The sequence below is a fragment of the Mustelus asterias genome, chromosome 12 (assembly GCF_964213995.1).
Source record: "Mustelus asterias chromosome 12, sMusAst1.hap1.1, whole genome shotgun sequence".
Classification (NCBI taxonomy): Eukaryota; Metazoa; Chordata; class Chondrichthyes; order Carcharhiniformes; family Triakidae; genus Mustelus; species Mustelus asterias.
Window position 1 is genome coordinate 11,171,759 of NC_135812.1, and position 121,896 is coordinate 11,293,654.

At 45.5% G+C, this 121,896-nt stretch overlaps 1 protein-coding gene across 25 annotated transcripts; it reads right to left on the reverse strand.

Moving 5' to 3' along the window:
- Positions 1–46,603: 46,603 nt before the first annotated feature.
- Positions 46,604–103,001, reverse strand: lyrm9 (LYR motif containing 9). Of its 25 annotated transcripts, none has more exons than XR_013499082.1 (6): positions 102,878–103,001; positions 101,445–102,136; positions 87,864–87,956; positions 85,462–85,627; positions 84,274–84,330; positions 46,604–46,999 (listed from the first exon to the last, which is right to left on the reverse strand). XR_013499082.1 is itself a non-coding variant. In XM_078224754.1 (4 exons), exons 2-4 carry the CDS (start codon positions 101,568–101,570, stop codon positions 85,601–85,603), a joined length of 246 nt encoding a protein of 81 aa, XP_078080880.1. In that variant the 5' UTR covers positions 101,571–101,630; positions 102,878–102,918; the 3' UTR covers positions 82,260–85,600. The 25 variants fall into 25 exon arrangements, 11 of the variants coding, with proteins under 11 accessions (XP_078080880.1, XP_078080873.1, XP_078080879.1 ...); XR_013499090.1 differs by having other exon boundaries at positions 46,607–46,999; positions 101,445–101,633; positions 102,878–102,934; XR_013499089.1 differs by having other exon boundaries at positions 46,607–46,999; positions 101,445–101,633; positions 102,689–102,890.
- Between the last annotated feature and the right edge of the window lie 18,895 nt (positions 103,002–121,896).

Here is a 121,896-nt window from a genome sequence, read left to right on the forward strand (position 1 = left end):
ACATCCACGGGTTAGGTTGATTGGCCATGATAAATTGTCCCTTAGTGTTGCAGGATGTGTAGATTGGGGGGGGGGATTAGCATGGTGAATGCATGGCATTGCGGGGATAGGGTCTGGGTGGAATGGTCTGGCAGAGAGTCAATACAGACTCGATGGGCCGAATGGCCTCCTTCTGTACTGTAGGGATTCCATGATTCTATGATAAGATCAGAATGGGGGTGCATGTTGACGAATGCAAAGTGCTCAGTACCATGCGGGGACAGGTCAGAGGTTGGAAATTCTGTTTGCAATGAGTAACTTACCTCCTGACTTCCATAGGTCTGATCACTAAGTCAGGAGTGTGGTGGAATACTCTCCAACAATTCTGAAGAGCTCTCTCCAAAACAAAACAGTCCCCTTGATCAGCCTATCCACCACCATAAGCATTCACTCCCTCCACCACCGGTGCACAGTGTGAAAGGTTGGCGAAACAGACTTCTGGCCACAATTAGATCAGTCATGGTCTCACTGAATGGCGGTGAATGTAATTGCAGAAGTTGGTATGTTCTGTGACATACAATAAGCCAGGATATAACCACAGATTTCTGTACCATTTTCCTCTTCCCCTTCTGGAGACTTAAGGTTCAGAGGGACCAAATGGCCTACCCCTGCTCCTAATTCATATGTTCATCCAAGATACACCGTTAAATTCTCAGTAGCACTTTGAAATCCATGACTTCTTTCATCTAGATGAACAAGGACAGGCGGCACAGTGGCACAATAGTTAGCGCTGCTGCCTCACAGCACCAGGGACCCGGATTCAATTCCCGGCTTGGGTCACTGTCTGTGCGGAGTTTGTACGTTCTCCTCGTGTTTACGTGGGCTTCCTCCGGGTGCTCCGGTTTCCTCCCACAGTCCGAAAGACGTGCTGGTTAGGCTGCATTGGCCGTGCTAAATTCTCCCTCAGTGTTACCCGAACAGACGCCGGAGTGTGACGACTGGGGGATTTTCACAGTAGCTTCATTGCAGTGTTAATGTAAGCCTACTTGTGGTACTAATAAAATAAAAGAACTAGGTACATGGAAACACCACCATCTGCAAATATTACGCCAAGCCTCACACCAGCTTTGATTTGGATTATATCACCATTTCCTCACTGGATCAAAGTGTGGGAGACCCTTCCTCACAGCACTGTGGATGTACCTCTACCACACGGACTGCAGCGATTCAAGAAGGCAGCTCACCACCTTCTCAAGGACAATTAGGGATGGACAATAACTTCTGGCCAGCCAGCACACTCCCGAGAATGGAGTGATATCTTCTGATGATTTGGACTGTTTGACCTTTTTAGTTGATTGTTGCAGATCAAAATATTGAACACTTATCTCTATAATTCCAATTTAAGTGCATTTGCATTTAATGTAAGATAAATTTGATTAGAAGTGTGAGAAGTCTCACAACACCAGGTTAAAGTCCAACAGGTTTAAAACTTTATTTATTAGTGTCACAAGTAGGCTTACATTGACACTGCAATGAAATTACTGCAAAAATCCTCCAGTGGCCACACTCCGGCTCCTGTTCGGGTTACACTGAGGGAGAATTTAACACAGCCAACGCACCCTAACCAGCACGTCTTTCGGACTGTGGGAGGAAACTGGAGCGCCAGGAGAAAACCCACACAGACACGGGGAGAACGTGCAGACTACGCAGAGACAGTGATCCAAGTCGGGAGTCACTGGTGCTGTGAGGCAGCAGTGCTAACCACTGTGTTACCGTGCTGCCCCAATCACCTCATAGAAACCCTACAGTACAGAAAGAGGCCATTCGGCCCATCGAGTCTGCACCGACCACAATCCCACCCAGGCCCTACCCCCACATCCCTACCCACTAATCCCTCTAACCTACGCATCTCAGGACACTAAGGGCAATTTTTAGCATGGCCAATCAACCTAACCCGCACATCTTTGGACTGTGGGAGGAAACCGGAGCACCCGGAGGAAACCCACGCAGACACGAGGAGAATGTGCAAACTCCACACAGACAGTGACCCGAGCCGGGAATCGAACCCAGGTCCCTGGAGCTGTGAAGCAGCAGTGCTAACCACTGTGCTACCGTGCCGCCCGATGAAGGAGCAGCGCTCTGAAAGCTCGTGATTCCAAATAAGCCTGTTGGACTTTAACCTGGTGTCGTGAGACTTCTTACTGTGCCCACCCCAGTCCAACGCATCTCCACATCTTGCTTAGAACTGCTTGCTTTAATAGAGTGTAAGGTTATCGCTAACTATTTGAACTGGGTGGCATGCTTGTGTTTAAACACCAAAACATATTTCATGTATTTCAGAAATTTCTCACATATTCCTATAATTGCCGCACCCTGCAGCAATATGAGGCTGGGCAGTTTATTTTTATAAAGTTTAATTCCTCAAATTTTTTTAAATTTCTGCTCTGGAATACACTGACTCATGTTTCATGCTAGGGTTCAGTTCCACATTTGCTAGCTACCCGCCAATACCTCATTCAACAACAACAACCTACATTTATATAGCATAAAAGGCTTATATTATAAGGCTCATTCGCAGGAGTTCAGACGAATGAGGGGGGATCTCATAGAGACTTATAAAATTCTAACAGGACTAGACAGGGTAGATGCAGGGAGGATGTTCCCGATGGTGGGAGAGTCCAGAACCAGGGGGTCACAGTCTGAGGATTCAGGATGGACGATTTAGGACGGAGATGAGGAGACATTTCTTCACCCAAAGAGTGGTGAGCCTGTGGAATTCATTACCACAGGAAGTAGTTGATGCCAAAACATTGAATGTATTCAAGAGGCGGCTGGATAGAGCACTTGGGGTGAATGGGATCAAAGGTTATGGGGAGAAAGCATGATTAGGCAATTGAGTTGGATGATCGTGATGAATGGCGGAGCAGTCTCGAAGGGCCAAATGGCCTCCTCCTTCTCCTATCTTCTATGTTTCTATAGCATAAAGCACTTTGTAGAGCTATTATATTAAATAAACGGCTCTGAATCAAATTAAGTGATATTAGGGCAGATGGTCAAAAGCTTGAACGAAGAGAGTGGTCTCAGGGAACATCTTAAAGAAGGAAAGACAGGTAGAGAGGTTTAGGGTGAGATTTCCAAAGATTAGAGCTCAGGCAGCTGAAGGCAAGACCACCAAAACTGGAGCAATTAAAGTTAGGGATGCTTCATATAGAACTTTCTGCTTAACGGGGAGCGAGTCATGGCTATCATTTTCCCATTTTGATAAACATTCATTAACCTGAAATAAAAGCAAAATACTGCGGATGCTGGAATCTGAAACAAAAACGGAAAATGCTGGAAAATCTCAGCAGGTCTGGCAGCCTCTGTGGAGAGAGAACAGAGCCGACGTTTTGCGTCTGGATGACCCTTCATCAACAGACGCGAAACTTTGGCTCTATTCCCTCTCCACAGATGCTGTCAGACCTGCCGAGATTGTCCAGCATTCTCTGTTTTTGCATTAACCTGAAATGTTGGCCTGAATTTCTGCAGAGTCGTAATGACCCCGGAGCCATCTAAAAATGTTGAGTGGGACTTGAATCCTGAATTCCGGCCCCCATTCCTGATGCCTCCAGATTTTTACTGGAGGTTTGAACAACAAGTCTGTACCCTGGATTGCCAACATGATTGGACCTGACCGCAGGGCTACACATCGCCTGCAGTTTTAGTGACGTCAGGCTGGTTTGCCCATGACTCATGGTTAATGGTTTCTCTGAGGAGTCACACACCATAGTCTGGATTCTGGATTGGAGAGCATTTTCAAAGTTAAGGTAAAAAGGTCTTATATATGTGCACCCATTCCCCCTGAAAGTCCTTTTCTCCTCCCCCCATGTCCCATCCCATCTAATTTAGTGCCAACACAAGCCCCCCACCCAACTCCCATTGCCCCTTATAGAAATCGGGCTTTACTGTAACCCAGGCCAATAAAAAGATTGTCTCAATGGGATTCTGTTTTTAATAATTGGAGAGGATTGCTAACTTTGCTTGATTGAAATCTTTAATTGATTTGATTTGATTTGATTTATTATTGTCACATGTATTAGTATACAGTGAAAAGTATTGTTTCTTGCGCGCTATACAGACAAAGCATACTGTTCATAGAGAAGGAAAGGCTTGGGTCACTGTCTGTGTGGAGTTTGCACATTCTCCTCGTATCTGTGTGGGTTTCCTCCGGGTGCTCCGGTTTCCTCCCACAGTCCAAAGATGTGCGGGTTAGGTTGATTGGCTATGCTAAAATTGCCCCTTAGTGTCCTGAGATGTGTAGGTTAGAGGGATTAGTGGGTAAATGTGTAGGGATATGGGGGTAGGGCCTGGGTGGGATTGTGGTCGGTGCAGACTTGATGGGCCGAATGGCCTGTTTCTGCACTGTAGGGTTTCTATGATTTCTATGATTTCTGTGAAAGGAGAGAGAGCAGAATGTAGTGTTACAGTCATAGCTAGGGTGTAGAGAAAGATCAACTTAATGTGAGGTAGGTCCATTCAAAAGTCCGATGGCAGCAGGGAAGAAGCTGTTCTTGAGTCGGTTGATACGTTACCTCAGACTTTTGTATCTTTTTCCTGACGGAAGAAGATGGAAGCTAGAATGTCGGACCAATGAAAGGTCGGGAATTTCCGGTCTCAGGCGGTGCGGGTGCAGAATATCCCACCCTCTGTTTCTCCGCAGTAGTTGCCTGAGCTGCTGAATATTTTCAATATTCTCTGTTTTCATTGGATAATGTGATGGCTTGTTCTTGTATAGTTTGGAGCTCATTAGCTAAGATTTCTTCAATGCTATGATTCTGAGTCTGAGACTCAAATGTCAGAATTATTTCTGAAAAAAGCACGTTTCCACGATTATTTGTTTGAGGTTTTGGGTTGTTCAACTTCAATGCCATCTTTCATAATCTCCTTCCACTCCATTTGGTAGCCAAGTTTCTCACAGTTGAATTAGTGAGAGACATATTTCTTCACCATTTTATAGCATATTTGGTGACTTAACTCAAGCCAATGTGACATCGGTGTCCATTTTATAATACTATCCTGCTCTGAATTCATTTTAACAGCAATTCAGTTGTTCAGTGCCAACTCAATAGATCACCAACAATCTGTCCTGGTCCCTCCATGCTGACGCTATAGTTAAGAAAGCCCACCAATGCCTCTACTTTCTTAGGGGACTAAGGAAATTTGGCAAGTCCACTACGACTCTCACCAATTTTTACAGATGCACCATAGAAAGCATTCTTTCTGGCTGTATCGCAGCTTGGTATGGTTCCTGCTCTGCTCAAGACCACAAGAAACTACAAAAGGTCATGAATGTAGCCCAATCCATCGCGCAAACCAGCCTCCCTCCATTGACACCGTCTGCACTTCCCACTGCCTTGGAAAAACAGCCAGCATAATCAAGGACCCCACGCACCCCGGACATTCTCTATTCCACTTTCTTCCATTGGGAAAAAGATACAAAAGTCTGAGGACACATATCAACCGACTCAAGAACAGCTTCTTCCCTGCTGCCTTCAGACTTTTGAGTGGACCTACCTCGCATTAAGTTGATTTTTCTCTACACCCTAGCTATGACTGTAACACTACATTCTGCACCCTCTCCTTTCCTTCTCCCCTATGTACTCTATGAGCGGTGGGTTTTGTCTGTATAACGCACAAGGAAACAATACTTTTACTGTATCCCAATACATGTGACAATAATAAATCAAATCAACTCATTAGCAGAGGCTTTGTAATGACAGCGATAGAGGAGTGTTCCTCCGAGGAACAGCGATGCCAGGCGATTACCATTTCATAGACCTTTCCAGTCCTTGTTCGGATGACCAGCTGTTGGGTATCCTCGCGAGTGGACTCTGATTGGTCACTCCATGTCTGTGAAGGGTATGACCCAGTAAGAGTTTTAACAACACCAGGTTAAAGTCCAACAGGTTTATTTGGTGGCAAATACCATTAGCTTTCGGAGCGCTGCTCCTTCGTCAGATGGAGTGGAAACCTGCTCTCAAACAGGGCACAGAGACACAAAATCAAGTTACAGAATACTGATCAGAATGCAGAACGCCGGCATCTCCACATCAAGAGTATGACCTCCAGAGATTTGGGTGAGGGAATTAAATTAAAATCCAGCACAGCATCATAAACAGTGGGTTTGAGGTTCTTGTGTAATTAAAAATAAAACTAATCTCATATCTACCCTGACCTGCGTTTAGGTGTGTGTTATTTAGTTTGATATGAAGTGATGCAATTAGCACCCACATGTGTACCAAGTGATCGGGTAAAGGGCGATAGTGACATTTGTCTAACTAACTGATGTGCAAGAATTATCTGTAGTTGCGAATATCACCAGAAGTGGCACCTGAACAATCCTTCGAAACAATGGTATCAGCATTTCATAATATTTAATAAGCAAACTGCAATCAACACTGCTTCTAAGTGATGTGATTTGACAGGTATAAATTTCTATGTAAAACTTAGAAATGGGCACAGAAAATACATCTGTTTTGGGTTTGATATAAAAGTCTGCGATTATTTAAGTGGAGGTCAGGATTATATTTAGCAGAGGAAATAGCTGGGATATGAGAGCAGATAGTTGGTAAGGGATGAGTTTTAAATGTTTCCTGCTGTCATGACTTTGTTTATTGGACCTGCTATTGGGCTCTGCAAATCTGGTGATTATTTGCATATTGTATCTATCAGTTATGGCATTTGACTGACAGGGAAAGTAGATTCAGGTGCTGAATGCTATGTCTAACATTGTTCACATACAGGGCAAAAGTGCTTGATTATTCACCCTATTGTTGGCTTTGGTAGAATGTGGGAGTTACCGAGATCTTTTTGTGGCCTCTCATTATTGTCCCTGTTGTGTCCTGATAATCGGGGGCAACTACTTGATGAATTCTGTGCCCAGCTAAAGGCTGGCAGTAAACACACTGGTAAGTATAGAAATAGAAAGGTAGGGTGGACGAATGCATGGGTGGAAAGATGGCATGGGAAGGGGGGCTGGGCAAGGGGGAGCATTCGTTCTGTTTCTGGGGGGGAGGGTAGTGCTACCTCTACAGACTAGACAGACTGCACTACAACAGGGCCAGGACTAATGATTCTATTACGGCAGGAGATTCCCTACATAGTTTCCAAGCCAGAGTTCACACCACGGTCCCAATAGTAGGATTCTGAACTCACATTCCCCGGATTACAAAAAGGCTACCCTGACTTATGCGTCAGTTTAACATTAGACGGGTGGGTAAAAAAAAAGTACAACCAATCTGATCACACTGCCTCTGGTGAGTGTCTGGAACGAGCTGCCAGAGGCAGTAGTAGAGGCGGGTACAGTTTTGTCTTTTGAAAAGCATTTAGACAGTTACATGGGTAAGATGGGTATAGAGGGATCTGGAACAAATGCGGGCAATTGGAACTAACTTAGCGGTTTGAAAAAAAAAGGGACAGCATGGACAAGTTGGGCTGAAGGGCCTGTTTCCATGCTGTAGACCCCTATGACTCTATCTGGCCCATCAAGCCTGTACTAATAACAATCCAACCCAGGCCCTCTCCCCACATATTTACCCTAGCCAATCCTCCTGACACTAAGGGGCAATTTATCATGGCCAATCAACCTAACCTTTGGAGTGTGGGAGGAAACTGGAGCACCCGGAGGAAACTCACGCAGACACGGGGAGACTGTGCAAACTCCACACAGACAGTGACCCAAGGTCGGAATTAAACGCAGGTCCCTGGCGCTGTGAGGCAGCAGTGCTAACCACCGTCCCACCATGCCATCCATTACTATGGGACTGGATCTTATGGACCAAAGTCATTGCATTCATCACTACTCTGTGATGAGCTGTTTTCGACAATATGTTACTGTACAATATGTAGTTCTGTGTTATATTCAAGAAATCCAGTTACTGATAGGTGGAACTGGAGGAAATCTGTGCACACTTTTCTATTTAGTGACAGAGTTACTCATTGCAAGCACGCACCTCCTAACCCAACAACCAAAGTTTCAGTCTGTGTCTACTTGTGGAAATTCAAATGAAAGACCAGCTGATGCCCACCACCTGCATACAGTTAATATGCAGACTGCGTGGCATCTGTCTTGGTTATCCTGGCTAGAATGGGCAATTAAGTGGAGATTAGCACAATATTGAATCAGACCAGTCAGATGGCACTGGGCTAGCCCGACACCATCAGGACAAAAACATCATTACAAGTGCCCCCTCAAGAGTAGGGCGCAACTGGGTTGATGGGCATCACTACCAATTAATTGATTTGCTTTGATTTGATTTGATTTATTATTGTCACATGTATTAGTATACAGTGAAAAGTATTGTTTCTTGCACACTACACTGACAAAGCATACCGTTCATAGAGAAGGAAAGGAGAGAGTGCAGAATGTAGTGTTACAGTCATAGCTAGGGTGTAGAGAAAGATCAGTTTAATGCGAGGTAGGTCCATTCAAAAGTCTGACAGCAGCAGGGAAGAAGCTGTTCTTGAGTCGGTTGGCACGTGACCTCAGACTTTTGTATCTTTTTCCCGATGGAAGAAGGTGGAAGAGAGAATGTCTGGGGTGCGTGGGGTCCTTGATTATGCTGGCTGCTTTGCTGAGGCAGCGGGAAGTGTAGACAGAGTCAATGGATGAAATTCAAGTGTGCGAGAAATAAAACTAATCTAAATTCTAATCAGTTTCTTTAATTATCTGTTGTGCTGACAATATCCAGCAGTCGCAGAAGGCAGGAGAATGGGATTGAGAAACGTATCAGCCATGATCGAATGGTGGAGCCGGCACGATGGGCTGAATGGCCTAATTCTCTTCCTATAGGAGGGCACGGTGGCACAGTGGTTAGCACTGCTGTCTCACAGTGCCAGGGACCCACGTTCAATTCTGGCCTTGGGTCACTGTCTGTGTGGAGTTTGCACGTTCTCACCGTGTCTGCGTGGGTTTCCTCCGGGTGCTCCGGTTTCCTCCCACACTCCAAAGATGTGCGGGTTAGGTTGATTGGCCATGCTAAATCGACCCTCACTGTCAGGGGATTAGCTAAGGTAAATATGTGGGGTTACGGGAATAGGGCCTGGGTGGGTTTATGGTCAGTGCAGCCTTGATGGATCGAATGGCCTCCTTCTGCTCTGTAGAGATTCTATGATCCTATGAATGGCAGAGCAGACTCGATGGGCCGAATAGCCTCGTTCTCCTCCTATCTCTTATGGCCTAAAGGCCGCTATTATGCTAACTCCTCAGTTTTCTCTTGTCTAGTGTCCCAGGCAGTTCCTCAAAGCTAGGGATGCAAACCTCTTTTGCTTTCTACAAGGCCGCAGATTGAACAAGTGGCTTGGTTTCCTTGAAGTGGTGGGAGGATGTTGTTGGCTACTGGTCTGTGCAAAGGCTCTTCAATCCGGGTGCCCAATGATAAAGATAGGTTCTGACTTCCCCCATGACTGTAGCTGCATTCATGAGGATCCATTATCAGGCAACACCCAATTGAATCTTAAAACATTTATAAATCTGTAAGAGGTTAGCTGGGATAAAGGATAATTTGCATGCAGAGACAGAGAACATGGTACTTTGCATCTGTCTTCACACAAGATCTTTTTATTTGTTCATGGGATATGGGCGTCACTGGCTGGCCAGCATTTATTGCCCATCCCTTGTTGCCCGAGGGTAGTTGAGACTCAGCCACATTACTGTGGTTCTGGAGTCATATGTAGATCAGACTAGATAAGAACGGCAGATTTCCTTCCATAAAGGACATTAGTGAACCGGATGGGTTCACTAATGGGTCATCAGTAGATTCTTAATTCCAGATATTTTTCATTGAATTCAAATTCCACCATCTGCCATGATGGGATTCGAACCCAGGTCTTCAGAACATTAGCTGAGTTTCTGGATCTGAATAGTCTAGCGATAATACCACTAGGCCACCACCTCCCCTTTGCAAAGTGTAAATGAGCAGAAAGACCTTGGTGTTCAGACAGCCAAATCATTAAAGATGGAAAAACAAGTTGATGAGGTAGTTAAAATGCACATTCCTTAATTTGGTTTTTAAATAAAGGCACAGAATATAAAAGCAAAGAGATCATTCTACAGCTTTAAATCAATCAATGGTCAGATCTCAGCTGCGTACAGTGGACAATTCGAGGCACAATGGCTGGAATTCTCTGGACTTTCACACTCTGCCACCACTGACAGTGAGGAGAGAGAATTTGGCACTCAGTCAAATCTCCATTTCCTGCAGCGGGACTGGAGAATCCCAGCCGCAGAGGCGAGGTCAGAGAATCCGGCCCAATATTTCAGGAAAGAAGTTAAGCCCTTCAAAGGAGCACAGAGATGGCCATCGCCTAGTGGCAGCCTTAATCAATTATAGAGAGCTTTGGTGAGACCACACCTGGAGCGCTGTGTGCAGTTTTGGTCTCCCCGTCCAAGGAGGGATATACTTGTGCCTTGCAGGGGCTGTAACGGAGGTTCACTAGATTTCTTTGTAGAATGAGAGGGCTGTCCTATCAGGAGACATTGCTTTATTTTTAATTAACCTCAGATTAGGCCTGAATTACTTCAGGTGTGGATTTATTTATTTTGATATGAAGCGACAGGATCAGTTCCCTGTGTTTATCTAATGATCTGATAAACAGCGATAGTAGGATTTGTCTTGCTAACTGATATGTTAGCCTATCACAAAAAATGTCACCCTGAAAATCTTTCAACGCAGTGATATCTGTAGTTCATCTTTATTAAGCAAATTATATCCAAAGCTATCTCTAGAGTGGTGGAATTTGGAATAGACTTTGAAAAATGCACTTCATCTAAGTTTGACATAGAGTGGTTAATTTGTATAACCAGAGGCCACAATTATCACTTAAAGCAAATTATCAAAGATATATGACAGATACTTGGCACGGAATGAGTTATAGATATTTCATGGTGTGGCTTTAGTTGGTAAATATGTTATTGACCCCCTTCAACTCATGTCATTCCATATACTACTTATGGCAATTATTTGCAGGGTGTGGAGACATGTTTTTGACAACGTTTCTTCAGAACAGAATGTTCCAGCCGTTCATGCCTCTCCGTCATGGCAAGGGAGGATGGAGAATTTGCACTCATCCAAATCTCTGTTTACTGCAGCGGGACTGGAGAATCCTGCAGGCGTGGACGGCTGGAAAATTCCATCCCACCGTGCCACCCATCCAACAAGAGATGCTGTGGTAGAGTAAGTGGGATGTAGTCAAGAGAGTGGGTGCGGTATGAGAAAGGTAGTGAGATGTGCTGAGAGGCGCAATTTAGAATTTCAATCCTATTACCAGTGGCCAGTGGGGCGGTACGGTGGCACAGTGGTTACAAACTCCACACAGACAGTCACCCACGGCCGGAACTGAACCCGGGTCCCTGGCATTGTGAGGCAGCGGTGCTAACTACTGTGCCATCATTACTATGGGATTGGATCCTATGGACCAGTTTACTCAACTTGCATTCAGCATTATTCTGTGATGACCTGTTTTTCACAATACATTATTGTACAACATGTGGTTCTGTGTTATATTCTTGAAATCCAGTTACGCAACATTCAAAATTTCTGTCTGTGTCCATTTGTGGAAATCCAAATGAAAGACCTGCTAATGCCCACCACCTGCATGCAGTTAATATGCAGATTGCATGGCATCTGTCTTGGTTATCCTGGCTAGAATGGGCAATTAAACGAAGATTAGCATGATATTGAATCAAACCGGTCAGATGGCACTGGGCTAGCCCGATGCCATCAAGACAAAAACACCATTACAAGTGCCCCCTCAGGAGTAGGGCGCCACTGGGCCGATGGGCATCACTACCAATTAAGTGGTACAATAAAATTCAAGTGTGCGAGGAATAAAATCAATCTAAATTCTAATCAGTTTTATTCACCATCTGTTATGCTGACAATATCCAACAGTTGCAGAAGGCAGGAGAATGGGACTGAGAAGCGTATCAGCCATGATCAAATGGCGGAGCCGGCACAATGGGCCGAATGGCCTAATTCTCCTCCTATAGGAGGGTACAGTGGCACAGTGGATAGCACTGCTGCCTCACAGCGCCAGGGACCTGGTGTCAGGTCACTCTTGTGTGGGGTTTGCATGTTCTCCCCGTGTCTCCATGGGTTTCCTCCGGGTGCTCCGGTTTTCTCCCACACTCCAAAGATGTGCGGGTTAGGTTGATTGGACATGCTAAACGATTGACCCTTAGTGTCAGGGGGACTAGCAGGGTAAATATTTGGGGTTTCAGGAAATATGCCTGGGTGGGATGTGGTCTTCAGAACATTAGCTGAGTTTCTGGATCTGAATAGTCTAGCGGTAATACCACTCATAGAATAGAAATCATAGAATAGAAACCCTACAGTGCAGAAGGAGGCCATTCGGCCCATCGAGTCTGCACCGACCACAATCCCACCCAGGACCTACCCCCACATACTTACCCGCTAATCCCTCGAACTACGCATCTCAGGGACAATTTTTAACCTGGCCAATCAACCGAACCTGCACATCTTTGGACTGTGGGAGGAAACTGGAGCACTCGGCCATCACTTTCCCTTTGCAGAGTGTAAATGAGCAGAAAGACCTTGGTGTTCAGACAGACAAATCATTAAAGGTGGAAAAACAAGTTGATGAGGTAGTTAAAATGCACATTCCTTAATTTGGTTTATAAATAAAGGCACAGAATATAAAAGCAGAGATCATGCTACAGCTTTAAATGAATCAATGGTCAGATCTCAGCTGCGTACAGTGGACAATTCGAGGCATAATGGCCGGAATTCTCTGGACTTTCACACCCTGCCACCACTGATGTAAGTTTGACATAGAGTGGTTAATTTGTATAACCAGAGGCTGCAATTATCATTTAAAGCAAATTATCAAAGATATATGACAGATCCTTGGCAGGCAATGAGTTATAGATATTTCATGGTGTGGCTTTAGTTGGTAAATATGTTATTGAGCCCCTTCACCTCTTGTCATTCCATATACTACTTATGGCAATTATTTGCAGGGTGTGGAGACATGTTTTTGACAACGTTTCTTCAGAACAGAATGTTCCAGCCGTTCATGCCTCTTCGTCATGGCAAGGGAGGATGGAGAATTTGCACTCATCCAAATCTCTGTTCCCTGCAGCAGGACCGGAGAATCCCGCAGGCTGGAAAATTCCACCCCACCATGCCACCCATCCAGCAAGAGATGCTGTGGAAGAGTAAATGGGATGTAGTCGGGGGAGTGGGTGAGGTATGAGAAAGGTAGTGAGATGTGTTAAGAGACACAATTTAGAATTTCAACCCTATTATCAGTGGCCGGGGGGTGGGGGTGGGGGGGGGGGGGGGGCATGGTGGCACAGTGGTTAGCACTGATGCCTCACAGCGCCAGGGTCCCGGAATCGAGTTCTGGCTTGGGTCACTGTATGTGCGGAGTCTGCACGTTCTCCCCGTGTCTGCGTGGGTTTCCTCCGAGTGCGCTAGTTTCCTCCCACAGTCGGAAAGATGTGCTGGTTAGGTGCATTGACCGTGCTAAATTCTCCCTCAGTGTACCCGAACAGGCACCGGAGTGTGGCAACTATGGGATTTTCACAGTAACTTCTTTGCAGTGCTCATGTAAGCCTACTTGTGACACTAATAAATAAACTTAAACTTAGACTTTGGATGCAGTGTGTTGACCATCCCTCTGGCGTTTGTTGAAATCTTGTTGGCTTGCAACACAACTTGGCACTCTAAGGATGAAGAAAGTGAAACTTCTGATATCAGTGATTCTGAAACAGGTCTGACGAAACTCACGAAACATTGAAATCACATTGAAATCTGCTGAGAACACTGGTAACGCACTCGCATTTCCAGTAATTGAGTATATAATATTACCAAGAGGAAGAGGCCTGGAATGGTCATTTACGGAAGAGCTTTGAAGGGAGTATTCCCTCATAACATAGAGAGCAAAGAGAACACACAACAAGGTTTTGTAACAATAATTATACTGTTTGCTGTACTGAATAAACACAAATGATCTACACAAATGCTGTTCCATTTTGGCAGGGGCAATAAAAAAGAGATTTGCTATCTAAATGCTGAGAGGTTGCAGAGCTCTGCAAAGCAGAGGGACCCGGGTATGCAGGTTATGCTTCAGTTATACAGAGCATTGGTGAGACCACGTCAGGAGTACTGTGTACAGTGTTGGTCTCCTTATTGTAGGAAAGACGCAAATGCATTGGAAGCAGTTCATAGAAGATTTACTAAACAACAGCTGGAATGGAGGGTTGTCTTATGAGGGAAGAGTCTTAAATGGGTGACCCATTATTTTTAAATAGTGACCCTTACCCTAAGATTCTCCCACAAGATGAAACATCCTCTCCACATCCACCCTCTCGACATTCCTCGGGATCTTATATCTTTCAATAAAGTCATCCCTTACTCTCCACTGCAGTAAGTACGGTTGCTACAGATTCTGATGCGGTTTCTCCATCCCTGTCAGCCTCTGAGGCACGGGTGGCACGGTGGCATAGTGGTTGGCACTGCTGTCTCACAGTGCCAGGGACCCAGGTTCGATTCCTGGCTTGGGTCACTGTCTGTGCTGAGTCTGCACGTTCTCCCCGTGTCTGCATGGGTTTCCTCTGGGTGCTCCAGTTTCCTCGCACAGTCTGAAAGATGTGTTGGTTAGGGTGCATTGGCCGTGCTAAATTCTCCCTCAGTGTACCCGAACAGGCGCCGGAGTGTGGTGACTAGGGGATTTTCACAGTAACTTCATTGCAGTGTTAATGTAAGCCTACTTGTGACACTAATAAAACTTAAACTTAAAGAAACCTAGCCTGCCACAGAGATGTGGCACGGGCGGCACGGTGGCACAGTGGTTAGCACTGCTGTCTCACAGTGGGTTAGCACTGCTGCCTCACAGCGCCAGGGACCTGGGTTCAATTCCTGGCCTGGGTCACTGTGCGGAGTCTGCACGTTCTCCCTGTGTCTGCGTGGGTTTCCTCCGGGTGCTCCGGTATCCTCCCACAGCCCAAAAGGCGTGCTGGTTAGGTGCATTGGCCGTGCTAAATTCTCCCTCAGTGTACCCGAACAGGCACCGGAGTGTGGCAACTATGGGATTTTCACAGTAACTTCTTTGCAGTGCTCATGTAAGCCTACTTGTGACACTAATAAATAAACTTAAACTTAGACTTTGGATGCAGTGTGTTGACCATCCCTCTGGCGTTTGTTGAAATCTTGTTGGCTTGCAACACAACTTGGCACTCTAAGGATGAAGAAAGTGAAACTTCTGATATCAGTGATTCTGAAACAGGTCTGACGAAACTCACGAAACATTGAAATCACATTGAAATCTGCTGAGAACACTGGTAACGCACTCGCATTTCCAGTAATTGAGTATATAATATTACCAAGAGGAAGAGGCCTGGAATGGTCATTTACGGAAGAGCTTTGAAGGGAGTATTCCCTCATAACATAGAGAGCAAAGAGAACACACAACAAGGTTTTGTAACAATAATTATACTGTTTGCTGTACTGAATAAACACAAATGATCTACACAAATGCTGTTCCATTTTGGCAGGGGCAATAAAAAAGAGATTTGCTATCTAAATGCTGAGAGGTTGCAGAGCTCTGCAAAGCAGAGGGACCCGGGTATGCAGGTTATGCTTCAGTTATACAGAGCATTGGTGAGACCACGTCAGGGGTACTGTGTACAGTGTTGGTCTCCTTATTGTAGGAAAGACGCAAATGCATTGGAAGCAGTTCATAGAAGATTTACTAAACAACAGCTGGAATGGAGGGTTGTCTTATGAGGGAAGAGTCTTAAATGGGTGACCCATTATTTTTAAATAGTGACCCTTACCCTAAGATTCTCCCACAAGATGAAACATCCTCTCCACATCCACCCTCTCGACATTCCTCGGGATCTTATATCTTTCAATAAAGTCATCCCTTACTCTCCACTGCAGTAAGTACGGTTGCTACAGATTCTGATGCGGTTTCTCCATCCCTGTCAGCCTCTGAGGCACGGGTGGCACGGTGGCATAGTGGTTGGCACTGCTGTCTCACAGTGCCAGGGACCCAGGTTCGATTCCTGGCTTGGGTCACTGTCTGTGCTGAGTCTGCACGTTCTCCCCGTGTCTGCATGGGTTTCCTCTGGGTGCTCCAGTTTCCTCGCACAGTCTGAAAGATGTGCTGGTTAGGGTGCATTGGCCGTGCTAAATTCTCCCTCAGTGTACCCGAACAGGCGCCGGAGTGTGGTGACTAGGGGATTTTCACAGTAACTTCATTGCAGTGTTAATGTAAGCCTACTTGTGACACTAATAAAACTTAAACTTAAAGAAACCTAGCCTGCCACAGAGATGTGGCACGGGCGGCACGGTGGCACAGTGGTTAGCACTGCTGTCTCACAGTGGTTAGCACTGCTGCCTCACAGCGCCAGGGACCTGGGTTCAATTCCTGGCCTGGGTCACTGTGCGGAGTCTGCACGTTCTCCCTGTGTCTGCGTGGGTTTCCTCCGGGTGCTCCCGTATCCTCCCACAGCCCAAAAGGCGTGCTGGTTAGGTGCATTGGCCGTGCTAAATTCTCCCTCAGTGTACCCGAACAGGCACCAGAGTGTGGCGACTAGGGGATTTTCACAGTAACCTCATTGCAGTGTTAATGTAAGCCTACTTATGACAATAATAAACATAAACAAAGCCTGTCCACAGAGATGAGGAGAAATGTTTTTTCTCAAAGGATTGTGAGCCTCTGGAACTCTCTTCCTCAAAAGACAGTGGGAGTAGAGTCTTTGAATATATTTAAGACAAGCTCTTCAGTGAGAAGCAGGCACACCCCATCTCACTCATGTCTGTAAGCAAATAATTGTTTTCTTAAAAATATTATTAACGTTCCTCAGGCGCAAGATTTTCATAATATGAGTACAATATAGCATTATATTTCAGATCGGGGTGTGCGGTTACTAATCCAATTGAATTGGGTTCCTTCAACAAAAAAAACATTAGATTAGAAGGCACTGGGATAGGATCTCATCCCCAAGGCAGCAGGTTGGAGATGGGTAAGGAGATGTGATTGCTGACAGGAGGGAGTGTACAAGGAAGTGATCAGAGATGGGCTTTTCAACAATTAGAAATTGCAATACATGCTTTTAGTATGAAATTACAAATGGGAACACCTTTTGGGAAAAGCTTGGGCAGAATCTACCGGCCGTGCTCACCCCAAAACCAAAAAATCTTGCTCGAGGTCAATGGACTTTTGCATGATCCATATCCCACCCGCTACCATTCCCGTGGCGGGCGAGGCGGGAAAATTCCCCCCACTTTTTTTCATTCTTTCATGAATTCTGTAGTGTCTGGATCTTTAAATATTGAATAAATGTTGCAGTAATTTTAATTCTATTATCTGTTTGGTAACATATACAGTTGACTGATGTAGTTGAAGATGTATTTGAAATCTACGAAAATGACAGTGGGCGACACGGTGGCAGGGTGGTTAGCATCACTGCCTCACAGCGTCAAGGGAGAAAATGCTGGATAATCTCAGCAGGTCTGGCAGCATCTGTAGGCAGAGAAAAGAGCTGACGTTTCAAGTCCAGTTGACCCTTTCTCAAGAACTTTGACAAAGGGTCATCTGGACTCGAAACGTCAGCTCTTTTCTCTCCTTACAGATGCTGCCAGACCTGCTGAAATTTTCCAGCGTTTTCTCTTTTGGTTTCAGATTCCAGCATCCACAGTAATTTGCTTTTATCACAGCACCAAGGACCTGGGTTCGATTCTGGCCTCGGGTCACTGTCTGTGTGGAGTTTGCACTTTCTCCCCGTGTCTGCGTGGGTTTCCTCCTGGTGCTCTAGTTTCCTCCCACAGTCCAAAGATGTGCGGGTTAGTTGGATTGGCCGTGGTAGGTTGTCATTGTGTATGTGTGTGTTTGTGTCTGTGTGTGTGTGTGTGTCTCCTATGATGGACTGACGTTCCATCCTAGGTGGACCCTGCGTACTGCCCAGTGTCTGTCGGGCTAGGCTCCGACTCCCGTGACCCTGAATTGGAGTAAGCGGTGAAGTAAAGAATGAATTACTACATTTGGAATCATTCTGAATTCTGGATCAGATCTCTGTGTTCCTGACTATGGTAAGAGTTTTAACAACACCAGGTTAAAGTCCAACAGGTTTATTTGGTAGCAAATACCATTAGCTTTCGGAGTGCTGCTCCTTCGTCAGATGGAGTGGAAATGTGCTCTCAAACAGTGCACAGAGACACAAAATCAAGTTACAGAATACTGGTTAGAATGCGAATCCCTACAGCCAGCCAGATCTTAAAGATACAGACAATGTGAGTGGAGGGAGCATTAAGCACAGGTTAAGGAGATGTGTATTGTCTCCAGATAGGACAGCCAGCAAGTCCAGGAGGCAAGCTTTGGGGGTTACTGATAATGTGACATAAATCCAACATCCCGGTTTAGGCCGTCCTCATGTGTGCGGAACTCGGAGGAAACTTCCTGACTATAAGCACTACTTAATGAAACAAAATATAGCACTTTATATTTGATCAGATACCCTACCCTCATCATAAGATCTCAAGTCTTTTCTGGGCCTTTTTTTATCATTGTATCTGTTACATTTGGAAGTATCACTACACCGAAATCACTTGCAATTCTTGACCCTGACACAGGGAATCAGAAGAGTACTTTTATTGAATGGTGATTTTTATAAGTGTTTATTTCCTAAACTTTCATTTAATCTAATTAATGCGCACTGTCTGTACCTGTAAAGACTTGATTACCTGAAAAGACTCACATTCCAACCATTGTCTTGCAATTGTGTCTTTGTCTATATATGCCGTGTTTGTGAAACCTACCTCTCCACTCACCTGATGAAGGAGCAGCGCTCCAAAAGCTCGTGATTCCAAATAAACCTGTTGGACTTTAACCTGGTGCTGTGAGACTTCTGAAAGTAGAAGCGCATGTTAGTAGGGTGGTGAAAAAGGCAAATGGGATACTTGCCTTTATCAGTTAGGACATAGATTACAAAAGCAAGGAAGTCATGTTGGAGTTGAATAGAACTTTGGTGAGGCCACAGCTGGAGCACTGTGTGCAGTTCTGGTCGCCACATTATCGGAAGGGATGTGATTGCACTGGAGGGGGTGCAGAGGAAATTCACCAGGATGCTGCCTGGGATGGAACATTTCAGTTATGAAGAGAGGTTGCTTGGTTTGTTTCTGATGGAGCAGAGAAGACTGAGGGGTGACCTGATCGAGGTGTACAAGATTATGAGGGGCATGGACAGGGCGGATAAAGAGCAGCTGTTCCCCTTATTTGAAGGGTCAGTCACGAGAGGTCGTAGGTTCAAGGTGAGGGGCAGGAGGTTTAGGGGGGATGTGAGGAAAAGTCTTTTTACCTAGAGGGTGGTGACGGTCTGGAATGTGCTGCCTGGGAGGGCGGTGGAGGCGGGTTGCCTCACATCCTTTAAAAAGTACCTGGATGAGCACTTGGCACATCATAACATTCAGGGCTATGGGCCAAGTATTGGCAATTGGGATTAGGTGGGACTTTCTAAAGGGCCTGTTCTGCGCTGTATGATTCTAAGCATTGCCAGCCCTGTTCCATCATCTTTTGCGGGATCTGATACCACTCTTCTTCTAATTCACTCACTTGTTTTGCAGAAGGAAGTGTTTCCAATGGCTGACGGGTTGATAAGCGGAAGGCACAGATGTAAGGAGATCGGAGAAAGATGCAGAGGTGGCAGGAGCACAATTTTTTTGTGTAATGAGTGGTTAGGATATGGAATGCACTGCCTGATGGGGATGTGGAAACAGGATCGAAGGCAACCTTTAAAATGGTAATCGGATACATACTTGAAGGAGAGAAAAAGAGGCTAAGAATACTGCAGCGAGTAACTCACCTCCTGACTCCCCAGGGCCTGTCCACCATCTACAAGGCACAAGTCAGGAGTGTGATGGAATACTCCCCACTTGCCTGGATGGGTGCAGCTCCAACAACACTCAAGAAACTCAACACCATCCAGGACAAAGCAGCCCCGCTTGATTGGCACCACATCTACAAACATCCACTCCCTCCACCACCGATGCTCAGTAGCAGCAGTGTGTACTATCTACAAGATGCACTGCAGCAACTCACCAAAGATGCTTAGACAGCACCTTCCAAACCCATGACCACTTCCATCTAGAGGGACAAGGGCAGCAGATACATGGGAACACCACCACCTGCAAGTTCTCCTCCAAGCCACTCACCTTCCTGATTTGGAAAAATATCACCGTTCCTTCGCAGTCGCAGGGCCAAAATCCTGGAATTCCCTCCCTAATGGCATTATGGGTTAACGCACAGAACATGGACTGCAGCGATTCAAGAAGGCAGCTCACCACCACCTTCTCAAGGGCAACGAGGGATGGGCAATAAATGCTGGCCAGTCAGCGATGCCCATGTCCCTCGAATGAATAAAAAAAAGAGAGAAAAAGAAAGGACATAAGGGAAAGAATGAAAGGGTAGAATTAATTGGGTTGCTGTTCAAAAGAGCTGGCAAAGACTCAATGGGCTGAACGGCCTCCTTCTGTTCTGCACTTTTCTAGGATTCTAAGAGGGACCCGTACGCAGCTTCCAAAAGACAGCAAAACCAGAGAGAGCAATTCTAACATCAGGGAGATAACTCTGTACATGGCACGGGCTGTGAGCTGCCAGTGGGGACAATCTGCTCCAATCTACAGAGGAAATGGGACTGGTGGGAAAGGGCAGTCAACAGCTGAGTCATCATGACATCCCTGTGAAGCAGCCTCTATATTCCACCCCTCCTAGTTATCTCAGCCAGGGTTCTGCTCATCCACTCCAAGGTTGCACCCACCTTCCCTGAAGATCCAGCACGGCAGTGAGGCAGCTGATGATGGTGAGGAAGAAAAGGAAACTCTTCCTCGTTGACTGTGATGGCGACAATGATGACGAGCATAATGATGAGGAGGGAGATGTTAAAGTGAGATGATGAACCCACCCACAATTTGCAGCATGGCAGTGGTTGCCTCACAGCGCTAGGGTCCCTGGTTCGATTCCCGGCTTGGGTCACTGTCTGTGTGGAATTTGCTCATTCTCCCCGTGTCTGCGTGGGTTTCCTCCGGGTGCTCCGGTTTCCTCCCACACTCCAAAGATGTGTGGGTTAGGTGGATTGCCCATGCTAAATTGCCCCTTAGTGTCCATAAATGTGCAGGTTAGGGAGATAGGCCATGCTAAATTGTTCCTTCGTGTCCAAAGATATGCAGATTAGGTAGATAGGCCATGTTAAATTGTCCCTAAGTGTCCCAAGATGTGTGGGTTAGGTAGATAGGCCATGCTAAATTATCCCTTAGTGTCCAAAGATGTGCAGGTTAGGTTGATTGGCCATGCTAAATTATCCCTTAGTGTCCAAAGATGTGCGGGTTAGATGCATAAGCGAAGGTAAATGTGTGGGGTTACGGGGATAGAGCGGGGGGAGAGGGCCTGAGTAAGATACTCTGACAGAGAGTCAAAAGAGGGTCAAAACGCCTCTTTCTGCACTGTAATGATTCTATGGGAGTACCTGGGACAAGATCAAGCACCATGTACCTCTACCCACTTGGCTGAATAACACATGGACCTAGAGGCTGCTTTATCTTGGGAATGGAGCACATGCCAGGAACCCAACTCGCTCCTCAAAACACCACACCAATGAGAGATAGGTGAGAACACCAGGGAATACAGTTCTACAGGACCAAACCAGCAAGACAGGGGAGTTACCTTTGCATCAATTGAAGCCCGCCACCTCCTATGACTCTGCTCTTCACAGGATCATAGAATCATTGAAGAAGGCCATTCAGCCCATCATGTCTGCACTGGTTCTCCAACCAAGCATCATGTCTTAGTGCCACTCCCCTGCCTCTTCCCCGTGCCCCTTCATATTGTTTCTGTTCAAATAATCATCTAACGCCCTCTTGAACGCCTTGATTGAACCTGCCTGCACCACACTTCCAGGCAGTGCATTCCAGACCCAAACCACTTGCTGGGTCAAAAAGATTTTTCTCACGTCACACTTCAATCTGTGCCCTCTCATTCTTGAGCCTTTTATGAGTGGGAACAGTTTCTCCCCATCTACCCTGTGCAGCCCCCCTCATGATTTTGAACACTTCGCAATTAGATGTCCCTGGGGAAGTACAGCATGAGGAAAGAGTAAGTTGGCTTGTGTTCACTTTGGAGGTTGTTGACTTTAAAGAAAATGTCCACTTACATCATCTTTTCCTATTCATGGACATTAGTCATAATCGCAAGGCTATTTCAATCTGACTTGTTCAATCGGATGATTTAGATGTATGTGGCAATGCAGAGCCCAAGTCTGAACTGATGAGCTATTCTAGAATTGGTTGGAGCATTCATCATGTACTTGAAGGGTAGGGGGAGAAGGATTTATTGGAGGAAGTGTTTCAGAGTTGTGGTAAAGATTGCACGGTTGCCTGAAATGTCCCAATACCACCAAAGTGGTGGTAATCATAGAATCCCTACAGTGCAGAATGAGGCCATTCAGCCCATCGAGTCTGCACCAACCACAATCCCACCCAGGCCCTATCCCTGTAACCCCACATATTTACCCTGCTTATCCCCCTGACACTAGGGTCAATTTAGCATGGCCAATCAACCTAACCCGCACATCTTTGGACTGTGGGAGGAAACCCATGCAGACACGGAGAGAATGTGCAAACTCAACACAGAAATGACCCGAGGCTGGAATTGAACCCGGGTCCCTGGCGCTGTGAGGCAGCAGTGACTTGTACCGTGCCACCCTAAACGTTCTTCATTTGGTAGTTGGCATTAATCACCAATGTTTCACCGCCACCTGGTCACCACACTACCAGAGGACGTGGAGGCTGAGGGGAGGGTAGAGAAAAGGTTTACCAGGATGTTGCTTGATCTGGAGGGCATTAGCTACGAGGAGAGGTTGGGGAAACTTGCATTTGTTTTCGCTTGATAGTCGGAAGCTGAGGGGCGACCTGATAGAGGTTTACAAAATTATGGGAGGCATGGAAAAGAGTGGAGAGTCGGAGTCTTTTTCCCAGGGTGGAAATGTCAATTACTAGGGGACATAGGTTCAAGTTAAAAGGGGGAAAGTTTAAAGGAGATGTGAGTGGCAGGTTTTTTACACAGAGGGTGCCTGGAATCCGCTGCCTGAAGAGTGGTAGAAGCAGATACAATGGCAACGTTTAAGAGGCATCTGGACAGACACGGAATAGAGGGATACAGATCGTGTAGAGGCAAAAGGTTTTTAGTTTAGAAAGGCATCATGGGTCAGCAGAGGCTTGGTGGGCCGAAGGGCCTGTTCCTGTGCTGTACTATTCTTCGTTCTTTGGTGAAGCACATTCCTCTGCATAGGACTCACTCAGGATCCGTTACGAGTGAGCGAGGGGTGGGGACTGGCGATGAGGGGAGTGCATGGACAATGGGGTGAATGAGATCTTGAATGACACATTCTCCTCATATGCTGTCTCATTTTCTTCCTCCATCTCCACCTCCTCCTTTTCCTCTATCTTGGGCAGATTTTGAGGGGATCTTGGGTGGCACGGTAGCACAGTAGTTAGCACTGCTGCTTCACAGCTACAGGGACCTGGGTTCGATTCCTGGCTCGGGTCACTGTCTGTGTGGAGTTTGCACATTCTCCTCGTGTCTGTGTGGGTTTTCTCCGGGTGCTCCGGTTTCCTCCCACAGTCCAAAGATGTGCGGGTTAGGTTGATTGGCCATGCTAAAATTGCCCCTTAGTGTCCTGAATGCGTAGGTTAGAGGGATTAGTGGGTAAATATGTAGGAATAGGGGGGTAGGGCCTGGGTGGGATTGTGGTCGGTGCAGACTCGATGGGCCGAATGGCCTCTTTCTGCACTGTAAGGTTTCTATGATCTTGATGGCAAATAAAAGAATGCCAGATAGTGGTCCCATACTTAGTGGCTGAATCTTACCAGCCCCCGAGGAACGGGCTGAGTGGCGGGGAACAAACATGGCATCTACTCACCTTATTGAAGTGTGTATTATATAACACATTGAAGTTAGAGAAGAAAGATTTTTTTACTTAGTGCAGAGGAGATTCACCAGGATGTTGCCTGGGATGGAGCATTTGAGCTATAAAGAGAGACTGGATAGGCTTGGATTATGTTCTTTAGTGCAGAGGAGGCTGAGGAGGGAAGGGGGGACTTGATCGAGGTGTATAAGATTATGAGGGGTACGGACAGGGTGAGTAGGGAGCAGCTGTTCCCCTTGGCTGAGGGGGGTCAATCATGAGGGGGCATAGTTTTAGTTTAGTTTATTTATGAGTGTCACAAGTAGGCTCACATTAACACTGCAATGAAGTTACTGTGAAAACCCCCCAAGTCGCCACACTCCGGCGCCTGTTCGGGTACACTGAGGGAGAATTTAGCATGGCCAATGCACCTAACAAGCACGTCTTTTGGACTTTTAACGTGGGGGGAGGAGATTCAGAGGGGATTTGAGAAAAACGTTTTCACTCAGAGGGAGGTGGGAATCTGGGATGCACCGACTGGGAAGGTAGTGGAGGCCGGGAACTTTACAACCTTTAAAAAATATTTGGATGAGCACTTGAAATATCATAATATTCAAGGATGTGGGACAAGTGCAGGAAAATGGGATTAGCGCGCCTTTAGTGACAGATATTGTTGGTGCAGGCTCGATGGGCTGAATGGCCTTTTCTGGACTCCATGACTCTATGATTATGACTCAATTTGTCTGTAATGTTTTCACTGGTGACTTTAAAAAATGGAAATAGTGATTAATAGTAGCAAAAAAAAAACTCTTAAAGGAGAAGCATGTAGAAAGATTCCTATGATGAATACAAGTCAGTGACAGGGTAACAAGGCGAACAAATGTCTACACAGTCTGAATGTGGAAATTCTGCTTACGAGTTCAGCTGACATTCTAGCTGCCTGGCCGCACGTCGTTCTGTTTTGAGACTACGTTGGCAGAGCCAGCATTTGTTGCTCATCGCTGGCTGCCATGCCCTACTTTCTGGCTGTCTGACTCAACTGGGTGACTTGGCAGACCAGCACACAGGGAGGGATTTAAGAGTCAGCCACACTGGTGAGGCACTGGGACTCACAGGCTGACCACATTGGGCAAGCACTGCAGGTTCCCATCGCTAAAAAAACATTTGTGGTCACTTTTTTTTTAGCTGATCTTTATTTCCAGGTTTCTTTTTAATGGAATCCACTCCAAAAATGTACAGGTTAGGTTGTTTGGCCAGGCTAAATTGCCCCTTAGTTTCAGGTGGTTGGTCGGGTAAATAAGTAGGATTATGCATTCTCCAGATGATGCCAGCTGTGGTGACAGGCAGACACATCAGGAGCCGACAGCACAAGATCAACATAAATGCAGATAATCTCTGCTAACTCTCACCCTCCTTTGCTTGCCACCCAAAGATGCCATTTGTATGGGTGGCACAGCAGTTAGCATTGCTGCCTCACAGCGCCAGGGACCTGGGTTCGATTCCCGGCACTGGTGACTGCGCAGAGTCCGCACGTTCTCCCCGTGTCTGCGTGGGTTTCCTCCGGGTGCTCCGGTTTCCTCCCACAGTCCGAAAGACGTGCTGGTTAGGGTGCATTGGCCGTGCTGAATTCTCCCTCAGTGTACCCGAACAGGAGTGCGGCGACTAGGGGATTTTCACAGTAACTTCATTGCAGTGTTAATGTAAGCCTACTTGTGACACTAATGAATAAACAAAAAATGTTGTTGCTTCAGAAACATTTAAGACCATGTGCATGCTCCTGAAGTGAACAGTATTACCTATCACCTTTGAAGGTGGCAGGAGATCGGGTCATGGTAGTAATGTCACTGGACTAGCAAAGCAGAGGCTCCGGCTAATGCTCCGTGAATGTGGTTTCCAATCCCACTGCAGCAACTGGTGGAATTTAAATTCCATGATTAAATTTGGATTTAAAGTTAGTAATGGTAGTAGCATAAAACTATCGTTGACTCTTGTAAAAACCCACCTGGCTCCCTGTGGGGGAGGAAATCTGCCACCCCTTCCTGGCCTGGCCTACATATGACTCCAGATCCACAGCAATGTGGTTGACACTTTGTTATCCTCTGAAGTGGCCCAGTAAGCCACTAGGTTCAAGGGCAATTAGGGATGGGCAACAAATGCTGACCTTGCCAGTGACACCCCGCATCCCATGAGAGAACATATTTTTAAAAAAGGTAAGTTGAGAAGCTTTATTATGCAGTATAAAATTATTCTAAACCTTTACAAAACACTTGTTGGGTGTCAGCTGGAGTACTGTGTGCGACATTGGATGTCACATTTTGCAAAGGATTTCAGCTCCTGACGAAGGTGCAGAAAAGATTTATTCGAATGGTGCAGGGATAAGGACCTTCAGAACTGTGGGAGAGTCTGGAGAATCCTAGACTTTGACTTCATGCAGAATCCCTCTATCTGACAAGTTAATGCCTCAGATACATAGCTGACTCCTGTAGAGTCATAAAGTCATAGAGGTTTACAGCATGGAGACAGGCCCTTCTGCCCAACTTGTCCATGCCACCCTTTTTTTAAACCACTAAGCTAATCCCAATTGCCCGCGTTTGGCCCATATCCCTCTATACGCATCTTACCCACGTAACTGTCTAAATGTTTTTTAAAAGACAAAATTGTACCTGCCTCTACTCCTGCCTCTGGCAGCTCGTTCCAGACCCTCTATGTGAAACAAATGCTCTTCTGGACCCTTTTGTATCTCTCCCCTCTCGCCTTAAACCTCTAGTTTTAGACTCCCCTACCTTAGGGAAAAGATGTTGACTGTCTAGCTGATCTCTGCCCCTCATTATTTTATGGACCTCTATAAGATCACCCCTAAGCCTCCTACGCTCCAGGGGAAAACGTCTCAGTCTATCCAGCCTCTCCTTATAACCCAAACCATCAAGTCCCGGTAGCATCCAAGTAAACCTTTCCTGCACTCTTTCTAGTTTAATAATATCCTTTCTATAATAGGGTGACCAGAACTGTACACAGTATTCCAAGTGTGGCCTTACCAACGCCTTGTACAACTTCAACAAGACATCAACAAGACATCCCAACTGTAGGGGGAATTATGTGAAAGTGAAACGAAAGGAAAATCTTGTCTGTCTCCAATAAGAGTGATTCATACACATGCTGACTTTATTTCTCATCAGAACTGAATGGGAACTAAAGGAGAACTCCGTAATCAAAGCATTACCGACAGTTCCTGTTAGACAGTCATGAACAAGGTTTTGCAGAAGGATGCAATTAATCATCAATGACATAGTTGGTATTGCAGTGGAAAGTCCAGCCTGATTAGGGTAAATGGGTGGTGCAGGTGATCAGTCCAATCTCCCTCATCTCTGGTTTTGGGAATGAATGCAAGCTAATCTTGGAATGCGTGTTGTCATTGTCAAGAAGACACGAAAGAATATATTTCCTGGCTACTTTATAATTTTTAAAAAATAAAATGGACAAGGGCTTAACACTGACTGAAGCAGTGACTGGCTGCGACTCACACAAGATATATTTCTACCCTTCAGAAAATTGCAGTAACCTTGGTTTTTCCAAAGATGCGCTAATGCCCCCTGTCACTGCAGAAATGAGATCCCAAGGAAATGGACAAAAGCCCTGAGCAGCAGTGCTAACCACTGGGCCACAATGCCGCCCTATTTGGTTATGGCATCATGGCCAAGATTATGCGGCCCCTCCACGATGTATCATTCTACCACCCTCCCCCCCCTCCCACCTCTGTCCCCCGCCCCTCCAGCGGATGCAGTGGGTCATTTAAATTGGCGTTTGCCATGACGGGATCGTAATGTCCCACTGGGCAGGAGGGGTTGTAAAATCCTCGCCCACCTGTATGGGGAGAGGAGGGAGAACCAGCACGATGGAAGGAAGTGGCATTGATACATTCTTGCCGGGTAATCCCCTTGCAATGCTCTGTGTAATCCCCTAGCCCAAAGTGCAAACGCTGGACAATCTCAACAGGTCTGGCAGCATCTGTAAGGAGAGTAAAGAGCTGACGTTTCGAGTCCTGACGGCCCTTTGTCAAAGCAGTAATTTGTTTTTATCCTGAGTAATCCCTTACTGGATTTGTACACACTACAATTACAGCATCGATTGCCAAGCATTGAACACAAGCATTCTACCAGTACCCGGCATCACACATTGAGGATCTAATACCCTGCCCCGAAGAATTACCTTTTGGTTGTGAAGGGTGTATTACAATTATCTTGCCCCTAGCAAAGCAGGTGTTTGTTCTTATTGTACCTGTTCCAGCAACCACTTTGCTAACCAGTATCTATTCAATTAAGAGATCAAGTTGACTGATCCCTTTTATTATAACAAGGAAGAAGATCATCTTCCTGATTGCTACCTGACCTACATCTTTCCAAAATATCATAAGTGCTCAGAATTTATAAGGTGGGTCTATTAAAAACTCCCTGAACAATAGGCACTTCAAGGCTCCGGAATAATGAGTGAGTGCTGAACTGTCGGAGGTATTGGGGGGGAGGGAGGGAGGTATTGGGTGGGTTCTGCTCCCGTGTTTGGGGTGCGGATCGGCAGAAGGAGTGGGAATTCATGCGGGTCTTCTACGCTGGTGGGAATTCCCGTTCCGATCAGCCCCCCATCATCTGCTAGTGATGTAACAGGATTCTCGATGTTGGGATCCCAATTTGAATAGATTTAAATACAAATATCAGGCCTTTACACCTGATAGTGTCCTACCCCCCTACCCCCCCCCCCCCCCACACACACACACACCCACACTGTTAGACTGTTCATTCACACACCGACGTGAATCACGACAAGTCTAACCCACCAGAGATGTGCCCATGAGTACATCCCCAAGGGAGAATAGGGTCATTCTTGGAAAATACATGGGTAGTGTCTGGGCAGTGCCGGGGGCAGTGACGGGGGCAGTGTTTATTGGGTGGGGTGTTGTGTGGGTGGGTATTCTGTGCGGGGAGAGGGGGTTGTTGCATGGTGGGGAGTTACATGGATTCCATGGATTTCGGTGGCACGGTAGCACAGTGGTTGGCACTGCTGCCTCACAGCGCCAGGGAGCCGGTTTGATTCCCGGCTTGGGTCACTGTCTGTGCGGAGTTGGCACATTATCCCTGTGTCTGCGTGGGTTTCCTCCGGGTGCTCCGGTTTCCTCCCACACTCCAAAGATGTGCGGGTTAGGTGGATTGGCCATGCTAAATTGTCCCTTCGTGTCGGGGGATTAGCAGGGTAAATGCATGGGGTTATGGGGTTGGGACCTGGATGGGGTTGTGGTCGGTGCAGACTCAATGGACCAAATGGCCCACTGTAGGATTCTATGATTCTAACTGGAATTCTTTGAGGATGAGACAGCAGTGCTAACCACCATGCCACCCTTGAACTTATCCAAAATTCTGCTGCCTGTATTCTAACTCACATCTAAGCTGAAATTCTCTGGCTGTTCATGCCAGTGGGACATCCTGGTCCCACCGATGGCCCACCCTTGTTGGGGGTTACCCGGTGGTGAGTTGTGCATTCAATGGGAACCACAATGGTGGGACCTGAAGCTACTACTGCCGATCAAAGGCGGGCTGCCTCCGCCAAACACACGGCGGGTTGCACCGAAACTCCCACTGCTAGTCTTACTCATGTCTATGCTCACTGATCCACAATCGCTTCCAATCTGGCAAAGCCATCATTTTAAAGTTCTTATCCTTGTTTCCAGATTGCTCTGTGGTTTTACTCCTCCCTACCTCTGTAATTTTCCCCAGCCCTCTGAGATAACAAGCTGCATCAAAAACATTTTTCTCACCTTCCGCTTCATCTGTAACATTTGTCAGTCCCGAGGAAGGATTGGTACCTGAAATGTCTGCTGTGTTATCTCCAAAGATACTGGGCCCTATTTTACCATTTTGATTCTAAGTGCTGGGCGGACTTGAAACTGGGAGTGCAACTTTTAGACCCGTTCTCAAATACCCCCATACGCACTCTGCCTGCAAAGTCTGAATTGCGCTGCACAAGCCTGTGGGTGGGGCTTAACGCATCCAAAATCCTGCCGCTCCAATCAGCACCTCCAACTGCACATGCGCAGACAAAAAAATGATAGAATGCGGCTTCCCTACCACATCCCTCCCGGGCCGGATAATGCCTCCCCCTGGCCCCCACAGACATTGCCCCACCCCCCCCAACATTACTGAACCCCTTATCCCCCCACACCCCCACCACCCAGACTGATCCGGGCCCCTTCCCCCCCCCCCCACCGGTCTCAGGCAGAGTGGCAGTGGACCCCCCTTTCACCCCCACTGATCTCAGGCAGAGTGGCAGTGGATCCCCCTTTCACCCCCACTGATCTCCGGCAGAGTGGCAGCGGACACCCCTTTCACGCCCACTGATCTCAGGCAGAGTGGCAGCGGACCCCCCTTTCACCCCCACTGATCTCACGCAGAGTGGCAGTGGATCCCCCTTTCACCCCCACTGATCTCCGGCAGAGTGGCAGCGGACCCCCCTTTCACCCCCACTGATCTCAGGCAGAGTGGCAGTGGATCCCCCTTTCACCCCCACTGATCTTAGGCAGAGTGGCAGTGGATCCCCCTTTCACCCCCACTGATCTCCGGCAGAGTGGCAGCGGACCCCCCTTTCAGCCCCACTGATCTCAGGCAGAGTGGCAGCGGACCCCCCTTTCAGCCCCACTGATCTCAGGCAGAGTGGCAGCGGACCCCCCTTTCACCCACACTGATCTCAGGCAGAGTGGCAGCAGACCCCCCTTTCACCCCCACTGATCTCACGCAGAGTGGCAGTGGATCCCCCTTTCACCCCCACTGATCTCCGGCAGAGTGGCAGCGGACCCCCCTTTCACCCCCACTGATCTCAGGCAGAGTGGCAGTGGATCCCCCTTTCACCCCCACTGATCTTAGGCAGAGTGGCAGTGGATCCCCCTTTCACCCCCACTGATCTCCGGCAGAGTGGCAGCGGACCCCCCTTTCAGCCCCACTGATCTCAGGCAGAGTGGCAGCGGACCCCCCTTTCAGCCCCACTGATCTCAGGCAGAGTGGCAGCGGACCCCCCTTTCACCCACACTGATCTCAGGCAGAGTGGCAGCAGACCCCCCTTTCACCCCCACTGATCTCAGGCAGAGTGTCGGCGGACCCCCCTTTCACCCCCACTGATCTCAGGCAGAGTGGCAGCGGGCCCCCCTTTCACCCCCACTGATCTCACGCAGAGTGGCAGTGGATCCCCCTTTCACCCCTACTGATCTCAGGCAGAGTGGCAGTGGATCCCCCTTTCACCCCCACTGATCTCCGGCAGAGTGGCAGCGGACCCCCCTTTCACGCCCACTGATCTCAGGCAGAGTGGCAGCGGACCCCCCTCTCACCCCCACTGATCTCACGCAGAGTGGCAGTGGATCCCCCTTTCACCCCCACTGATCTCAGGCAGAGTGGCAGCGGACCCCCCTTTCACCCCCACTGATCTCAGGCAGAGTGGCAGCGGACCCCCCTTTCACCCCCACTGATCTCAGGCAGAGTGGCAGCGGACGCTCGGCACTTACCTCCTAACTCACTGGAGTGCCCGAATTGAACTTCTATGGAGCATGTCTGTTTCGTACTGATTCCGGATGGGCAAACGCGGTGGTAACAGGGGAAGTGCCGGTAAATGCAAATGCATTCAAATGGCCGCCGTGCCCATTTCGGACGCGGTCCTGATCGTGGCCATTTTCGGCCCTTGATAAAGGGGGAACCAGCGTGGAGGCGGGCGCAGATCGTGCTACTCGCCTCATGCCTGACTTTACCAAGTTTTCGTGCCGGAGAATGGACACAACCTGATGGTAAAATCAGGTCCTTTGTCTTCAGTTTTTAGCTCACAGGCTATTTTGTTGCTCAGTGTATTCAGTTTGATTCAGTATAATTGGGTGCCAAATTCCATAATCTTTTAGAAACAGAAAGAACAAAAGACTTTTATTGACACAGCACCTTCCATGATCGATTTAAAGATGTTTTAAATTGTTTTACTGTCAATAAAGATCGTGGGAGTGATCTCACCGTGTCTGGTACAGATTGTTCTAATCCCGGGTAAGAGTGTGCAGGCCTAAAAATGGGTTTCAAGTTCGGCACCAAACTACTAGCAATCGTCCAGGTCCCTTCCCAATGGTGCAAACCATTTGGTGCCCAGGAAGGGTGAGAGGCCGATTAGCACATTTAAAGTAGTGTTTAAGGAATAACAGGGATGGATCTCAAACATCACACGCAGTACGTTACGTTGTTTCAAATACTTCTCTTTAAACTGCTGCCTCACAATGCCAGGGACCTGGGTTCGACGAGCGGATTTTCACAGTAACTTCACTGCAGTATTAATGTAAGCCTACTTGTGACAATAATGAATAAACTTAAACTTAGTTACAGATTAACAGATACTCATTGCAAAATCATTAACATGTTGAAGGTTAACGCATTTCTTTTGCATTTTTTATTATCACGTTACCAATGGTTTTGTGGAGAGGTTGTCGTGCTCATTACTCATGAACTGAAGCAAAATGATCATCTTTGTTTTGAACCTCCATTCAATCATCACCCTCTTTGCAAGCTCCTCTCATTGCCAACACAGGCCCCATCCTCTGAGGTGCAGGGCAGGCTCGAAGAGCCTGGAGGTTCCAGTTCAATGCAAAATACGGCAGATGCTGGGAACTGAAACAAAAACAGAAAATGCTGGAAAATCTCAGCAGGTCTGACAGCAACTGTGGAAAGGGGGGGGGGGGGGGGGGGTGGGAGTGGGGAGGGGTGCTGCGGGTTGGCGACCACAGTGTGCTTAAGTTGTACCATAACGATATGGATAGCTACAAGTTGTCTTTTGCTGCTTGCTGTTTTCACGTTTCCATGTCCATCGCTTCTGTTCCAATCGAATGATTTCCCGCACAAAATCACGCACGACACAAGCCAAATCCATTAGTACACAAAGTTCCACAATCCAGTCATTCCCTTTGTTTGGGAAATAGATACGGCGCTCTATCTATTGTAGCCAGTAGCAAATCAGTATAGATAACATACACAAGTCCTTACACTGATTTGATATTATAATCAAGTAGATGTGCACATGTTGTAATTGGTCAATTGTCTTCGCCCTTTAGGCATGATGTAAACCTAATTGTTCGGGTACACTGAAGACGTGCTGGTTAGGTGCATTGGCCATGCTAAATTCTTCCTCAGTGTACCTGAACAGGCGTCGGAGTGTGGCGACTAGGGGATCATCACAGTAACGTAAGCCTACTTGTGACCCTAATAAATAAATCCCCACTGAGGGAGAACTCAGCCTGGCCAATGCACCTAACCAGCACGTCTTTCAAACTGTGGGAGTAAACCGAAACACCCGGAGGAAACCCACGCAGACACGGGGAGAACGTGCCGCCCTGTAGAACATTCTGCGTTATTCTGCGCTGCTCTGACAGCCAGGGGCAGCACAGTGGCACAATGGTGGAGCAGTGCTGCCTCACAGCGCCAGCGACCCCGAGTTCACTTCCGGCCTCGGGTCTCTGTCTGTGTGGCGTTTGCGCGTTCTCCCCGTGTCTGCGTGCGTTTCATCCGAGTGTTCCGATTTCCTCCCATACTCCAAAGAGGTGGGGTTAGGTTGATTGGCCATGCTAAATTGACCCTAGTTTCAGGGAATTAGCAGCGTGGGGTTAGGGGGATAAGGCCTGGGTGGGATTGTGGTTGGTGCAGGCTCGATGGGCTGAATGGCCTCCTTCTGCACTGTAGGGATTCTATGATTCTATGAGGAACACAGCTGAGTAAGAACATTTTTGGACTCCTTCTACACTGTCTTCACCTTAATTTTTCCCCTGGAACCTCTCTGTGGCAATTTTCTGCCACTGCTTTTTATTCCTTTTACAGCAATAATGATTGTGAATGGGAACCTTTGGAGGAAGAAGAGGAGGACTGACAGAGGGCTGCCAGACAAATCCCTTGCGAGAGACCCTCGGTCACCTGTATACATATCTTGGTTTACCGGAGAAGTAATACATTCAGAGTGTGCCCCACAGCGATATTCCCTTCTAAATGCTCACACCCATTTTAAATTTCACTTGAATCTCAATAGTACACCCCCAACATTAAATGACATGTCCAGAGTGGCAGCGATAGCCGTTTATAATTGTGAATTGACAATGAAAGATTGCATACACATTGTGAGCATTTGTGTTTAGTCATTGGCAAGTAAGTTGTCTAGGAAATTACAAACTGGTCAAAAAATCCCAAATACTTTTGTCCCTTTGAGATTATTGAAAAACGCTTTACTTTTCCGGTGAAGATTTTCCTGACATCTGTTCCAGATTTATTTTTCATTATTTTCTTCCCTCAGTCACTCGTGTCTTGGTTCATTTTTTTAGGGTCTTAGGTATCCGAGTGCGTTTCTCCAGTTCGGTGATATGTTCCCCCCACGGCCTTTGCCTTTTGCCCACCATAACCTTGGGAAAATCCCTGCAGTAGGCAGTTATACACTTTTCCCGGAGGCTCTGCCAATTTCCGAGTGGGAAAATCCCAAGCAAGTTGCTTTGGTTTCCCGATGCTGTAAAGTTTATGACTCTCCAATCTTTACTTGATAAAATCATGAAACATTATTCTTTGCACAATACAAGATATGAAGATGAGATTCTCACTAGAGCAGGTGAGTCAGAATGAGAACTGGCCGGTGTTGCGAAGTTGCTGTTTATAAAATTCTCTGTTAAAAAGGTGGCTTTTTTTCTGTACTTAGAGTTTTAAAAAAAAGAGGGGCAGGTGCATATGCAGTACACAGACTGAAACAGTGTATTGAGAGGCCAGGCAGTAGTGTTGCCGCGACACTTTTGCCCAACCAGTTTAAACTAGCCTCTTAACTAACAGCAGCCTATTAGATTTAAATTTGATATTTTGGTAACTTGAGAACCAATCCTATTGTAGGGATGTTGGTGTGTCATCAGGGGTATAAGAGACAGCTCTTAGCTCCAGAGAGACACAGCAATTGCTCTCTGACACAGCAACTGCCTCTGCCACAGCTCATTTATGTCTTAAAAGAAAGCCTGATCTCAATAGTGAAGATAGCAAAGAAGAAAGAAGACAAATGATTCCAGAAGATAAAACCTGGTTGTATTTTGAGAGTGACTAAAAAAAATTCTATTTTTTTTGTAAATAAGTGGGAATTGTATTTATCTAAACAGCATTCCATTAGAATCGTGTTTTATTTAGTTTGTTAATAGTTTAGTTAACCTGTTCACTGTTAGTTAGATAAATAAAGTGTTATTTGTTGATTTTACAGAGTCTCCGACAGTTATTTTGATTTAATCACTAAAAGTTGCTGAAGAGCAGATTGTACTATTTCTCACCCACTTTTAACAGATTATAAAGCGAGGTACTCCGCTTTGAGTGGTTAAGAGTTACTTCTCAGAGTGGGTATCAACCTCCCCTTCATAACACTGGTTATCACTGCATGATCACAGTGAAAAATGTCACTGAGAAGCTCTCTCCTGGAGAACCGTCCAGGAGAGATCCTCTACAAAATGAGATGACCACATTGAGAACATCACATGCACAACGTCTGCCAGGGCTGACAAGTGGCAAGTAACATTCGTGCCACACAAATGCCAGGCAATGACCATCACCAATAAGAGATAATCTAATCACTGCTCCTTGACATTCAATGAGGTGGCCAGCACTGAATCCCCCACTGTCAACATCCTTGGGGTTACCATTGGCCAGAATCTCAACTGGTCTCGCCATATAAACACAATGGAGGTGATTCTCCCAGCCTGCTGCTCTAGCTGTCGGTAGGGGTGGAGGGGGTCCCACTGCCACTCTGCCCTAGCAGCGCAACAGGCAGGGTGACATCAGCAGAGGCCATTTTGCGGGCATTCCGCTGGGCACCACGGCCTTTAGAGTAATCAGCAACTCGCCGAGATTTGGCACGGAGCTGATTTCAATATTTAAATTAATGTTTACATTCGATTAGTGGGCCCGGGACTGAAGTCTCCAGGCCTGCTAGCCTGTTCCCCCCACCAGGAGTGGTTCACTCCAGTGTGGTTTACAACTGCTAATGTGGAACAATTGGCCAGCCCCAATGGAGGGAACAGAGGCCATTGAGGCCCCCCCCCAGGAGGTCAGGGGTCAGGGGGGTGCCCCCTGTGCAGTGCCAGCCTGGCAGTGTCAGTCTGGCCCCCTAGCACTGCCCAAGGGGCAAACTGGCAATGCCCAAGGGGCACCTTGGCACTGCCCACCAGGCATCAGGCAGTGCCAAGGGAGTGGAGCCAGAAGGGGCGAAGGCCATTGGGGCGTAGCATTTAGGGGATGATTGGTAGGGTTGGGAGGGACCCGCTGCCACTCTGCATTCTGGATCGGTGGCAGAGGGAGGGAGGAAGGTGATCGGGGTTGGCTATCTGGGTGGGGCGGGGGGGGTGGGAGTGGTGTCGGGGCTGCTGTGGGGTTTGGGGCTGCTAGGGGGTGAGTTGCAGGGGGGACATCGGGGCTAGCCCAGGGAGGTCCAGGTGGTCACCGATTGGATTGTGGGGGAGGTGGGGGGAGGGGGTGTGGTCAGAGCGACAACAATGGGGAGTCACGGGGCTGGCCAGCTATTGAGCTGGCCAGTGACCAGGAGGCCAGCAGTGCGGTGCTACTGCGCATGGCTTAGAATTTTTTTGGGAGAAGGTCAGAGCAGGTCAGAGGCCGGGAATATTGCGGCCAGTAACTCACCTCCTGGCTTCCCAAAGCCTGTCCACCATCTACAAGGACACAAGTCAGGAATGTGATGGAATACTCCCCATTTGCCTGGATGGCGGCAGCTCAAACAACACTCAAGAGGCTGAATTGTAGTTGTTTATTGCGACAAACTAAATCCCAGACTCACCACTTCAACCGGCTGCTGCACACTAATATGGGAGGTGATGGCCTAGTGGTGTTATCGCTAGATTATTAATCCAGAAACTCAGCCAATGTTTTTGGGGACCCGGGTTCGAATCCCACCATGGCAGATGGTGGAATTTGAATTCAATATAAAATATTTGGAATTAAGAATCGACGGATGACCGTGAAACAATTGTCGATTGTTGGAAAAACCCAGCTGGCTCACTAATGTCCTTCAGGGAAGGAAATCTGCCATCCTCACCTGGCCTGGCCTACACGTGACTCCAGAGCCACAGCAATGTGGTGGACTCTTGACTGCCTTCCAAAGGCAACTAGGGATGGGCAATAAATGCTGGCCCAGCCAGCGACGCCCATGTCCCATAAGTGACTGAAAAAAAATATGAAATATATATTTAAGCTTGATTTTTTTTTGTACAATGGACTTTTGTCCCAGGTGCTTAACAGAAACAAAGTGTACACACAATCACAATAAAACAATTCTGTTCCCTCACAAAGCCATTCATTGTGTTGTCTGTTATCTTGTAAAAGCATAGGAGGAAGGAATGATGAATAATTTGACAATCAATTCTAGCTTTTCTGGCAAAATGCCTTCCCAGTGTGAGGACAAGCACCACCCCCCGCTTATCCAAAAATGGACCTGATCAGGTTGATGCCTTCCGCTATCACCTGTATTTAACTGTTTCCCACAGACCCAGCCACAACAGGGTGATTCCATTATCAGGTACTCCCAGTGGTATAACAGGGCGGCACGGTGGCACAGTGGTTAGCACTGCTGCCTCACAGCTCCAGGGACCCGGGTTCGATTCCCAGCTTGGGTCACTGTCTGTGCAGAGTCTGCACTTTCTCCCTGTGTCCGCATGGGTTTCCTCCGGGTGCCCTGGTTTCCTCCCACAGTCCGAAAGAATGCCGGTTAAGTTTGAGTTTAGGTGCATTGGCCGTGCTAAATTCTCCCTCAGTGTACCTGAACAAGCTCCGAAGTGTGGCGATTAGGGGATTTTTGCAGTAACTTCATTGCGGTGGTAATGTAAGCCTACTTGTGACACTAATAAATAAACTTTTTAAACTTACGCTTTGCCAGATGGTGCAGGACAGATGACAGCAAATGGATTGACCAGTGTCCAACTGTGTCTGTGGAACACCGTTCAGACATGGATCGCTCCTGGGAATGTGGGACCAGTGAATGGAAAATAGAATTTTCTAGTCATTGCTTTGTGCGCTCCTAACAAGTTCTCTCCATCTCAAGGGCAGGGGCGGGGGGGGGGGGGGGGGGGGGGAGTCTCAAGGGCAGGGTGAGGGGTGGTGTGGGTGACTGGGGCGGGGGGAGTGCACTAACAAGAGTGATCGATAATCCTAACACAGCAACATAGTCAGTTCCTGCCAGTCAAAGGCAAACCACTGCAGGACCTTGCCAAGTATAAGCATGGACAAACACATGGAAATCCGTGATTGCCAGTGCCCTCTTGGATCATGGTACATCGAGCATAGAACAGAACAGCACAGTAACAGGCCCTTCGGCCCACAGTGTTGTGCTGAGCATGAGGCCAAATTAAATGAATCCCTTCTGCCTGCCCTTGGTCCATATCCCGCTATTCCTTGCATATCCATGCGCTTATCTAAAAGCCCCTTAAACGCCCCTATTGTATCTGATTCCACCACCACCCCTGGCAGCGCGTTCCAGACACCGACCACTCTCTGCATAAAAAACTGCCTTAAGAGAGAGTTCTCTGCCTTAGGGAAAACCCCCTCTTTATTTTCCGCATCTCATTTTCTTGCACATTTCGCTTCAAGCTCATTGGAGCCTCGCATTTTCAATTTCAGTGTGCTGTATGAGACTGGAAAAGATGCATCTTCCAAATAGCCCTGATATCATTTGGGATACAAACAGTGTGGAGGGCACAAAACTTGCATTCAAAGGAACCTTTTTAGCCAGCACATAGTAAGCCCAACAATAGGGGCGCAATTCTCGGCTTTGCCCGGGATTTTCTCCAATATTACCAAAGAATTATAGAATCCTACAGTTGCAGAAAGAGACCGTTCGGCCCATCGAGTCTGCACCGACCACCATCCCACCCAGGCCCTATTCTCGCAACCTCACATATTTACCCTGCTAATCCCTCTGGCACTAAGGGGCAATTTAACATGGCCAATCCACCTAACCCGCGCATCTTTGGACTGTGGGAGGAAACCCACGCAGACACGGGGAGAACGTGCAAACTCCACACAGACAGTGACCCAAGCCGGGAAGCGAACCCGGGTCCTTGGTGTTGTGAGGCAGCAGTGCCGACCACTGTGCCACCGTGCCGCCTCAGGCGGATGTCGGGCGGGAAATGCGACATTTCTCCGCCATATCATTGCAACATTTACAAGGATGTGGCCAGGGCTTGAAAATTGCAGCTATGAGGAGTGATTGGATAGGCTAGGGTTGTTTTCCTTGGAACAGAGAAGGCTGAGGGAGTGATCCCATTTACTTTAAGGAACACAATTCATTTCAATTTCAAACGAGAGAATTTCAGGGTAAGGGTATGAAAATCCAAGTCCATGTTTCCATGAGGGTCAAACAACGGAGGTCAAATTAAACCTCACTGAGGTGTACAAAAATTATGAAGGGCCTGGACAGAGTAGACAGGAAAAACTAGATTCCCCCTACCCAGACGACAATTACCGGGGACAGAGATTTAAGGTGGCTAGTAAAAGGATTAGAGGGGACATGAGGAAAAACATTTTCATCCAGAGAGTGGTGGGTGTCTTAGAAACCCTACAGCACAGAAAGAGGCCATTCAGCCCATCGAGTCTGCACCGACCACAATCCCACCCAAGCTCTACCCCCCATATCCCTACATATTTACCCACTAATCCCTCTAACCTACGCATCCCAGGACACTAAGGGCAATTTTAGCATGGCCAATCAACCTAACCTGCACATCTTTGGACTGTGGGAGGAAACCAGAGCACCCGGAGGAAACCCATGCAGACACAAGGAGAATGTGCAAAATCCACACAGACAGTGACCCAAGCCGGGAATCAAACCCAGGTCCCTGGAGCTGTGAAGCAGCAGTGCTAACCACTGTGCTACTGTGCCACCCCGGAATCTGGAACTCACTGTCTAAGTTGGTGATTGAGGCTGGAACGCTCAACTCATTTAATAGGTACCTGGATCTGCATCTGAAGCACTCTAACCTGCAATGCTGCAGACCAAGTGCGGACGAGTGAGATTAAAATGAACAGCTACTTTCTTTTTTGTTCTTATTTGGCCGGTGCAGGCACAATGGGCTGAATGGCCTCTTTCTGCACCATAATCTTTTGATGGTTATATAGATTCTTCACTTGTGTGTGCCCAAAGGAAACACAAGTCCTCTCCCCGAAGGTTCCAGCAGAGGCGGCAGAGAGACTTCACTGAGGAGCATTCTGGGAGAAGTCAGCACAGTCACCTCGACTGTATAGTGTGTAGCTGACGAACTGGCGTCAAGGTGCGGTTAATTCCATGGAAGTTGCGAGCTCCAGTGCAAACCTAAACCACAAGTTCTTTTCAGCCATTAACTTCCGCTGGATGGTTTCATGCCAGAAGCCACAAACCAGCTGGTCCTGTAAGGCATCCTGGATATGTCTCCAAATTCACAGTGCACTGCCAATCTCTTTAGAGTTGTCATGAATTGAGCAATGGATTCCTTTTAAGTTGGCCTTGTTTATGAAATCTGAAACACTCTGCAATCATCAATGGCTTGGGAGCAAAGTGAGCTTCTAACACATCGCACAATTCTTGGTAAGTCTTCTCAGCTGGCTTTTCAGGTAGCACCAAACTTTTTAAAACAGCAAAGGTCTTACTCCTCATGGTACTTCAGAAAACCAGTACAGCAAGGTCACCACCCATGTTAATGGCCATCAGTAAAGCACTGAAGCGCTCAGTATAAGGTATCCAGCTCTCTGCCTCATCGTCGAAGGGGCCTATGGCACCAAATCTTGCCGCCATTTTGTTTTGCTGCCTGTGGGAATTTTTCCCACCAAATGGGTCTAGGCCCGAAGCTTCGTCCCGCCATCGCTGGCAGTCGCCCATAGCCTGAATCCCCTCAGCACCTGCTTCCCGCAACAGCCGCTCCCAGGCAAGTTCTACCTTCCCCCTGAATGGGTTGTTCACACCAAGCAACGGCAATTGGAACACTCCTGCCCGTTTTTTGTGGGGTTGCCACATTTTGGCTATTTTCCAGCGTTCTATGAAGTCCGGGGCAATGCTCAATCCCCTCCCCCTTCGCCAGAATGGAACGCCAGCAGAATGCCAAGGCCATCAAGCACTCTCATCTCCAGTAATTGTGTATGCATCTATCGACGTATGATGGTGCTCTGTTCCACACTCAGATCTAAGACTGAACAATCGGGTCCCACACTCAGAGGAGCTAATCCCCAAGGGGTCACCTGACCCGCACTCTTAAAGGGGCAGTACACATCACAAAAGGCTTTGGAGGCCAAGTTCTGAATATATTTAAGAAGGAAATAGATTTCTAAACTCCAAACCCATCCAATGAAGTAGTTGAGGCTACCCCATTAAATGTTTTTAAGATGTGGAGTTGCCGGCGTTGGATTGGGGTAGGCACAGTAAGTAGTCTCACAGCACCAGGTTAAAGTCCAACAGGTTTATTTGGTAGCACGAGCTTTCAGAGCGCTGCCCCTTCACCTGATGAAGGAGCAGCGCTCCAAAAGCTCGTGCTACCAAATAAACCTGTTGGACTTTAACCTGGTGTTGTGAGACTACTTACTGAATGTTTTTAAGGCAAAGATAGATAGATTTTTGAACAGTAAAGGAATTAAGGGTTATGGTGAGCAGGCGGGTAAGTGGAGCTGAGTCCATGAAAAGATTAGCCATGATCTTATTGAATGGTGGAGCAGATTCGAGGGGCCAGATGGCCTACTCCTGCTCCTTGTTCTTATATAAGATGTATGGGGAGCGTGTGGGGAATGTAGTGTTGAAATAGAGGATCAGCCATGATCATATTGAACAACGGAGCAGGCTCAAGGAGTTGAATGACCTACTCCTGCTCCTATTTTCTACGTTTCGATGCTATATTGGTGCAAGAATGATTATTGGTCTCGAAACCAAAATACTGTGAAGGCCGGAGATCTTAAATCTGAGAGACATTCAATGGGGAAGGCAGAGAAAGACACAGTTAGATCTTTCCATTTGATGATCCATTGTCAAAACTGGATTACTAATCAACTGCATGAGGAAACTAAATTCAAAAATATTTAATTGCTGACAACGCTACCCCTACTTTGATGAGCAAAGCCCCAGGCACACAATAATGTTCTGTTCAGCTGTACAGTTTGCTGTCATTGCATAATATAGACATTTAAAAGAATTTATTACAGTCTACAGAACCCACCTGTTTTCATAGCTCAGAGCTTCGTCAAAAAGTCAATTAATCATTGACTATTAAAAGCAAAACAACATTCCTATTGTCTGGCTGAACAAAACAGATACATGTAAAATGGGTATTTCCAATAATTGCCCAACTATAAAGCAGAATACGCCACAAAGCCACTAAAGGAAATATTAGCTCGGAAGACCAAAAAACTTGGTCATGGAGGAACGTTTTAAGAAGTATCTGAAAGGAGGCATGCGGGGTGAAGGATGGCCAGGTGTAGGGAGGAAATTCCGGAGATCGGTGACACCAATGGGTGGAGCAATTATAATTGGGAATGCATAAGAGACCCAAATTAGATGAGCGAAGATATGCCTGGGTTTTGTGGGGTTGGAGGAGATTATAGAGATAGGGAGGGATTCGATGCTGCCCAATGTAGGCAGATGGGGAAACGGGACTTCAAATCTAGGCTGGGCTTCTCTGGATTACTATCTTTTAGATGTAAGCTTTTTCCCTTCTTTGCTAGGTGTGATCTTGCAATGCTGCTGACCCCAGGCTGACCTTGCTAGGCTCCCCTATGGATTAACAAGGTAGTGACCACTTCATCAGCCAGTTTAAGGCATGTGATAACAGTATCAATGTATTCCATTGTCCACACAATGGGTTGGTGCTGAGGTGATTGATATACAACTGGGGGAGATAGTTTATATCGCATCAACATCCCCGGTATGATTAGCGCAATGAAATATTCATTTGATATTCATACGGCCAACAAGTCCAGCCGCCATTGTCTTCTAAATCTCTTCCAGTGAGAGATGGTTAATTCGCATGTGGGAAATCTATTTGCATTTTCAAATAATTTCCAAGACAGATTGGGCTGCGATTTATGTGCCCCTGCCAGCATGTTTTCAGAGCAGGCAGGTGTCCACCTTTCCACCTACCCCCCAAGCTCACTGCTGTAGTACAGGAGGTGGGTGACTCCCAAAGTGGGCAGCCCATATGCCTCTATTTAGACGATAATCGAAGGACCCTGATAGCATGCTGTCTGTACTAAAAAACAGTTGGTGTAGGCAATCAGCTGGGAGCCCACTAACATGCCCTCAGCACTGCTGGGACTGATTTGATTTGATTTATTATTGTCACATGTATTGGGATACAGTGAAAAATATTATTTCTTGTGTGCTATACAGACAAAGCATACCGTTCATAGAGTACATAGGGGAGAAGGAAAGGAGAGGATGCAGAATATAGTGTTACAATCATAGCTAGGGTGTAGAGAAAGATCAACTTAATGCAAGATAGGTTCACTCAAGAGTCTGACGGCAGCAGGGAAGAAGCTGTTCTTGAGTCGGTTGGCACGTGACCTCAGACTTTTGTATCTTTTTCCCAATGGAAGAGGGTGGAAGAGACAATGTCTGGGGTGCGTGGGGTGCTTGGTTATGCTGGCTGCTTTTCAGAGGCAGTGGGAAGTGTAGACGGAGTCAATAGATGGGAGGCTGGTTTGAATGATGGACTGGGCTTCATTCACGACCCTTTGTAGTTTCTTGCGGTCTTGGGCAGAGCAGGAGCCATACCAAGCTGTGATACATCTGGAAAGGATGCCAGCCAATCGGATTGGCCAGTGGTTCTTGACGGCAGGGCCACCTCCCCAATGAGGGGAGAGGGAGTGACAGGAGGGAGTCCCACTCAGACCTCATTCAGTCTGCCCGCAGTGCAGGATGGTTGCAAGGCAGGTCAGTGTAGAGTGGGTGGTTTCATGCCAACCTTCCTTCTAAGGTGAACAAACCATTTGTCCCCACCGCCACCCGCTGTAATATTCAACCCCCAATCTCCGACTGCCCAGAAACAACAAAAGGAGTCACCTGACTTTCCGGAATCCATTTTGAAGGTACAGTGTCCATTTTTCACGTGGCTTTATTAAAAAAAGTCCAGTGTTCAACTCCTAATTAGCTTTATGGACATGACATGACCATCGCACATTTCAATATTTGCCTCTGAGATTTTAACCTAATACTCTAAAGGTAAACGTTCCATTTCTGAAGTCTTCTATCCATATGCGACACGGTAGCACAGTGGTTAGCACTGCTGCTTCACAGCTCCAGGGACCTGGGTTCGATTCCCGGCTTGGGTCACTGTCTGTGTGGAGTTTGCACATTCTCCTCGTGTCTGTGTGGGTTTCCTCCGGGTGCTCCGGTTTCCTCCCACAGTCCAAAGATGTGCGGGTTAGGTTGATTGGCCATGCTAAAATTGCCCCTTAGTGTCCTGAGATGTGTAGGTTAGAGGGATCAGTGGGTAAAAATATGAGGGTAGGGCCTGGGTGGGATTGTGGTCGGTGCAGACTCGATGGGCCGAATGGCCTCTTTCTGTACTGTAGGGTTTCTATGATTCTATGCAGGAACGGTATTAGTTAGTTAGCCCTTATATAATAGCACATGGCTTACCACCATCTAAACTAAACTGTGAACAACACAAAAATAGTTTGGCATTTCCTTTCCAAATATAATTTGCATAGCTCTTGGATAGGAAGATTAAGGCTGACTAATGTCAAATCGGAGACAGACGGCTGATTGGAATTGCCTTCTGACTTACAAAACTCTTCAGCATTTTAAATCCAGCACCACACGGGGAACTCTGACCACAGAATTTGGCTCCATTTCTTTGATGCTATGAATCTATTTTGCCTAACGCATGTGGACATTTCTGATAGCAACTCCCATTTGTGGGAAGGCAGTGCTGTAGTGGTATTATAGAATTTCTACAGAAGGAGGCCATTCAGCCGATTGAGCCAGCACCGACAACAATCCCACTGTGGCCCTGTCCCCGTAACCCCACGTGTTTACCCTATGAATCCCCCTGACACTAAGGGACAATTTTGCATGGCCACTCAACCTAAGCAGTATTGTCACTAGACTAGGAATGTAGAGACCCAATGTAAGGCTCTGGGGACCCAGGTTCGAATCCCACCATGGCAGATGGTGAAGGGGGCGGCACAGTGGCACAGTGGGTTAGCACTGCTACCTCACAGCACCAGGGACCCAGGTTCGATTCCTCTCTTGGGTCACTGTCTGTGTGGAGTTTGCACGTTCTCCCCGTGTCTGCGTGGGGTTCCTCCGGGTGCTCCGGTTTCTCCCCAAACTCCAAAGATGTGCTGGTTAGGTGCATTGGCCATGCTAAGTTCTCCCTCAGTGTACCCGAACAGGAGCCAGAGTGTGGCAACTAGGGGATTTTCACAGTAACTTCATTTCAGTATGAATGTAAGCCTCCTTCTGACTAATAATAAACTTTATGTTTTTACTTTAAAAAAAATCTGAATTCAGTACAAATCTGGAATTAAAATTCTACTGATGACCATGAAACCATTGATGATTGTTGTAAAAACCGATCTGATTCACTAATGTGCTTTAGGGAAGGAAATCTGCCGTCCTTACCCGGTCTGGCCCACATGTGACTCCAGAGACACAACAATGTGTTTGACTCTTAATTGCCCACAGCTGTCTCTCAGTGCCAGGGACCCGGCCTTGGGTGAGTGTCTGTACAGAGTCTGCATGCTCTCCCTGTGCCTGAATGGGTTTCCTCCGGGTGCTCTGGTTTCCTCCCACAGTCCAAAGATGTGCGGGCTAGGTGCATTGGCCGTGCTTAATTGCCCCTTAGTGTCCCAAGATGTGCAGGTTAGGTGGATTGACCATGCTAAATTGCCCCTTAGTGTCCCAAGATGTGTAGGTTGGGTGGGTTGACCATGCTAAATTGCGCCTTAGTGTCCAAAGATGTGTAGGCCAGGTAGTTTAGCCTTGGTAGATGTGCAGTGATAAGGTGGAGGGGAGGGCCTGGGTGGGATATTCTTTCGTAGAGTTGTTGCAGGCTTGATGGGCCGGATGACCTCTTTCTGCACTGTCGGGATTCTATGGTTCTATGGAAGGTAACAGGTGCAGGTTTATTGCACATGGTGATTGCCCTGTCCAGTTTTAAGGGTTATGACATTTCTGCCCTATGTTTCCATCGGTCTTTGTTCCATCAATTTCATGAATGGAAACCTGTTGTTCCCCATTTTAGGTTCCAACCCCTCTGAAGATTCCTTCTTCTTATGAATAATTTCCTTCTGAGTCATTAGCTTTGTATTTTTGTTACAAGCAAGATAGGTCATGTTTCCCTGCAACAAATGATCTAAAAATAATTCTTAATTACCTTTACCAGCATCAGAAGACTCTGACTACTTCCTTAACTTAAACGAGTATCCTAACAAAAGATGTTTGGTGATTTATTAATCTGCTTCAGCAAGTTGGTAGGTTTTGTAAAAGATTTCTAGGCACTTAAGATTCAGGTGGTGTTACAAAAACCTGTCATGTGAGAGAGCTCCAACCCAAAACACTGATTTCATACGGTGTATTTCCTTTTGGATATTATTGAGCAACGTGTGCAGAAACAGTGAGAACTCAGATCTCTCTTTTGTTATACAAACAAATACAAGTGTTTATTAAGTAGAAGAAATGTAATAAAACTATAAAGAACAATCATATGCCTCAGCAAATTACCAGTAATCACTTTGTCCATTAAAGACTGAAAACCCAAAAGTACCTATTTGCCCCGTAATCCTAAACCCGGCTGTGAGCCCGTTGCCCAAACAACAACCACAAACCTATTGGTCAAATCCAGCCAGTGATCACTGCACAGTTCAGCTTAAGTGACCAGGACTTGGGAATGGTTTTTTTGGTTCAGCGAAGAATACGATCTTTTGCACGAACTGGTATTTGTCTTCGGAATTCCATTTTTAGCTGAGCTCTTTCTTGGGAGATGGTTATCCCTCTCTCTCTGCTGCTGCTGCTTCTTCACCACCTCAACTGTGTCTAAAAACAAATAAAAACAAATCTGGAATTAAGAATCTACTGATGACCATGAAACCATTGTCAATTGTCAGAAAAACCCATCTGGTTCACTAATGTCCTTTAGGGAAGGAAATCTACCCGTCCTTACCCGGTCTGGTCTACATGTGACTCCAGAGCCACAGCAATGTAGTTGACTCTCAACTGCCCTCCAAGGGCAACTAGGGATGGGCAATAAATGCTGGCCAGCCAGCGACGCCCATGTCACACGAATAATAAAAAAAATAAACTGCTTTCTGGTTCCTTGACTCACAGAACTCTGACTACTAATTGTATCAATTGCAAAGAATGCCCTGTCCCTATTCTTTCCTGTGATAACTTCAGCCAGGCTAATGAGGTTGGCGTGCTAGAGTATGAGCTACCTGATGAGTCTTGGGGTGTATTATCGACCCCGATAATCACCTTTTGGTTTGATGTTTTAAGTTTCCTTTCGACTTTGTTTTTGGTTCGGGCTGTTCCCCCTTCCTTTTGGGGAGCTGCCCCTTTTAATTTGTCCCTAAGTTAATTTGAGTTAGTTTATTTGGTTGGTGTGAAAAGACATACCCGATGAGTCTTGCCCAGGACACCGCAGGGACTGGGGTGTATTATTGACCGCGATAACCACATTTTAATTTGATGTTTTAAGTTTCCTTTGTGCTTTGTCTTTTATTTTGGGCGGTTCCCCCTCCTTTTGGGGAACTGCCCTTTTTGAGTTGTCCCTGAGTTAATTTGATTTTGTTTATTTTGTTGGTACCCAAAAAGAACTACCTGATGAGTCCTAATTGATGGTTAAATCAGGGAGCCTCATGCTCCCCTATTTAAAGCAGGTGTGTCAGACTCCCAGCCTGCATTCAGCAGGGGGCAACTGGAGAGCTGGCTGTGTACAGATGTATGGTGTAAATAAAGTAACTTGGTGACGGGACATTCACCTCTGTGGAGTTATTACATTTCCTTTCTCTTAGGTGCAGCCCAGACATGGCTTACAGACTACAGGGCGGTTCAATTTTACTAGTGCCAAAAAGACCCATTTTAATAGCATCCTACCAGTTTGTGCCAATAGTTGCAAAAAAGTAATAGACTCTGATTTTTTTAATAACTTCTCTGGAATAAGAGGTTGACCCTGTTTTGACCTGCTGGCCGAAGTGGTTTACTGGGTTATAGCCGTTGTCACATGCTAACAACTACCTGTAGCCACAGGTGAGAGTTGGGTGAAGGTGAGAACCAGTGCAAGATAGCAGTGAGCCTACCTGTGAGAATTGCTACCTTTCACATACACCCTGAAATACCAGCTATGGAGGTGCAATAAAATCAAAATGTTTTACAAAGGTCAACTCTGACTAAGAAGGGGATAACTTTCATTTATTATTGTACCTTTTACAATCTCAGGATGTGCCAAAGCTCTTTATAGCCAAGGAAGTACTTTTGAAAGTATTGTTGTCATGCAGACAACTTGACAGCCTATACACTCCCACCAAAGTCCTACAAACAGCAATGTGGCAATGATCAAACTAGAGCAAGTTGCCCGACCCCTCTTTGGAATAGCGCCATGGAATCTTTTACCTCCACAAGAGAAAGCAGTTCAGGCCTTGGTGAGCTTATTGCAAAAGACAGTGTTCTCTGAAGGCACAGTGCGCTGAAGTGTCAGGCTAGATTTCATGGAACAATGACTCAGATGTTTCGGTTTCCGGGTAGTCATATCTCGGAGATATCCTGGAAGATGCACTGGAAGACCCCTGGGAAGTCTCAACATAGAATTCATAGAATTCATAGAAACCCTACAGTGCAGAAGGAGGCCATTCGGCCCATCGAGTCTGCACCGACCACAATCCCACCCAGGCCCTACCCCCACATATTTACCCGCTAATCCCTCTAACCTACACATCCCAGGACTCTAAGGGGCAATTTTTAACCTGGCCAATCAACCTAACCCGCACGTCTTTGGACTGTGGGAGGAAACCGGAGCACCCGGAGGAAACCCACGCAGACACGAGGAGAATGTGCAAACTCCACACAGACAATGACCCGAGCCGGGAATCGAACCCGGGACCCTGGAGCTGTGAAGCAGCAGTGCTAACCACTGCGCTACCGTGCCGCCACCAGGGCTCTGCAAGAATTGCCCGGGAAGTTTCAACTGCAGATGGGTAATTCCTTTGTTCTCCGGGGCCAAATTCGAAGGCTTTAACTCAGAGTTAAAGACTTTTTTGGAATGCTTTTATATTTAGTATATTTCTTAGAATCATAGAATCCTACAGTGCAGAAAGAGGACATTCGGCCTCAATCACACCCAGGCCCTATCCCCACAACTCCATGCATTTACCCTAGCCAGTCCCCCTGACACTAAGGGGCAATTTAGCATGGCCAATCCACCTAACCTGCACATCTTTGGAGTGTGGGAGGAAACCAGAGCACCCGGAGTAAACCCATGCAGACACGGGGAGAATGTGCAAACTCCACACAGACAGTGACCCAAGCCGGGAATTGAACCCGGGTCCCTAGCAGCAGTGCTAACCACTGTGCCACCGTGTCACCCTGGGTACAGAGTGCAGCCCGAGGTTCAATAAGATGACTTGTTAACCTGTACTGGGTCAGACAGCTATCGTCACACAAGGAAGTAGCAACAATTTGTTCAAAGATACTCCACATTTGGCTGAATGTTTTTTTTCCTTACCCGACAGTTTGAATTTATTTTAGTTCTGAAGTTCGGTGAGCATATTTTAAATTATATTTTATATAATATATAATTATATAATTATAATTAATTACAATTATATAATTATATTTTGCTTCCATTGCAATCATCAAAGAACTTTTTACTTCCTTTTGGCCGCAGCTTAGTTAGCAACACTCTCACCCCTCAGACAAGAATTCAAGTTCCATTTTACTTTGAGCACAAAAACCTAGCCTGATACGCTGGAAAACTCTCCTCAGCTCCAGTTATTTTCAGAGCTAAAACTTTCATTTGCCCTCTGTTGACTGTGGATGCCTCGGCCCTTGTTCTGGTTAATCTCCAATGCTTCCAAGCTAACCTGGTGATTACTTTCTTTTGTAATAAGACACTGTGAGGCCCACTATACATTCTCTCACCAGTATAATCAAGGACCCCACGCACCCCGGACATTCTCTCTTCCGCCTTCTTCCGTCGGGAAAGAGATACAAAAGTCTGAGGTCACGCACCAACCGACTCAAGAACAGCTTCTTCCCTGCTGCTGTCAGACTTTTGAATGGACTTATCTTGCATAACACAGATAAATATGTGAAGAGTAAAAGGATGAGACGTGACGGAATAGGGCCCATAAAGGGTGAAGGCGGGAAAGTCTGTACGGAACCAGTAGAAATGGCAGAGGTGCTCAATGAGTATTTTGCCTCGGTTTTCACAGAGGAGAAGGACCTGGGTGGATGTACTGCGGGCTTGCGGTGGACTGAAAGGATTGAGTATGTGGACTTTAAGAAAGAGGTGGTGCTGGAATCTTTGAATGGCATCACGATAGATAAGTCGCCGGGTCCGGATGGGATGTACCCCAGGTTACTGTGGGAGGCGAGGGAAGAGATTGCAGAGCCTCTGGCGATGATCTTTGCGTCGTCGATGGAGACGGGAGAGGTGCCAGAGGATTGGAGAATTGCGGATGTGGTTCCTATTTTCAAGAAGGGGAATAGGGATAGCCCAGGTAATTACCGACCTGTGAGTCTAACCTCAGTGGTTGGTAAACTGATGGAGAAGATCCTGAGGGACAGGATATATGAGCATTTAGAGAGGTTTAGTATGCTCAAGAACACTCAGCATGGCTTTGTCAAGGGCAGATCGTGCCTTACGAGCCTGGTGGAGTTCTTCGAAAATGTGACTAAACACATTGACGAAGGGAAGGCGGTAGATGTGGTTTATATGGATTTTAGCAAGCCGTTCGATAAGGTCCCCCATGCAAGGCTTCTAGAAAAAGTGAAAGGGCATGGGATCCAAAGGGATCCAGAACTGACTTGCCCAAAGAAGGCAGAGAGTGGGTATAGATGGGTCCTTTTCTAAATGGAGGTCGGTCACCAGTGGTGTGCCCCAGGGATCTGTTCTGGGACCCTTGCTGTTTGTCATTTTCATAAATGACCTGGATGAGGAAGCGGAGGGATGGGTTGGTAAGTTTGCCGACGACACGAAGGTTGGTGGGGTTGTGGATAGTCTGGAGGGATGTCAGAAGTTACAGAGGGACATAGATAGGATGCAAGACTGGGCGGACAAGTGGCAGATGGACTTCAACCCAGATAAATGCGTCGTGGTCCATTTTGGTAGGTCAAATGGGATGAAGGAGTACAATATAAAGGGAAAGACTCTTAGTACTGTGGAGAATCAGAAGGACCTTGGGGTCCGGGTCCATAGGACTCTAAAATCGGCCCCGCAGGTGGAGGAGGTGGTTAAGAAGGCGTATGGTGTGCTGGCCTTTATCAATCGAGGGATTGAGTTTAGGAGTCCGGGGATAATGATGCAGCTATATAAGACCCTCGTCAGACCCCACTTGGAGTACTGTGCTCAGTTCTGGTCGCCTCACTATAGGAAGGATGTGGAAAAGATTGAAAGGGTGCAGAGGAGATTTACAAGGATGTTGCCTGGATTGAGTGGCATGCCTTATGAGGGTAGGCTGAGGGAGCTCGGTCTTTTTTCCTTGGAGAGACGAAGGATGAGAGGAGACCTAATAGAGGTGTATAAGATGTTGAGAGGCATAGATCGGGTGGACTCTCAGAGGCTTTTTCCCAGGGTGGAAATGTCTGCTACAAGAGGACACAGGTTTAGGGTGCTGGGGGGTAGGTACAGGGGAGATGTTAGGGGTAAGTTTTTCACGCAGAGGGTGGTGGGCGAGTGGAATCGGCTGCCGTCAGTGGTGGTGGAGGCGAACTCAATAGAGTCTTTTAAGAGACTCCTGGATGAGTACATGGAGCTTAATAGGATGGAGGGTTATAGGTAAGTCTAGAAGGTAGGGATGTGTTCGGCACAACTTGTGGGCCGAAGGGCCTGTTTGTGCTGTAGTTTTTCCATGTTTCTATGTTTCTAAGTTGATCTTTCTCTGCACCCTAGCTATGACTGTAACACTACATTCTGAACTCTCTCCTTTCCTTCTCTATGAACGGTATGTTTTGTCTGTATAGCGGGCAAGAAACAATATTTTTCACTATATGTTAATACATGTGACAATAATAAATCAAATCAAATCAAAATCAAACCAGGTAATCTTCCAGCTTCTGTTATCTCACAAGGTTCAAACTGAGATTAAGCCTCAGCTGCTTTCCACATGGTGACTAAAGTTAATTGTTTTTACTTTGCATACAGTACAATCCTGGCTACCATTTTCTTGGGCTATCGTCTCGCAGTAAGCTGCAAACTATAAGCCAGTTCTAAGCTGCAGCTAACTTTGCCAGCAAACACCCAGATAAGTTGAAACCAAAGAGCTTTCCTAAACTCCACTCACCTCCATGACAACATAACCTGCCCTGGGCTGTCCTCAAACAGACCTTTGTGTTAATTATCCCTCATTCACAATTTATTTTTCAGTCATAGAGTCATACAGCGTAGAAAAGGCCCTTCAACCCATCAAGTCTGTACCAACAATAACTACCACTAAAGATGCCCTAATCCCATTTTCCTGCACTTGTCCCATATCCGTGAATGTTATGATATTTTCAAGTACACATCCAAATATTTTTTAATGGTTGCAAAGTTTCCGGCCTCCACTACCTTCTCAGGCAGTGCATATCAGATTCCCACAGAGTGAAAAAGCCTTTTCTCAAATCCCCTCTGAATCCTCTGCCCCTTACCCTCATAATTGACCCCCTAAACCAAGGGGAACAGCTGTTTCCCGCTCACCCTGTTCATATCCATCACAATTTTATACACCTCAATTATGTCCCCCCTTAGCCTTGTCTGCTCTACTCTGATCTGAACTAGATTCATTATTAGTTCTCTGAGATATGGCATCACAAGATTAGATATTGCATCAGTAATTGCAGCAAATTCTTAAATGTAAGATGTTTAGACTGCTAAGCTGACCTGATATTTTATAGCTTCTCTATATCTTTATTCACCTTTTGAGCTGTTATTTCTTTAGATGTGCAGGCAATCTCTAAGGCCCACCATTTTAATTACCTTATCCTTCTAGCTGTCGATTTCTCAAGGCAACACAACCCCAGCTTTTTTACTGTAATCGGCTCCAAGCTTGTTTTAATTGCATTTATCCCATTTTCTACAATTAAACTTATATACAAATTAAACAAAAAATTATATACTAAAACACATATAACCATACAGTCACAACACAATGTAGGCATTGTTGCAATGTAGCAAACATGACAGCCAATTTAGACAGACAAAGGTCGCACCAGTAGCAATAAGATATAGGCTAAATCTTCCAATCCTCAGTGGGAATTGTTGCAGGAATGATTGTGAATATGATGGACAGGCTAAAGGTCCGTTGACCTCGGGTAGGAATTTCTGGTCCCAGGGCAGACGGGACAGGAAAATCCTGCCTAATGACCAGAGCATCTGTTTTTATTGATCTTGATTGAGGAATAATCAGTAAACCAGGAGAACTCTCCTTCCCCTCTTCGAAACAGCGAATTGGGATATTTCACATCCTCCTGAGAGGGCGGACTGGGCGTTAGTTTAACATCTCATCCAAGGAACAGAACCTCCAACAATGCACTACTCCCTCAGTACTTCATTGTATTTTCAGGTGAGAACGCGTTCAAATCCCTGGAGTGGGACTTGAACCCTTAGTCTTTTGACGTAAATGCAAGCACACTACAATAGGACAGCAACTCGTAAGTATGGTATTGTGAACAAATTTAGTTGATTGGCCCTTGGTATAACTTTACTCCTTATAATAAAGTTGATTAAAGTTTATTTATTCGTCACAAGTAGGCTTACATTAACACTGCAATAAAGTAACTGTGAAACTTCCCTGGTCGCCACACTCCGGCACCTGTTTGGGTTCGCTGAGGGAGAATTTAGCATGGCCAATGCACCTAACCAGCACGTCTTTCATAGAAACATAAAAACATAGAAGATAGGAGCAGGAGGAGGCCATTCGGCCCTTCGAGCCTGCTCCGCCATTCATCACGATCATGGCTGATTGTCCAACTCAATAGCCTAATCCTGCTTTCTCCCCATAACCTCTGATCCCATTCACCCCAAGCGCTATATCCAGCCGCCTCTTGAATACATTCAATGTTTTGGCATCAACTACTTCCTGTGGTAATGAATTCCACAGGCTCACCACTCTTTGGGTGAAGAAATGTCGCCTCATCTCCGTCCTAAATGGTCTACCCCGAATCCTCAGACTGTGACCCCTGGTTCTGGACTCCCCCCGCCATCGGTAACGTCCTCCCTGCATCTATCCTGTCTAGTCCTGTTAGAATTTTATAAGTCTCTATGAGATCCCCCCTCATTCGTCTGAATTCCAGTGGAAAACAATCCTAACCAAATCAATCTCTCCTCATACATCAGTTTCGGACTGTGGGAGGAAACCGGAGCACCCGGAGGAAACTCACGCAGACATGGGGGGACCGTGCAGACTCCGCACAGACAGTGAACCAAGGCAGGAATCAAATCCGGGTCCCTGGTACTGTGAGGCAGCAGTGCTAACCACTGTGCCACCGTGCCGCACATATAATTTGGTGAGACCAGTGGTGTTTTATACTGTATCCAGTGTATACCACAATGCTTGTAATGATTCATTATTCATCTCAGCTATTTACACACAAAGGTCAAGTTTTGGTTGTAAATTCTCCCATGGTGACCAACATCTGGCAGACAGCTTGAATACAAAATTTGTCGCCCGAGTTGTAACAGGTGCAATTGTTTTGTGATCCTTGCACTCATCAAACTGAGGACAGAATAAAAGAAACATTGACATCCAGAGCTAACATTAATCACTCAGACCAGAGCCTTTATTACAAGATTAGAGCTTTGCCTTCAATATTTTCTGTGGGGTAGCAGTATTAGTGACCTGGTGGCACAGTGGTTAGCACTGCTGCCTCACAGCGCCAGGGACCCGGGTTCAATTCTGGCCTTGGGTGAATGTGTTGCGTTTCTCCCCGTGTCTCCAGGTGCTCCGGTTTCCTCCCACACTCCAAAAATGTGTAGGTTAGGTGGATTAGCCATACTAAATTGTCCCTTAGTGTCCAAAGATGTGTAGGTTAGGAGGATTAGCCATGGTAAGTGCATGGGGTTACGGGGATAGGGTGGCGGAGAGGGCCTGGGTGGGATGCTTTTTCAGCCTGTTTCTGTGCTGTATGACTATGACACTTGTAAGCAGTCTAGGCATCTTACATTTGGGGGCTTGTCCATACTAACACAATATCTAACGCTGTGATACTATATCTTAGGGGACTAACACAAAACTCCCAATTGATCTGAACTAGAGAATTGTGTTTTCAGCTCAATATTTAGATAATGTGTGCTGCTGAAATGAAAACCTAGAGGGTGCTGCCTCAGATACAGCACTTCTCTGTGTGCTGTGTGAAAATGGCACTTTGTCATTTGGTTCCAAAACGACAACTTATATTTATATAGTACTTTAATCAGACAGCCTAAAGCTTCTCACAAAAGTTGCCTCACAGCGCCAGGGTCCCGGGTTCAATTCCGGCCTTGGGTCACTGTCTATGTGGAGTTTGCACGTTTTCCCCCGTGTCTGCGTGGGTTTCCTCTGGGCGCTCCGGTTTCCTCCCACAGTCCAAAGATATGCGGGTTAGGCTGATTGGCCATGTTAAATTGACCCTTGTATCAGGAGATTAGCAGGGTAAATATGTGGGGTTACGGGAGTGGGGCCTGGGTGGGATTGTGGTCGGTGCAGACTCGATGGGCCGAATGGCCTCCTTCTGCACTGTGGGATTCTATGGATTCTAAGAACATTTTAAAACACAATATGACACTGTGCTACGTAAGGAGATATCAGGTGGAATTTTATGGCCTCGCTCATCCTGACATAGAGGGAGATGAAAGCAAAGATGAGAATTTTAAAATCAAGATGTTCCTTGATGTGGGTGAAGGACTGATAGGTGAACAGGACTTGGTGTGAGTTTTGACATGGGCAACACACCTCAAGTTTGCAGTGGATAGAATATGGGAGACCAGCCATGAGCATGTTGGAATAGTCAAGTCTAAAGGTAACAAAGGCATGAACGAGCATTTCAGCAGCAGATTAACTGAAGCAGAGATGAAGTCAGATGGCCTTGGTGCAGGTGTGTGTGGCTAGAAGATTATCTTGGAGTCAAATATGGCACCAATGTTGCAAACAATCTGGATTAGTCTGAGACAGTTGCCAGGGAGAAAGATGGAGTCATTCAAATTAGTCGAGTGATGAATGTCTACCGATGTCATGGCTTTAGAGTGGCATGGTGGCACAGTGGTTAGCACTGCTGCCTCACAGCGCCAGGGTCCCGGGTTCAATTCCGGCCTCAGATCACTGTGTCTGTGGAGTCTGCACGTTCTCCCCGTGTCTGCGTGGGTTTCCTCCGGGTGCTCTGGTTTCCTCCCAGAGTCCAAAGATGTGCGGGTTAGATTAATTGGCCATGCTAAATTGACCCTAATGTTAGGGGGAATAGCAGGGTAAATGCGTGGGGTTACGGGAATAGGCGGGATTGTGGTCAGTACAGACTCGATGGGCCGAATGGCCTCCTTCTGCACTGCAGGGACTGTATGATAAACCCATCACAAAAAGTTATGTTGTTATTCCAGCTCAGTGTTATTTCAACAATGTGGTTACGTCTTAATTTGTCATATATCTCCTCTGGCATTGAAAATTAACTTTAAGAAATGTGGGATGAGAATCTCCAGCCTCCTAGCCGTGTGTTTACCGCCGGCGGGAGGTGGCAGGATTCTCTGTTCCCGCCGCTGACAAAGGGAATTCCCATTGAGGTCACCCCACGCTGGCAGGAAACCCACGGACAGGGGTGCACTGCTATAGGGATCGGAGAATCCTGCTGGTGCGAACGGTCGGAGAATTCCGACTGTGGAATCCCATTCCTTCAAATTTCAATTATTGGGAGATAATTATTGAAGTATTGGTGGAGATTTAAAATACATATACTTACTCTAGAGGTCACAGTCTAAGAAGAAGGGGTAAGCCATTCAGGACTGAGATGAGGAAGAACTTCTTCATTCAGTTGTGAACCCGTGGAATTCTCTACCACAGAAGCCTGTTGGGGCCAGTTTGTTAGATATGTTCAGGAGGGAGCTGGACGTGGCCCTTGTGGCTAAAGGGATCAAGGGGTATGGAGAGAAAGCTGAAATGGGATATTGAGAGTGCATGATCAGCCATGATCATATTGAATGGTGCTGCAGGCTCAAAGGACTGAATGGCCTACCCTGCACATTTATATTTCCTGTTTCAGGCTCTTCCTCATTAATGGTTCATTAATGATAATGAAGAAGGAGATGCACAATTCCTTGCCATATTCAGACTGGTCACAGATGCCCTATAAAGGGTGCTACGCTGTTTTAATTTTCCACTGGCAACAACTTGCCATGCGAAACCTCGCAGGAAAGTGCAAGTCTAACAAAGGATTGGTGCTGTTCACTTGCCACCCAGAGAAATCTGGCCCAATATGCCTTGTGAGACACAACGCTTAAAAATAACTTACCCCACATCCTTTCTCTCTCGAAAAAATAGTCACCAAACATCACAGCTTGAAATAGAATGAATGAGCAATCAGTGCAGTCAGAAATGCAAGAGATGCAAAGTATTTTTAAAGTTTATTTATTAGTGTCATAAGTAGGCTCACATTAACACTACAATGAAGTTACTGTGAAAGTCCCCGAGTCACCACATTCTGGAGTCTGTTCGGTTACACTGAGGGAGAATTTAACATGGCCAATGCACCTAACCAGCACATCTTTCAGACTGTGGGAGGAAAACAGAGCACCCGGCGGAAACCCATGCAGACACGGGGAGAACAGGCAAGCTCCACACAGGCAGTGACCCAAGGCTGGAATTGAACCTGGGTTCCTGGCGCTGTGAGACAGCAGTGCTAACCACTGTGCCACCCTGCCGCTCTGGGTACAGAGTGTAGTCCTAGGTACAGTAAGATGACTTGCCAATCCCATGACCTGTACTGGGTCAGACAGCGTATCGTCACACAAGGAAGTAGCAACCACACTCTTAGAATCTGACTCAAATTATTCATGACTAAAAACAGGTGCAGAGTGATGATGCAACTTTTTATCCCATCCCCCAGCCCCTGTGTAAAGGATGTGTGGCTCCGAGTTGGCACTGACCATAGGGTCAGTCGTGCCCATGTTTCTCAAAGCAGTTTTTTTTCACTTTGCTCCCAGAAAGGCTGGTGCAGGAAGAGAAATTTGAAGATTTCAACTGGCTGTTTTTACAGGCGCAGGACAATGTAAGAATGTATTTCCTTCAGGGTCCATTGGTTTGGGTATTTTGTGAGATAACTATCTGATTTCACGGATTCACGTGCTTTCGAAGAAAAGATTGCGGCTGTTTCTGCAAAAGTTGACTGACAAGCCAGTCAAGATTAATGAATGTTCAATGTGTTTGCAAATTTGCTATGAGTGACTATTGTTCTTTGTTGGAATGGTTAAATATTTACAGCGCAAATTTACCCATTCCAAGGATTGTTAGTCTTTGTAAGATTAAATTTCAGAGAATTTCAAATAATTACTAATTTTCTATTGTCAGGGATTTAACTCTCTAATATTATGTAATATTATGATATCAATGTCTGAGAGATTTCTATTAAATTCAGAAGAAAATAATAACTACTGACTGATTGACCAACTTGCAGTAGTTTTCTGACTCTATGGCCAATGTCAACCTGTTTTCAGTTGAGAATAATTTGAATTAGATTCTACCCTTGCCCTGCTAGATGATAGTTGTGGATTTGGAAGGTGCTGTCTAAGGAGCCTTGGTGGGTTCCTGCAATGCGTCTTGTAGATGGTACACGGTGCTGCTAATTGTTGTCAGTGGTAGAGGGAGTGAATATTTGTGGTAGGGATACCAATCAAGCGGGCTGCTTTGTCTTGGGTGGTGTCAAGCTTCTTGAGTGGAACTACACTCATCCAGAGTATTCCATCACATTCCTGATTTTTGCCTTGTAGATTGTGGACAAAATCTACAAGTGGAGTCGGGAGGGGAGTTACTCGCCGCAGGATTCCCAGCCGCTCACCTGCTCTTGTTGCCACAGTATTTATATGGCGGGTCCAGTTGAATTTCTGGTCAATGGTAATCCCCTAGGATGTTGATAGTGGGGGATTCAGTGATGGTAATGACATTGAATGTCAAGGGACAATGGTTAAATTCTCCCTTGTTGGAGATGGTCATTGCCTAGCACTTATGTGATCTGAATGTCACTTGCCCTTGACAGCCCAAGCCTGCATATTGTCTAGGTGTTGTTGTATTTGGACATGGACTGCTTCAGAATCTGAGGAGTCGCGAATGGTGCTGAACATTGTGCAATCTTCAGTGAACATCCCCATTTCTGACCTTGTGGTGGAGGGAAGGTCATTGATGAAGCAGCTGAAGATGGCTGGGCCTAGGATACAACCCTGAAGAACTCTTGCAGTGATGTCCTAGAGCTGAGATGACTTATTTCCAAGGTAATTGCTAAGGAAGTGCCGCATGATGTTGGTGACTCCTTCCATCACTTTACTGATGATCAAGAGTAGTCTGATGGGGCAGTCATTGGTCAGGTTGGATTTGTCCTGCTTTTCACATTGCCAAGGTTGTAGCTATACTGGAACAGCTTGGCTAGGGCTAGGACATTGTCAGGGCCCATAGATTTTACAGTATCCAGTGTCTTCAGCCATTTCTTGATATCACACGGAGTGAATCGAATTTAGCTGGAGACTAACCCTGTGATGCTGGGAACCTCCGGAGGAAGCCGAGATGGATCATCCACTCAGCATTTCATTGCAAATGTTTCAGTCTTATCTTTTTGCACAAATGTGCTGGACTCCTCCAACTTGAGGGATGGGGATATTTGTGGAGCCTCCTCCTCCAGCGAGTTGTTTAATTGTCCACCACCATTCACAACTGGATGGGGAAGTGGAAAATATGAGGATTGCTTTACTCTGCTTAATGGCAGATTATAACACAAGAAGAGGAAGCAGGTCAAAGGAGAACAGGCTACCTGTACCCATCTTAATGCCACCCATTCCTATCTACCAATAAATACGTGAATACTTATTGTGTAAATTTTCTGTGGCTGACTAAATGCCTCCAAAGCTTTAAATGATTTTGTACTTAATTTGCAGTTAATTTTCCTGTCAATTATCAAGTTATCAGTTGGAAACAGCCTTTGGCCATAATTCACTTCCCCATATTATGTCACACACTCTGAAATAGAAGACTCAGCAGTCAAGCATTCTGAGTTTTGTAAGAGGCTTGTATTGTTACAGTGTGCGTTACAGTAAAAGGCTGTATCAGTGAGGGTGGAGTCTTTTACAGGAAACCATAAGATGCGTGCTAATGTCAGATTTATTACTGTGCAACAGATTTGCAAAAAGATACAGCTGTGTGCTCTTCTATTCTCTTTATCTTCTCCCTTATTTTACTCGACTACAGAAAATTAGACCTTTGGAAAGTTCAAACAGAGGTAAAGATGCGCGTCTTTCTCCCTCTCTCTGACCCTTTCCCTCCCCTCATTCTTTCTTGTCAAATATGCATCCACTTCCTTTGACTTACTCTCACCTCTTTACCCTCCCTGACTGACCCCATGGGAAATAATCTGCTGTAATGGCTTTAGATGTTTGTGGGCATATTGTCTCGACTGGTATATAATTGCTACTGCTCAACCCAGCCTTACCAACCAGCTCCCAATGAAGCTACTGTAAAAGGCTAGGTTACGATAGTGTCAGCATGGGGGGACCAGGACAGGTTGTTGGTGATCTGGACACCTAAAAACTTGAAGCTCTTGACCTTTTCTACTTTGTCCCCGTTGATGGTTGCATCACAGCTTGGTATGGCTCCTGCTCTGCCCAAGACCGCAAGGAACTACAAAAGGTCGTGAATGTAACCCAATCTATCACGCAAACCAGTCTCCCATCCGTTGACTCTGTCTACACTTCCTGCTGCCTCGGAAAAGCAGCCAGCATAATTAAGGACCTCACGCACCCCGGACATTCTCTCTACCACCTTCTTCCGTCGGGAAAAAGATACAAAAGTCTGAGGTCACGTACCAACCGACTCAAAAACAGCTTCTTCCCTGCTGCCGTCAAACTCTTGAATGGACCTACCTTGCATTAAGTTGATCTTTCTCTACACCCTAGCTATGACTGTAACACTACATTCTGCACTCTCATTTTCTTCTCTATGAACGGTATGCTTTGTCTGTATAGCGCGCAAGAAACAATACCTTTCACTGTATGTTAATACATGTGACAATAATAAATCAAATCAAATCAAATCAAAAACCTAGTACACTTACCCTACAATTAAGGATCAGCTGACTAAGAGCTTTCCCCTATTGCAGATCCTTCCTTATCAACTCTCCTACAGTGTACCAGCAAGTGCAACAATTAACTAGTTAAAAAGACTGGTACTTGGCCTCATATCATAGAAACAATTGAACTTAATCACAAGTTTACTTGTAATTACAATAATAATGTTTAGGTAGGTGGTCAGAAGTACCGAGGCATGGCTCCAAGTATGGATTTTATATTCACTAAACTCAAAGTACAATGATAAAAATTTGAACAAAAGAACACAAGAAAGCAAGGAATGAGGCTCTTGGCCAAGTGGTGGAGAGTATAGAGGATAGCTATAATCTCCAAAACGATATCAATGGGTTCATGGAGTGGGCAGTAAAGTGGCAGATGGATTTTAACATAGACAACTGTGAGGTCATGCATTTAGGGGGATCAAACAGTTATAGGGAATACACAATAAATGGGAATATACTAAGAGGGGTAGATGAAGTGAGAGATCTTGGTGTACATGTACACAAGTCCCTAAAGGCAGCAGTTCAAGTAGACAGAGTTGTAAAGAAGACATATGGAATTCTCTCCTTCAATGGCAGAGATACAGAATGCTAAAGTAAGGACTTAATGTTGGAATTGTATATAACACTGGTGAGGCCACAACTGGAATACTGTGTGCAGTTCTGGTCACATTACAGGAAGGAGGTAATTGCTCTGGAGAGAGGGCAGAGGAGGTTTACAAGAATGTTGCTAGAGCTAGAAAAATGTAGCTACGAGGAGAGATTGGATAGGTTGGGGTTATTTTCCTTGGAACAAAGAAGGTTGAGGAGTGACTTGATTGAGGTGTACAAAATTATGAGGGCAAGAGATAGAGTGGGCAGAATAAAATTGTTTCCCTTGGCGGAGAATTCTTGAACCAGAGGACATAGATACAAGGTAAGTGGCAGAAGGTGTAGAGGGGACATGAGGAAAACTTTTATTTACAAAGGGTAGTGGGTGCCTGGAATTTGTTTCCTGAGTTGGTGGTGAAAGCAGAAACCCTAAAAAGTACCTGGATCTCCACCTTAAGTACTGTAAGCTGCAGGGCTATGGGCTAGGTGCAGGAAGGTGGGATTAGAAAGGGCACCTGCATGTCCTCAGGCTGGCATGAGCAAGATGGGCTGAATGTCCTCCTTCTTTGCCGCAGCTTTTCTATGGTTCTATGTTTCCGCTAATTGTGTACAATGTGTTCTATCGCAGATTCTATAGACAACTATTCATCTTCTGAACAAAGGTTCGAAAAATTCTTTGTAGTGTTACCTCACGTAAATCCAATAAAACTGAAGAAAGCAGTCTCTGTCTGCATACTCTAATAATACCTGCGCCTTTTTGGATTCCCCTGTGCATCACAGTAGTCATGATGTGGAGGTGCCGGCGTTGGACTGGGGTAAACACAGTAAGAAGTCTCACAACACCAGGTTAAAGTCCAACAGGTTTATTTGGTAGCACAAGCCACTAGCTTTCGGAGCGCTGCTCCTTCATCAGGTGAGTGGGATTTCAGTTCACAAACAGGGCATATAAAGACACAAACTCAATTTACAAAATAATGATTGGAATGCGAGTCTTTACAGGTAATCAAGTCTTAAAGGTACAGACAATGTGAGTGGAGAGAGGGTTAAGCACAGGTTAAAGAGATGTGCATTGTCTCCAGCCAGGACAGTTAGTGAGATTTTGCAAGCCCAGGCAAATCGTGGGGGTTACAGATAGTGTGACATGAATCCAAGATCCTGGTTGAGGCCGTCCTCATGTGTGTGGAACTTGGCTATCAGTCTCTGCTCAGCGACTCTGCGTTGTTGTGTCGTGTGTCGTTCACGAATAAACCTGTTGGACTTTAACCTGGTGTTGTGAGACTTCTTACTGTGTTTATCACAGTAGTCCAGTCACTTTGGCTGTCACAAGTAGTGCTATCAACATGCTGGAGGTTGATTGTAAGCATGATTGCAACAAATAGCTGTGCTTTGCAACTATGACCCTCCACTGACCTCGAGCCTGTGGGGGTAATTCTACCATTGACAGAAAAGAATGCAAGTGTCATGATGGATACAGGTAGCCTGGTCTCCTTTGACTTGCTTCCTCTTCATGATTTTAAAAAATTCATTCATGTGACATGGGTGTTGCTGGCTGGCCAGCATTTATTGCCTATCCCTAGTTGCCCTTGAGCTGAGTGGCTTGCTAGGCCATTTCAGAGGGTAGTTAAGAGTCAACCACATTGCTGTGGTTTTGGAGTCAGGTGTAGGCCAGACCGAGTAAGCTTTCCTTCCCTAAAGGACATTAGTGAGCCAGATGGGTTTTTCCGACAATCAACAATGGTTTCATGGTCATCAGTAGACTTTTAATTCCAGATATTTTTAATTGAATTCAAATTCAACCATCTGTCGCGGCAGGATTCGAACCCGCGTTATGGTTGTATCACAGCTTGGTATGGCTCCTGCTCTGCCCAAGGCCGCAAGAAACTACAGAAAGTTGTGAATATAGCCCAATCCATCACGCAAACCAGCCTCCCATCCATCGACTCTGTCTACACTTCCCGCTGCCTCGGCAAAGCAGTCAGTGTAATTAAGGACCCCACGCACCCCGTACATTCTCTCTTCCACCTTCTTCCTCAGCTTTAGCTGAGTTTCTGGATTAATAGTCTAGCGATAATACCACTCGGCCATCGCCTCTTCTTGTATTAAAATCTGCAATAAAGCACTCAAAAGCAATCCTTATATTTTGCAAACATATTTGAAAAGAATGTCAAAAACTTCCTTCCTGACTGGTAGCAATCTTATTGGCTTTTAATTTTAATTTTAAATGGGCAAATTTAACATGGACAGTAGGGGTCCGTACTAATGTTTTCACATCTTCGCCACTTATAAATGAAGTAAAGAGGCTCACCAGATGAAGGAGCAGCGCTCCGAAAGCTCATGCTACCAAATAAACCTGTTGGACTTTAACCTGGTGTTGTGAGACTACTTACTGTGCCCACCCCGGTCCAATGCCGGCAACTCCACATCGTAAAGGGAGTGTTCACAAATTCAAATTCAGTCCAAGAGGAAACCATGCCATAGGAAACTGGTTGTGTGATTTCACACGATATGTATTCAAAGTCGGGAGACTCTTGATTTGTGCTTAGGACGTCATGGTTTAACCAGAGCCCAGCCATCCACTTCCCTCTTGGCTGTTAATGCAAAGAATGGACATAATACTTATCCTGAGACAAAAGGAATCTATCATGTATGAGAGTGTAGAAAGTAATGGCTGGTTAATGGCCACTGGGATAACTAGAGGTTGATATTGATACTTGATCTCTAAATTTATGGCCGTTTCTGGTACAAAATAAGATTGAATTTAATCAGTAGTTGGCACAATATTGTCATTTGCTTTCAGAAGATGATTTGATTTGATTTTGATATTTATTATTGTCACATGTATTAGTATACAGTGAAAAGTATTGTTTCTTGCGCACTATACAGACAAAGTATACTGTTCATAGAGAAGGAAAGGAGAGAGTGCAGAATGTAGTGTTACAGTCACAGCTAGGGTGTAGAGAAAGATCAACATAATGCAAGGTAGATCCATTCAAAAGTCTAATGGCAGCAGGAAAGAAGCTGTTCTTGAGTTGGTTGGTACGTGACCTCAGACTTTTGTATCATTTTCCTGACGGAAGAAGGTGGAAGAGAGAATATTCGGGGTGCGTGGGGTCCTTAATTATGCTGGCTGCTTTTCCGAGGCAGCAGGAAGTGTAGACAGAGTCAATGGATGGGAGGCTGGTTTGGGTGATGGATTGGGCTACATTCACAACCTTTTGTAGTTTCTTGTGCCTTGAGCAGAGCAGGAGCCATACCAAGCTGTGATACAACCAGAAAGAATGCTTTCTATGGTGCATCTGTAAAAGTTGGTGAGAGTCGTAGCTGACATGCCAAATTTCTTTAGCCTTTTGAAAAAGTAGAGGCATTGGTGGGCTTTCTTAACTATAGTGTTGACATGGGACAGGTTAGTGATCTGGACACCTAAAAACGTGAAGCTCTCGACCCTTTCTACTTCGCCCCCGTTGATGTAGACAGGGGCGTGTTTCAACTCTAGAACATGGAAAACAAACAGTGGCAGGAGAGCAGGGACACTTGGGCGATCAATGAATCAGTTCTAAATTTGTAGAACATGCAAGGAAATTTGAAATTATCTGCATCACTGAACAATGCATTAGTCACACAACGTGAGGCAAAGCATGTGAGTAAATGAAAAACATTCCAAGTGCCATAATTTCCCTGAATGAGTCAAAAACTTGAATCTCAATTTTTAGATTTAACTTGAGAATAAAAACATGACCTATTCCTACTGTAATGTCCTGAAAAACCACACAGAGCAACCCAGTAGGATTCATGGAGATTTTGATTGACATTACGCCATTTCAGAACCATTGCCATGTTCAGCATTGATAAAGGGGCCTTTAATGTACTAAGGTTGCTCAGAGCAAGCTGAATGCGATGCTGCAAAATGCATCTCGTGCAGAACTGTCAACCCAACTCCACTGCACTAATGAAAAATCACTCTGTGCATGGGTGTTCCTTTTTACAAGAAGCAAGCTATCGCGTTAGGCAACAATGGATTTCCAACTCTTTGACCTTTTATTACTCAATCTGAGTTTGCCAATGGCGCATATTTCAGCAAATATGTTCCTTATTTGCCAGAAAACAAAGTATTAGTCATAATATTTGGGTAGTGTATCTTCTGAGATCATGAGGTAATTATAGGAGAAAATTAGTAAGAAATCTTGTATTTAAGAAAATTGCGAGCGAATCTGTTTGATAGAGACATGTTTGTAACTACGGTTGGCTTCTGATGTTGATGAAGAAATGTGACTCTTTCTTTCTCACTGCTGCTAGCAGGTCCCCTATTTAGTTGCGTTTCCAGCAAGTTCTGCCACAATAACTTTTTTACTGAAGGATACAGGACAAGCACTAACAAACATCATCTGCCATTAGCTGCCTCACTCCAGCATATTTTGGTTCATTGACTACTTTAGTTGCAACTCTATTCCCCCCACACACACAATTTGTGGGGTTTGGCGGCATGGTGGCACAGTGCTTAGCACTGCTGCCTCGCAGTGGCAGGGACCCGGATTCGATTCCTAGGCTTGGGTCACTGTCTGTGTGGAGTTTGTACGTTCTCCCCGTGTCTGCGTGGGTTTCTTGCGGGCGCTCTGGTTTCCTCCCACGGACCAAAAGACGTGCTGGTTAGGTGCATTGGCCGTGCTAAATTCTCCCTCAGTGTACCTGAACAGGTGCCGGAGTGTGGTGAATCGGGGATTTTCACAGTAACTTCATTGCAGTGTTAATGTAAGCCTACTTGTGACACTAATAAATAAACTAAACTTTTTCTAAGGCACTTTTACCTTGGATTGCCATTGAATGCAGATTGTTGCAAACATTCACTCGACATAAGGGCGGCACAATGGTTGGTGGTGCTGCCTCACAAGGGTGAGGGCAGGTGGGCCTGGATAAGATGCTCTTTTGGAGAGTTGGTGCAGACTCGATGGGCCGGATGGCCTCCTCATGTACTATAGGGATTCTATTATTCTTCTGAGATGACTTGTCTTCCACATAATCAACAATGGTCTTTGCTGATGCCTCTGATTAACAGGCTCTGCTGCTTCCATGTGTAATTACCCACTTCCACCTGGACACAAATCCGACTTTGCACATGCTCATCTCAGTAGCAATCCTTGTGGCCTATGCATGCAAGATGGTGTGAAATTGCAGCATGCGGTATCTGTGTTCTAATGGATAAGTAACTCCAAACAAACCTGCAGGACAACAGCAGCAAATTTGAAATTAAATCGGGAGAGTGGAGGCTATTTTGTCTTTACTTTATCTGGATTTTTACCTGTAAAGTATCATAGAATCCCTGCAGTGTAGGAGGAGGCCATTTGGCCCATTGAGTTTGCACCAACCACAATCCCACCCAGGCCCTATTCCTGTAACCCCACAAATTTACCCTGCTAATCTCCCCTGACACTAGGGTCAATTTAGCATGGCCAATCAACCTAACCCACACATCTTTGGACTGTGGAAGGAAACCGGAGCACCCAGAGGAAACCCACGCAATGAACAGCAGATAGTCTATAGTAGTAGATCCTTTTAAAAATATTGTTAATTTTATATTTATTTATTATTTGTTAGTGTCAGAAGTAGGCTTACATTAACAATGCAATGAATTTACTGTGAAAATCCTCTAGTCGCCACACTCTGGCGCCTCTACGGGTACACTGAGGGAGAATTTAGCATGGCCAATGCACCTAACTGACTGTGGGAGGAAACTGGAGTAACTGGAGGAAACCCATGCAGACACGGAGAGAGAGTGCAGAGACCCAAGCTGGGAATTGAACCCGGGTCCCTGGTGCTGTCAGGCAGCAGTGCTAACCACTGTGCCGCCGTGCCACCCTATTTGTATCCTCCAAGTCAGCAAATTAAATAATTACACTATACTGACATGATTCACTGCTCTGCATTTTCATAAACTGGTGCTTTTTCAATATGTTATCACTGTCAGAAAGTGGAGACTGGGTGGTCTCTTGGATGTTGGGATGACGTGGGGACAAAAGGAGCCAGTTCCAGGAAACCACCTTGGGACACTTAGCAGCCCATCAGATACCTCCTAAAACAGTTTGGGCTCTTTGTCATTGAAACTGATCAAATCAGTTTCATCCCGTAAGCACTTTGCACCCCATTGTTTTGAAACTGATCGATGGGAGGAGTCAGCCAATTTGATTAAGAAAACCTTTTAAAAAAATATCAAACTCTGGCCAAGAGGACAGACACCTTTCAGAAGTTAACTCGGAAAGGAGTTCTGTGAAGTGCGGGGCAGGAGTGTTGTGAAGTCGGGAAGGAGTGAATTCAGGTGTCCAGCCAGACAACTACTCCGTGGCAGGGGAAAGAACGTTGCATCCGGTCTGACCACACTGGAACTTGCGTCCGGTCGGACGGCCCCCGATCTTGCATCTGGTCGGACGGTCCCAGACCTTGCGTCCGCTTGGACTGCCCCTGATCTTGCGTCCGGTCGGACCGTCCCGGACCAGTAGCAAGGCAAGACATCAACTATTTTCTCAGCAGCCGCAAGGACCTTTTGTTTTTAAAACGATCCGAGGAGTGGTGAGTATATTCTCTCAGCCTTCAGAAATTCCCCAATTAAGTAAAGGTTGAGGAGGGGGCTCTTCGTTTTGTGTAAATTGTGTAAATCGTGTAATGCTAAGAATTTACGTTGTGCCGTTAGAGTTTTCTTTCCATAGCATAGTATTGTAGTGTCTGTGTTTTATTGACTGAGCTTGGTTGGAGTTATTCTTGAATAAATTATTTTTAAATTAACTTTGACTAGTATCTCTCGCTCTCTCATTGTCCATCTTGGTGAATCACTAAAAAGCCAGAATATAATTCTGGGGTACAGAGCCGTAAAGGGTCCGAGCACTTCGAAACTGCTCACTCAAGGAGGTCCACCGGTCAGGAATGAACAGTGGTCCCTCTCTCTTGTGAAGCTGTCCCAGTGTTGCACTTCTGGGTTGTATTTTACTACCTACAAGAAAGAGAGACACACGGTCGTAGGTGGCAGCCAGGGTAACTCGTGTGGCATAAGGGTGAGCTCACTGGTCAGGAATGAACAGCAAGTCTTTCTCCCTCTCTCTCTTGTGAAGCTGTCCCAGCATGACACTTCCAGGTTGTGAGTTGAACACCTGCAGGAGAGAGACACCCACAGTTATCAGTGGCATCCGAGAGCAGTCTGTGTGGAGAGTAAAAGGACCTTTACACGTTTAATGAAAATGTTGCAGACAGCTGGACGAAATTCGCAAAAGAGCAGCGTATGTATTGTGGCGCCGACCTATCAAACAAATCAAAAAAGGTACAGCCATACACTCTGCTGAATTTAGTGAGTTCCTAGGCAGTCGAGAAGTCCAAGTCCTTTGTTTTTCAAAAGGAGGAAGAGAAGGAGGTTCCTCAGGTATTGCTGAACAGGTCTGAGCACGAATGCATGCCAAAAAGAACATGATACCAAATAGACGCACGTTCAATACTACCACCCAAATATTTGATGGGTTTGTTCAGTCTAAATGAGGTACATAAGATGAGACAGAGGATTGACAGGGTAGATATTAGAGAGGATGTTTCTTCTTATGGGGCAATCGAGAATGAAAAATCATAATTTTAGGAGAAGGGGTGGCAGATTTAAAACAGGGAGGAGCAGAAATGACTCCTCTCAAAGGATGGTGAATCTGTGGAATTAATTAGCCCAGAGTGCAGTGGATGCTGGGTCATTGAGTAAATTCATTGAGGGACAGATAGACAGATTTTTAATTAGTAAAGGGTTGAAGGGTTCTGAAGAAAGGGCAGAAAGGTGGAGTTGAGGCTAAAATGATTGAATGGCAGAGTAGATTCAAGGAGTTGAATTGCCTAATCCTGCTCCTAGTTCTTATGTCCATGAGCTGCGACTTTATAAATACTAGTGAAGAAATGGGCATTTGGCATGCCCACTGATGATGTTGGGCGGCACGGTGGCACACTGGTTAGCACTGCTGCCTCACAGCGCCAGGGACCCGGGTTCAATTCCGGCCTCGGATCACTGCCTGTGTGGAGTTTGCACATTCTCCCCGTGTCTGCGTGGGTTTCTGCCGGGTGCTCCAGTTTCCTCCCACACCTCAAAGATGCATGGGTTAGGTAGATTGGCCATGCTAAATTGCCTCTTAGTGTCAGGAGGACTAGCTGGGGTAAATGCATGTAGTTATGGGGATAGGGCCTGGGTTGGGTTGTGGTGGGTGCAGACTCAATGGGCTGAATGGCCTCCTTCTGCACTGTAAGGATTCTATGATTCTATGAATTGGTGAAAGATAGCATTGTGTGTAGGGTCCATAGTGATGTTGCCACATTGATGCTAAGTTCAAAGATCAAACATGATCTTATTGACTGACGGAGCAGGTTATTTCATAACTTGCTTGTTATCCATCTTCTAGTTACGCCCTGGCTCCACAAGCTATGACATTATTTATGAATACATTATCACCAGTCTTTGGAAAATCCAAATATATATAATCTATTGCATTACACTTGTCTATTCCCTCTGATTCTTCTTCAAAGTATTCAATAAGGTTGGTCAAGTATAACCTTCCTTTCTGAAATCTGTGCTGATAACCCCTATTATATTTTCAATTTCTAGATGTTTCTCAATTACTATTTCCTGCCACCAATGTTACGTTAATTAGTCTACAGTTGCCTAGACTTGTCTTATCTCCCTTTTCAAATATAGGGATCACATTAGCTGTCCACCAGCCCTCTGGCACTATACTTGATGTATTTTATACAAATGCAACAATATTTCTGCTCTCTTTATCCCAACTTGTTTTGTTATTGTTGTTAGGGCCCTGGACCAGAATCCCAAATTACATCAGGAAACCAGACTAGACCCCTACAATTTTTCTATTTGGCTTAACTGTGAGGAAAGGACGTGGAGAGGATGTTTCCACTAGGAAAAACTAGAACCAGAGGGCATGACCTCAGGCTAAAGGGACGATCCTTTAAAACAGAGATGAGGAGGAATTTCTTCAGCCAGAGAGTGGTGAATCTGTGGAACTCTCTGCCGCAGAAGGCTGTGGAGGTCAGGTCATTGAGTGTCTTTAAGACAGAGATAGCTAGGTTCTTGATTAATAAGGGGATCAGGGGTTCTGGGGAAAAGGCAGGAGAATGGGGACGAGAAAAATATCAGCCATGATTGAATGGCGGAGCAGACTCGATGGGCCGAGTGGCTTAATTCTGTTCCTATGCCTTATGGTCTTACTCCAGGAGTAATTCCACTGACAAATTAGAGATCTTTTATCAGTGAAAATTTTATTTAATAACACAGTTTAACTATAACTGTAACCAATGAAGCAGAATCATAGAATCCCAACAGTGTAGGACGAGGCTATTCAGACCATCGGGTCTGCACCGATACCAATCCCACCCAGGCCCTATCCCTGTAACCCCATGTATTTACCCTACTAATTCCCCTGACACTAAGGGGCAATTTAGCATGGCCAATACACCTAACCCGCACACCTTTGGACAGTGGGAGGAAACCAGAGCACCTGGAGGAAATCCACGCAGACACGAGGAGAACATGTAAACTCCACAGACAGCCAACCGAGGCCAGAATTGAACCCGGGTCCCTGGTGCTGTAAGGCAGCAGTGCTAACCACTGTGCCACCATGCTGCCCATGCAGGTTAATTGTTACCCATTGAACAATATTTAAAGATGAAAAGAAGCAACTCTAATTTCTAGCATCACTGTTTTAGTTCCAAATAAGCAACATTCTTCCTACAGACTCAAAAACCACTTTAAATACAGTTAGCAACAGTAACTATACTTGCTATAAGGGGTGTAGTTAGTCGTGAAGCTTTCAGAGAGATTTTGTGGAGCAAGCAGCTTACAGACCTGTGTCTTTAAACCCCAGCCAGAACTCGAGCTGTTTTCTCTCTGCTACTTACCTAGCTTTTCCCATTAACCACATTATCACATGACCCTGTCAATCTAAACCCACTTTCCATTCCTTTAATCAAAAAGCCCAGGGGACCTTTTCTTTTTGTAAACCAAAGTCCATTAGCTCTCTCCTAAGTAAACACTACATGGCTAAAATGAGTAATTATCCTGCTTTCCCAGCATCTGAGCTGCCAAACATACTGACTGTCCGTAGAAAAAAAAACAAACTTTAAAACAGTCTCCTTAAACATGAATAAAAATATCTATAGCAATTTATTGCCCATCCCTAGTTGCATTTGAGATGGTGGCTAACAATGAAGTGGCTTGCTTGGCCATTTCAGAGGGCATTTGAGAGTCAATGATATTGCTGTGGCTCTGGAGTCACATGCACGTCAGACCAGCTGCCGTGGCAGGTTTCAAACCCAGTCCCCAGAAAATTAGCTAAGTTTCTGGATTAATAGTCTGGCGATAATGGCACTAGAACATCACCCACGCCCCACCCCCGCCCCTCCCCCAATGAAAATGGAGTTCCTGTCACGGATCAGCGGAAAGTCTGGCTTCCACTAGGCTGCCATGAAGGTCCTGGGGGCGAAATTCAAAACTGTTTCACTGCCAGTGGGAATCTGATTTTTGGCTTAATTCTTGGCCTAATTTTGTGCTCCTGCACACTACCACTGCTGGGAATTCCATCCCATATTTCTCCCTTGTTAAAATGAGAAAACCTTCATCGAGTCTCTGCCTTGTTTCCATTCTTCTTAGCGATCTGTGTAGCTAAGACATGCAGCATAATCTGTGATAGGATTGTATTACTTTAGGCTTTTTGGTTTATGTTGCAGCGTGATCGGAATAATGCGGGGCAAATGTTAATTTTTAAATACCTTTTAACTGAGGTTTAACTACTTGTCCAGTAACTAGGACAACTGTTTAAGCTAAAACTTGTATTGGTGACTTCAAGATACTTTCAGACGCTTTACATAAAGCTTTTGACCTTTACTGGAATGCCTGATTGAGGACAGAGGAAGTAATGTTAGGGCTCATTTATCCAATTGCTTTGTTAAATGTGGCATTTCTCCAAAATAATGTGCAACATCACTAAAAAAACAAGTGGGAACAATTGTTATGCTCAACACATTAAACAGCTTGGGCTTACACTCGCTGGCGATTAGGAGAATGAGAGGGAATCTGATCGAGGTATAACTTTTTAAAAAGGGATGGATAAAGTAAATGTAGACCAAATGTTTCCTCTTGTGGGGCAATCTAGAACAAGAGGTCACAGGTGTAGGTTGAGAGGCGGTAGATTTAAAACTGAGATGAGGAGGAACGACTTCTCGCAGAGGGTGGTGAATTTGTGGAACTCGCTGCCCCAGAGCGCGGTGGAGTCTGGATCATTGAATGGTTTCAGGAAGGAGATAGATACATTTCTGATTTTAAAAATGGATAAGGGGATATGGGGAACAGGTGGGGAGGTGGATCTGAGACCAGGGAGAGATCAGCCATGATCTGATTGAACGGTAGAGCAGGCTCGAAGGGCTAAATTTGCCGACTTCTGCTCCTAATTCCTATGTTGCTATGTTCCTATTTTAACATATTCACCGATGTGCTAACTGGTGGGAGCAGCAGTCTGTCTGAGTTTGAACAAAATGTTGGTATTCATTTAATGGCCACTGACCTTATCATAGAATCCCTACAGTGCAGAAGAGGCCATTTGGCCCATCGAGTCTGCACCGACTTGACAGAGTGTCTTACCCAGGCCCTCTTCCCTGCCCTATCCCCGTAACCCCACACATCTACCATGGCTAATCAATCTAACCTACACATCTTGGGACACTAAGGCGCAATTTAGCATGGCCAATCCACCTAACCTGCACATCTTTAGTTTGTGGGAGGAAACCGGAGCACCCGGAGGAAACCCGCGCAGATACGAGTAGAACTTGCAGACTCCACACAGACAGTAACCCGAGGCCGGAATTGAAACCGGGTCCCTGGCGCTGTGAGGCAGCAGTGCTAACCACTGTGCCACCGTGCCACCCGTTATGGCTGCTATTTGTTTTCTCTGCAACCTCTCCATCAGTGGTAAGAGCAAAACAAAGAGAGGTATTATTAATTTACTGTACAGACATAAATCTTTTTGTACCCTTTGATACTTCATTGCCAATCAAAAATCCAATTTGGTCCAATCAGAGTCCCTACACGAGAGACAAAACAGATCCAAGCTGACACCCCATCTTGGGCTCAATCAAACAAGATCCAAGCTGACAGGATGAGGAATTGCACAAACCAAAAAAGATTATCTCAGCTGCCTGAGGCAAATTGGCCTGAGATTCCTTGCTCTTCAATCACACCCTTCAAACAGACTTGCTTGACAGGGTTCAAACATGGTGCTCTGCCAAAGCTGAAGAAAAACATTATTGTGCGCAATTAGTCTGTAAAATATATAATGTCTTCAAAAATAATGTGCAACAACATTAAAGCAAAGTGGAAACTGCTGTGGTTAAGATATTTAGGTGCAAATTTAATAAAAGATAGATTTGGACACTTTTCTATACATTGAAGCATCTACACAAACTATAAAGACCATTTATTTCTTATTGCATGGAGCAGGCTGCCAAGGGGAATCGTCACAAGTCTGCCACTTCAAAACCTTCAAAGCTCATCTTTAGATTATTTCCGTTTAAAAGTTTTCATTATAATCTAAAGTACTGCTGGAATCTGAAATAAAAACAGAAAATGCTGGAAAAACTCAGCAGGTCTGACAGCATCTGTGGAAAGAGAATTTCTTATTCATTCACGGGACATGGGTGTCGCTGGCTGGGCCAGCATTTATTGCCCATCCCTAATTGCCCTTGAGAGTCACCCACATTGCTGTGGCTCTGGAGTCACATGTAGGCTAGACCGGGTAAGGATGGTAGATTTCCTTCCCTAAAGGACATGAGTGAACCAGATGGGTTTTTGCGACAATCGTCAATGGTTTCATGGTCGTCAGTGGATCCTTAATTCCAGATATATTTTATTGAATTCGAATTCCATCACCTGCCGTGGCGGGATTCGAACCCAAATTCCAGAACATTAGCTGAGTTTCTGGATTAATAGTCTAGCGATAGATAATACCACTAGGCTATCGTCTCCCTGAGTAGAGCCAATATTTCCGAGTCAGGGTGATCCTTCGTCAGAGCTAAAGTTTTCATCATCAGGATAACCATGTCAGCAGATTATGTCTGGTTAAGCCATAAAAATATTGGAGGAATATGGATATTAGTCTGTGATAACAACACAACTAAAGCAGAAGTGGAGGGAAAGGAAGAAGATCGGGGCTCCTACTGCACTTGCTTGATTGAACAGATAATCAGTTCAGAGATAAATCTCCTGACATGAAATTTGCATCCCAGCAATTTTCTTGGTCAGTTTTTTCTCTGCTTTCCAAAAACACTTCGTTCTTCCTGTGCTAGTCTCCATCTGGATGTTGCTCTGAGTTTGCAGAGAATTTTTAAACTTTGTAGGCATGGGGAATTTGTACACATATCCACACGGCATAGTCAAATTTGATTTAATTATTATTGTCATATGTATTACCATACAGTGAAAAGTATTGTTTCTTGCGCGCTACACAAAGCATACCATTCATAGAGAAGGAAACAAGAGTGCAGAATGTAGTGTTACAGTCATAGCTAGGGTGAAAGATCAACTTAATGCGAGGTAGATCCATTCAAAAGTCTGACAGCAGCAGGGAAGAAGCTGTTCTTGAGTCGGTTGGTACGTGACCTCAGACTTTTGTCCCAATGGAAGAAGTTGGAAGAGAGAATGTCCGGGGTGCATGGGGTCCTTAATTATGCTGGCTGCTTTTCCGAGGCAGTGGGAAATGTAGAGAGAGTCAATGGATAGGAGGCTGGTTTGCATGATGGAAATCATATGTGAACTTGTGATACATAATACCAGATTGATTCTGGGGATGAAAGGGTTGATGTAGGAGGAGAGATTAAACAGTTTGGCCTCGTAATCGCTGGAGTTTAGAAGATTGAAAGGGGGTCTGATCGAGGTTTATAAAATTTAAAAGGGATTGATAAAATAAATGTAGATCAAATGTTCCCTCTTGTGGGGCAATCTAGAACAAGAGGTCACAGGTAGAGGTTGAGAGGCGGTAGATTTAAAACTGAGATGAGGAGGAACGACTTCTCGCAGCGGGTGGTGAATTTGTGGAACTCGCTGCCCCAGAGCGCGGTGGAGTCTGGATCATTGAATGGTTTCAAGAGGGAGATGGATATATTTCTGATTTTAAAAATGGACAAGGGGAGATGGGGAACAGGTGGGGAGGTGGATTTGAGAGCAGGGAGAGATCAGCCATGATCTGATTGAATGGCAGAGCAGGCTCGAAGGGCTGAATTTGCCGACTTCTGCTCCTAATTCCCACGTTTATTTTATTTAAAGATTAAATTTATGGCCTTGGAACACAAGCAATGTTATGCATAAATTGGAAGAGACTAATAAAGAGGCGAGAGATCTGGATAGGAGAACTCGATTCACCGAGATGACTTTGATCTCGGTTAGATTTCAGAGTATGTGTTTCATGTAAAATGACCTTTTCGTAATTCCACGGAATTGCTCACTAAGTTGGTATATAGGGGGTTTTATTAATTATATTATCGAGCATTATTCACAACAGATTGCGTTGCTCTCAGCCTGCAGCTGTGTGCAGCTGACAATTCCATTTAATACCACAAGATACAAGTCTGTCAGCAAAATCTGAGATCGGTGAGTTAATTGCTCTGAATATTTTGTTAGTTGGCAGCTGTTTGTAAATCCCGCATCATTTCAAAGGGCAGACAAAAAACACACTGCGCATTTTTAAAAAAACACAACACAGGAATTATGATGTTTTCATAATCAGCAGTTTCCAAAATGTAAAGCAGAAGTTGACTGAGTAACATCACCAATAACTCCTCCGGTGCCTCATGGTTCTGTAACAAACAGAAAATGCTGGAGAAACTCAGCTGGTCTGACAGCATCTGTGGAGGGAGAATAGAGCCAACGTTTCGAGTCTGGCTGACCGTCATCCTGACTCCAAACGTTGGCCCTATTCCCCCTCCACAGATGCTGCCAGACCTGCTGAGTTTTTCCAGCATTTTCTGTTCTTGTTTCACGTTCCAGTATCCGCAGTATTTTCAGCCTTTATCTTCGGTTCTGTAACTTGTTCTTTTCAGGCTGGACTGGAATCTTGTTCTTCCCCAGTCTCTTTGATTCTGAAGATTGTTCAGCAAAGTTTCAGAGTCTTCATCTAGCATCAGGCTGCCTGAGCAAACGTGCCTGGTGCTATTATGAGAGTCCGTTAGAATAGAGGTAGAGAGAAGGATACGTACTGTCTGACCACAGAAAGATGTGAGAAAGTCGGATGAAAACCAGGTCACCAGTTCAAAAAAATTATAAAGTTTAAGTTTATTTTTATTAGCGTCACAAGTAGGCTTACATTAACACTGCAGTGAAGTTACTGTGAAAAATCCCCTCGTCGCCACTCTGGTGCCTGCTCGGGTACACTGAGGGAGAATTTAGCATGGCCAATGCACCTAACCAGCACGTCTTTCGGATTATAGGAGGAAACCAGAGCACCCAGAGGAAACCCACGCAGACACGGGGAGAACGCGCAGACTCCACACAATGACCCAATCCAGGAATCGAACCCGGATCCTTAGTGCTGTGAGGCAGCAGTGCTAACCACTGTGCCACCCTAGACTAATGCAAGCAGGTGCCTTTTAAACAAAACTAACTCGCCAAAAAGGGGCAAGGACAACCCTAAATTGAAGGGAAAAGACAAGGCTATAATACAGGGTAGCAGCGAGATTTAGCGGAGCAGAAGAAATGAAGCCAAAAGAGAAAATGCTGGAAAATCTCAGCAGGTCTGGCAGCGTCTGTAAGGAGAGAAAAGAGCTGACATTTCGAGTCCAGATGACCCTTTGTCAAAGCTAAAAGGCATAGAAAGTGGGAGATATTTATACTGCAGGGTGAAGGAATGAAAGATGAGTCACAGCCACAGAAACCAGGGGAAAGGCTGCTAATGGCAGTCGGTAGAGAGAATAGAAGGTGTGAATGGCCAAACGGCAGAGAAGCTGAAATCAGAGGGTGAGCTGTGACAGATGAAGATGTGGGGGGAGGGGGGAACGGGCGGGAGAAAGAGAAGAAATGAGGAGCTTGTATTTGAAAAGCCTGAAGATTGTAAAACAAAAACTGGAGTGGCAAGAAGTTCCTGCTTTAGATTATGGGAAAGAATGAGGTTCAAGAACATTGCTGAAATTGCGTGATGAACCTCAATTTCAAAAGGGAGGTTGTAAAGAAGAGGAAGCATAGAAGATACGATCATTTAAAGCTGCATGGACCACAAAGCAGCAAGCGTTGTTCCTTCTCATTAATCCAAATGTAAAGCATAAAAAATTGGTTTACTTCCTTGTATTTTCTGAATGATATCATTGTCATTTCTTCCAAACTCAAAACTTGCATTCACGGCTGAAAAATATACCGAATCATGCCAGGAAGGTTTGAGATTGAACTGCAGGATTGTCTTGCTGGGCTATCTTCAGTAGAGATGGACAAGTCCCAACCTTCCAATGACAGATCTACCCTTCAAGGTCCAACTGATGAAACAGGAATTTTACCGTCCTGCAACGGGAATCGGAGTGGGCGAGGGGCGAATAATGGAGAGGTCCGTTGACCTCTGGCGGGATTTTATGGTTCCGTGACCAGCAAGGCCGTAAAATCCCACCCATGTTATCGACTGCGCTCTGGGTACTTCCTGGCTAGATGTCACATTACCAACTATGTCACAAAGGATCAATAAGGTTCTGATCTCCTCAACCAGTATACAATGGCAACTAGGTATATCTGACGCACTGAGCAACACAGCTTGCCAGAAAATAGATAGGTGCATTGCTGCTATCCTTTTGATCACAGCTTGGACATATGCCATAGATGAACAGTTGTCCCACTAGCTATCGCATCTCTGCAACAGCAATCAAGTAGGCTCGGAACTCTGCAGGTATGAACATTAATTTGTACACCCAGCCTCGAGCAGCAGTCATCCAAAACATCGAAGGTTCATTAGCGAGACAGACATTTATCCCCAGTACAAAAGGGCCAATGAGAGACAGTTTGTGACACGTGAGGCACCTTAAGGTTCTGTATCTCTAAGTCTAACACTGCCTGCCAAACTTACTCAACGTGAACAGCTTAATTCAGGTCAAAAGTCAAACACTACGGATGATGGAAACCTGAAGTAAAAACACAAAATGCCAGAAACACACAGTAGATCTGGCAGCATTTGTGGAGAGAGAAATAAGAGTTAACATTTCAGGTATGTGACCTTACATCAGAACTGGGAAAAGTTAGGAAACATTCAGTTTTGAGCAGGTGAAAGAGCGAAGGTGGAAAGAACAGCAAAAGAGAACATCTGTGATAGGGTGAAGTGCAGGAGAGATTAAATGACAAATGATTTAATGGTTTAAGGCCCAAGGAAATGTAAAAAATAATCTCTGGAGATAGGCTATCAACCAATATTCACTATAAGCTCATGACTGTTATCTTGACTACACGTCCACACATTCTCTAAGGAGTATTCTATCCTCCCCGTTTCTGCACCTTCATTCAACTGTCTGGATGATGCAACCTTCCAGTAAGAGTGCTTTTGATAAGTCTTCCCTTTTTCTCAACCGAGAATTTGCCTCCACCATGGTTGATGGGCCCTCAAATGTATCCGTTCAATTTCTGCTCTCACCCTTCTAGAGCCACGAGAGGGTTTCCTTCTTCCCCATGTCCACCCCAGCAGCTTCCATATTCAACGCATCACCCTCCACCATTTTTGCCACTTGCAGCAAGATGCCACCATCAAACACAACTTCCTTCCCTTCCAGAATTCCAAAGGGACCATTCATCCATGATACCCCAGTCTACTCCCCAATCATCCCCTTCCTTCTCTTCGCACAGCACCTTTCAAAGAAAGCACAGGAGATGCAACACTTGCGCCCATATCACTGATTTGATTTATTATTGTCACGTATATTGGGATACAGTGAAAAGTATCGTTTCTGGTGCGCTGTACAAAGCAAACCATTCTATCTACCCGTTTAAATCACGGGTAGATAGTTTTCTGATCGATAAGGGAATTAGGGAATATGGGGAGCAGGCAGGTAAGTGGAACTGATTCGCTTCAGATCAGCCATGATCTTGTTGAATGGCGGGGCAGGCTCGAAGGGCCAGATGCCCTACTCCTGCTCCTATTTCTTATGTTCTTATTCATAGAGTACATAGGGAGAAGGAAAGGAGAGAGTGCAGAATGTAGTGTTACAGTCATAGCTAGGGTGTAGAGAAAGATCAACTTAATGCGAGGTAGATCCATTCAAAAGTCTGACAGCAGCAGGGAAGAAGCTGTTCTTGAGTCGGTTGGTACGTGACCTCAGACTTTTGTCCCAATGGAAGAAGTTAGAAGAGAGAATGTCCGGGGTGCATGGGGTCCTTAAATATGCTGGCTGCTTTTCCGAGGCAGTGGGAAGTGTAGATGAAGTCATTGGATGCGAGGTTGGTTTGCGTGATGGACTGGGCTACATTCTCAACCCCTTGTAGTCTTGAGCAGAGCAGGGGCCATACCAAGCTGTAATACAACCAGAAAGGGTGCTTTTTATGGTGCATCTGTAAACGTTGGAGAGAGTTGTAGAGGATACGTCAAATTTCCTTAGCCTCCCGAGAAAGTAGAGGCGTTAATGGGCTTTCTTAACTATAGCGTTGGCATGGGGGGGGGGGGGATTGAGGGAAGGCAGATTTTTATTAAAATAAGGCAGGATCTGGCCAAAGTTAACTGAGAGTTGCAGGCAAGTCTACAGCGGACCAGTGGGGGAGGGGGCATTCAAAAAGGAGCTGGGAGAGTAGAGGAGCAATTATTTCAGGGTATGCTGGATGTCTGAGACAATTCAGGATTGGATGAGGAAGAAGTTTAAAGGCTTTTAGCAAGTCCAAAGGGAGCAACTCAGCTGTGGCCCTAGAGGAATACAAGAAGTGCAAGAGGGAACTTAAGAAAACAACCAGAAAGGCAAAAAGGGGGCATGAAAAAGGACTTGTGAACAGGATTAGGGAGACTCCTAAGAGATCTTATAAGTACAATAAAGAGGTTAACCAGAGAAAGAGTAGGGCCCGTTAAAGACCAAGGGGCAATGTGTGGGTGAAGCTGCAGGACATTGGGTATTAAATGAATATTTCTCTTCAGTCTTTGATTTGATTTATCATTGTCACATGCATTAGTATACAGTGAAAAGTATTGTTTCTTGCATGTATACAGACAAAGCATACTGTTCAGAGAGAAGGAAACGAGAGAGAGTGTAGAATTTAGTGTCAGAGTGGAGTCTGCACGTTCTCCCTGTCTCTACATGGGTTTCCTCCGGTTTCCTCCCACAGTCCGAAAAACGCGCTGGTTAGGTGCATTGGCCATGCTAAATTCTCCCTTAGTGTACCCGAACAGGAGTGTGGCGACTAGAGGATTTTCACAATAACTTCATTGCAGTGTTACTGTAAGCCTACTTGTGACACTAATAAATAAAACGCAAACTTTAAACAATGAAACCCATAGCTTCACCACTCTATGGTGGAGGAAATTCCTCCTCATCTTGGTTCTAAAGGGTCGTCCCTTTATTATGAGGCTGTGCCCTCAGGTCCTAATCTCTCTGACTCATGGAAACATCTTCAATCCTGTGTTGTTTTATGCAATATTGAAAAACATTTTGGAAAGATAATTTGTGAGCATGTGCAGATATTTGCCCAAGTATTATTGATATATGATTGCAATCTTCAAAATTGCTGCATCTGTTACTTATACAATGCCAAAAAGTCAATGAAAATTTGAACAGAAGTGTAAAAGGAGGCTGCACAGAATAAATTGCAAAAGGTGCACAGGGCATTGGATTTAACCACTTGCGTGTATACAGGCATGTACTGGGCACCCACAAAGCATGGTATGTACATCAAACATTCAAGATAATCTGGGAGTTCTCAGTAAAATAGTCCTTCCCATCCCAGAAACTAAACACAACCTTTCTTTGCAGGTAGTCATCAAATGAAAAGTCTTTCCAATGTACAAACAGCAATCCAAGACCTGGGCCAGAATATTCATAGCCGCATCGTGATCCAATCCTCTAATTAAAAAATTGTTAAAAAACCCAGGTAAGAGGAGGGAATTGCAACAAATTTTCCAACCTCGTATAATTTATCTTGGGGTTTTCAGCAACGCTGCAATGTTGTGCTGTGTCACTGTGATAGTGATATGAATAGACAACACCACACGTACAAAAAAGGTAAGGTAAACAGTGTTTATTTTGGCAGCAGTTATGTGTCTGGGATTGGAACTGCACCAGCAACGAAACAGTAGGTCTCAAGGCATTTGGCACAGGCCGATCTGGTACAAGATAAGTATCCATTTTAATATTGATATTAGAACTGTGAAGGGCGTTGTAAGATACAGGCTTCAACTAGTGCTTTGGCAGTTAATAGTTTTGATGCTATTCAGCACAATCAAGATCACCTAAGCCAATTCAAATGGAATGAGCAACCCTCAGGATAGCAAAAACATCTGACAAACATCCAACATAAATAAAAGACAAAATTCATTTAGAAAGTACTTACATCTTCAGGACATCCCAAAGCATTTCACAGCCAAATGAATTATTTTTTGACGTGTAGTCGACTGTTACGTCGTAGACAAACAGCGGCTGATTTACACACAGCAAGTTTTGGACCCGTTCCTCTCTCCACGGATGCTGCCAGACCTGCTGGGTATTTCTAGCATTTTGTTTTTACTAGTAAGGTGAATGACCAGTTAGTGATTCTGGAGTTGTTGCTCAACTGAATTCTGGTCATCACACTGGTGGAATTGCTCTAATGAAAAGCAGGATGGGATCTTGTGTATGCCAGGATAAGTCCTCAATTAAACAGCTTATCCAAGTAACAACATCTCAGAAAATACAGCAACGCCCAGTATTGCCCTGGTTTACGTGTCCCCAAGCCCCAAAGTGGGCCTTGAACTCACAATCTTTCAATTCTGGAGCCAAGAATGCCACCAACTGAGAAAAACTGACACTATCAATTAATGAGTCAGAAATTTTAAATTTGACTTGTTTTCCCTTTCTGGCCAAAATTGTCTGTTTTCCAACTGAAAATCAAACTCTAGAGCAACCTCCCACTTCACTGATCTCTCTCTTTCATACAATCCCTACACTGCAGAAGGAGGCCATTCAGCCCACTGGGTCTGCACTGACTCTGTCAGAGTATATTATGCAGGCCCTTCCACAACCCTATCCCCGTAACCCTGCACCTTTAATCATGACGATAATCAACCTAACCAATACATCTTGGACACTAAGGGGTAATTTATCATGGCTAATCCACCTAACCTGAACATCTTTGGATGTGGGAGGAAACGGGAGCACCCGGAGGGAACCCACACAGACACAGAGAAACTGCAAACTCCACACAGTTACCCAAGGCCGGAATTGAACCCGGGTCCCTGGGGCTGTGAGGCAGCAATGCTAACCACTGTGCTGCCTCTTCTCCTGTTAGTAATGACATGTGCTGATACAAGGTGCCACAAGCATCAGCTACCATTCATTATGCCAATAAGGAGTATGAATTCTACTTGAGATTTTTCCTCCCTTGCTCGGGGCACCGAAGCTCCTCATAAAACCATGAGCACTGCCCGAGGGCGATTCTGGTGCATTTACAATTCAACCAAACTGTAAAATTTACCAGATTTTATCCAGAATTTTTAAAAAATCATTTCATTGTTTACAAGGATAGTAACACAACTAAAATGATTGAACGCAGAATTACAATATTGTAGAACAGAAAACAGGATAATAATCTGCAATGCTCATAGAATCCCTACAGTGCAGAAGGAGGCCATTTGGCCCATCGAGTCTGCACCGACCACAATCCCACCCAGGCCTTATTCCCATAACCCCATGCATTTACTCTAGCTAGCCCCCTCCCCCGACACTAAGGGGCAATTCTGCATGGCCAATCCACCTAGCCCGCACATCTTTGGAGTGTGGGAGGAAACCGGAGGACCCCCACACAGACACGGGGAGAACGTGCAAACTCCACACAGACAATGACCCAGGCAGGAATCGAACCCGGGTACCTGGCGCTGTGAGGCAACAGTGCTAACCACTGTGCCACCCCCTCTCCCCCCCCCCCCCCCCCCCAATGTTAGCTGAATTAATGCATTAAAAAGATAATAGTGAGCCATAATCTAGAATGAATGAAAATCCTTATAAATCAAAGAGGAAAAAATACATGTATCCCCCACACTCACCATGAGGTATATCTTTGTGCTCACGGAAACCTGTCACTTTGGATCTCCACTCTGCTTCTAAGCCACTCAAAAAAAACAACAGTTTTGAGACAGTCTGCATTCCTTCAAAGTAGGAATGAGATCAAGATACTTTCTGAAGAAATATTACAATACTTTCCAAAAGTTAGGTTATTTTAAGAATAAAGAACAGTACAGCACAGGAACAGATCCTTCGGCCCTCCAAGCCTGTGCTGATCATGATGCCCTAACTAAAAAAAAAACCTTCTGCCCTTACTTGGTCCGTATCCCTCTATGCCCTCCCCATTCATGTACCCATCCAGATGCCGCTTAAATGTTGCTAATGTGCCCACTTCCACCACCTCCTCTGGCAGCGCATTCCAGGAACCCACCACTGTGTGAGAAACCTCTCCAGCACCTCTCCCTTAAACTTTACCCCCTCACCTTGAGCCTGTGCCCCCTTGTAATGGACGCTTCCACCCTTGGAAAAAGCCTCTGAATATCCACCCTGTCTATGCCTCTCATAATTCTATCAGGCCTCCCCTCTGCCTCCATTGTTCCACTGAGAACAATCCTAGTTTGTTCAACCTCTCCTCATAGCCAACACCCTCGAGACCAGGCAACATCCTGGTGAACCTTCTTTGCACTCTCTCCAAACCTTCCACGTCCTTCTGGGAGTGTGGCGACCAGAACTGCACTCAATACTCCAAATGTGGCCTAACCAAGGTTTTATACAGCTGCAACAGGATTTCCCAACTCTTGTATTCTTTTATAAAGGTTGTGTGTTTTGCAACTCGAGAAGGATGGGTAGTTGAGAAATGGTGTGTAAATATACCCTGGCTATTGAAATCAATGGAACAGAATTTAACAACTTACGACACAAAATGCCTGTGCTCAGGTCACCTAGTAACAAAATGAGACAGCTAAAATGCCACAGTCGGTTTTATATTAAACAGTTATGCACTTCCTTCTATTACAATCAGATTAGCTAGAAAGAGCTTGTCAAGGAAGTAAGACCCAAATGTGAATTGCTTCATGTAGTGACATTCGAGCTCATTAGTGAACAGTTGGTAAAACATGGTTCGGAGTCCGGAATTCACCAAGGTTCAGATTTGATCTCAATTGAAAGCGCATAAAAACGTGGCCTGACCCGACTTTCAAAAACAGATTACAACCCTGAAACTCATTCACCTTTGTCCATTTCTTTACTTCAAGTTGTTTCCTCCATAAATCCACTGAGCAGATTTGCAGTGAATGAGTTCCTGTTAACCTTTAAATCTTTAGCATCACCCTCGTCACTTTGCTTGCTTGGGCTGCGGGTCTCTTTCTGTTACTTCTTTTGCTCCGGATTTTTATACTGCAAAACATAAAGTTAAAGTTTAAACAAGTTTGAGCCGAGGCAGATTCGAACTGCTGGACGAGGGGGGCACACACAACCTGCAGTTCCCCCACCACCAACCCTCTCTGTATTGTTGTCTCCAGGAAATGCACATGTTCTCTCTAATCTAACTAACCGGACAACAGACTAAGATTAGGAGTCTCATGTAGAGAAACTCGCAGAACACAAATCTGTAAGCGGGCGGCACAGTGGTTAGCACTGCTGCCTCAGTGCCAGGGACCCGGGTTCGATTCCCAGCTTGCGTCACTGCCTGTGCGGAGTCTTCATGTTCTCCCCGTGTCTGCGTGGGTTTCCTCCAGCCGCTCCGGTTTCCTCCCACAGTCCGAAAGACGCGCTGGTTAAATGCTAAATTCTCCCCCAGTGTACCCGAACAGGGGCCGGAGTGCGGCGACAAGGGGATTTTCCACAGTAACTTCATTGCAGTGATAATGTAAGCCTACTTGTGAAACCCAACCTAAACCTTTTGACAAAAAGTACATACGTAGAAAATAAGACCAAACTCTGCCCTTTTCCCTTCCAGAACTAGGGGGCACGGTTTTAAAATTAGGGGTCACCCTTTTAGGACAGAGGTGAGGAAAACCTTTTCCTCAGAGGGTTGTACGGCTTTGGAACTCTGCCACAGGAAATGGTAGAGGTGGGCGTCGCTGAATATTTTAAGGCGGCAGTAGATTGATTCAGTTCCTGTCAGGAATCAAAGGTTATCAGCGATAGATGGGAATATAGAACTTGAAACCACAAACAGATCAGCCATGATCTTAACGAGGCTGCACAGGGTGGAGGGGCCAAATGGCCTACTTCTGCTCCTATTTTGTATGGTCATAATGACGTTGCCTGACCAATGCATTTACAACTTTTCAGATTTTATTTCTGTATCACCTATGCACTTAATCACTGATATAAGCACCAATAAGAATTCATTTGGAGCTCATGGAATCCATAGCTGTGGATGGCATTATTATTGGTGGTTTTATTATTATTTAATTGTGTCAAAAGTAGAGTTACAAGAACACTGCAATGAAGTTACTGTCAAAATTCCCTGGTCGCCACACTCTGACGCCTGCTCGGGTACACTGAGGGAGAATTTAGCATGGCCAATGCACCTAACCAGTGCGTCTTTCGGACTGTGGGAGGAAACCGGAGCATCTGGACGAAACCCATGCAGACACAGGGAGAATGTTCAGACTCCACACAGATAGTGACCCAAGCCGGGAACTGAACCCAGGGTCCTTGGCGCTGTGAGGCAGCAGTGCTAACCACTGTGCCACAGTGCCTATGGAAGCATCCATGCTTTTCACACTGGGAGGTTACTTTTAGGTGGTTGTCTTCTCTATGATATTAGTGAGCAAGTTCTCGATAACTAGCACACAGAGGAAGTCCATATGCAGGTTGTCATCAATGTTCTAGGATACACCATTTAGAATGAAAACGTGTCCGCCGGTTCATACAATCGTGGCGAGATGACAGTTAACAAAACATCTCATTGTAAATATGAACAGAAAAGTGTGACAACAGGGGATTCATACCTTGGGAGATAGAATAATTCAGGATATTAATTTTTAAAATACAATGAGTGCAGCAAAGTGAAAGCAATTTCTCCACTTGTAACTTCCAAAAATATAGGCAGCATGGACAAGTTGGGCTGAAGGGCCTGTTTCCATGTTGTAAACCTCTGACTATGACTATCTTTTACAAGATGATCAGAGGATTAGACAGGGTGGACAGTGAGAGCCTTTTTCCTCGGATGGTGATGGCTCGCACGAGGGGACATAGCTTTAAATTGAGGGGTGATAGATATAGGACAGATGTCAGAGGTAGGTTCTTTACTCAGAGAGTAGTAAGGGCGTGGAATGCCCTGCCTACAACAGTAGTGGACTCGTTAATATTAAGGGCATTTAAAGGGTCACTGGATAATCATATGGATGATATTGGAATAGTGTAGGTTAGATGGACTTTAGATTGGTTTCACAGGTCGGCACAACATTGAGGGCTGAAGGGCCTGTACTGCGCTGTAATGTTCTATGTTCTATGACGTCTCAGGACCTGTGAAAAAGCAGCTCTCTGAGCTTGGCTCTTTGTTACGTAGTGTGCCTTTGCTGGACAGAGTATTAACACCAGCTCCTGATGGCACACCATCCATAAACACCATAAAACATTATCAAAAATTCCAATGGCACAATGAGCTAAGCACACTTACTTTAGCCAGGACCCAATCAGCATCTTCAATTGCCCTTTTGATAATTTGTTGAATTCGCTCTGGATCATCTTCATCTTCATGAACGTTAAAATTCTGTAATGTGTAAAAGCCACTGAATTTATCCTCAAGTTTGTTTGTGGATACTGTTTTTTAAAAAAAAACAACAAACCATAAAAACATAACTCTGATACTCGTGACCCCCAAGAGATCCTTTCTGGGACAAGAAGAGAGGATGCTAGAGAAACCTAACAGGTCTGACAGCATCTGTAACAGAGAAAGCAGTGTTAATGGTCCAAGTCCTTTTGGCCCTTTGGAAGAGGAGGGAGAATGTGTTGGATTTTAAAGTGTAACTGAGAGAGATTGCAGTAAAATGTACAAACTCTAACAACAAAAGACAGATGATCTGCTGGGGGAGAGGTGTGTGGGGGGGCATTGAGGCAACGCATGTATGGGATATTTTTTTAAAAGGGGTTTAAGTTAGAGGAGGGAGGTCACAATCTAAAGCTGCCGAACTCAATGTTGAGCCCCAAGGGCTGCAATATGTCTGACCAAAAGGGGTGCTGCTGCACCCCCAGATCCTATTTGGAGTTGACTATTGTGGTAACTCGACCATAAAAAGGTAGTAGAAATGCATTGTGAAAGCTTTTCTTCTTTCAGGAGCTGCGAGTTAAACATCCAATTAACAGCAATAGAAAAGAATCAGAACTAACAGCAGTTAAACACAGCTAACAGCTGATGACGTTAGTAATCGATTTAAATAAGATGATGCATAATAATGTTATACACTTCTCCTCCCCCTCACCCCCACTTAAATTTCAATCCCCCTTCAGGGCAGAAATACAACGAAAATAATTCATAGAATCCTACAGTGCAGAAGGCGGCCATTCGGCCCATTGAGTCTGCACCGACCACAATCCCACCCAGGCCCTATCCCCATAACCCCATGCATTTACCCTAGCTAATTCCCCTGACACTAAGGGACAATTTAGCATGGCCAATCCACCTAACCCGCACATCTTTGGACTGTGGAGGAAACCGGAGCACCCGGAGGAAACCCACGCAGACACGGGGAGAACGTGCAGACTCCACACAGACAGTGACCCAAGCCGGGGATCGAACCCGGGTCCCTGGTGCTGTGAATTATAAGTCAGTCTTCAGGAGCTTTGTGACTACGATGTGATCTGTGCAATGCCACTAATGACTCCAGCAACTCTGGTGATGCTGGACTTAATTCAATTGAACTTGTGGGCACAGGAGTAGGTTGAGTATCTGTGCCACGAGTGCCCTTCTTCTGAAGTAAAGTCCACTAGAAATCTTGATGCAACAGGAACAATTGGAGCTGCCCAACGTGAAAACTGCACAGTGGTTAGCACTGATGCCTCACAGCGCTAGGGACCTGGGTTCAATTCTGGCCTTGGGTGACTGTCTGTGTGCAGTTTGCACATTCTCCCCATATCTGCGTGGGTTTCCTCCCATACTCCAAAGATGTGCAGGTTAGGTTGATTGGCCATGCTAAATTGACCCTCAGTGTCTGGGGGACTAGCAGGGTAAGTACGTTACGGGAATAGGGCCTGGGGGATTGTTGGTCCAGGCTCGATGGGTCAAATGGTCTCCTTCTGCACTGTAGGGATTCTATGAACTGAATGGACTTGATGATTTCGAAGGGGCGATCTTACCAAAAGAATTCTCAGTGCCGAATGAGCTTGAAAACGGGAATCGCACCAATTTTTTGGGTGGGGTCCCAGTCGCAATCGTATGCCACTTTAGGAAAAAAAGAGCCCAGATGTAATTTTCACCAGTAGGGGGCGGGGCAGAACCTATTCTCACCAGGAAGCCGACTGCTGAGTTCTAGGGGCGCCACTGTGCAGGCGCACCGATGTCCCAGTGCTCTGCATCAAGTAAAGAAAGAAATAATAAATGTATGGGATTTTTAATAAAAGGGGTTTAAGATCTTAAATCCCTTTTCCTTTAAAATAAATATCCCATACATTTATAGTCGCAATGCAATAATCCTCCCTTCACCCTGTCCACCCACCCACTCACCAGGCCATCAGTCTCATGTGCTTAAGGTTGCTATATCTTGTTGCAATCTCTCCTAGTTACAGTTTAATATCCAACAGATTTCTTTATTTAGTTTTGATGAGGAATCAGAGGGACTCAAAAGGTTAACTATTTTCTCACCCTGCCAGACCTGCTGTGTTTCTCCAGCATTCACTGTTCTGCTTTCAGATTCCAGTATTTTGCTTGTATTATTGAAGCTCTTCTTACTGGATTGGGATGAATTCTGATTTACTCCATTTCCTCTAGGTTCAAATAAGAGCAAGGACCATGAATATCATCAGGTCATAAGAAACAGGATTAGGCCAACAGGTCTCTCAAGCCTGCTCCAACATTCAAGGCTTATCTGATAGTGGTCTGGTCTTCACATTCTTGCCAGCCATCCATAATCCTCGACTCACTTGTCAATCAAGAATTTGTCTAACTCAGCCTTAAATATATTCAATGACCCAGCCTCTATTGCTGTCTGCGGAGCAGTCCATGCCCAAATGCAGCAAGACCCGGACAATATTCAGGCTAGGGCTGACAAGTAACATTCGTGCTACACAATTGTCAGGCAATGACCATAAGATATAGGAGCAGAATTACTGAAGTCCATGTGGATATTGGAGCAGAATTAGGCCATTCAGCCCATCGAGTCTGCGCTGCCATTTGATTATGGCTGATAAGTTTCTCAACCCTATCCTCCCACCTTTTCCCCACAACCTTTGATCCCCTTACTAATTTCTTTAATGCACTCAGTGACCTGGCCTCCACAGCCTTCTGTGACAACAAATTCCATAGATTCACCACCCTCTGGCTGAAGAAAACGGGAATCGCACCATCTCCAAAGAAGAGAGAATCTAACCATTGCCCAACAACATTAAATGGCACTACCCCCCCCCCCCCCCCCCCCCAAGTACAGCTACAATCCCCAAACCTCAGTGGTAAGGGAGCCCAATACCTCAGTGCAAAATATAAGGCTGAAGCATTTGCAACCATTATCTTTTACACTGGGCTCCCCTATCATTGAGAACAAAGAAAATTACAGCACAGGAACAGGTCCTACGTCCCTCCAAGCTTGCACTGACCAGGTTGCCTGACAACTAAAACCCCCTACCCTTCCAGGGACCATATCCCTCTATTCCCATCCTATTCATGTATTTGTCCAGATGCCCCTTAAAAGTCACTATTGTATCAGCTTCCACTACCTCCCCTGGCAGCAAGTTCTAGACACCCACCATCTCCTTGCCTCGTACATCTCCTTTAAACCTTGCCCCTCGCACCTTAAACTTATGCCTCCTAGTAATTGACTCTTCCACCCTGGGAAAAAGCTTCTGACTATCCACTCTGTCTATGCCTCTCAATCTTGTAGACTGCTATCAGGTCGCCCCTCAACCGCCGTCGTTCCAGTGAGAACAAACCAAGATTCTCCAACCTTTCCTCATAGCTAATGCCCTCCATACCAGGCAACATCCTGGTAAATCTTTTCTGTACTCTCTCCAAAGCCTCCACATCCTTCTGGTAGTGTGGCGACCAGAATTGAACACCATATTCCAAGTGTGGCCTAACTAAGGTTCTATAAAGCTGCAACATGACTTGCCAATTTTTTAACTCAATGCCCCGGCCGATGAAGACAAGCATGCCTTCTTGACTCCCTTCTCCACCTGCGTTGCCACTTTGTGACCTGTGTTGCCACTTTGTGACCTGTGTACCCAGGTCTCTCTGCCGATCAATGCTCTTAAGGGTTCTGCCTTTTACTGTATATTTCCTATCTTTATTTGACCTTCCAAAATGTATTACCTCACATTTGTCCGGATTAAACTTCATCTGCCATCTCTCCACCCAAGTCCCCAACCAATCCATGTCCTGCTGTATCCTCTGACAGTCCTCATCACTATCTGCAAATCCACAATCTTTGTGTTGTCCGCAAACTTACTAATCAAACCAGCTACATTTTCCTCCAAATCATTTATATATATTACAAACAGCAAAGGTCCCAGCACTGATCCCTGAGGAACGCCACTAGTCACAGCCCTCGATTCAGAAACGCACCCTTCCACTGCCACCCTCTGTATCCACCTTGCCAGCTCACCTCTGATCCTGTGCGATTTCACCTTTTGTACCAGTCTACCATGAAGGACCTTGTCAAAGGCCTTACTGAAGTCCATGCAGACAACATCCACTGCCCTACCCTCAATCATCTTTGTCACTTCCTCGAAAAACTCGATCAAGTTAGTGAAACACGACCTCCAATTCACAAAACCATGTTGCCTCTCACCAATATGTCCACTTATTTCCAAGTGGGAGTAAATCCTGTCTCGAAGAATCCTCTCCAATAATTTGGCCATGAGGATGGGGATATTTGTGGAGTCTCCTCTTCCTCCTGCAGTGACTTGTTTAATTGTCCACCACCATTCACGACTGGATGTGGCAGGACTGGAGAGCTTAGATGGGATCTGTCGGTTGAGGGATTGCTTAACTCTGTCTATCACAAGCTACTTTCGCTGTTTGGCATGCAAGTAGCCCTGAATGGAGCTTCACCAGGCTGACACCTCATTTAGATATGCCTGGTACTGTTCTGGCATGGCCTCCTGCACTCCTCATTGAACCAGTACTGATTCCCCAATTTGATGGCAATGGGAAAGTAGGAGTTATGCCGGGCCATGAGGTTACAGATTGGGGTTGTATCCAATTCTGCTGCTGTTGATGATCATAGTGCCTCATGGATGGCCAGTTCAAGTTGCTAGACTTAGAGTCAGAGGTTTACAGCATGGAAACAGGCCCTTCAGCCCAACTTGTCCATGCCGCCTTTTTTTTTAAAAACCCCTAAGCTAGTCCCCATTTGGTCCATATCTCTCTATATCCATCTTACCCATGTAACTGTCTAAATGCTTTTTAAAAGATAAAATTGTACCCACCTCTACTACCACCTCTGGCAGCTTGTTCCAGACACTCAGCACCGTCTGTGTGAAAAAATTGCCCCTCTGGACCCTTTTGTATCTCTCCCCTTAAACCTATGCCCTCTAGTTTTAGACTCCCCTACCTTTGGGAAAAGATGTTGACTATCTAGCTGATCTATGCCCCTCATTATTTTATAGACGTCTATAAGGTCACCCCTCAGACTTCTACGCTCCAGAAAAAAAAGTCCCAGTCTATCCAGCCTCTCCTTATAACTCAAACCATCAAGTCCCAGTAGTATCCTAGTAAATCTTTTCTGCACTCTTTCTAGTTTAATAATATCCTTTCCATAATAGGGTGACCAGAACTGTACACAGTATTCCAAGTGTGGCCTTACCAATGTCTTGTACAACTTCAACAAGACATCCCAACTCCTCTATTCAATGTTCTGACCAATGAAACCAAGCATGCCTTCTTCACCACTCTGTCCACCTGTGACTCCACTTTCAAGGAGCTATGAACATGTACCCCTAGATCGCTTTGTTTTGTAACTCTCCCCAATACCGTACCATTAACTGAGTAAGTCCTGGCCTGGTTCAATCTACCAAAATGCATCACCTCGCATTTATCTAAATTAAACTTCATCTGCCATTCATCAGCCCACTGGCCCAATTGATCAAGATCCTGTTGCAAACAGAGATAACCTTCTTCACTATCCACTATGCCACCAAACTTGGGGTCATCTGCAAACTAACCACGCCTTCTACATTCTCATCCAAATCATTAATACAAATGATAAATAACAGTGGACCCAGCATCGATCCCTGAGGCACACCGCTGGTCACAGGTCTCCAGTTTGGAAAACAACCCTCTATCTTCTGTCATCAAGCCAATTCTGTATCCATTTAGATACCTCACCCTGGATCCCAAGAGATTTAACCTTATGTAACAACCTACCGTGCGGTACCTTGTCAAAGGCCTTGCTAAAGTCCATGTTACTTGTTAGAAATCTATCCCATTTAGCACAGTGGTAGTGCCACCCAACACGATGGAGGGCTTCTTCATATGTAGGTAGGACTTCGACTCCACAAGGACTGTGCTGTGATCACTCCTACAAACAGAGTCATGGACAGATACATCTGTGACAGGTAGATTGTTAAGGACAAGGTCAAGTAGGTTTTTCCCTCTTGTTGGCTTCCTCACCACCTGCCACAGAACCAGTCCAGCAGCTATATCCTTGAGGAGTCAGGGAGCTTGGACAATAGCAGTGCAGCAAGCCACTCTTGGTGATGGACATTGAAATCCACCATCCAGAGTACATCCTGTGCCAGTGCCACCCTCATGTGTTCAACATGGAGGAGTACTGATTCATCATCTGAGGGGACGGTAGGTGGTAATCAGCAGGTGTCCAAGCCCATGTTTGAGCTGATGCCATGCGACTTCGTGGGGTCCAGAATCGGTGTTGACAACTCCTGGGCAACTCCCTCCCAACTGTATACCTCTGGGCTGCCACCTCTGCTAGGTCTGTCCTGTTATTGGAATTGTACATGGTGGTGCCTGGGATAGCTACCTATTTAAACATGGAAGGGTGCAGTAGTGTCTCCAATCCTGTTGTCATGCCTGGATTTTCTTGTACCGGTCATACAGAAACTCGATATGACTAACTAACAGACACCCTGGGTGATATTCGCTTCATTAGTTCAGGAATGTTGAGAAATAATACTGGTTTTCAATTGTTTCCTTGGTTTCAAATTTTACACAAGGAAGCAAACACATCTGCGGGAGCTTTTGTCATCATCTCTTAAAAGGTTATTCATTTCTATAAATGAACTGGTTTCATGAACTTCCTCCTCCCACACACTGATCACCTACCTATGATTAGAGGTGTGAATGAAGGTTGGTCAAAACTAGGACTTCGGTTCAAGCTCTGGGCTAGGAGATCACGGGCATCACCGAACCGGGGAGCAGCCTCACTCAAATGTAATTTAATTTTGTGTACAAATATTTCAAGTAGGGCTAAACTATCATTACAACATCCAAATTGTCAGTCCAACATATTGCAATCATGTAACTGCTGCAATTAGAAAGATTACTCATGTCATTGGTGGACATAAGTCATCAATGTCCCAAATTAGAAGCTGGAATTCATAAAGCCTGTTTAAGCAAATAGTTCCATTTCCCATCTATTCATTTAATTCAGACTTTTGAATGGACTTACGTTGCACTAAGTTGATCTTTCTCTACACCCTGGCTATGACTGTAACACTACATTCTGCACTCTCTCCTTTCCTTTTCTATGAACGGTATGTTTTGTTTGTATAGCGTGCAAGAAACAATACTTTTCACTGTGTCCCACTACATGTGACAATAATAAATCAAATCAAATTCTGGGGTGTCCCGATACAACTCATGAATAGTTTGCACAGTTAATTCCATATTTGCTGCTTTGCTCTACTTCAAAACGAAGGAGATTGTCATTGACTTCATGAAGCGTAAAGGAGAATATGCCCTTGTCTACATCAACGGGAACGAAGTAGAAAGGGTCGAGAGCTTCAAGTTTTTAGGTGTCCAGATCACCAACCTATCTTGGTTGCCCTATGTTGGCACTATGGTTAAGAAAGTCCACTAATGCCTCTACTTTCTCAGGAGACTAAGGAAATTTAGCATGTCAGCTTGGGTTTGTATTCATTGGAATTTAGAAGGCTGAGGGGGGAATCTTATAGAGACCTATAAGATAATGAAGGGGCTGGATAGGGTAGAGGTGGAGAGATTCTTTCCACTTAGAAAGGAAACTAGAAGGCACAGCCTCAAAATAAAGGGGGGGGGGTCAGTTTAGGACAGAGTTGAGGAGGAACTTCTTCTCTCAGAGGGTGGTGAATCTCTGGAATTCTCTGCCCACTGAAGTGGTGGAGGCTACCTCGTTGAATATGTTTAAATCACGGATAGATGGATTCCTGATTGGTAAGGGAATTAGGGGTTATAGGGATCAGGCGGGTAAGTGGAACTGATCCACTTCAGATCAGCCATGATCTTATTGAATGGCGGGGCAGGCTCGAGGGGCCAGATGCCCTACTCCTGCTCCTATTTCTTATGTTCTTACATCTCTCACCAACTTTTACAGATGCACCATAGAAAGCATTCTTTCTGGTTGTATCAAAGCTTGGTATGGCTCCTGCTCTGCCCAAGACCGCAAGGAACTACAAAAGGTGGTGAATGTAGCCCAATCCATCACGCAAACCAGCCTTTCATCCATTGACTCCGTCTGCACTTCCCGCTGCCTCAGCAAAGCAGCCAGCATAATTAAGGGCCCCACGCACCCCAGACATACTCTCTTCCACCTTCCTCTGTCAGGAAAAAGATACAAAAGTCTAAGGTCATGTACCAACCGACTCAGGAACAGCTTCTTCCCTGCTGCCGTCAAACGTTTGAATGGACCTACCTTGCATTCAGTTGATCTTTTTCTACACCCCAGCTATGACTGTAACACTACATTCTGCACCCTCTCGTTTCCTTCTCTATGAACGGTATGCTTTGTCTGTATAGCACGCAAGAAACATTTTTCACTGTATACTAATACATGTGACAATAATAAATCTAATCAAAATTTCAGGATCTTGAGGGTTTCACAATTTTGCCTCACTGGTGCTCAATCAGAACCTCAAGCAGCCACAGCTTAAGATATATATGAAGCAATGAGAACATTGATCTAAACGTTACACTCAAGGCTTCATGATGTGAACTGAAACTCAAAATACTCCTGACCAGTGCAATAGTAATGGGGAAAATGGAAAATAATATTCGACTGGTGCTCTCATTGCTGCCTTTTGCCCAACTTTCTCAATCTGTTGAAGTTTTCTACTGAGCAACTGGCTCCAACCACTTCCTAATTTGCTGCCGTCACATCTATTAGATATCATGTCGTCTAAACCACGTGCTAGTACAGCATTTGCATGAATGGTTGAAACTAAAAACACAAAACAGCAATGAAACTCAGCACTCTATTTTGTTGAATTTCAGCTGTTTAGTCTGCTCTATGAGCAGGACGTAGCAGCAGATACCATAAGAGTTAAAGTTACTTCTATTTTAATCGGACTTGTAAAAAGGTGGCACTGGGTTGGTTCCCATCAGAACAAATTCAGCACTGGTGAGTGGCCCTATTAAGAGGGCGCAACTAAAAACCTAACCATAGGGCCAATAGGGTGGGACGGTGGTTAGCACTGCTGCCTCAGCGCCAGGGACCCAGGTTCAATTCCCGCCTCACATCACTGTCTGTGTGGAGTTTGCACATTCTCTCCGTGTCTGCGTGGGTTTCCTCCAGGTGATCCAGTTTCCTCCCACAGTCCAAAGATATTTGGGCTAGGTTGACTGGCCATGTTAAATTAACCCTAGTGTCAGGGGGATTAGCAGGGTAAATATGAGGGGTTTTGGGAATGGGACCTGGGTGGGATTGTGGCTGGTGCAGACTCGATGGGCCGAATGGCCTCCTTCTGCACTGCAGGGATTCTAATCAAAGGAAGCTTGACATGAAATGATTAGATGTAAAAACCCATCTGAAATCTTCCATCCTTACTCAGCCTGACCCACATGGGCCGACAGCAATGTGGTTAACTCTGGATAGCCCAGCAAGCTAATCGGTTCAAATACAATGAGGGATAGGTTAAAAAAAAAGAGCAGAATCCCCTCGGGCTGAACAACTCAGAATGTACAGTGAATATTGCACGTGCCTCAGTTGTATTGAAGCACCTCGGAGTGCAACTTGTTCTATGTAGACAACTTTTAAATACCTTTGTGCAATTTGTAGTGACCATTTTGAAATGTCTGTAACATTTCTTTGACTGTACTGAAGAACCTTAGAGTGTAACTTGACGTATGTAAAGAACCCGATTGCACTTGCCCATTTTGGAATGTTTGTAATGTTCTTTCAGGTATTCTATGAATAAAGTATATATTTGCATCAAAGAAAATGCTGGCTTTGCCAGTGACATCCAGATCCTACGAAAGAACAAAGAAATTCAATATGTTGCTGTTTGCAATCGAGTACACACAGCTGGAGTAGTGTGTGCAGTTCTGGTCACATTATAGGAAGGACGTGAATGCACTGGAAGGGTGCAGAGGAGGTTCACCAGGATGTTGTCTGGGATGGGACATTTAAATTACAAAGAGAGGTTGGATAAGCTTGGGTTTTTCTGGAGCAGAGATGACTGAGGGGCAGCCTGATTGAGGTGTTCAAAATTATGAGGGGCATGGGCAGGGTGGATAGGGAGCAGCTGTTCCCCTTAGTTGAAGGGTCAGTTACGAAGGGACACAAGTCAAAAGTGAGGGGTGGGACGTTTAGGAGTGATTCAAGGAAAAACATTTTTGCCCAGAGGGTGGTGACAGTCTGGAATGCGCTGCCCTGGGAGGGTGGAGGAGGCGGGGTGCCTCACATCCGCTAAAAAATACCTGGATGAGTACTCGGCACGCCATAACATTCAAGGCAATGGGCCAAGTGCTGGCAAGTGGGATTGGGTGGGCAGGTCAGGGCCTTTCGTGCGTCGGTGCAGACTCGATGGGCTAAAGGGCCTCTTCTGCACTGTAGTATTCTGTGATTAGACAACAGACAGCCAGTAGTGTCCACAAGTCACAGAAAGCCTCAAGCATACCAATGGACACATGTTCCTTCTCCTTGACACAGATAGGAATGCAGGAGAGAGGTTGATGCTACTGATTTAAATGATGCGAGCCATAAGTAAAAGGATCTGTGCATAAAAATTCCACTGGCAAGATAACCTTCCTCCGAGGCAAGTCCTGGTTGAGATTTGAAGTTTTGTTTTGTAGTGCATTTATGAATTAATGCCACCAACATTAAAAATTTCACTTTGCTGGGATTATAATTTCCTCACAGTTAGCAGGAAACTCCAGACTGAACCCAGGGCTATATTTAATTATTTGCCCCATTACAATCTCTAGAATAACCCTAGGAAACATTAGACTCCCATCTGTCAATTACAATAAAAGAACAGAGACATTATGGATCTCCTTGAGGTAAGGGATTCAACATTTCTAACAAGCCACATCTTTGTTATACCTTCTTAAAATAGTGTTGAATACCCAGGGAAGGAAAGGGTACAAGAGGTGAAAATGAAATAATTAACTAGGATAATCTAGTGACAAGCAGTGGTGGGACGTCTTGTTGAAGTTGTACAAGACATTGGTAAGGCCACACTTGGAATACTGTGTGCAATTCTGGTCACCCTATTATAGAAAAGGATATTATTAAACTAGAAAGTGCAGAAAAGATTTACTAGGATGCTGCTGGGACTTGATGGATTGAGTTATAAGGAGAGGCTGAATAGACTGAGACTTTTTTCTCTGGAGCGTAGGAGGCTGAGGGGTGATCTTATAGAGGTCTATAAAATAATGAGGGCATAGACAAGGTAGATGGTCAATATATTTTCCCAAAGGTAGGGGAGTCTAAAACTAGGAGGGCATAGGTTTAAGGTGAGAGGGGAGAGATACAAAAGGGTCCAAAGGGGCAATTTTTTCACAGAGGATGGAGAGTGTCTGGAACAAGCTGACAGAGGTAGTAGTAAAGGCGGGTACAATTTTATCTTTTAAAAAGCATTTAGATAGTTACATGGGTACGATGGATATAGAGGGATATGGGCCAAATGCAGGCAATTGGGATTAGCTTAGGAGTTCTTAAAAAAAAGGGTGGCATGGACAAGTTGGGCCGAAGGGCCCGTTTCCATGCTGTAAACCTCTATGACTCTATGACATGAGAAGGATAGGACAGAGAGAAACCAGGAAATTATAAGTCGGTTCATCTTACATCTGTTGTGTGGAAGTTATTGGCACCCATCGTTAAGGACTCTGATTGAGCACTTGCAAGGAACTTTAAATTTATTTATCAGCATCACAAGTATACTTATATCAACACTGAATGAAGTTAGTGAAAATCCCCTAGCTAATCCCTTGAGCTAATTAGGGAGGGTCAACATGGATTTGCAACGGATAGGTCATGCTATAAATTGACAAACTTAAGTGCCTAAAGTTAGTAGACTGTTTGGATGGGGAGCAGAGTTGCAAATGTCTACAAATGGAGCTTAAATGAACTTCCAGAAGGGCATAGGTTAATATTCCACAAAAGAGACGGTGAAGAAACTGAAGTGCACAGAGCTTAAGGTAAATTATTGACCTGGTTAGAGAGAAGACGACAGAGGGCAGGATTTTCCGACCGCGGTCACCTCGAAACCAGAAAATCCCACCCGAGGTCAATGACCTTTCCATGGTCTGCCCCTCACCCGCTACGATTCCCATGGCGGGCGGAACGGGAAAATTCACCCCAGAGTGTGGGAATAAAGGAGTATGTGCTCAACTTGTCAGGAAGTGACTAAGCTCTCGCTAGGATCTGTGCTAGGGCCTTTCCACGATAATTATTTATGATCTGGATAATACAATAGAGAGCCATAGATCCAAATTTGCTAACAACACAAAGAATGATGGTTTGGCTAATATAGATAGGAATATAAAATGAGAAGTTGTTAGGTTGTGAGAGTGGTCAAAACTGACAGACGAATCGGTGATTGCCTCAAATTTGGACTCAGATACAGAAAGGAAACAAAGTGGGAAAAAAAAGGTTTATTTTCTTTATTCTTTCGTGGGACATGGGCGTCGCTGGTTGGCCAGCATTTATTGCCCATCCCTAGTTGCCCTTGGAGGGCAGTTGAGTCTGCTTTGGAGCGACTCTGGAGTCACATGTAGGCCAGACCAGGTAAAGATGGCAGATTTCCTTCCCTAAAGGCCATTAGTGAACCAGATGGGTTTTTCCGACAATCGACAATGGTTTCATGGTCATCAGTAGATTCTTAATTACAGATATTTTTTATTGAATTCAAATTCCACCACCTGCTGTGACAGGATTCGAACCCGGGTCCCCAGAACATTAGCTGAGTTTCTGGATTAATAATCTAGTGATAATACCACTAGGCCAACACCTCCCCCTAAATTAAATGACTTGAGGATTACAGATTCAAGTTACTGAACTGGGAAGAATGGCGCCAGATGAAATCTAATGGAAGAAAATGTGGCTTATTATGGGATGAAAAGTATGGAAGAAAGCTACATCATATGTATAGAATAAGAACAGTGAGTTATTAGATTCTAATCCTCAAAATTGGGGTGGGGTGAAAAATCAGTTTTAAAGGTATAGGTAAAAAGCATGGCCACAAGTCTCCAGCGTTCATGCAGGCGGGATTCTCCTGTCCCACCAGCAGGGCACCCCTGCCTGCAGGTTTCCTGCTGGAGTGGGGTGACATCAATGGAAATTTCCATTGACAGCGGCGAGACCAGAGAATCCTGCCGCTTGCAATCAACCTTTATTTGGTTTGACCTAAAAAGAAGGCAATCAACGCACCACCTCGCTCTGGTGAGAAACACGCAGCTGGGAGGCCGGAGAATCCCAGCCATGAACTGCTGTGTTGCAATATTCGATGATTCTGCACTCTCCTTCCCTCCATGGATACCAACATCTCCAGAATTTAAAAAAAAAAATCTAATGAATTCAAATTAATTGTGATTTTAAATATACTGCAAGTCCCACCCTGTGATCAATTACCCCAAAAATACTGAAATAAAAAGGTGGATTTTCAACGTTTTACACACCTGCCTTATTGCATGTTTGTAGTGCCGCTGTAGGTTTTCTGCAGGAAGTTGCTTGCAGCATCGAAAGAGATAACGGTACAACTGGACAGGCGTCCGCACAAGTTCTGCACCTGGCAAAGGGGGCATTCTATGCTTATGTTATTTCCTTGATCAGTCAAGGCTCCAATGTTGAACTGGCTTTTCCTTCTACTGAAAGCAAATTATCCAGTTATTAGATCTAGTCATTTGGCAGCACAATGGTTAACACTGCTGCCTCACAGTGCCAGGGACCCGGGTTCAATTCCTGCCTTAGGTGACTAGTCTGTGTGGAGTTTGCACATTCATCCCGTGTCTGCATGGGTTTCCTCCGGATGCTCCGGTTTCCTCTCGCAGTCCGAAGATTTGCAGGTTAGGTGGATTGGCTATGCTAAATTGCCCCTTAGAATCCAAAGACGTGTAGGTTAGGGGAATTAGCAGGGTAAATATGTGGCGTTACGGGGATGGGGTCTGGGTAAATTGCTGTCAGAGGTTTGGTGTAGACTTGATGGGCCAAATGGCATCCTTCTGCACTGTAGGGATTGCATGATTACCACTTTGCTGTTTGTGGGCTCTTGCCATGCACAGATTGGTTGCCCCGGTGTCTTAAACTACAACAGCAATGGCACTTCAAAAGTGCTTCTTTGGCTTTGAAGTGCTTTGGGAAGCCCTTTTTTCTGAAAGGCACAAGCGGAAAACAAGTTTTTAATTTACTAAACCACATAGAATAAGGGTAACAGGAAGGGCTCAAGTTACCCACCACTCCATAAGCATGACGAGTGGGCAGGAGCTCCATGCAGGGATTGAGGCCACAGGGCAGCACAGTGGTTGGCACTGCTGCCTCACAGCACCAGGGACCCAGGTTCGATTCCCGGCTTGGGTCACTGTCTGTGCGGTGTTTGCACATTCTCCCAGTGTCTGCGTGGGTTTCCTCCAGGTGCTCCGGTTTTCTCCCACACTCCAAAGATGTGCAGGTTAGGCGCATTAGCCGTGCTAAATTGTCCCTTAGTGTCAGGGAGACTAGCGAGGGTAAATGCATGGAGTTATGGGGATAGGGCCTGGGTGGGATTGTGGTGGGTGCAGACTTGATGGGCTGAATGGCCTCCTTCCGCACTGCGGGATCCTATGATTCTGCCCCTCACTGAAAAGGGACATTTTAAAAAATCAAACCTTCTTGATTAGATTAATTTAATCCAACCCAACCTCCAGGGGAGCGGCCTTCAAGTCACCTTCCACTGTGAGAGGCGCCTTTTAGCAGCCGAGGCCTCGGTAACCCGGGACAGGCCTCAGGCTCGGTAACCCGGGGCAACCGGGACAGGCCTCAGGCTCGGCAACCGGGCTGCAGACTGACCGGAGCCGCGCTGACACCAGCCACCGACACCCCCAGCACACTGTAGCCCGGCCGGGGCCGCACTCACCTCCCTCCAGCCCGCTCTCCAATCCCCGGGCCCATGGAGGCAGCTCCTCCTCCTCCCAGCGCCGGCAGCGGCAGATTTAAAGGAGCCACGCACCCACTGACTGGAACCATCTGCACATGTAAGAAACTCCTGTTTAAAAAAGGCTTGCATTTATATAGCGCCTTTCATGGCACACCCCCACCCCACCCACCCCCACCCTAAAAGCGACTAACAGCCAATGAAGCACTTTTGAAACGGAATCACTGTGTTAGGAAGCTACAGTTGGCGCACAGCAAGCTCCCACACACAAGCAATGAATGACCAGATGATCTGTTTTTCATGACGGAGGGTTAAATATGGGCCAGGACTCACGTTGCCTGAACCTGCTCCTGGGCCTGACAAAGCTTGCCATCAACTAGTCTAGGCAGCGGGCGACCGAGGGGGTCGTCCGACCTGACTGTTTGCCCCTCTACTGCGGCTACGTTCGCGGCCAGGTGTCCCTGGAGAGGGAGCATGCGGTGTCCACGGGCGAGGTTGACGCTTTCCGCGCCCGCTGGGCACCGCAGGGGTTGGGGTGCATTATTGACCCCAATAATCACATTTTAATTTGATGTTTTTAAGTTTCCTTTGTACTTTGATTTCTGTTCGGGCTGTTCCCCCTCCTTTTTGGGGAGCTGCCCCTTTTACTTTGTCCTGATTTAATCTGAGTTTGTTTACTTGGTTTGGTTTGACCTAAAAAGAGGACATGTAAGAAACTCCTGTTTAAAAAAGGCTTGCATTTATATAGCGCCTTTCATGGCACACCCCCACCCCACCCACCCCCACCCTAAAAGCGACTAACAGCCAATGAAGCACTTTTGAAACGGAATCACTGTGTTAGGAAGCTACAGTTTGCGCACAGCAAGCTCCCACACACAAGCAATGAATGACCAGATGATCTGTTTTTCATGACCGAGGGTTAAATATGGGCCAGGACTCACGTTGCCTGAACCTGCTCCTGGGCCTGACAAAGCTTGCCATCAACTAGTCTAGGCAGCGGGCGACCAAGGGGGTCGTCCGACCTGACTGTTTGCCCCTCTACTGCGGCTACATTCGTGGTCGGGTGTCCTTGGAGAGGGAGCATCCTGTGTCCGAGGGCACTGTCGATGCCTTCCATGCCAGCTGGGCACCACAGGGGCTGGGTTGTATTATCGACCCCTTTAAACACAATTTAATTTGATGTTTTAAGTTTCTTTTGGGTTTTTTTCAGGCGGTTCCCCTCCTTTTGCCCCTTTTAATTTGTCCCTTAGTTAATTTGATTTAGCTTATTTGGTTTAGCCAAAAAGATTGACTCGTTTTTTTTTGTTTATATATCCAATTCTATCCAATCAAAGTCCAATTCAGAGTCTCAGCAAGTGAGACATTCCAGATCCAAGCTAACAAGACAGGCCTCTCATTTCCTGTCTTGGGCTTGATCTACACGATCCAAGCTGATTGGAGTAGGCATTGCACCTTCTCCAAGGTTTGATCTCATTTGCATCTTAGCCAAAAGGCCGAGATGCTGCTTTAAAAAATTGCTTCAAATGAAGCCTCAGTGTAACCTCATGACTTCAACCAAGTGCAGCATGTCAATATTACACTTGATCTTAGCTAAAAGGCCGAGAAGCGATTGACTCATGTTGCCCTTTCTCAATGAAATCTTCAGGATTAGCAGGGAAAATGCATGGGGTTCCAGGAAAAGGACCTGATTGGGATTGTGGTCGGTACGTACATGATGGGCTGAATGGCCTCCTTCTGTACTGTAGGGATTCTATTCTATGATTCTAAAGACATTATATAGATAAAATTTGTATTTAAAGTAAAGTTTATTTATTAGTCACGGGCAGGCTTACATAACACTGCAATAAAGTTATTGTGAAAATCCCCTATTCGCCACACTCCAGAGCCTGTTCGGGTACACTGAGGGAGAATTTAGCATGGCCAATTCACCTAACCAGCACTTCAGATTGTGCATAAAAATTCCTAGTCTATGAGTGCACTGCTGACATCCAAATTTATAAGTCTCCCAGAAATATCTTCTGCAAATGGTTCCATTGTACTGTATCATAAGTGTTCAGACACTAAAGGGTGGCGGGGTGGCATGGTAGCGCAGTGATTAGCACTGCTGCTTTACAGCTCCAGGGACCTGGGTTCGATTCCCGGCTTGGGTCACTGCCTGTATGGAGTTTGCACATTCTCCTCGTGTCTGCGTGGGTTTCCTCCGGGTGCTCCGGTTTCCTCCCACAGTCCAAAGATGTGCGGGTTAGGTTGATTGGCCATGCTAAAATTGCCCTTAGTGTCCTGAGATGTGTAGGTTAGAGGGATTAGTGGGCAAATATATAGAGGAAGGGCCTGGGTGGGATTGTGGTCGGTGCAGACTCGATGGGCCGAATGGCCTCTTTCTGTGCTGTAGGGTTTCTATGATTAATAGCTATCCAACACACCATGCTCCCCACTCCATGCCCACACCCCCTTTACGAGGAGCCAGTTTCAAACTTGGCTTTGCGTTTTTCCAAAGTTATGCACCAGGCAGTAGGTGTTTCACACAATCTATGTATACATGTTTCCTGTAGGTTTAATAATCATTAAAGCAGAGCAGAATAGGGCAATGTTTTGGTGTAAAGCTAACTGGAAGGTAATACTGGAGTAAGAATAATTTTGTTTCTAACTCAAACAGCTGAATTAGAGGGGAAAAGAAGATAACATAGCTAAGAATCCATTTAAGACATGGCAGCAGAAGAGATGATTAAGTTGGGGGGAGGCATGGTGGTGGATGGAGATATGTATGCGTTGGTAGTGGAAGGTGAAAAAGATGATTTTTGGTTTTCCCAGTGTTGAGCAGGAAGAAATTTCACTTCATCCATGAACAGTAGCCACAGTGGAGGCAGAAAGGTGTAATCAAGTTGTCAGTGCACACATCTAACTAAGCCTGTGGCCCATATTACTGTGGAAGTAGAATGTAAATGATGAATAGGAAAGAAAGAAACTTATTATTTGTTATATAATAGTTATTGTGTGTTGCATGGTCCCTTTAAGAGTTTGTTCATGTGGTCAGTCGGTAACATCATCGGTTACTTCAGAGGATTTATTGAATCTAGATTCAGCCACTGTGGAGTAAACAGCTACCTGATAAGTCTGTTCTGTTGTTGCACCCCAAACCCACGTGCTGTCACTTTCTATTTTTTTATCCTGTAACAAGTGTAACAAATATAACAAGATCAAAAGAAAACTGACGATGAGGAGTCAATTATTCAACTAAATAAAGACAAGAAAAATCAAAATAGCATTTACCATTGGAAGACAACAGGAAGTCTTGACATCGGACAAAATCAATGACAGGTTGGACAATGTCACCTGATCTCAGAGCAGTAAGGTTGTGGGGGTGGAAAAAAAGTCCATAGTTAATTAAACCGGCACCCCGAGGAGTTCAGGCTGTGGAGCACACCATGTATACCTTTAGAATAGGCATGGAGGCAGAGTGGGAGAGAAAAGATTTTTTCACTGTCTTTGGAGAAAAATAGTTGCTACAGTTGTCTCGCACTGCCATAGAATCTAGATCATTTTCCAACAAAGTTGTTGCAGAAAGATAGTAAGATGAACCACTCACTTGATGAAGGAGCAGCGCTCCGAAAGCTCGTGATTCCAAATAAACCTGTTGGACTTTAACCTGGTGTTGTGAGACTTCTTACTGTGCCCACCCTAGCCCAATGCCGGCATCTCCACATTATAGCTAGTGAAAAATGGCAGGAAAGTGCCATTGGGCCATTCGAGGAAGAATAGGAAAATTTCACGATTATATCCAAGCCAATAAAATACCTGAGGATTTTGTTTTCCTATGTACTCTTGGCAGTAAAACTTTGTATCTACTAAGGAGCTTGGTTCATCCCGAGAAACCTGGTAGTAAAACTCATCAAGAACTAACCAAAACTTTAGAAGATCATTATGCACCAAGGCCATTGATCTCAGCAGAGCATTTTTGTTTTCATAAAAGTTAGATGGAGAAAACATTGCGCAGTTCTTCACAACCCTGAAGCGCCTTGCAGAGCATTGTGAATTTGGTGATTCTTTGGATGATACTACCCAAGACAGACTCATTTGTGGCCTTCGAAATAAAGCTATACAGCGAAGATTATTAACAGAATAGAATTTAGGGTTAAAATAGCCTTTGAGATAACTATTTCAATGGAGCTTGCCTTAACAGGGGCTTCTCAGCTAGGAGCAGTCATGAGGATCCATAACATGGGTGCCACCCAGAGGAAGTCTACCCAGCAACAGGCGTACCATTGCTGTGCAGGGAAACAGCCCATTCACAGGCTGAGTGCTGGAGCAAGATGTGGAGATGCCGGCATTGGACTGGGGTAAACACAGTAAGGTGTCAAACAAGGAGCAAGAACAGCCAATGCAAAAATTCTGCAAGATTTCTCACGTAGTCAGGACTTGTTAGAAGAAAACAACTTCTGCAGAAAAGAGTGTCTCTAAAAACAACCTGGATATACCAAAGAAGAAAAATAAAACATATTTCACCAAAATAACTGAGGATATAGAAGAAAAGGACAAGATAAATGAACACCCAACACACAAGTCTGATGAAAAATTAAAGCTGAAAGTAATATTGATTCAAGGTGAATCACACTGATTTTGCATAACTCCAAAATTGAATGGGAAATCAATCAGAATGGAGGTTGACACGGAGGCTGCTGTCTCCCTAATTCCTAGGACCACCTACAAACAGCATCTGAAGCATCTACCCTTAAAGCCAACATGTTATCCTGAGGACCTGTACAGAAGAAATAGTACCTCTCAGAAGATACATCACCGTCAAAGCATAGTTAAGTGGGGAAACCACAGAACTACCACTCCACGTTGTCCAAGGAAACTTTTCAGCTCTCTTTGGTCATTCTTGGTTGGAGAAGATAAGTTTGACTTGGAATGCTGTGAGCTCACAAAGCATCTTAGAAAAATACAATGCATTGTCACTTTTACCTTTACCTGCTGGACACATACCACCAAGTAGTGTTTCCAATATCTTTTACTTTTCGCAGATAGACAACGTCACAGTGACTGCTTCTAAAAGTCCAACGACATACCAGAAATGATCCTGAGGTACAGGAAATGGTGTTAAGATCATTAGACCATAAGACAGAGGAGCAGAATTAGGCCACTCAGCCCATCGAGTCTGCTCCGCCATTCAATCATGGCTGATATTTTTTGCATCCCCATTCTCCTGCCTTTTCCCCATAACCCCTGATCCCCTTATTAATCAAGAACGTATCTATCTCTGTCTTAAACACACTCAATGACCTGGCCTCCACAGCCTTCTGCGGCAAAGAGTTCCACAGATTCACCACTCTCTGGCTGATGAAATTCCTCCTCATCTCTGTTTTAAAGTATCGTCCCTTTAGCCTGAGGTTGTGCCCTCTGGTTCCAGTTTTTCCTACTAGTGGAAATATCCTCTCCATGTCCACTCTATCCAGGCCTCGCAGTATACTGTAAGTTTCAATAAGATCCCCCCCTCATCCTTCTAAAATCCAACGAGTACAGACCCAGAGTCCTCAACCGTTCCTCATTCGACAAGCTCTTCATTCCAGGGATCATTCTTGTGAACCTCCTCTGGACTCTTTCTAAGGCCAGCACATCCTTCCTTAGAAGCGGGGCCCAAAACTGCTCACAATACTCCAAATGGGGTCTGACCAGAGCCTTATACAGCCTCAGAAATACATCCCTGCTCTTGTATTCTAGCCCTCTCGACATGAATGCTAACATTGCATTGTTAAGAGGAGGATAGCGGGAACACATCCTGATTTAAAGCCATATGTTGCCAGGAAATTATAGTTGACAGTACACAGAGGAAGACTGTTGTGGGGGATAAGAGTGATAATTCCTCCAAATGTACGACAAAGTGTTTTGGAAGAATTACGTGAAGGACACTTGGATCTAGTCAGAATGAAAGAACTTGCAAGAAGTTACTTTTGAGGGCCTGGACTTAATGTCCAAACCAAGGAAAGATTGGACTGTGCCAATCATGTGCACAGGTCAGGAATGCACTGCTGTTGTCCCCATTACATCCATAGAGTGGCCTAAAATGCCATGGCAACATTTACACTTAGATTGTGCAGGTCCATATGAAGAGCACATGTTCATGGTTATCATTGATGCCCACTCAAAGTGGTCAGAAGTGGTCATAATGAAGTCAACAACTGCAAAACAAACCATTGAAAAAGCCTGATGAGATTTTCGCCAGATTTGGGAAACCAGAACAAATTGTAAATAATAATGGAGCACAATTCATGTTCAATGGTTCGAAGACTATCTGAAGAAGTATGGTACCCAACACATAAAATCAGCACCATACCACCCTTCGACGAATGGTTTAGCCAAAAAATGTATCTGGTCCTTGAAGCCTGCACTGAAAGGCTCTAGGGACCAAGGTTCATTAAATCGTCATCTAAACAGTTTCTTGGCGACATATCACGACACCATACAGGCAACAAGACAAAATTTGCCAGTTTTGTTACTTGTGGACAGAAAGCTGAGAACCACGTTCGATTTATTCATACCAGAAGACGTCAGAAATGGTACAACGCAATCAACAGTCACTAATCCTATGACGGGAAGGTAATTCAAAATGATACGCCTATTTCAGCAAGGGGAACAAGTCATAGCGTTCAGTTATACCACCAATTAGAAGTGGGTTCCTGCAACTGTCTTGGCTGAAATTGGTCCAATCTCGTACCCTGTACAAATGGAAGATGAGTTAGTTTGGAGCCAACGTGCAGATCAGTTATTGGCAACATGCACCCAAGTGCTATCACTATCAATGCCAAGCTGTACCACCTTCTATTCCACCAGGGACTGTAACCGCGACTTTGGATCAATCAGTCGACTCTGAGATAGCTGGTGAATCTATTGCTACTAGTCTACCTTCTGCTGAAGAAATTGTTGCACCTTCCGGGGTGGATACACCCACTACAAACCCTGGGAATACCTCTAAGGTCAAGGACAATCAGATTCCTGAAGTGCGCAGGCATCCAGTGCAGAATAAATGCCCTCCAGATTGTCTTTCCTATTAACTATTACAATTACTGTGTGATGATAACTTGCCTGCCAATGTATATGTATGTTTTCTGATGACTATGTAAGGATATCATAATTATTCATTGTTATGGGATCTTAGAAGCAAAGGAGGAGGGATGTTATATCTGAGAGTTATTGTGTGTTACATAGTCCCTTTAAGGGTTTGGATACATGGTCAGTCTGTGACATCTTTGGCTACTTTATGGGTTTTATTCAGTCTAGATCCAGCCATTGTGGAGTAAACAGCTACCTAATGAACCTATTCTATTGTTACACTCAAAACCCACATGCTATCACTTTCTACTCTTTTATCCTGCATAGGTGCAGCAAATATCATCAATTACTATTCAACAGAGGCGAGGGTAAGCAGGACACAAGAGGAGAAACCATTTGAGAGGGAACTGTCCCAACAAGTTTTCTGCTGAATTCTTGTAGCAGCTAGCAGATCAAAACCAGTCTGGACTGGACTGAAACCCAGTCCTAGAGATGAAAAGTACTTAATTTCCAAAAAAAAACAGATGCAGGAGATTTATTTCAAAACAACCATTTATTTTGAAAAGTGCTTTAAAATTACAAGTAAATATACAAATCATAAAATCACTGGAAACCAGACTACTTGTAGTCAAACTAACAATTGTCACATCAATTAGTAGAATCAAATCATGTTGCAACAGGTATCATTTGGGCAGCACGGTGGCACAGTGCTTAGCACTGCTACCTCACTGAGCCAGGGACCCGGGTTTGATTCCGGCCTGGTTGACTGTGTGGAGTTTGCATGTTCTCCCCATATCTCCGTGGGTTTCCTCCAGGTGTTCTGGTTTCCTCCCACACTCCAAAGATGTCCAGGTTAGGTGGACTGGCATGGTGAATTTCCCCTTAGAATCACAAGATGAGTAGATTTGATTTATTATTGTCACAGGTATTGGTATATAGTGAAAAGTATTGCTTCTTGCATGCTATGCAGACAAAGTATACCGTTCATAAAGCAGGAAATAAGAGGGTGCAGAATGTAGTATTACAGCCTTAGCTAGGGTGCAAAGAAAGATCAACTTAATATAAGGTAGGTCCATTCAAAAGTCAGCTGACAGCAGGGAAGAATCTGTTCTTGAGTTGGTTGGTACGTGACCTCAGACTTTTGCATTTTTTTCTCGATGTAAGAAAGTGGAAGACTGTATGTCCGGGGTCCTTAATTATGCTGGCTGCTTTTCCGAGGCAGCGGGAAGTGTAGACAGAGTCAATGGATGGGAGGCTGGTGTGCGTGATGGATTGGGTTTCGTTCACGACCCTTTGTAGTTTTGTGCAGGAGCCATACCAAGCTGTAATACAACCAGAAAAAATGCTTTCTATTGGTGCATCTTTAAAAATTGGCGAGCCTCCTGAGTTGGTCAGCTTTCTTAACTATAGCATCAGCGTGGAGGGACCAGGACAGGTTGTTGCTGATCTGGACACCTAGAAGATGGATTAGCCAGGTTAATGTGCAGGGTTACAGGGATAGGGGGAGACGAGGGTGGATGAGATGCTCTTTCAGAGAGTCAGTGCAAACTCGATGGGTTGAATGGCCTCCTGCATTATAGGGATTCTATGATTTGAAAAAATGATCTTTACTTTTCGATCGAAAGTTCACTCTCGCTGACTGGAGAGCGACGGTGGGTGATTTTGTACTTGAAGACTGAACCTTTTACAATTCCTGGTGCACTGTGCACAAAGTTGCAGGAAGTTGCTTAAAAGTTTTGATGTGGAGATGCCGGCATTGGACTGGGGTGGGCACAGTAAGAAGTCTCACAACACCAGGTTAAAGTCCAACAGGTTTATTTGGAATCACAAGCTTTCGGAGCGCTGCTCCTTCATCAGGTGAGTCACCAAATAAACCTGGTGTTGTGAGACTTCTTACTAGAAATTTTGAGATTTGGAACAAGGTTTGGTCTTTGTACTGTTGATTATTCATCAAAACATAATTGTTCATACAGAGTGGGTGGAATCTTGAGCCCATGTTTGCCGTCTACGTTACCAGCAGCTGGCGCTCAATATCCGGCAAAACCCGATTTTAGCCATCCCTCGCCGGCAGCATAATCAGGTTCATGCCCGTTGTGGCCGTACATTTGAATATATTATTATATATATGATTAAAGACCCATCTCTCCCACTATTGAGCCCGAGGCATACTTTCAATCCATGCCATCATGATGTGACTTTGTCGAGGTTTACAACAGTTTCACCTAGATGTGGCACGATGGCACAGTGGTTAGCACTGATGCCTTACAGTGCCAGGGATCCGGGTTCAACTCCAACCTTGGGTCACTATCTGTGTGGAGTTTGCACATTCTCCTCGTGTCTGCTTGGGTTTCCTCTGGGTGCTCTGGTTTCCTCCCACAGTCCGAAAGACGTGCTGGTTAGGTGCATTGGCCATGCTAAATTCTCCCTCAGTACCCGAACTGGCGCCGGAGTGTGGCAACTAGGGGATTTTCGCAGTAACTTCATTGCACTGTTGATGTAAGTCTACTTCTGACTAATAAATAAACTTTCAATTTGTCATAGGGATCTCCCTGGGGGCATAAAGGTGATTTTAGCGCCCGGGGGAAAGGGACATCTCCAGGCAGTGGCCTGGCAATGTCCCTGGCACAGGTTGACACCGGCAGATTGACACTGTGCCCATGCCAACCCAGCGGTGCCAGCCCGACAGTGCCATCTGGCAGTGCCGGGGTGGATCCCAGTGGGACCCTCATAGAAGTGGTGGGGGAGGGGATTCATTTATATGTGGTGGTGGGCAGGAATGAAGGTGGCAGATGGGGATGCCAGCAATGGCCGTGTTGGGGGGGGGAGGTGGATGAGGGGGCATTGCCGATGCCTGTGTGGGTGGCAAGAGGACAGGGAAAGGACTCCAATGTTCAGGGGAAAGGGAGTAGTTGCCTGCACTGACTGTTGCAGGGGGTTGGTTGGGGGGAGAAGTGTCAGCTCCAATTGGGGAGGGTGGGATGAGGGATGGTAGTGGGGGGGTAGATGCTGGCCCTGATTGGGGGGAGGGGAAGATGGGGGGTTAGGGGTAAATGCTGGCCGCGATCAGCGGGAGAATGGAGGGTAAATGCTAGCAAATGCCAGCTTCCATTGGAGGGGAACGGGCAGAGGGCCGGGGGGGGGGGGGAGAGAAATGCCGGCTCTGATCACGGGGTGGGGGGATGTTAGGTGTAGCCCCGATACCTCCGCAGTTGGGGGGGGGGGGGAGGTTACTTTTTGCTTTGATTGGGGCTCCCTTTAAACATGGCACCCCGATCTCTGTGCAGCCAGGCTTTGCTGCTGTGTTGAGGCTCTGCCCCCTACATGACGGCATGAAAGACGCCCAGCTGTTTTTTGTGATAGAGTGTGGTAAGATAGAACGGTACAGCACAGAACAGGCCCTTCGGCCCACGATGTTGTGCCGAGCTTTATCTGAAACCAAGATCAAGCTATCCCACTCCCTATCATCCTGGTGTGCTCCATGTGCCTATCCAATAACCGTTTAAATGTTCCTAAAGTGTCTGACTCCACTATCACTGCAGGCAGTCCATTCCACACCCCAACCACTCTCTGCGTAAAGAACCTACCTCTGATATCCTTCCTATATCTCCCACCACGAACCCTACAGTTATACCCCCTTGTAATAGCTCCATCCACCCGAGGAAATAGTCTTTGAACGTTCACTCTATCTATCCCCTTCATCATTTTATAAACCTCTATTAAGTCTCCCCTCAGCCTCCTCCACTCCAGAGAGAACAGCCCTAGCTCCCTCAACCTTTCCTCATAAGACCTACCCTCCAAACCAGGCAGCATCCTGGTAAATCTCCCCTGCACTCTTTCCAGCGCTTCCACATCCTTCTTATAGTGAGGTGACCAGAACTGCACACAATATTCCAAATGTGGTCTCACCAAGGTCCTGTACAGTTGCAGCATAACCCCCACGGCTCTTAAACTCCAACCCCCTGTTAATAAAAGCTAACACACTATAGGCCTTCTTCACAGCTCTATCCACTTGAGTGGCAACCTTTAGAGATCTGTGGATATGGACCCCAAGATCTCTCTGTTCCTCCACAGTCTTCAGAACCCTGTAATCCACATTTAAATTAGTCCTACCAAAATGAATTGCCTTCTGGAGAGAAAATCGACATTTTGTTCCTCTGGAGAGGGACACACTGTTTTTTGCGCTGGAATCAACACTGCCATTTTTTGGTAAGATTCCCCAAAATGGGTAAGATTCTGTCTTTTGTCCGGTGCTTTCTATTATCTTTGACACATTATGGTGTTGTTAATTATACTCACTTTTGATTTTGACAGAGTTCAGAATTCAGCAACAGTATTTAGAATGCATAATTGAACATGTATTTTTCTATCAACAAACTATTGGAGTGTTAAGAGGGCAGCGTAAAAAGCAGCCTCCCAGCCAGGGGGGGCCTTTACTTACACCCACAGTTGTTTCCAGCTTACATCATCAATTTTAAAACCAAGCTTAATATTTGCCATTGATCTGAATTCAATGTTTCATTTTTAATTCTTTCATGGGATGTGGGTGTTGATGACAAGGCCAGCATTCGTTGCCCTTGAGATGGTGGTGATGCTGTGGTCCGTGTGGTAAGCCAACACTTCTGTTTGGAAAAGAGTTCCAGAACTTTGAGCCATTGACAGTGACCAAAGAGTGAAGTCATGGGCGGCGACTTGGGGTGGAACTTGCAAGTGGTGGTGTTTCCATGAATAGGTTATCCTTGGCCTTCTAGGTGGGTAGAGATTGTGAGTTTTGGAAAATGCTGTCAAACACCATGCTCTTTGCAAATCAATTGAGATGGTTATCCATTGGGATCTAACTAACGTTCTGAAAATAATACTTGTGACTTGACTCAACTCACTTAGCTGGGCCAGGCCAGGCTAGAAAGCGTGCACAAGACATATTAAATAATCGCCAAAGCTATATCTTTTCCTGGAACCAAGCCACAATGAATACCTAAACACAATGAGTGATAAAGAGCCATTATAGTTTACCAGTGCAAAATGCTTAAGTGTTCCATGACAATTGGTTCACTGCAGTTCTTGAAAGGGAACTTGGCAATTCCACGAATGGATGAAATATTTCCAGTTATTGAAGGAAGTCGCTGATTAACTGCAGTCCTGAGAATCAATGCACTACCACGGATTCCTGGATAATTATTTAAGGGTTTCAAAGAAAAAGTTCTCAATTTCTTTTCTGAATTCTGTTCTGCCTCCCCACTTTTCCTTCTCCTTTCTTCTACCTTTTGAGCAAGCTGCATGATTTTCATGATGGGTGAGTGGTGGGGTTAAAGGGATGTGATAAGGTGTATGTGAGCATGAAGGAGCCATTTTCATTGTCTTTAGAAGCAACATAATTGGTGAAGGAAGTGCTCATTACACATTCACTCAGACATTGAAATGATAACCAAGTGCAGGAATGTTCAAGAGTTTGGAAAATTTGACACCATTAATCTAGACCATGTTTTTTTTTTGTCATGAGGAAGGGTTGGAGTTCCACAAGTTAAAATTGGAGAAAGGCAGTGATTTTATCAGGGCAGGAGTTAGAAAGAAAACTGGATGGATTTTTTTCACACAGTGAATGGAATGAGTTACCAGGGAGAATTATCAATATGGACTGTACAAACGGCTTCGAGAGACAGTGAGATGGGCTCCTAAAGCGAGGAGAGATTAAGGTGAATCGTGAGAACTTAGATACTTGAGTGTTGGATCAAGCAAAAAAGAATGTTTTCTTCATTGAATCTATTGGGTTTTTTTCCTGATCTAAAAACACCCCTGCGCCCTGAAGATGTAAGATGCTGCAGTCGGGTTAAAACCAAGTCATGTCAGTGGAATCAGGAGTCTCAGTTTGTCCCACTTCCACATGCTGTGGCTGGGCTTTCAATCCTTTATCTGAAAAACCCCCCAGAAAAAGACAATAGTCAGTCACAATGGAACAAATATTAAAAGCAAATCAAATCCTTCTTAGAGGTTTCCATACACTGTAGAACCATTTCACTGGGGGAGATGGTGTCTTAGTGGTAATATCACTAGACTAATAATCCAAAGGCCCAGACTATTGCACTGGGGATTAGGGTTCAAATCCCGCCATGGCGGAACTTAAATTCAATTCATAAATCTGAAATATAAAGCTAGTCTCAGTAATGGTGACCATGACTGTCATAAAATCCCATCTGGTTCACACATGGGAATCTGTCATCCTGACTCGGTCCGGGCTAAATTGCTGATCCACAGCAATGTGGTTAACTCTTAACTGCCCTCTGAAATGGCATAGCAAGCCACTTAGCTCAAGGACAATTAGGGATGGGCAACAAATGCTGGCCTTGCCAGCAATCCCCACCTCCCACGGCCTGAGTTACTTTTGGACATCAAACTTGCCAGTCAGTCCCTGGCATTGAAATCTTGGTGCCGTTTATGCTGGGGGTGGGATCTTACAGTCCTGCCAATGGCACACCCCTGCCGCGGGTTTCCCGGCGGCAAGGGGTGCATTCACGGGAAACCCCACTGACAACTGCGGGACCATAAGATCCCGCCACCAGTGCTGTTGCGAAACACACTGCGGAGAGGGAGGAAAATCCTGCTCTGGGACTGAGCGAATCTGGTTCTATTGGTTTTCCAACTGCAGATCAACAAGACCCCCCCCCCCCCCCCCCACCTTTGGGTGAACTTTGTTTCTCTCCCCATGGGTGCTACCTGACCTGCTGAGTATTTCCAAATTTTCTGTTTTTATTATACTCCAGGGTCCTCCTTGCCTTAGAGGGCAGTTTCAAGAGTAGTGGGACACTTGTTGGATTCACAGCTGTGAAACTATTAGAACACACCAGCAAGGAATAACATCAACAATCATTTTCTGTCCACCTCCAATTGGGCCTGCCGATTTCCAAGTTGACAGTTGCAAAAAGACCCACAACAGAAATAAAACGAAACCCCCACTGTAGTTCTATGTAAAAAATATTCAATGGTCTGTCAATTATTTAATATAAATATGCACCAGTTATTTGCATAAAATGCCTTCTGTTCCACATAATTGCCATTTAATTCCAAATGTTGTGATCAGAAATCAGAGGAGCTGACTCCAAAATAATCCTCATTCTCAATAATGAGGGAATCCAGCACATCAGTGCATAAGAGAAGGCTGAAGCATTTACAATTATCTTCAGCCAAATGGATCATCCATCTTGGACACCCCACTTACATCCCCAGAATCACAGCTGCCAGTCTTCCTCCAATTCGATTCACTCCACATGATATCAAGGAACAGCTGACGGCACTGGTTACTGCAAAGGTTATACATCTGGGAATAGTGCTGAAGAGGCACGTGCCTCTCTGAGCTGTTTCAGTGTAGCTACAACACTCGCATCTACCCAACAACGTGGAAAATCTGTCCACAAAAATCATTCAAGAAGCTCAACGCAATCCAGGACAAAGCAGCCCACTTAAATTGCACCCCATTCATCAACTTAAACATCCACTCTCTCCACCATTGCTGCACAGTGGTAGCAGTGTGTACCATCTCTCCAAAGATGTGCGAGTTAGGTTGATTGGCCATGCTAAATTGCACTTAGTGTCAGGGGGACTAGCTAGGGTAAATACATGGGGTTAGGGTCTGGGTGGGATTGTGGTCGGCGCAGACTCGATGGGCCAAATGGCCCTCTTTTGCACCATATGATTCTATGTTTCTGTGATCCAGAAGATGCCCTGTAGCAACCCACCAGGGCTCCTTTGACAGCACCTTCCAAATTAGTGATCTACTAACTAGAAAGATAAGGGCAGCAGACACACGGAAATGGCACCACCTACAAGTTCCCCTTCAGGCCATTCACTATCCTGACCTGGAACTATAACACTGTTCCTTCACTGTTGCCAAATCAGAATTTTGGAACTCCCTTCCTAACAGCGCTATGGGTGTACCTGCACCAGAAACACCAGTTCAGAAGGCAGCTCACCGTCACATTCTCAAGAACAAATAGGGTTGGACAACAAATGCTGGCTTTGCCAGTGAACCCAACATTGCTTGAAAGAACCAGTCCCCCAGGCCCTCATTGCTATTAAATTATTAGATAGAGACAGCTTGGTGGTAAGAATATTGGAGCAGGAATAGACGATTCAGTCCCTCTGACCTGTTCTATCATTCACTTAAATTGTGGCTGATTTGTACCTCAACTCAACCATATTCCTTGATATCCTTACATAGCAACATTTTATTTCATACCCATGTTGTCAACGTACTTATTTGAGGTTTTACGATGTAGAAAGCCAGAATTCCACACAGAAAACTTCCGACAGCCACACCAATGCAGACACTGGTGAATTCTCCGGAACTGAAAGAATACTTGTTTGAAGATGGTATTAGAGTTGGATTGACCGAATCGTCTGTTTTCCTCAGAATAAAGTTCACAACTGTTGCACTATATGGATATTTAGAGGTGTCTTTTAAGGTGAGAGTTACTATTGATTGATGGTAACCTTCCTTAAGTACCTATAGGAAATAAAACACCTTGTTTCAGACTCTCATTTAAAATCTGTTTCAAACATTTGTCTTTCCCATGGATGAACCTTCATCCAGAAGAGTCATAGGCTGGAACTTTCCGGTCCAACTGACAGCACACCTCTGCCATGGTTACCCTGGGGGCGAGGGGTGCATTCAATGGGAACCCCCATTAACAATGACAGAACCAGAAAATCCTGTCACCGGCCAATGGCGGGCCACCTCCCCCACCGCGAAACAGGTGGCGAATTGCGCAGAAAATTCCACTCATAAAAGCTTCTCCTCTTTGCATTCCAACCCTCTTGATTTAAAGACATTCCATTAGCTTTCTAAATATAGCTTTTGCCACCAGCTTCAAGTGATTTATGTGCCTGGATCCCCAAGTTTTTCTGCTCACAATTCTTAGCTTCTTACCATTTAGAAAATACACTGGTCTATCTTGCTTTGGTCCAAAGTGGATGACCTCACAATTCCCTACATTAATCTTCATCTCAATGATCTTAAATCTATCAAAGTCCCTTTGCAACATTCTGCTCCCACCCACATTTGTCCCAAAAAGGAGAAATCCAACCCGGCCAGTTACCGCCCCATTAGTCTACTCTCAATCATCAGTAAAGTGATGGAAGGGGTCATCAACAGTGCTATCAAGCGGCACTTGCTTATAACCTGCTCACTGATGCACAGTTTGGGTTCTGTTAGGATCACTCAGCTCCTAACCATGTTACAGCCTTGGTTTGAAAGTGGACAAAAGAGTTGAACTCCAGAGGTGAGGTGAGAGTGACTGCCCTTGACAGCATGGACTAGGCATATAGGGCAGCATGCTCTTAAAATGTTTCTAGGTGTTGTTCCCAGCAGAAGACCAATTAGATTCCCGCCGGGGAATTTGGTGCAACTCAGTTCACAATTCACCCACACTTAGAACTTTTTTTGAAGTGAGGACTTAAAGATGCCAGCTGACGCCTTGGGAATTGGGGTGCCCATTTTTAAAGGGCACCCCAACCCAGACAACCCTACATTCCCACCCACCCCTACTCGCCGGCTCAGACACCCACACTCGCTGGCATCAAGCCTCCCTCACCCAATCTCTGGTACTAGCACTCCTCCCCCCCCCCCCCCCCCCACACACACACACAAACAAAAATGAGCGACACAGTGCTATGAGGTGACCAAAGGCTTCCCTCTTCAGGCCCCCCCCAGGCCACTCAACCCTTCTGCAGAACCTCCCCCATGCCCTCCCTGAGGCCTCCATTTGGCACTGCCAACCGTGCAATGCCAGGGCAGCAGGGCACTATCCAGCCTTTCCCCATCCACCCGAGGGCTTTAGCGACCTCTGAACTCCCCTGGCATGGCCATCACTACTGATCTCTGTTTGTGGTGACCAGTAGTGATTCGCACCAAGTTCCTGCTGAGCCCGAGGGTCGGAGAAGTGGAGGAGCTGGGAGAATCCAGCTCCAAACTGACCCTGCATGTTTAAATGAGTATTTAAGTACGCTAATCTGGTTCATGCCCTCACTAGGCATGGAAGCTGGGAGAATCCCAAAGGGATTCCCAAAACACCTCTCCCTGTGATTCACCCACCATAGCAGGATTTGTGCATGAGCGTGCAGTGCCAGAGAATCATGTCCATAAATACTGTGGCTACAAGAGCAGGTCAGAGGCTGGGAATCCTGCAGTAACTCGTCTCCTGACTCCCAAAGCCCATCCACCACCCAGAAGCACAAGCCAGGAGTTTAATGGAATACCTTCCACTTGCTGGATGGGTGCAACTCCCACAACACTCAATAACCTTGACATCATCCAGGACAAAGCAGCCCAATTGATTGGCACCACATTCACAAACATTCACTCCCTCCACCTGATGCAGTGTGTATTATCTACAAAGTGAACTGCAGAACCTCACCAAGGCTCATCGTTTCCAAACCCGTGAATACTACCAGTTGGAAGGACAAGGAAACATATAAAATCCTGATGGGACTGAACAGGTTAGATGCGGGAAGAACGTTCCGGATGTTGGGGAAGTGCAGAACTGGGGGTCACAGTCCAAGAATAAGGGGTAAGCCATTCAGGACTGAGATGAGGAAGAACTTCTTCACTCAGAGAGTTGTGAATCTGTGGAATTCTCTACCACAGAAAGCTGTCGGGGGTCAGTTTGTTAGATATGATCAAGAGGGAGCTGGACGTGGCCTTGTGGCTAAAGAGATCAAGGGGTATGGAGAGAAAGTGGGAATGGGAGATGAAAGTGTATGATCAATCATGATCATATTTCATGATGGCGCAGGCTTGATAGGCTGAATGGCCTACTTCTATACTTATTTTCTATATTTCTATGTAGACAACAGAGACATGGGAACATCATCACCTGGCAGTTCCCCTTCAAGTCACTCACCATCCTGACTTGGAAATATATCGCCGTTCCTTCAGCGTCGCTGGGTCAAAATCCTGGAACTCCCTTCCTAAAAGCTCTGTGAGTGTATCTGCATTGCATGGACTGCAGTGGTTCAAGAAGGCGGCTCATCACCACCTTTTCAAGGGCAGTTAGGGATGGGCAATAAATGCTGGTGTAGCCAGCGACGTCCACATCGCGTGACTGAATTGATAAAATGATTGTACCATCGAACTGAGTATCATCAACAAACCTGGATATATGGCTCTCTGTTCCATCACCTAAGTCATTGGCAAACATGGTATTGGTTTATTATAGAGAATAATTGGTTAAATATAGAGAACAATTGGTTAATTAGGATCTTGGATCATACCAGTGGTAAGTAACATTTCCTCTGGATCTGTATTTCAACCTGAAGCTCTTGGGATTGGAAGTTCCTGAAACAAATACCTTAACTTTGTATGTGCCAGGTAGTAAAAGCCTGTAGTATTCCCCAAAGGCAGAGGTATTAAAGGGGACTGGAGTCTCACGGTTATCTATTTGCACCAGGGCTCCAGAGAGTGTGTTGTTCATCTCATCAAATACTTGTCCTTTTATACCTGTTGGTAGAGCACAAAATTAAATTCTAATCAGTGAAAACATCAAAGCCCTTCTGCTTGAGGTGTGCTTAAAAATAAATTGTTTGCTTCCTTCCCGTACAAGGAACATGAAGCTTGATTCCAGCAAGACAAATACCCATTTGCAATGTGACAGTCTGGACAAACTGTGCCTAATTATGCAGTAGAGGAACTGTTTGTCCCATTGCATAATTATATGACTTATAAGAACATAAGAAATAGGAGCAGGAGTAGGCCATCTAGCCCCTCGAGCCTGCCCCGCCATTCAATAAGATCATGGCTGATCTGACGTGGATCAGTACCACTTACCCGCCTGATCCCCATAACCCTTAATTCCCTTACCGATCAGGAATCCATCTATCCGCGCTTTAAACATATTCAGCGAGGTAGCCTCCACCACCTCAGTGGGCAGAGAATTCCAGAGATTCACCACCCTCTGAGAGAAGAAGTT

What these genes read in the sequence shown, in the direction of transcription:
- lyrm9 (XM_078224754.1), bottom strand. Translation starts at nt 101,570, where the DNA reads ATGCCCCCTTTGCCAGGTGCAGAACTTGTGCGGACGCCTGTCCAGTTG. An exon ending in ACAAACATGCAATAAGGCAG is followed by an intron (nt 87,957 to 101,444) that starts GTGTGTAAAACG and finishes TACACATTACAG; the next exon opens with AATTTTAACGTTCATGAAGA. An exon ending in CTGATTGGGTCCTGGCTAAA is followed by an intron (nt 85,628 to 87,863) that starts GTAAGTGTGCTT and finishes TATGTTTTGCAG; the next exon opens with TATAAAAATCCGGAGCAAAA.